General features: G+C 43.2%; 4 protein-coding genes and 1 pseudogene across 5 annotated transcripts in view; 2 read left to right on the top strand and 3 right to left on the bottom strand.

Annotated features, from left to right (window-relative positions):
* VIPAS39 (VPS33B interacting protein, apical-basolateral polarity regulator, spe-39 homolog) overlaps positions 1-5,437 on the bottom strand; it is a 21,010-nt gene extending 15,573 nt beyond the window's left edge. The window contains exons 1-3 of the mRNA XM_035107997.2: positions 5,197-5,437; positions 3,515-3,607; positions 342-438 (exon numbers count right to left, since the gene is read on the bottom strand). Coding sequence (XP_034963888.1) covers positions 342-438; positions 3,515-3,607 — 190 coding nt within the window. The 5' untranslated portion in view covers positions 5,197-5,437. The remainder of the gene's footprint in view (positions 1-341; positions 439-3,514; positions 3,608-5,196) is intronic.
* On the top strand, positions 5,410-17,981 carry AHSA1 (activator of HSP90 ATPase activity 1). 2 transcript variants are annotated; one of them, XM_035108014.2, is made up of 9 exons: positions 5,410-5,501; positions 11,546-11,736; positions 11,957-12,039; positions 12,311-12,428; positions 13,851-13,939; positions 14,832-14,966; positions 15,496-15,597; positions 16,831-16,882; positions 17,555-17,981. In XM_035108014.2, the coding sequence occupies exons 4-9, from the start codon at positions 12,362-12,364 to the stop codon at positions 17,725-17,727; spliced, it is 618 nt and encodes a 205-aa protein (XP_034963905.1). In that variant the 5' UTR covers positions 5,410-5,501; positions 11,546-11,736; positions 11,957-12,039; positions 12,311-12,361; the 3' UTR covers positions 17,728-17,981. The 2 variants fall into 2 exon arrangements, with proteins under 2 accessions (XP_034963905.1, XP_034963897.1); XM_035108006.2 differs by lacking the exon at positions 5,410-5,501 and adding an exon at positions 6,713-6,917.
* A 4,036-nt stretch (positions 17,982-22,017) lies between these two features.
* ISM2 (isthmin 2) lies at positions 22,018-49,458 on the bottom strand. Its single transcript, XM_035107977.2, has 6 exons — positions 48,990-49,458; positions 31,930-32,193; positions 31,104-31,449; positions 30,202-30,342; positions 28,783-28,860; positions 22,018-28,569 (listed from the first exon to the last, which is right to left on the bottom strand). Exons 1-6 carry the CDS (start codon positions 49,125-49,127, stop codon positions 28,052-28,054), a joined length of 1,485 nt encoding a protein of 494 aa, XP_034963868.1. The 5' UTR covers positions 49,128-49,458; the 3' UTR covers positions 22,018-28,051.
* Positions 49,459-53,947: 4,489 nt separating this feature from the next.
* SPTLC2 (serine palmitoyltransferase long chain base subunit 2) lies at positions 53,948-123,144 on the bottom strand. Its single transcript, XM_035107965.2, has 12 exons — positions 122,863-123,144; positions 109,678-109,872; positions 99,355-99,509; positions 96,360-96,508; positions 96,029-96,153; positions 94,437-94,530; positions 92,611-92,716; positions 87,819-88,038; positions 86,814-86,940; positions 63,376-63,511; positions 62,545-62,674; positions 53,948-60,082 (listed from the first exon to the last, which is right to left on the bottom strand). The coding sequence occupies exons 1-12, from the start codon at positions 122,989-122,991 to the stop codon at positions 59,963-59,965; spliced, it is 1,686 nt and encodes a 561-aa protein (XP_034963856.1). The 5' UTR covers positions 122,992-123,144; the 3' UTR covers positions 53,948-59,962.
* On the top strand, positions 118,615-118,727 carry LOC118075631 (U6 spliceosomal RNA; annotated as a pseudogene).
* Positions 123,145-144,179: the final 21,035 nt, after the last annotated feature.

The raw sequence follows: 144,179 nt of genomic DNA, 5'->3' as shown, positions 1-144,179 counted from the left end.
ATTGTTTGGATTCCCCCCTAATGTACCATCAACCTATTTGTTCGTGAAAGAAGCAGTCATTTTACTCCCTGCATTTGTTTGTCCTTGTTTCCACACTTTCCACTTATCAGAAACAGGGGTAGGGGGAATTCAAGCACACAATTAAATAGGCAATATAAACAATTATGGTATTGCATGAAACCATTACCTTTCCTGCTCAACGTTAAGCACACTAAATCTCAGTAGGCCATATTTCCTAGTAGGTGTAGCTCTAATGAGATGTTACTTGACAGAGGGCAGCAATAATCAAATACAGAATCAAAGAATGGGTGATAGATGCAAAAACATTCTGCTCCACTTACTGCCCACAGGCTCCCCACTCCAGCTGAACTTCTCAAGATCATCGTCATCATCTACAATATCTCGGAGACTGTTCACTGTTCGTTTCGACTCCTTCAGCTTTGAACAAAACCAAAGTGAAAATGAAGGCAAGCCCTATTTTACCCAGATAGACTGTACACTTTCATTCTAAAGAACCGGTATCCCAAGAACAGATGTATTTTATGTTTGTACACAAGCTGAATTTATTTATCCATCAAAATTTATATACCACTTACTCAACAAAAGACCTCTAAATAGTTTTTAGAATCTAAAATATTCATTTCAAAATATAGGAAAAAAAGTGTTATAGATACATGCCACCCACAAAACATCAAACAAATCCTTATGTACCAGGTGCAAATTGTGAAAGAATGTTATAAGTCAAGTTCACACCTCATTTAAAATGAGGCATATTTGCCTTGCAGCACTATTACATTGTTTTATTGGGTACCCATTTTTCAACTTTTGTAAGACATTAAAATAGTTTGGCAGTAAACAATATAGTAGCTGTAAAATAGATCTTTGAGGACTTCCGGCCGAATGTGCAGCAATGGCGGGCGCCGTTCTCCTCAGCTGAGGAGAACGTGGTGCTCCCGAGGCAAGGGGGAACTGCTTCAGCGCAGCGGCCCCCCAGAAGAAACCCCGAATCGAGCGTTTCGGGGACATGGATCCGGCAGACGCCAGAAGCGAGCTCCCCCCTCCCTTGGCTTGCCTATTTTGGGGCGGCAAGAGAGCAGGGGGGTTTGAGCTAATGCAGCGCAACGGAGCATAGCTATCTCGGAGGCATGAAGCTGTGATCCTGCCAGGCAACAGCGATCGGTTCTTCCTTAAAATTGGAAAAAAATTGAAGACATTGGATACCGTGAGTAAAGGGAGAAATTCAAGAATTTTTTTTTAAAAAAAATGGAATGAATTGGCCACAGGAGGAGATTTAAACAGGAAGTCGATCTCCCCCATTGAGAGGACTGTAATGCAGTTAATTTGCCTATAGCCAAAAATTGAAAGGAACCTATTAATTACCAAATTACCCTTCCCCCGGAGGCAGGGTAAAGGGGAGAAGGATTAAATTTATTAAAATCCCTGCAAAAAATTTTTTTATTTGGACTGGGGAAAATCCCCCTGGAAGCTGAAGTCAGGTCCCTGTAGGAATCAGCAAGCCGCCATTATGACATCACAATAGAAAGGAATTTGTTTATCTCTTTGGGGCCTGAGAACTGTCAATTGTGAAGAGAGTGTAAAATATAAGGCTGTGTATAAGAAGTTTGACAATTGCTCTTTTCACAAATGGACACAAGAATTTTAGGACACGAAGAAGAATTTAAAAATGAGACTATAACCAGTTTGGATATAAACTCGGTCTTTGATGTTTTTGGAAATACAATCTGCTCCACTTCCTGCTCTGCTCTGTTCCCATGAAATCTGAGATGAACAGGATGCCTGTAGCCATAACATCACCTGATGGCCTGGACTTTCAGAAGGAACTTTTGGAATTGCTTTTGGACTTGAGAGATGAATTGCAGCAAAATAATATATTGTTGCGTGAAAGTAATATACAGTTGTGTGAATGGCGTGAAAGGAATCAGAATTGCCAGGACAGAGAAAAAGGATTAACTCTAACAGAGAATGAAGTCAAGCAGGAGGAACAATAATCAGTCTTGGACAATGTAATTGAATTTAAAAAGAGGAGAAAGAGGAGGAAGATACATGGAACATTGTTCCCCCAGTGAGAAGGGGGGAACAGAACATCTGTTTGATCCAAGGAGTCCCCAAAGAAGAACCAGCATGGAGTAATGTCCTCCCAGTGAGAGAGGGAGGGCAGGATCCAACCTGGGGTCAGAACCTAAAGGGAATAAAAACTGAGAAAGGGCTGGAAAATGGAATTATTGCAAGAAGGTTTTATACTACAGTATTTAAAGAATTGGGGAGGCATCAGGGGATGATTGAGGAAGAATGGTGGGTAGGCTGGGACAGGGTGGGAGTGGGGTGAAGGGTAATAATGGAAGTAACTTTTTTTATTGATTTAGATGGTCCGAAACTGGAATGACATATGGAACTCGCTGAAGAATCTGGGAGACCCTGAGTCCAAGGGAAGGGGGGCTAAATTTGTTTTAATATGTTTAAATGTTAGTATGATAGAAGACAGAGACGACAGAGGACAAGATGGTTGGACAGTGTTCTCAAAGCTATGAACATGAGTTTGACCAAACTGCGGGAGGCAGTGGAAGACAGGAGTGCCTGGCATGCTATGGTCCATGGGGTCACGAAGAGTCGGACACGACTAAACGACTAAACAACAACAACAACATGATAGAAGAATTAATATTTAAATTTATGGAAAGTTCTTGGTAAAAGATTTTTAGGCTAAGGGGAGAAATAGAAGATAGAAGGAAGGGAAAATAATTTTTGATTTGGATAAATTGATTAATTATTGTTGGAGAATAGGTGATGATTCTAGAATAGAATATTTGAGTGTTAATGATAAAATGTGTTATAATAATTTAAGACATAAGATAAAAACTGCTTAATTGGAATTTTAAAACGGACCCAGTGAGGGGGGAATTGAGGAAGTCAACAATGTTAAGTAAATAATATAAGATTTGAGATGTTTTTCTTTTTCATGTTTTATTGTTTTGTTTTATTGTTTTGAGTTTTTGTTTTTGTTTTTTGTGATTTTGTATTTGGAAAATGAATAAAAATTATTTGGGGGAAAAAATAGATCTCTGAAAAAATGATGTGGCAAGAAAGGACTGAAATATATATCTGGAGTAAGGACTATTGGAGGCTATGATGTAGAGAAAGATGCATTTGCAAAACACCAAATTTCTGAACCTGCAGGTGCAAGCTCACTTTCAAGCACATCTTCACAACCACTAGGGCTAAAAACTTGTTCTGCTAATGAATGAAGAATGAGATGATCAGGAATCCCAGTTCTGTGACACATATCTTGTGAAGTATACACATTCAATCATACATGATGCTTCCTCATATAAATATAGCAATTCCTTATTTTACTTTCTCAATTCCTTCAAAGGAAAGATATCCATCAATAATTTAAAAAAGACTACACTATATGCAGATTTTTGCTTCCCTTAACATTTAAGGCAAGGAGGCACTGCATAGTGAATTGTCAGTTTGTTCTGCCTAGTTACTGTACCTGAAAGAGCTCATCATCTTCATCATCAAATGTAAATGCTTTACACTTGGAACTGTGCCAGTATTCTTCCTCATCAACCTTCATTCTGTTCATCTGAAAATAAGACTTTTTTCTTTACTGCATTTATATTACCTTTGGTCAATTAAGAAATAATCCCTGACCACCTCACTATCCATGACCCATATCTACATGCTTCTAGTTTCCACCCAGAGCACATAACATAATCCATTGTCTACAGCCAAGTCCTACAATACAACTGCATTTGTTCAAGCTCCTCAGAAAGAGACCCACACCGTATGCTTGGTTTTTTGTTTTTTAAAAAATGCATTGACCATCAAGGAATATGCAAAATAAACTTAGGACTTAGCAAACAGATAAGGAAAAGCAAGGACCGTGAAATGGTCCCAGCTCAATTCTAGGCATATTTTTTTTAAAAAAAACTCCGGTTAAGCTCTCAGTGGCACTTTGCCTAGGAAGTGTCTTGAGAAGTGCTCCTCAGTTTGTGCTGTTAATTTTAAGTAAAGCAAAGCGGATTTACCAGCCATAGAAATGTGGCCAAAACTGACATCAAGAGTAACCTCAGAGACACTACACTTGTTTTCTTGATGCCACAGTTTAATAATCCTGAATCAAATATTTGCATGCAATAGCTCTAAATTCATGGAGGGCTAGAAATCAGTACAGCTTCAAGGTACATCTGATCCATTTTTACTGGCTCACTGTTAAGCTTATTGTGTTTCATTGGGCAACTGATCGATCTGACCAAAAACACACCACTCGAAATGACACAGGAGGCAATCCTACACCTGCTGCCAGAACAAATCTGCAAGCAAATCTGCATCAGTTATTTGTGCTATTTGGCCTTAACTTCCCACCATTTAGTGGGAGAGAGAGTGGTGAATTGTGCCCAATGCAGCTGGCAAGCCAGAAGACAAGAAGCCCAACAGCAAGTCATGCCAAAACCAGTGTGAGGTAGAGCCAACTCATTCTAGTTTTGTCTCGATCCTGCTCTTCCTTGCTCAGTTCTATAAGGGCAGTGCTGAGTCTAGGAGGAGGAAGCTGACAGGAAGCGCCACTCCCTGGACTGAATATAAGCAAGAAGGCAAAGCAGCTGGGAGCTGTCTCTGGCCGGACTGATGCTGCTGGGGCACTTGTCCGCAGCTGGGGGGGCAGTAGCCCCATCTTCCCCATAATTTTCAACTGCAACATGACTTTAAGAAACATGCAAGTCCATTCCACCCAACCTTTCTTTTCATTGTGTCTCCTTCATTACTTGCTTCTCTGCCTATATTAAACTACAATCTCATTAGAGAGAGGCGCCCATGCTAGAATGTAAGGCAGCAGCAGGCAACACGGGTGACCAGGGCCGTCCCACCCATGAAGCAAGGTGAGGCGACTGCCTCAGGCGGCAGCGTCCTCAGGGGCGGCAGATCCCGATGTCCATCTTCATGACCCCATATAAACAGCAGCAGCCAATGTTGCTGGCGGGGGGTGGGGTGGGGGCGTGAAATAACCGGCTGGGACCTCTTCTGGCCAAGGCCAAGAGCCAGGAAGGGGCGAGGCAGAAAGCAGGAGCCCGGTGCATCTCCACCCGATGACTTGCCGCAGGACACGGTCTTACGCCTCCCCGCTCGGAAAGCATCACGCCAGAGGAAGCGCCGAGGGAGAAGACAGCCGCCTACCCTCGGAGGAGCAGGGCCGCCAGGACGGGGAGCGACGACCAGCCGGGCAGGGATCCGATCAGCACCACGCAAGTCCCCCGTCCATGCTCGGCGCTGGGCCCTGCACCCTTCTGCGGACCGTGTTCCTCGGCTCCTCAGGCAGGGAAAGAGAAAGGCGGTTGCTTTCGAAAAGCATCACGGGAGAGGTAGTTTTCCAGCTGCTTCCTCAGCCATTGGTTTCGACTACAGAGCGCGGCGCGGCGCGGCGGCGTTTGTTTCTCAGGCCGGCGCTTTACATCGGGAGAGGCTCGGGCTGCGCTTCCCAGGTAGGAAGCCGGGCTGCTCTCAGCGCCGAGCCTTTCTCGCTCTCCTTCCTCCCCTGCTCCGCTTCTATCACTACGGGGCATCCGCGGAGGCAAAACTCCTTCGTTTACGCGCCGCTTCTTTTGAAAGGGGCTGTGCTGCTTCGTTAGGTTTTAGGAGTGAAAGGGCTCCGGCCCAGACAAGGGGCAAGGTGAGAAAGAAACCAGAAGCAGGGAGGAGCCACCGAGGTAAGGAAAGTTTAGAGTGGCGCGCAAATGTTAAGCCTACGCACAGCCCAGACATTGATGAGCTTTGGACCGAACGCTGCAGCGCCGTGGCGGGAAACCTTTGCCCCACCCCCTCAGTGGTTTTGGACTCCAACTCCCATCAGCCCCAGCCAAGGATGACGGGAGTTGGAGTCCAAATAACCCCAGCGTAAGCAGGCAGGAGTCCAAATAACCCCAGCGTAAGCAGGCAGGCGGCGTCTTCCTAAAGCTTGGCATCTCCAAGGTGAAACACTCCAAGGAACGTCGACATGGCGGTGGAAGGCCAGTCCGAACCTGTGTCTCTTGAGGCCTTTCCGGGAGCGTTTTACGTGCCTCACAGGTTGAGTTGTAGAGATTACTGTAAAAGTAAGAGTTACACACCACCGCAGTCCTTCACTTCCGCTGTGAACTTCCTCCATTTCAGTAAGGAAGCCGGATTTTCTCCAAAAATAGAGCGACACTTCCCAGCAAAGATTAGAAAATTCTAGACCACGCCCTCTCTCCCAGCCCCAACCCGACGCTCACTTATACGGCGTTAAGTCTTTAAACACTTAATTCCCACGCGAAACGAGGTCTAAGTTGGAAAGAGCCGGTCGAGGCCGCTCCCCTTTTGTTTCTGGGGGACACTCGGCCGCTGGCCAAATCACGGCTTCGCTTCAAATCCTGGATTTCCCACAGAGAGCTGTCAGTTTTGCTCCAGGAAGAGGGGGGCACCCAGAAGCGATGCAGGCAACATAGGACTCTGTTTTTTACGTCTATGCAATTTGCCCCAATAACGTGCCTCCCCCTTCCCTCGGTGTTCATGTAAGTTTCCTCCCCTGCCCAGGCTGCGCGTGTCTGTGTGTTACGCTTATAGATCTCCCTCCCCACCCCCGACTTTTGCCTCTATGGTACTGGGGGAGTAAGGAGCGGCGGGGGGGGGGGAAGCAACGGAAGGAAGTTATCCGGCGGCTGCCGGAAGCTGGGAGGCGGCGCGGCTGCCGGCGGCGCTTCTAGTAGCTTCCAGACGCGCGCGGCGAGAGAGCGAGGGCCACGGGCGCTCGCCAGCCAGCCGGGCAAAGGCAGACGCGGCGAGTCCTTCGGCGAGGCGCTGATGGCCAAGTGGGGAGAGGGAGATCCGCGCTGGATTGTTGAGCAGCGCGCGGATGCCACCAACGTCAACAACTGGCACTGGTGGGCGAGGGGGGCAGGGAAGGCGGCGGGGGTGGGGGCTGGGGGGCGGTGAAGTGACTCGTGCTTTTTGAGGGGTGCAGCTCTTCCCCTGAGGGCTTTGGGGGCGAATAAGGGCTGCCGTGCTGCCACCGCCACACCCACAACGACCCCCACCCCCGCCGCCCAGTATCCTTGAAGCAGCGGTTGTGGGGACGCGTGTCTCCTCTCTTCCTGTCTTTTGCCTCTGACCCCTTCGCACGAGATTCTCCACCGCTAATGCGTGTTCGCGCCGGAGCAACTTCCCTTCGGGTTCGGTGGACCTTACTCTCAAATATGTGTGGCAAAAGATTACAGGGTCGGGGGGGGCGGGGAGATAGAGAAACCTCCCTGGCCTGGTTTGGGTGCTTTTTGGCATGGAAAAAGAAATACGATCGCTGGCTACTTCTTTCAGATCAAGATGTGCTTAATAAGTGCAAGAGAGCTAGGAACTGGTTGAAACAAACAAAAACGTTGGCAGTCTTTTCTAGGGGCCAGGTGCAGCATCTGGCTAAGCCAGCGAGTGCCTGCTGAAAAAAAGTAGTTTGCAACAGGGAGGCAGCCCCTCCACCTGTGTTACGCTTAATTGGTGCTGCACAAGCACTCTCCAGCATAGGAAGTGCCTTGCCATTTTTAATGGTGTGTGTGTTTGTGCTTACTGTGTTTCTGACATACAAAGCCATGCTTTTTGTTTAGCTGGGTTGCTGTGTTTGATTAATTTTCACACTGATTTGCGGTTTGGTAGTTGTGGAGAAAGTGGGGAGACAGGAAGTGGTGGGATCCAAGGAAACTGTTCCAGGAGCATTTTGAGAATGGGGAGGATTTCATTTATAGCCTCCTTAATGTGGAATTAATGATGACAAGGTAGGAATCAGTCTTAATTTGAAAAATGGTGACGCAAGTTGCCTTAAGCAAACTAGCAATTCTGCCACAGACAAATTCATGGCTGATTTGACAACAATTGTCATATAAATGGAGCTTCCAAACACAGAAGCAGTATTCCTGAGTGCAGGACACTGATAGCAGAGAGGATGGCTGTTGCTATCATATCATGTGTGTAAGTTTTTCAGTAGTCACTATTGGAATGGAGACAGAGTGCTGAACTAGAATAATTTTTGTGTGCTGCTGTAAGAAAGTCATTTTTCTATTCCAATAGAAATGAACCAGAAAAACATACAGATGCAGGATACCTTCGTATTGTCACTTGGTCTTGTACATCTGCTATTATGTATAGCATTCTATTTTTTGTTTCTTATTGGAAATATTTTCATGTGATTGCCACACTTGCTGACCTGGGTAAGGAGTAAGCTGTGCACAATATTTTCAAGCAGCTGCTGTGCACAGTGTGGCTTATGTAAATATGGCATTTTGCCAGCAGTGCAAAGACCAAGTGTTAATGGCACTTTACACCTTGATTTATTATGGTATGGACTCTTGTGAACAGCAGCTTAGGGATGCTGGAGACCTTTGATGAAACCCAAGTAGAAGTTGCTAGTGTTTGCTGTTGCTTTCCATCTGCAAATTATATGTAATCGATTATGCCACCATCCCCCCACATTTGCATTCTTTTTCCTTTGCATAGAAATGAATGGGGTGGGATAAAGTAACAACAGTGTAATTATAATACGCAAGTTACATAATTTTACCACAACGCACAGGGAAACGAATAATGTAAGTTTTGGCAGAAGATGAACTGCAGCAGAATGGAGAAAATGCTGCATGCGATAAATACAGGGTGGAACAGAAAACGGTATCTTCTTCCATCCTTAGTAGCAACCCACGGCTTTTAGGATTAGTATAAAGAAGTCCAGTCCTATCCTTTTGTGACTATATCTACCAAGTCTAGCCTGTCCCTGAGATTTTCAGTCCAATCAGTTTTTGCTCCTTATTAAATCCAGGCTCTTCTGCATCTTTAGACAACTAGAAACATGATCACCATGCTCTTAATTTGTGATGAGTGAGCAGCTGCTATTTTTTCAGCTGCAGGAGACTTTAAAGGAGGGAGGATAAATATGTTCCCTGCTCTGGGAACTTGCCAGTTAAATTAAACCACAGGGGAGATATGCCCTGTCTTTTTGAGCATCATGGTTAATTCATATCCAATGAAGGTGTGTGTACTTCTCTAGAACCATGGAGAGCTCTCCAGTTAGCAGCAGTTTCTACTGTCCTCCTGCCCCAACCTTGGGGGGTGTGGAGCCAAAAAGAAAAAACAGTGACATAGGCAGTATGAAGTGAGCCAGCAGCTCATTCTGCAGTGGTGAGCAAGCTGTAGTTTCCAAGGGTATGTAATGCTAATGCAGCAGCACTCAAGCAGCTGTGAAACATATAGCCATCTTAAACTTATGCAGCACTCTTTGTTTTTACATGCAGATTCTACAGAAACATTTTATCTAGATTAGTTTTCAAAGCAGAAGCCTGATGTATTGGAATTTGGTTCTTGTATTTTAATGAGCAGGAAAGGGGAAATCTGTTTGTATAATCTTTGTCATGTTACGAGTTACTTCTCTTGGGTAGATTAACTGCTATGATCTCAGCTGTTTGTGAGTTCACTCCATCTATCCACCTAGTGGTTCAAGATAATCCTGTGGGTTGGCTAGAACTGTACATCCTGTTCTTTCATTGAAATATAGGAACCTGCTGGGACTGGACTACTCATTAAGAGTGTGAATGATGCCATTCTCATGTTGCCAGATTGTTTTCCAAAACTATGGTTTTTTAATGAAATGAAAAGGTAGATTCCACAGCAGGAGACAGTCTGTGTGATTTGACCTTGGAATTCTGTCTGCATCTAACTAGACGCAGGCATGGCCAAACTTGGCCCTCTAGCTATTTTGGGACTACAACTCCCATCATCCCTAGCTAACAGGACCAGTGGTCAGGTATGATGGGAATTGTAGTCCCAAAACAGCTGGAGGGCCAAGTTTGGCCATGCCTGAAATTTACTAGAGTAGTGAGAGCTTCAACAAGATGCTTTGCTTGCTCCAGAGTTAGGAAGTTAAGAGTCAAGAAGGAAGTTTTGGGGCTGTGTAAGCTCAATGTGTGATGACTCTTGTATAACTCAAGCTTGAGCCATCCTATTGTACTGTATTAGAAACATAGGACTGGATAACTAAGTTATACATTGAAATTAGTGCACTTAGTTATTCATGCACATTAATTTCAGTGGCCTGGATTCAGCTAGCCCTGTGCACCAGCAGAGCTCTTGCTAGTGCAGTGAGCCCCCCCCCCAACACAGTGTCCATTCTGGAGAGTCAGGAGAACTCATGGAACAGCGCATGGGGGAAGGAGAGGGGGGATTGCTCTGTCTGGCAAGCAGGAATGCTTGCACTAATGGAAAAACCAAGAGAGTGTGATGTTGAATTTCTCCCAATAGATCTAACTCTTATGTTGTCTAGCTGTTCCTGGTTCATAATCCTCCTGAAGCAAAGTAACAGATTCAGAATAGTGCTGAGGAAATTGATCAGCCAAGGTTAAATAGGTGGTATGGGTTCTTAGTCATGGTTGGAGCCCTCTTTTACAGATTATATAGATGTATATTGGGCATAATTGGTTAATTGCTGAGTGGTGGGAATTAAGTAAAAAGTTTATTTTGTCCATGCTATACCCAGCTGCCCCACACCTAACATCATATGACATCAGGTGTGGAGCAGATAGAAACCTGGCTTAGCTAAAAGGGAGTTTTGTTAGCAACTGAAAAGCTCAATGTGAAGTGCTTCAAATGGACAGCACTTTGTAGGGACTTCTCTTCAGAAGCTCCTTTCAAAGCACTATATTCTGCTTTGAAAGCATTTTAGCAAGCCTCAGCAATTGGCGGGTCATGAGAAACCCATTTCAAAGTGCTGTCTTGTGAAGTGATATGCAAAGACCCTTGCAAGCAGAAAAGGTAATCTGATGTCAGGTGATCAACAAGTTCGTGGTTCTGCCCACCTGTCAATCTTAGCCCACTAGAGGTGGGAAAGATAACAATCTGATCCCTGATCCACTGGCCAAATGCAGTTAGAATCATAGAATCATAGAGTTGGAAGAGACCACAAGGGCCATCCAGTCCAACCCCCTGCCAAGCAGGAAACACCATCAAAGCATTCCTGACAGATGGCTGTCAAGCCTCCGCTTAAAGACCTCCAAAGAAGGAGACTCCACCACACTCCTTGGCAGCAAATCCCACTGTCGAACAGCTCTTACTGTCAGGACGCTCTTCCTAATGTTTAGGTGGAATCTTCTTTCTTGTAGCTTGAATCCATTGCTCCGTGTCCACTTCTCTGGAGCAGCAGAAAACAACCTTTCACCCTCTTCTATATGACATCCTTTTATATATTTGAACATGGCTATCATATCACCCCTTAACCTTCTCCACCACTGGTGTAGAGGTATACAGAGTGGTTAGTCAAAACCCTTGGTTACCCTCTTCCTGATGTGTTCCTAAAAGAAGACAATTTTGGAAGTGTCACTTTTCAAGATGTACTGTATAGCCAAATACCATGCGTTTCCAGGGAATGGCACAAAGAGGATGTCTGCAATGCATTGAAAACTAACTTTGCAACTCTGAAGCATTGAAAAGCACCAGCTGTTCATTACTGCCTTTTTACATTTTGAGAATTTTGTTTTTTTCTTAGGACTGAAAGAGATGCATCTAACTGGTCTTCAGAGAAACTGAAAAGTTTGCTTCTTGGTATTAGAGCAGAGAATGCAGAAGGAACTTGTGAAGTGACAGAAGTGAGTAAATTGGATGGAGAAGCCTCAATCAACAACCGCAAAGGAAAGCTGATTTTCTTCTATGAGTGGAATATCAAGCTGGCTTGGACAGGTGAGTTTTCCTGCTTTGTTTTTAGCTGTGTAATGTGATCTTGTAGAGTTCTGGAGGTTGAATTGTTAAAAAGCAGAATTTCTACAGCCTTTTGAAATAGTTCAGAAGCAGATGAAGAGAGAAAGGGAATTTAGAGAGTTTTCTAGAATGCCAGAACATGTCAGAAGTTGCTGTTAGAAAGTGAAATTGAGCAATTCATTCAGTATATTGCTTTTCACAGGCACTTCAAATACAGGTGTGAAGTATAAGGGATATGTGGAGATTCCCAATCTGTCGGATGAAAATGATGTTGATGAAATTGAGGTAAGAACACAGTTGCACATTATTTTCCTGACTTTTGCTTCGTTGAAGAGGGATCAGATATCCGAGTAGTCCCATGTTTTATCTCTCTTCAGCTTTTTATTATTTTTAAGTCCCATAAGTTCGTATCTGATTTCTACCATTCGAATCTACAAACAGCTACCGTCTTTAAGTAAAAATAATTTGATGGATGCAGTACAGGGTGAAAGAGTATGTGCAGTGAAAACAGATGTGCTGTTGGAACCATATGAATCTCCCCTCCTTTTCTTCTCAGATCAGCGTTAGTCTTGCCAAAGATGAGCCAGACACCAACCTGCTAGCTTTGATGAAGCATGAAGGTGTAAATCAGATCAGCAGTGCTTTGGGAATTTACATTAGCACTCTCAAAACAGGTAAGTACAGAGGGGTAAAAGAAAGTTGAGTCAGAGCTGTTCTTGTGGAGGAGAAGTTTCAAAATCTGTTAGAAATAGTTTGCTTAGAATTAACTTGTCTATCTTTGTCATACATCTTAAGCCCTGTTCACCTGTTCTCCCCTTGTCCTGCAATTAACCCTCATCTGAAGGGGATAGAGCAGGCATGTCAAACCTGCGGCCCTCCAGATGTTTTGGCCTACAACTCCCATGATCCCTAGCTAGCAGGACCAGTGGTTGGGGAAGATGGGAATTGTAATCCAAAACATCTGGAGGGCCGCAGGTTTGACATGCCTGGGATAGAGGGAATAAGCCTGGCCTTGTCCTCTCCTGCATTCCCTGGCACTGTTTCATTCTGCAGCACCCACCACTCCCCCTAACCCCATGTTGGCGGCTGAATGTCTGCAGCAAGGAACCTTGATCTTTCAGGCTTCTTAATCTTGTGGAGAGGTTATTTGAGTAGAGCAGGCTCCCCACCGAAGACATGCAGCCCCCAAAAAGGTGAGGGTGGTGGGTGGGCTGCAGAAATGATAGCAGAAGCAGCCAGAGACCAATGGGCTGGTCTCTTTCCTTTGCATGAGCAGTGGAGAGTGAGTGTGTAGGGCTTTAGTTACATATTTCCTGGATTACTGTAGCGAACTCTGTGGGGCTTCCTGTGAAGATTCTTTGGAAGCTTCAGCTAGTACAAAATGCCACTGCTAAAATTCTAACATGTGGCAGGTTTGGGGAGAATATCAGTCCCATACTGTAGCAGCTACACTGGTTATCAGGGTGTTTCTGAGTGCAGTTCAAAGTACTGGTTATCACTTGCAAAGAGCTTAGGACTTGCGATACCTCAAGGACCTTCTCCATTCTTATGAATCTGATTGTCTAACAAAGTCAATCTGGTGAGGCAAGACTCCGTTCAAGGATGTGAAGAATTATCGTTTTCCATCTCAGTGCTGATAGAAATTATTATGGATTATTTGTCTCAAGTAGCACCAAGGAAACTGCCACCACATCACTGTGAAAAAAAAGCCTTGTGGGCCACATGATTAGTGCATGCCTGCACTAGAGAACTTGGAGTTGTCGTCTAAAAAATATATATACCTGCCCTGAGTTTACCAGTCAAACTTTAGGCTGCATGTCTCTAATTTAGTATCATGTAATTATTGTTTGACCATCTTTCTAGCTCTCAAAAGCATTTGTAGGCTATAGCTTTCAGTACATCTTCCTTGAGGTCTGAGCTGAAAAGTTCTAGTTTTATAAATTTATCAAAGTGTGTGGTAGCTTTCCCATCCCATTTTCTGTGACATCCTGCCTTCCTTTAATGATGCTTCCTTACAACTATGTTTGTTAGGAAATGTGGTTTGCGTTTCTTTCTAAATGCTTTGCATGGAATAATGAGATTTTAATACCTTTCAGAGTTTACCCAAGGCATGATCTTACCCACAGTGAATGGTGAACAGTCAGAGCTCCCACCTCATCCTGTACGCAAAGCAGAGGAACAGAAGGTAAGAGCCCAAGATTCCAGGTGTGTTTTATAGGTTAACATTTCCTTGCTCTGATGGAATGAATAATAAGGCACAGGGCTACTTTACAGTCCTACTTAGCGGTGTAGCATATGAAGTAGCCCTGGGCACTAAGCAGTTTTGATAGGAATGTGAATATTCTGTGGCATACAATTGGACCGAAATTCTTCAGGGAGTATAACAAAAACAGATTGCAATTATCTTGAAGATTGGGGACTACTGGAGTCCAGTGAGGAAGAAAAGTGGCTGCAGGTTGGTGCCTTGCTCTTGCAGCAGCTGCAGGCAATGAGCCATCTTATTAGCAGGGTTCTGGATTAATTATTTTGCTCCAAATCCCCCCCACACACACACCTAGCAAAGTGAGGCAAGTGGCCTAGGGAGAGAGTGTTTTCCTTGGTGGCACCCCATTTATGGAATTCTTTCCCAGCAGAGGCTTTCCTGGCATCTACGTTGTGGACCTTTAGCTACCAGGTGAAGATTTTTTTATTTTCCCATGTCTTTTAACTCACAACTGGAGCGGGATTCAACCACCAGCTCTGCTAGTGTGAGCCTGCCCAAGGATTTCTGCTAGTGCAGCAAGGCTTGAGGGTCTTGGGAGCGCCATAGTATTACACTGCATTCCTCCCTGGTATATACCCTCAGTGTTACATGTATACACTTCCCCCCCCTGCTTGCTGGTTTTATATGGATTGTATCTGGCTTTTAGGTTGTGCTTGTACTGATTTATATTGCATATAGTTTCTATTGTTTTCACAATTTTTAGATTGTATTTTGAGTGCTGTACTTTTTAAAAGTAAGTTTGTAAATCAGCTAACAAAATAAGCTACTCTAGCAGTTAATATATAATTTTAGTTGTAAATTATTCTATTTTTAGACCACTGAACCAGTTGCTGGCAATGCACTTAAATCCAAATCGATAGGAGTCAAGATTCCTACTTGCAAGATAAGCTTGAAGGATGTTTTCTTAACATCTCCAGATGAACTGTATAGAGTGTTTATTACGCAAGAGGTAAGCTGCAGGTCTGCCTACAGGTTCTTTTCAGTCGAGAAGTCCTTGTACGCTTCTTAGATTAGATTTGGTTATAAATATTTCTGCTGGTTGTTTAGACTAACGCCGTCCCCATTTTTCTCCTATTAGCTTGCACACAGGGTGTTGTGGTTGGTACTCTGCAGCAGAAGTGACCTCTAGGCCTCTAGGAAATATTTCAAGGATTATGGGTCACCTTGTTTCTTCTCAGTCTGAAAGGGTTATATGTTCTTTCAGCAGGATACCTACTTCCAAATAAGCTCCCACAGAGATGAGCATTCGCTTCTGCTTATTTGGAAATGAAGTGGCAGCCAAGAGGTGCTACTTTCATCCTTGAAAGTCCCTCCGTCCCCAGTGGGAGATGGTGCTGGAATCAGGACTCAGATTCCAGAGTGCTAGAATCAAGCATCTATTTCTGTTGTTTCAGCAAATTGGGTGGAAGGAATGGTCATTTTAATGCAACGGGTCAACTTGCTACTTGACTCACTGATCATAATTTTTTTTTCTGCAGATGGTCCAGGCTTTTACTCACTCACCTGCCTTTTTGGAGGCTGACAAAGGAGGAAAATTCCAACTGCTAGATGGCAGTGTCACTGGAGAGTTCACTGAACTAGTAAGTACTGTTGTCAATACATTTTCTGTTGCTCAGTAGCTGGGAGGTGCCTTCTTTTTAGCCCATGACCTGTTTCTTTTGTAATGCTCTGAACATTTATGTTGCGAACTGCCCTGTGATATTTGGATGAAGGGTGTTGTACAGATAATGATGATAATAATAATAGTACGGTAATAGTAGTAGTCGTAGTAATGCCTGTACTACCTCACCAAGTCTAAAATTGGATAGACTAGTTTGTGTTGCTGATGGTTTAACTGGAAATGCACACCTTTTTTGAAAAACAAATGGATAATATTGGCCGAGCTCAGACATAACAAACTTGGTTTGATTAGGCAGGCACAAGCATTGTACCTTTATGCTCCTTCCCCTTTGTACTGTCAGAATGAAAATGATGCTTTCCTGGTTTAGATGTAACAGCTAATCAGTTTAAGAAATCCTGGAGGCTATTCACCACAGAGCAGGAGGGGACGGGAGGAGACAGTGTACACCAGGCACCCCCAAACTGCGGCCCTCTAGATGTTTTGGCCTACAACTCCCATGATCCCTAGCTAACAGGACCAGTGGTCAGGGATGATGGGGATTGTAGTCCAAAACATCTGGAGGGCCGAAGTTTGGGGGTGCCTGGTGTACACACAGCAATCTTCATCCTTGTGAACTATGGTTATTTCTGAACCAGGTCTGGTTCAGAGAAGAAATGTTATGAAGGCAAGCTTGGTGAACTGTAGCTAAACTTAGATCATTTTGATCTCAATAAATCTCTCTACAATAGGAGTGGGTATTTTGAGGAAAGGGCTGGTTTTGTGATGTTTTTATTGCTGCCGTCAGTGCTCTTAATGGATATTTTCAACACTATTTCAATTATATTTCATTACATTTGAATGATTTTCTTTACTATGTTTTTGGCTATTTCTATTTTATCTGCATAAGCTGCCTTGAGTCCTGGACTGGAGGAGGAAGGAGGAGGAAGATAGATAGGAAGATAGAAAGATAGATAGATAGACCTCCTTTCTTTACACAGTGCAGCTCTGTTGCGCTTGTTAATTATAGAAAAAAGAGATGTAGTTGCACATTACTCATTAAGCATTACATGTAGTTTGACCCTGAGTTACTCTCAAATAACGTTGACAACCCCCCCCCCCCTCCCAAGTTTTTTTTCAGTATAATCTCTGTCACTCTCTTGGTATTCCAGTGAAAATATTCCTGGTAGATAACTAGGCTTCCCTTCCTTTCCAGGTTCCTGAGAAGCAGATTGCAATGAAGTGGAGATTTAAAACATGGCCAGAGGGTAAGTTATTCTACTTCATATAACAAAGTAGAAAACTACTTAGGTTTCAGCTATACTCTGACTATGTTGTACTAGTAGTGGGTACCCATTATTAATTTGTAAGATGCTTGAAAGCACAAGCATTTCTCAGTTGGTTACTAGCCTTGGCCTTGGTTGTGCTATGCTTTTGCTTGGCTTGTACAGCAACTGGTGCATTGGCCATACTTATTACTGGGAATCTGCCCTACCATAGAGGATATGACATATTTAAAGGGTAGATTGGTTAAGAGTCGAGTGTTTCCCAGCTATTGCGATCTTGGGAAGAAGAGCAGATTTATTTTCTTAACCATATCAGGAAAGAAGCAGATACAGTCATACCTCGGGTTACGAACACCTCGGTTTGCGAACAGTTCAGGTTACGAACTGCGCACCCCCGGAAGTGTTTCCGCCGCGCGTGCGTGCGCAGAAGCGGCGTGTGCGGTCTGCGCATGCGCAAATCGCGAAAATCGCACTTTGCGCATGCGCAAAATGGTTCTTCGGGTCGCGTTCGGCTTACAAACTTTTCGGGTTACGAACTGCAATCCGGAACGGATCGTGTTCGTAACCCAAGGTATTACTGTAGTTTGTCTGGCTGTGTTTCTCCAGGTTGTGTCACACTGCTGAATGTTGGGTTTTTTTCTTTGGCTCTTTTAGGACACTTTGCAACCATCACCTTGACGTTCATTGACAAAGCTGGTGAAACAGAAATCCGCCTGGAAGGAAGGGGCATCCCAGCCAACGAAGAAGAGAGAACAAGGGAGGGCTGGCAACGTTACTATTTTGAGGGCATAAAACAGACGTTTGGTTATGGAGCCCGATTGTTTTAACACTGGCTGCTGCGGAGAGTCTCTACCCAAAGATTCTGCCGTGTGAACTGATTTGCTTCTTGTCTGTCCCTTTCTTATCCTTTGTTTCACTGTTGTGATAAGCAGGATGGCCGGATGGCCTTGAAGGCCACTGAGCAGCACAGATTCCAACTTGTCACTGCTCATGCATGTCTCCTGCTGCAGGGGATTCAAAAGGTGGATTCTCATAAATGTATATACACCCGTATTGCTAAATAAACATAACTTAAAGAAGACGTACTGGCTCTCTTATCTGAGTAGAGAGATAGGAGGGAATATACTTCAGCTGAGTAATAATCTTCTATAATAGGAAATAGAAGGCAAAAGACAGGCCTCTTATTCCAGCTTGCAGGTTTAGGACATTTCCCCCCTCTTGCTTTCCAGAAATTCCTTAGAAAATTTTGCAACACATCTTGGGCTAATGACGTATTTCCTGTTTTCTTCTGACGGGTGCTCAGCTGTATTATCTCTGTGGTGGCCTTTTATCTGTGAACAGGCATTACTAGCAGAAATCTTTAATGCCCATCAAACTCAGAATCCTGGTTCTTTCCAGGTCACACCTTATTAAACCCCTTTAAAAGGAAGCAGAATGAAAGCACAGAGTTGTGGGCAGCAGCATCTTAAGCATACACAAGCCACAGTTGTATATGACTTCAGCATTATACGCATGTATAAAAATTGATACCGGTATATCTGTGGGTATTTATAGTGCTAGAGCCTTTCCCATGCCTTTGAACTGTTAATTACAACAGGAAAACTGAAAGGCATAGGATAGAAGGCCTTTTTCATGTGCAGATCTCTTCAGAATTGTGCCATGATAGGATTGTTGGAGGATGTAGCTTCTGCCACACTTCAAAAAGAACAGACTGTGTTACACGTTTTGCAGAGAGATGGTGATAGTGACGAAGAGTGATTCGACATGTGGTTCTAATACAGTCTTGGAGGATCTATGTGATGTTCCATTAGCCTATCCAAAACTGCATTCTTGGAAATAATTCCAAAATTCTACAGCTGAAAGCCCCACATTCTACAATTAAATTAAATTGGCGCAAATATCTACAACAGGCATCCCCAAACTGCGGCCCTCCAGATGTTTTGGCCTACAACTCCCATGATCCCTAGCTAACAGGACCAGTGGTCGGGGAAGATGGGAACTGTAGTCCAAAACAACTGGAGGGCCGAAGTTTGGGGATGCCTGATCTACAACAAACTTATTTTGCATACTTTATGCAATTTCTGTTGCAGGCTTCTTTTTAGAGAGTTTGCAGTTTTGTGTTCAGATTTTGTTGACATATTGAGGAAACGAGGAGCTAAGTCTAAAAGTGGGAGGGTTTGATGGGCTAATTAAAGATGCGCCACACCCCTCCAATACAATGTTGTTGACTATTGGAAGAGACATCCCGTGTGACATTTCTGATCTGGTCTATTTCTGATTGTTGCCTCAGTTTGTGGCAGCCGTGTTGCGTTTCAAGCGAAGATTTCATTTACACTTTGAATAGCCTATGCTTGGTAAATCACAAATGTAAACTACCATTACGTCATCAATGTCCTTACTGTATGGGACACACCTAAGGCTAAATCCAAGAAGAAAACGCGTGCATTAATGTCTTGAAACCTGTAATGGCCAAAATTGTCAGCAAGGAACAGACTGGCCTACTAAGATGCCTGTATGGAGAATGATAGGTCTTCCAGAAGTATGCTATTGCTTATGAAATGTAATGCGACAAATCTTGTTACAGTGGTGCCTCGCTTAACAAACGCCCCGTAAGACAAAATTTTCGCTTAAAGAAAGGATTTTTCTAGCGGAGGTTGCCTCGCTAGACAAATTCATTTTACGAAAAATTCGTCTAGCGAATCGCGGTTTCCCATAGGAATGCATTGAAATTCAATTAATGCGTTCCTATGGAGAATTTTTTTTTAAAAAAAATATTCAATGCATTCCTATGGGATTCGCTAGACAAATTTTTCGTTATAAGAATAGACCCGTGGAACGAATTAAATTCGTCTAGTGAGGCACCACTGTACTTTATACATCCAGGCGCTGCTGTTCTATTGGATTCTTTCTAGCTTAAAATTTGCCTTTGGAATTTATTGTGGCAAGTTGCTCACAAGATGGCAGTATCACCCAACATAATGGGATGAAGGTTTGTGACATGCTAACACTTAATTCTCTCTAGATTTCAAAAGCAGCTGCAGTAGGTTTAGTTATGCTTATGCTATGTGTTTACATTCTGCCAGAACGAATTGCTGGACTAAAGAATGGGGTGCAAATATTTAGAAGCTTAAGATCAATGACTGGAAAACTGATTTGCAGTGGTTATCTGGAGAAGTCATTCCTGATTCTCCTGCCAAAGTAAGACAGTCCCAGCCGTAAATCCTATGCATGCGGACAGTATGACTCTATGAAATGCAATTGTTCACTAAAATTACACAGCTGCTGCTGCTGCAAGTTTCTATTACAGATCTTGTATTTAGGACCTGACGCTATAAAAGAACGAAGAGAGTCTAGAGCAGTTTTCTGTGCTGGCTGGTGTTCATGGAGTGGTAGTACAAAATAATGTTTAGATGAGAAATTTTGAAATACGTTTGACAAGAAAAGAAGTTTGGGTTTTCCTGAGCATGACAGATGAGTATACATTTTTGTCCCGGACATGTTCAAGCAGTCAAGCCAAGGGTAAGCAGCACATACAGTCAAACCTCGGTTGTTGAACATAATCCGTTCCGGAAGCCTGTTCGGCTTCTGAAACATTCGACAACCGAGGGACAGCTTCTGATTGGCTGCAGGAGCTTCCTGCACTCAAGCCGAAGCCGTGTTGGACATTCAGCTTCCAAAAAACATTCGAAAACTAGTGTATTTACTTTTGGGTTTTCGGGGTTTGGAAGCTGAAACATTCCAAAATGGAGCCATTCAGGAACCAAGGTTTGACTGTGTACCTCAAAGGTGGCAGCCCCTGAAAAATAGGTTATATAGAAAAATAAGGCTTTGTCTCATAACATACCATTCCCAACCCAAAACGGGACTGAAAAATGTCTGGATGTTCAGACTGTAGTTGTCTCCCTTCCAGCATTAGTTTTCTCAAAACCTAGCAGAGAAAGGGCTCAACAAGCTAATGCTTTTGAGAAATGAAAAAAACCCTGGAAGTTGGGTTCTTCGAGCAATGCTAATATGTCTATTCCATTTTCAGTTATCAGAATTGCAGCCATTATAACTAACAGGCCTCATCTACAAAAAAAACAACAACCTGCTTTTGCATGTTGGGCCTGGAACCAGCAACTCATTTACTGTATGTACCCGAAACTGTATTTGCTTGCTAAAATAGCATGTTCGTGAACATTTTTTGGGCTTCATTGTGATTTCCGGCCTTATATTGGCTAGTACCCAAGGAATTAGGATAGTGAGCTTGGACAAGAGCTGCACCGACTTCCCTATGCAACACTGGCACAAGTGACCACGTTATTGGCTTTGATCTAGACTGTATTCTAGATCAGCTGTGGTCTTACTTGGTTAAACTGGCGATTTCCCCCATTTGCCAAGTGGAGAATGGTTGGGTTTATTTTGAGGTACAAAAGACTGAAGTGAGTTCTATAGGAAGTGAATTAGCAAGTCAAGGGAGCTTTGGCGTCTTCAGCTAATTGGAGGGAAACTAATGACCCATGAAAGTTCTCATTACAGCCTTTCTGCAGAGAATTTCAGCTGGATGATGTAAATCAACTATACGCTATTGCTCTATCCCCCTACCCAGGGCAGCTGTTTGAGAAGTGCCTGCTTTGTGAACAGGGTTTTGGTTTCTTTCTGGGCTTGTCATCAAACTTTTCAGTAGCACCCTGTTGCTTAAATACACACCCACTCCCAAGCAGCTGGATCTCGCTTTATAGCTTCACAGAAGACTTTGAAATCTGATGCTGGCTACATTTAGCTGCTGGCTCACACCCATTTCATGGTCCCGGTGGAGAGTGCTTTGCATTCTTATCTGAAGGGGGATCCAGCTGCCCATTGAAAGACTAGCTTCCCTTGGCTTTGCTTCAAGTCCTTGTCCATCCTCAGGCTTTAGTCCAGCTGTAAACCTGTCTGAAGACAAACCAGATACAGGGGGGCTTTAATGTTAGTCTATAGCAGGAGGCCAGCTGGAATGTTTCTGGAGTCCTGAGGCAGAACAAATAGATGCCCTCCTAAACTCTTTAGGCTACAGCTGGCTCCGGCTTTTTGGGGCGTGCGGGGAGTTAGCAATGCGTGGAGCAATGAAATGTTACTGCTACTGACTGCACAGTTATAGGGCAGGGACTGTAGGATATAAAGTGTTAGGTAAATATATAATTGAAAGTCTTGCCTTTTTCTTGACATTTCTAGGCCTCATGGTTGTAAAATAGGTTAAGTGTAGCAGGAGAATCTGCTTTAGGCTCAGAAATTAGGAGATATCATTTCACTGACATCATCTCAAAACACTAAACTGTTGCATGCAAATTCCTCAGAAAAGCAACTATTGCTCAGACCACTGAACATGTAGGCCAGGGTGAACTACTTTTGACTACAGCAGCTTTTCCCAGCTCAGCTGTGTAAGGTAACTGGGAGTTAAGCAGCAGTAGACTGGATCACAAGAAGGGGGCTGCTAGCCTGCGATACAAGATGGGTGAATTTGAGATAAGAGAATTCTGCATGAATTTCATGGTAGGAAAACGGCAACAGACCATTGCTGCCCTCTTGGTTATACTGAGGGTGCCAACACTGCCGCTAATAAAATTATCACTGTCACTACAGAGAGTCAGGCTTCATTCAAGAAGTTAGGAATACATCATATTATCCTATACTTACCCAATATATTAATTGGTACTGTAATTAACACAGCTCAACTGGCTTTGGAGCATAGCTGTGAGCTGATACCTACTTCATTAGCCAGGAGGTGATTTGCTGCTTCTGGGAAGAGAGTGATCTGGTGAAACGAGTTTAAGAGTTCCAGCTCTTGATTGATTCTACAAACCCTGGAGGATTAAGGTGCAGAAAGGGTCTTCACTTTCCACCAGCCCTGAATAACAGAGACGTGGGCTATTTGTAGTTTGTTAACAATAGAGTTTATTCATTTAAACAGTCCTCTTGCTTACCTTTTGGCACTTCACACACACACATATATCCTCCAAGAGCGAGGTCTCATTCAGCACTGCTAGCATGTCCATTCCTTTCTGCTATCATAATCATTACAAGCAATAAATACTGTACAAGGAGAAGACTGAAAAGCAGTGGAAAAACTTGGGACGAGTGAACCAGTCATGAAGTAGGAACCTGGCCCAACCCTCCACCCCACAGAACCACATCAAAAACATTCACTCCTCTTTGGAAAACAAGGCAGTGTGCAGTTCCCAAAAGACCCTTCCCCACCTCCACCCCCACCCCACCCAGCGAGGAATCTCAAAATGCCACAGAAAAGAGTGGTTCCTAGCCAAGCTAGAACAAAGATTCTTCTGGGGTTTTCCTTCTCCATGTGTCCTTGCCCTAATAGAAAATACCTGGATGCCCCTTTTCTCCTAGGTTCACCCAACACAATGCCAAGGGAGATTGCAAAGCACATAGCTAAAATGTGCATCATTTGGGGCTGCATCGTCCCTTTCAAAATAAACTAAACCGCCCAGCAATATTATATCTGAATAATGTTGGTCACAAACACATGTACTGTACTTTGAAATAAAGTGCTTTCATCTAAATTCAGATAAAGGAGATCTCGTTAATGCCATTTTTGTTGAACTAACTATCTTTATACAACAGTGTGCTGATAATAGGAATAAAATTATGTGGCAGGGACAATATACAATACTTTTTTTCTTTTCTTTTTAATATAGCTTAAATAGAAATCGCCAGACAGAATCTTAGTTACATGGTATAAAAATAAACCCTTGTTCCTTGGTATATACTCACCCAAATGAGACCGCAACACTTTCTGGGAGTCTAAGGTGCTTGTGAAAACAGTGGCATTTGATATGCTAGTGGTAGAGAGATCAAACTGACAGGCCTCTGTGACTCATACATGCTCCACCCACCCAATGGTGAAAGCTAAGGCTTTCCCCATTGTTATCTTGTCTCACTGTTGCTCTCTGAGCAGTCCTCCTAGAAATCACTTTCCCTTTATGTATTTGTATGTGAGCAAAGACGGGAGAGAGAGGGAAGGGATTGAGGGTGAGAGCTATTTTGCAAGCCTTCAAATTCCACCCACTTTGGCTCCACCCATCGCCGGCTCAAGCTATGCCTACCTTTGGCTGTGGGACACATTTTGCCAGTGGGTCAACAGTCTTGTCATAGGACAAAGCTTTCCCAAACCCTGCCTTGGAGTGTTCTGACCTGGCTCTGCACAGGCACACACTTGCATGTGGGGCAAGAGATTCCCCCCAAAGGATATGGACCTCTAGCATTAACAAGGTCCCCATGGGTGCTGATTTTTAAAAGTAGTGAACAATCTATCCAGAAGCTAGCTTGAAGAATGCACTTGGCTATTCTTTGCCTGTGAGAAATTAAAGATCAACGTTTATTGACAACGGACCCCGCTATATCAGATGTGAGCAGGGCCGTGATAGGGAATAGCAGTCTTTTAGGAGGGGGGGTGGAAGAAGGCTCTGGAAGTACAAAAATCAGCAAGCGGCAGGCTGCAGCCTTCATTCTGGCTTCACCAGCAACTTTCAGCATTTATCTGCCCGCACTTCCTGTAGCCCCCCAGAGCATTCAAATTAATTTCATTATGCTTCTTCTTCCTAAACACTTATTTTCTCTGCCAGCACACCTTTTGGTTTTATTAGCACAATTTTCTAAACACAAGAGCCTGAGCTGAGAGAAGATGCCACAAAAAAGGGCTGCAGCAGGAGGGGGGGGGCGTGACCTGTGGCCCTAAGATGTAGTCCTGGACTTAGTTTCAGGGCAAAAATATGGGGAAAGAGGGTGGCAGAAAGAGAAAGAAAGGCGGTAGCCCCACCTACCTTTGACTCTGGGTCCCATGTGCTGCTGGAATTATGTGGCCCCCTGACAGACTATTTCTGCCTGGAAATGTGGTCCCCAACAGAAAAGGTCGCCTAATCCTGGGCTAGAGAATGACAGCATCTGATGGTAGCAACTTACAAGGTGGAGCCATAAACAAGCCAAGCCACTGAATGCAGCAAAATGCACCAGTTTAAGATTGTGTTTGGAGACAGAAGCAGAAGATAGAAGCAGGCAATAGGACAAAACTCCCTAGCGCCTTCATTATTTCCAGGATCACAGGTACATTTTTCACTCAGGAAGTCCACATAAGACAGCAGACCTACTGATTCCTAATGTACTTATTGTTTAGGGAAGCTTTTAATGTTTAATAGATTATTGTATTTTAATATTCTGTTGTAAGCCGCCCAGAGTGGCTGGGGAAACCCAGCCAGATGGGCGGGGTATAAATAATAAATTATTATTATTATATTATTATTACAGTATTACTAGATGCCACAGCAGAACCATCCCAGTCCAACAGCCTGTGTCAGTCCTGAGCAATAAACGTGAGCTTTAAGGGAGAAAGAGAGGCTTTGTTTTTTTAAGATACTCAGTTTGCTGCAGTGACAGCAAAATAGTGAAAAGAAAGAAGGGTCTTGTTGCAATGCCCAAGCTGACCTACTTCTCCTCTCCCCCAACAGTCTTTTGAGCGGTCCAAACATCTTGAGATCATGGCTTGTCCATCATGGAGTCTGCCAGACATGTTGCGCCGCCAGGAACACACAACAAAATTTGCTGGAATGCCTATAAGGCCAATCACCACTTAAAGGGGACTAAAGGCCGCAAGATGAAGTTCCATAAACTTAAGACATCACTAATGAAACTGGTAGAAGAAGGGACAGCACACAAGCTTCCAATTTCTGGCTGTTCTGGATGTCCTGTAAAAGAAGGTGGTTCTGGACTCTGCATCATCTTCCAACAAAAGGCTCCCGTCCTTGGAGTCAGCGGGCAAGTCTACTTTCACATGATACATTTTAAGCACTAAGCTACCACTATAAATAATCACAGCTCCTCCCAAATAATTCTGGGAGCTCTATGATGGGAATAGGCTTCTCCTACAACTCTCAGCATCCTGAATGAAATAGATCTCCCAGAATTCTTTGAGGGAAGCCACAACTTTTTAAAATGGTAACAGTGGTTTAAAAGTATGGCATGAATGTGGCGTCGGCTCAAAAGAACCTTGATATAAAGGTCAAGGCAGCAATCTTACTCAATTTCAAACCAATTAGAGTTATTGCTATTGACTTCAGCAGGAACAAGAGGTGTGCTCCCAAGTTGGCAAACACCTTACAGAGCATCAGAGAAGGGTGAACGCTGTCGTAGGAATCTGCATGACAGATAATGCAGAATCTACATTATGATACAGAACCTTGAAAATATGACCTTTAATGTTAAGAGAATAGAAACCTCCTAGTTCTCAAAGTACAGAGAAAAGATTAGGAGCGCCTAGGCAGGCTTTCTGGCTACCAGAGAGTAATAAAATGGTGGCTGCTATGCTCTGCATGCAAATGTGGAAGTTAGTACTGAGTATAAAATTTAGCACCCTGAAAATTTAAGTTTTATTTTTTTTTTAAAAAAAGGAACACCTTTCCAGCTGATGCCTGGCAAAATTTCACAATATGGAAGAGAAAACAAGGGTTTCAGTCTGATGGCTCTTTGCCCTTCCTCAAAACTAGGAAAAGTAGACTAAATTGTGCAAGACAAATATGCAAGTTTGCACAACTACTTTGCAAAGAATTGTGGGCTTGCTTTATTTAAAGCTCCAGAGCACCACTAGCTCTAGGACTAATCCCTTCACTCACAACCCAGCTGTCACCCACTGTATCAAGAGGCAAACCCGTCCCTGCACTGCCAATGATAAAGGAACTAGACCAAAAGTTAAAATCCCAAAACAAAACAGAAACATGAAATTTGGAAAGCTGGATCTTTCCCTCACAAGTTGAGAAACCAAACAGCAATGTGAGAAATCCATGACTGGGTTGTTCCAACCAATCCTCTGCCAAACATCAGATCCAAAACTCAGAATGAAGTTCTATATCAGGGGTGGCTAGATGTGGAAAGAATCGTGTTGGCTACCTCTGGTATATGAAATTTAAAAGGTTTGGCTGGAAGACATGGGCTTTGTTCTTTCCCATGCAACTGAGGTTGCTCAGAACTGCAACTTTTCCCAGGACACCTGGCTTAGGATTCAACTATTGAGTCTTGTCAGCAGAAGCCTTGAACAAGAACTTCACCCTGCCCCCGACTCTTCTCCCCCTGCCCCTCCAATTGGTCCAGGTTTCTTTTTTAAAACAACAACAACAACAACAACAACAACCAGGAACTGTGCTCAGGATTGTCATGTCTTGCAAGCCAGCGGAAATGCTTGTGTTGACAGAATGCTCAGAAGGGCAAGATGTTCAATTCCTCCCCTGGAGTCTTATAAATGTGTTGGGCTTAGTTTTCTGCCCTGCCTCTGGCCTGAAGAGAAGAATAAATTTTAAAACATTTGCTCGGTTCCTTATCTGACTTGCTGGATAGAAATGAGATCCAGATTGTTCTATCAACCTAGCAAGCAGGTTGGCTTCATCTGACACTCATCCACTTTAGGGGATGTCCCAGAACTTACATTCCAAAGCACATACACAACCCAGCACCCCTCCATCCCAGTTTCTCCCAAACTGTGTGGAACATCATCCTTTCTCTTGCCCTGGGACTACATCAAGACAACAGACACTTTAAGCCAGACCTGTCACTCTCAATATGTCCAACCAAGTTTCCCTTTTAGCTAAAAACAGAATTTAGGTGTATTGAGTCATTCACTTTGAGACTGCTTACAGACTCTATGCAAAACCTTCAAGCACCCGATTAGAGTTTTAGGCCATGAGATCTCCCAGTCTGCCTTTGTTCGACAGCTTGTGTGGAGTATAAAATGGGTCTTTTGAAAGACACCTTCCCCCCTTTCCTCTGGCTCTTTCCACCCCTATAATCCCTCAGGATGGCCACAGCAAGCTTTCTGGCACAGTCCATTTAGGCCAATCGTGGCAACTTTTGGGTAACGAGGAAGTCAGGAATGAAACTGGAGGCCACTATGTAGAAGACAGGGCAGAAGCCACTGTAGAGTTTACACTAAGGTTTCCTACAGACTACCTGGTTACCAAGGGAATGCAAAACAAGCAGCGGCTCTGTAGCCATTCTGAAGCGGAGGCCTTTGTTGACATAAAAGCTGAGGGGAGGAGAGAGAAGAAAAGAGGCCCTGTTATACTCTCTAGTATGTTGCGCGGGAGACCAAAAACGTCCTGCTCCCTGCGTTTTTTGGTTTTCCCCCCTACGTTAATACTCCCTAGCCTCCTGTAACTGAGAGAGGTACTCTTCCTCTGGGGGGTTGTCAGCACACCGCTGCCCGTTATTCGGAGGCCGCACGGCGTGGTACCTGCTCCAGTCCCCTTTGCAGAGGATCCAGGGCAGCATGTCGACCTTGTAGTGCAACTCGGGGGAGAACTCGGTGCTGATGAGGTTGGGGGCCCCAGCCCCCTTGCCTCGCGTGATCAGCCTGGCGCTCTCGTCATAGCAGCAGTGCTGTGCAGCCAGCGTGGTGCTGTCCAGGGAGAGCATGGAGCGCAGGCAGAAGCGGGCTGTGGGCTTGTAGATGTCCAGCCGCTCCTTGGGCCCGCTGGCATCTCGCCAGCGGAAGTTCTTGCCCTGCCGCTCGTCCCGCAGGTTGACGGCGCTGTAGACAGCTTCCAGTGGGTAGGAGCAGGGGCAGCTGGGTAGGTCCGACAACACTTTGCTCAGGTATTTGTTGAGGAAGTCGCTCTTGCAATTGAGCCACTTCTCACAGCTGTCCACATCTGAGGAAAGGGTGCAGGGGAGAAGAGAGAAACGGCCGTCAGACAAAACCATATGCCGTTGACAGCTTATCTTGGAAGTGAGCAAGAGAATACAGATGTGTGCATAAGAAACAGAGACAGGGCGTGAGACAACCTTAAGATTATGATCAACTCACTCACTCAGTTCCTTGTGCAATTTCGTAGCATAGCTGTGCTCATTTGGAATTTACTGACCTGAGTTTAGGATCTCTGTGGCATTCTCAGCTTCAAATGGTGTCTCTTCTGTGGCAAGAGACAACTCCCCATCTGCTCCTTGAGGGAAACACAGAAGCAAAAGTGTCAGGGGGGAACCATATGCCACTTAAAAGGTGTTACATGAGCTGGGCTTCAATCTCTCCAATCCTGTACAGTGGTACCTCAACATCCGAATGACTCAACTTCCGAAGGTTTCGACTTATGAAGTCGGCAAACCCGGAAGTCTTTTTGCCATGCACACATTCTGCGCCTGCACAGAAGCGGGGGGCGCAGTCAGCGCATGCGCAGAAGCGCAAAACCGCGCTTCGCACATGCGCAAAATGGATGCTTCGACAACCGAAGGATTCGACTTACGAAGAGCGCTGCGGAACGGATCGCCTTCGTAAGTCGAGGTACCACTGTATACATTTCCTGTCCACAACTCCCAGGCCAAAATGTGACATAGACACAGACAGGCCCAAAGTTTGCTTTTGACCCACAACACTGAGTGGCCTTTCAGTTGATGGCATTTATATATCAAGTGTGTCAGAGAAAAGAAAGGAGTTGCTGAGGTGATTATCAGGATGGGGGGGGGGGAGAAAGGTTTTCTGAAAGCAGGAATGGATAACTTGTGGCTGCTTCAGTTATTGCTGAACAACAACTCCCATCATGCCTGACTGCGCATGCTGGCTGGGGCTGATGGGAACTGAAGTCCAACAATATTTGGAGAGCCACTATTACTCTGAAACCAATTCCTCATGGAGAGGGGCACCCCTTTTCACAAAGTTCTTCAGGAGCATTTGCATTTTGTGCAAGCAATGTAAAATAAGAGACGGGATTGCACATAACCAGTGATTTTGGTGACAGTACTCACCAGTACAGAGTACCCTCACCTCTTCTATTGCAGCCAATGGCAGCCATTTTATGTTGGCAACCGCAGCACTTTTACCAACACATGAGAGCAACACATACAACAATTGTCCTGTTTGAGAAACGCCTTCCATTTGTGCAGCAAAATGTGCTTTCCCCTCTTCTCTCCCCACACTCCCCCAACCTCCTCCAGAGGGCTGGAGGGACCCCCAAGAGCAGATTTAAGGCACAGGCCACAGAGCAGGGAAGGAGAGGGAAAAGACGCTCCTTTGCACGTGGAAATCATTGCACAAATGGAACATACAACCACGAGGAGAAGAATGGTGTTCTCAGCACCTGAAATGTCAGAATGGAGATGACCTTTTGCCAGAGAGTCAGGCCACAAGCATCCCTATTGGAAACTCACCCCAGTCTTCTTGGGATGTTTGAAAAGGGATCCTCTCAAAATTGAGGGGGGGGTCACTCTCTTTACAGCTGAGAAAGCTGCAGTTAACTGCAGGAGCTTTGAACAGGGAACAAGAGGCAGACAAGAAAACAAGGCAGGCATACCAGGACAGCGGTGCAGGTCACAGGTCCTTGACTCTGTAGCAGTGCATGCGTAGCCACAAGACCGGGTTCTTTTCTGGTTGCCTGTGCCACAGGTTACAGTGCACGGAGACCAAGGGCTCCACTCCTCTTCGTCTTCATAGTCTGGAGAGCGTAAGAAAAAGGTCTCTCTCACACACATTTCTTCCCTATCACCCAGCAGCCTAGATCTCTCACCCAAACCTCCAGAAGAGGAGACTCGCATGTGCCACCTCAGCTGCTTTTTCTGCCAGGTACTGCCCCACTTTTAAATGAAAGCTGTGATTCCCAGAATTCTCCTGGTTTTAGCTATACAGTGCCTAAAATTTCAAGGGTTACCCTACCTACTGGCTCAAGATCTTGTTGGCCTGATTTGCAGTCATCTCATATGTTATATTTTCCATTTCATGTTGCAAAATGCATGCACATTATGCAATATGAAGGGCAGAGAAAAAGTGCTTTTCCAATATACACAACACTTGTCATATCAATGTATCTACAGCGGAAAAAGGGGACATGCAAATCTTCCTCTCCTCTCTCTCTCTCTCTCTCTCTCTCTCTCTCAGTCTGCATAATGAGTTAGTATCACATAAAGCAGACTTTGCTCACCAACTTCACAAATGGATTTAAATTAGGAATTCTCAAGCATATGTACAGGAGAGAAAGCACAAATATGGAAGGATGCTTATTGGGATTGCTGGAATAATACAGGCATTTCAGTTGGATACATCCTAGATTTCCCCATAAAAAATCAACTGGACCACTCATCTTAACTGGAGAGGAACAGAGGAGATAATGAACTGAAAAGACCTTCTTGCTCTCTCCCTTAACAGTCAATGAGTTAAGCAGCTCTGTAGACCTACCAAGGGCAGGAAAGGGAGCCTCACCGTAATTATACTTCTCTTTGAAGATCCAGTTTTTCTGATGGGGCCACCGCTGGTCCCAGTCACCTCCCACTCCACTCAGCACCGTTTCTTCCTCATCATACTCTGAAGTGTAGTCTTCCTCCTCCTCTTCATCATCATCGTCTTCTTCTTCCCCCCTGCTCCTTATGTCCAAATTGTCCCCTTCCTCCCCTTCCTCCATGGGGTCCGTGTACTCCCAGAAAAGTGGCCAGAAGAGGTCTTTGTGGGACAGCCACTCAGAGGAGGTCAGAGACCAGTCATTGCTAGTTTCCTTCAGCAGGTCCATCTCCATCTCAGCCTGAGGATCATCCACGACCTCAATGGTCACCTGCAAGTAATGGCACTGGGTTTATGGGGCACCACCACTAAAGCACTGTGAGGTTCTTTTAAGAGCAACAGTACATCCTACATTTATGTATTTGCCCATTTGAGCTTTCACCACTTCTCTCTCAGTTTAGTGCTGACCAAGACACTCACTCTTAAAGCTCTCCTTTACCCTGCTTTCTCAATGTCCAATAATTCTCAATCCAGAATCAATCCAGTTAGGTCATGTCCCAAACCCTGCTTGCAAAACTGCTTTTCTACTAAAGTGCATATAATATGCCACTAAGGGTACTAAAGAAAGCTGTTTTCAACAGTCACACACACTGCATGGCACAAGCATCTGTGACCATTTAACAAGGCAGGGGAGGGCAAGGTGGAAGTAGACCCCAAAGCACAAGTCAGTTCTAAATGAACTACAGATGGTGCCACTTTTTGTTTGTTTGTTCCGAGTCTAATCAATACAGCCCTAAGCCCATTGGCCTACCTGTATATTTGGATTCTGGGCACTCAGGTCCACATTGGCTAAGCCTGGCAGGTTCTTCAAGTCCAGCACAAAGGGCGTGCTCTCCTCCTGAGTTGCGCCACCTGGCTGGAGCGGTGCCAACTGGTTCCTTGCAGCATGTTGTAGTGGCCAACGGCGTTTCTGCCTGTGTGGCATGGCCTGTCCATTTCGCCTCAGGTTCCGGACCTTGTTAGACTGCGGCATTTCGTCTTCTTTGATTGAAGCCGTGTCGGATGAAGTAGAGATCTGGCAAAGAGAGGCAGCGACGGAAGCATCATCAGAACCACTCTCCATTGCCTCATGAAAACAGAGATCTAGCTGCTTTCTTTTTCTCACACCAGGGGCAAGATAAGAGTGGGCACTAGGGATGCCAGCAACTTGCCCTGTTGTATTAATGAGCTGTGAATGGGCCAGAATACTGGTCTGAGATATCAAACACACCATATTTAAGCATGCACATTCCTATCCCTTGGGCTTACTATGAACACCTACAGATAATTATGTTGGTGCATCTCACCTGGCTTTTGATCAGTCCTTCATGGCTCATACTACATTATCCCTGTGCTTTTTTTCTTCTAACTCTCAAGGACCACCCCATTTAAGCTCAGTTTACTTGTTACACACAAGCGAATTAGTTTGATCTGAGCTGGCCCAGCTATTTTTCAATCTGTTCTTCCCAACTTTCCCTGTTACAGCAGGAGTGTGGAATCTCCTCCAGTCTTTCAGATGCTGCTGGACTTCAGCCCCAACCAGCATGGGCAGTGATCAGGGACGGTGGGAGTAGTAATACAACCATATCTGGAGGGCTACATGTTCTCCATTTCTAGGCTGCAGGCACGGAAACCTTGGTTGCTCACTAACATGTTTCTGGTACTACCTTCTTCTTCTTCTACAGAACCATCAATATGCGGCCCCCACGCCAGTTTTTCACTGGTGCCGTGCCGCACTTTGCATCTTTACCTTTCTGCGTGGCAAAAGCATCACACGGAATCCACAACCAGGAGGGGAGAGATTCTAAAACCTATTTGCATACATGTGCAAAGAAGCAGCAGAAGAGGAGGAGGAGGAGTTTGGATTTGATATCCCGCTTTATCACTACCCTAAGGAGTCTCAAAGCGGCTAACATTCTCCTTTCCCTTCCTCCCCCACAACAAACACTCTGTGAGGTGAGTGAGGCTGTGAAGTCTCTCAGAGAAGTGTGACTAGCCCAAGGTCACCCAGCAGCTGCATGTGGAGGAGCAGGGAATCAGACCCGGTTCACCAGATTACGAGTCCACCGCTCTTAACCACTACACCACACTGGCCAATTATTGGTTCTGGCATTGCATTCATGCCTTTCAACTAATAAAACTCTTTCAACATACGGAAACACCTGCATTGGAGTTAACCTAGAATTATATTTTTATTTTTCAGAAATCCACAATGGGATCTCCCAGCATTGAAAAACAAGGCCAATAAGCAGCTGAAGGGGCCTGAGGATCATGGTGGTAAGAGTAAGTAGGGGTCAGGATTAACACTTCCTACCTTGTGCCATTTTCCTTGATAAAAACAGCCTGCAACAAGCTATATACCTTTTTATAGTTATGTGTAGGCTTTCCCTAAAGAGGAAACAGCAGCAGGGGGGTGGGGAGTTGTATCTGCATCCAGAATATGGTATGGCAAAAAAGGGGCTAACTCCCCCCAACTCCTGCTCCTATACCTGGCGCACATGCTCAATAGCACTCAGCATATCTGGACAGAGCTTGCAAAGACTGGAACCCTAGAGAGATGCTGCCAGCCAGTGTAAACAGCACAGAGCTAGACTGACTCCATGATCTGAGCCCAAGGTAGTTTCCTGTGTTTGTATGTTTTGTCTAGCTTGCTGACTTCTATCATGTCCCCTTCACTCTGATCTAAAAAGACCCAAGCACGGCAACCTCCACTATAATGGAACAAGCTGACATGGCTGTAAGTTCCAGAGTGGCAAAGAAACCAAGGCCACACCGTTTGCGCAAACCAGCTGCCGTTCCTTTTCATGCATTCTGCGCCACCACCTTCCGCAAGAATGAAATTGCCACACTGGTACAACCCCCCCCCCAAAAAAACCCTAACCTTGTTTTTGAAAAAATAATAATAGACGTATGAATCGGCAACAGCCCAGCAAAATCCCTAGAAAAGGTCTTCCTGTGCTCTAGGTACAGTACTTTAAACTCTTCACCAAGGAACTTCCAACTGTTCCCCCGTGCATCTTGCAGCCAGGAGCTGCCGTATTTCCCAACGTGCTGGCCGAGTTCTCTGAGCCTGTTCCCTGTGTGCTTACTTCCTTTCACTGCAGGAGCCCAGAATGTAACTGCAAGATTAGGGGAAACAGGGATGCTCGCCTCCCCATATGGGATACGGAAGGGAACTATTACCTGCAATTAGGGCTTGATGGCTTGGGAAGGACTCTTCCCCCTCCATCCCACTTTCATCCTGATCGCTGGAGCACTTCAAAGGGAACTGGGGCTGGTCCTGACTCACATGAGCGCACACACAAGGCATCATCAATGGATTTACAAGGCCTGCACATCAAAGGACCGAAGCCTGTCTTCCCCTCCCACAGTGAAAGGAAGAGAAAGCAGCGGGGAGATTGTTGGTCTCTTTGCTGTTTTATTTAGGAATGGGGCTAAGCAGTGACAAAAGGGCTGCAGTAACATCCGCCTCCCCCACTTTCATCTACAAGGCTGAGGAAAGTGTGATCATTCTAGGGATCGGGCCTTGTCTCTTGGATCTTTCCCCCAGGGCAATAAGAACAGTTGAGAACAGTTGCAAGATTTGCCAATGGGATCTTCCATTTTTGACTAAGTTAACTGGTCCAAGACAATTTTCTGCCTGAAGCAACGGACAAGATGGTTCCCCCTCCTGCCCAATGTACAGAATCCAACTGGGCTGGGCAAATTGAACCTTACTTCAGCATGGGCAGTGGGACAACACCCTCCACTCTACCTGAAGGCAGCAGGATACCTTAGGTGGCTCAGAGCAGGCTAGCTTAAGGGATTCAGGAGGAACAGGGGTGGGCAAGTGGCTGTTACTATCTACGGCATCTGCCACCTGATGGAGCTGCCTCACCCTGCCTAATGGTCGAGTCACTCCTGCTGGTCAAAGAGAATGAGAGAGAGAGAGAGAGAGAGAGAGAGAGAGAGAGAGAGAGAGAGATGTTACATCCATGGGCTTCAATTAAACTATAAGAGCTGTAAAGCCACTAAAACAAAGATGCATGAAAACAGAAGAATGCAGCCTTGAAAGAAGACCTACATGCTGCTAGCTTTCAAAAATTGTCCCTAATGCAACTGCTATTGCTTGTGACACACCAATAGCCTGGAAGAAAGAAAACACACATAAACAACTCTCTTAGGAAACAGAACCCTTACTTGGTCACTTAAAAACAATTCTTACTCGTCATATGGAAGTTAACACATGGCTCTCTTCATACCTGGTAAGAGGAACTATCATCTTTACGAATCATAGCAGTACTATTTTTTCCGTGAAAGCAAAACATCCCTTCTTGTGATGCTCTGTTATCCATCTCCCGTCAGCCTTCTGAAGGACTTTGGCTCCCTGGAAAGACTCCATCCTGTCACCTTTGCTGCCCTTTAAGCCAAGAACTGCCCGCTGCCTCTTCCTACAATCCTTCACCTTTCTTGTGAAATCTTTGGCATAACCTCCTTGCCACAGCTGCAGGTATGGTGAACCTTTAGCACTCCAGATCTTGCTGGACTCCCAACTCCCACCCACTAGGGATGAAGGGACTTGTAGTCCCACAACATCAGGATGGCCCTACTGCATATAAACCAACTGAAATAATGCATATTCCTTCCCTGTGTGAACATTTCTACAGCCTTGGAATGGAGACCAGTCACACCAAATCTTTGTCAAGTACTATGTACGTAAGCTCCACTTAGGCGTTCAGTCTGTACTGTACATGAAATTTTCATTGTGCAAGGGACAGCTGTCCCTTCCTGGGTTCACCACTACCAAATACCTCCGTAAGCAGGGTTCTAAAATGCAAAGGAGGCTCCGCTGCAGACCTTTGCCCTTCGATATATGGCGAAGGTTGCTGACAAACCTAGACAGCATCTTAAAAAGCAGAGACATCACCTTGCCGACAAAGGTCCGTATAGTTAAAGCTATGGTTTTCCCAGTAGTGATGTATGGAAGTGAGAGCTGGACCATAAAGAAGGCTGATCGCCGAAGAATTGATGCTTTTGAATTATTGTGCTGGAGGAGACTCTTGAGAGTCCCATGGACTGCAAGAAGATCAAACCTATCCATTCTGAAGGAAATCAGCCCTGAGTGCTCCCTGGAAGGACAGATCCTGAAGCTGAGGCTCCAATACTTTGGCCACCTCATGAGAAGAGAAGACTCCCTGGAAAAGACCCTGATGTTGGGAAAGATGGAGGGCACTAGGAGAAGGGGACGACAGAGGACGAGATGGTTGGACAGTGTTCTCGAAGCTACGAACATGAGTTTGACCAAACTGCGGGAGGCAGTGCAAGACAGGAGTGCCTGGCGTGCTATGGTCCATGGGGTCACGAAGAGTCGGACACGACTAAACGACTAAACAACAACAACATATGGCATGCTAGGGCAGAAAAGGGGTCCTCAGGACATGCTGGATTCTTAGGTGTGAAAACAACAAGGAGTCACATTGTTCCATTCTGTTCATTTTGGTGCAAGAGCTTCTGCTGCTGCTCCCTGTGATGAACAAGAGTGTCACAAAACATGATCCTGGGGCGGAAAGAATTCGTCTCAGAGGAAAGCGTTTTCTGACGATAACGTATCAGGTTGGAGGCATGGTCACAAAGGGAGGAAATAGTGGTCATTCTGCAGAGGGATGCCACGTTCACCTCACAATACTTGCCAGCATATTAGGGTAAATGTGATGCCTCAAAACTTGATGGACAATGTCTACATGGCTGACTCCTAAAGGAGCCTCTCCACCCCCACCGCTCAGCCTGGACACTGAGGTCCAGCTCCAAGGGTCTTCTGACGTTTCCCTCACTGCGAGAAGTGAAGTTACAGGGAACAAGGCAGAGGGCCTTCTCCATAGTGGCACCCGCCCTGTGGAACGTCCTCCCATCAAATGTCAAGGAGATAAAGAACTACACAACTTTCGAAGACATCTGAAGGCAGGCCTGTATTGAGAAGTTTTTTATATTTGACTAGCTGACCCGGCCACGCGTTGCTGTGGTTCTTTCCTGTGATCCCCCCCACACCCTGTCCCGATCCATGACGTATCCTGCCCCTCCTCCCTCCACCCTGGCTCATCCCTGTGTTTCAGTAGGATACCCTTCCCTCTGTTGTCCCTGGGGAGTGTTGGCCCCTCCCCCCTGTATCTCCATACCTTGGCCCCCACCCTTTGAAAAGGAACTGTCAGCTTCTAGGTTATATTTCCCAGCATGCACTTTTGTCTGAGCCCTCTGTTGTCCCTGTGGAGTGTTGGCCCCTACCCCCGGTATCTTCCTACATTGGCCCCCACCCTTGGAGAAGGAAATGTCAGTTTCTGGGTTCCATTTCCCAGTATTTACTTTTGTCTGAGCCCTCTGTTGTCCCCTCCTGCCTGTATCTCCATACATTGGCCCCTGCGCACGCATCGTGAACATTTCTATATATTTAGATTAAGGATCAGGGGTGATGATGCGCCCTGGGACGCAGAGAACTACTTAAAAAATCCCGACGGGGGGGTCAAATAGCGAAGCCCCACAGTCCCGTAGCAACAGACAGGCCCAGACAGAAGGAGGGGGGTCATATGGGCCACTTGGCGCAGGCCTCCGAATCCAAAGGGGGCCTCGGTCACGTGACCCGGGCCTCTGTCTGGCCCTGCAAGGGCCTGGCAACAGAAGGCACGTTCTGAAGCACCCGAGTTGTTCAGTTCCATAAAAAGCCCAGGAAGTGGCAAGGGGAAGGTAGGGAATAGTAAATGGGGTGGGGGGTGGCCACTGCAAATATCTGAGGACTTAAACTGGGGAGAAAAAGTGCATGGTTGTTGTTTTTGTTTTTTAAAAAAAGACACAGAGGCTTACAATCAGCTGTAGTAGCGGTAAAGCCTAGGTTAAAAGGGGCACAACTGCCCTTACTTAAAATGGCCGCCGGAGCCTCGCATGTGACACAATCATAGCTGCCAAGTTTTCCCTTTTCTCGCGAGGAAGCCTATTCAGCATAAGGGAAAATCCCTTTAAAAAAGGGATAACTTGGCAGCTATGGACACAATGCCCACTAAATTATAAAGTGAAAACCCCTCGCTGTGCCCCCAAGTGTGTGTTAGGAGAATTGATGAACGACTGCCTAATGCTGCCAGGCGTTTATTAATGCAGCCGCCAGGAGAGGCTTTGGGCTTCGGCTTTGGGGGTGGAATGGCTGTTTTGGTGGTTGTTGGACAGTTGCTCCCCCCACCCTACGTCAGCCCATGACCTATTTGGGCTCCTCCTACCCCCACCTCCCACCCAGGGCTCCATTCGGGATAGTATTTAAAGGGCTGTAGAGCTGAGGCCTAGTCTGTAAAATGGAGCCGAGTCCTAGTCTTTAGGCTGTAAAGTAGAGGCGAGGCCTTGGCTTGGGCTAGTATTTAAATGTGACCCGAGGCCTCCGCCCTGCATCTCCATTCCTTGGCCCTGGCCTGACTCTGTGGGTTGTCTGGTAATAGGCCCCCTTCAGATCCCCCTGAGCCTCAGAGTCCTCCTATTTTACAGGATCTCGTGGCGGAGGCGGGGTTTGTGGGTGTGGCGCGTTGTTGTGGCTAATCCATGTGACTGCCCCCACGTGTCCTGAACCATGATCTATTCTGTTTGTTCCTCCCCTCTCCGTGACCGGCGTATCTCATGACGTTTTGAAGGATGGTATTTATTTTTTGTCTTGTGGTTATTTGGTGGGGGATTTTGGTGGGGGTAGTGGTGCTAAATTGTAAAGTAAAAACCCATAGCTGCCAAGTTTTCCCTTTTCTCGCGAGGAAGCCTATTCAGCATAAGGGAAAATCCCTTTTAAAAAGGGATAGCTTGGCAGCTATGAAAACCCCTTGCCGTGCCCCCAAGTACGTTGCTGTGGGTTATCCCCCCCCCCCGGGCCTAGTGGGGGCCTGGCAGCAGGGGCCTACATAAAACAAAGGCCTAGGGGTCTGATAATGGCCGCCTTGGTGGTTTCAGTTGCTTGGTTAGGGATGTCATTTGGTTTGTGGGTGTGGCTTAGATTTCACAGGAAGGGAGGGGGTGAAGGAAGGTATAACGCCACTTGAGGGCGCTGTTTGACTTGGTGGAAAACCAGGTTTCTACCTGCCCAGATGTGAAATTTGAGTGTTTTTGTCCCCAACAACCCTCGGGAAGTGGCCTGCATTGTTGTGTCAAAATTTCAGGACGATTGGTCAAGTGCGGAAAAATTTCAGGACAATCGGAAAAGTGCGGCTGACACTTTCAAGATTTTTACATTTATATATATATATATATATATATATATATATATATAGAGAGAGAGAGAGAGAGAGAGAGAGAGAGAGAGAGAGAGAGAGAGAGAGAGATGTTTGTGTTCTTTGATTATGTTGGAAGTTTCCCAGAGTGTCTGGGGCAACCCAGTCAGATGAACGAGGAATAAATAAAATTACTACTATTACTATTGCTATTTCATTTAAGTCAACGGCAGTCACCCTGGTGCCTGGCAGACGTTGCTGAACTACAGCTCCCAACAGTCCTGATAAAACCAAAAATCTCTCCAGCCCTAGATAAGAAGCAGGTCCTTGGTGTGTCACTACTAAGTTGGCACCGTGCCCTTTTCGCCTTTAACTGGATTAATACAGTTCTGACCAACCACTGAGAACAGACCTTTCAGTGACTGGCCATCAAAAGGCCTCAATATTACTTTTAATTTTTTTGATCCAGGAGGCAGGCAGCTCCCTACCCTCCACTGACCTTAGGAGCGGAAGTGCTGCTCCCACTAGCTCTGTTCATGCTCTCCGCCCTAGACCTTCTGATCTACACCATCCAAACAGACTAAAATATGGTTTTATTTCTTAAAATATAGCAGCAGCATGATCCACTAACTACTTTGGAGATGGGGCGCGTGGCCTTAAAACCGCAGTGGGAAAAAAATATATACTGGGAGCTCATTGGAAGAGTGGCAGCACAAGGGAAGGATTAAACGTGGCCCATGGGGAGCCAGACACAGACTCACTAAGAAGTGAGTCCCTTGTGTGCCAGAAACTGAGAAGCACATTGACTAACTTCAAATATTTATTCGAGCTACTTAACCAAATAGAATGCCCCCCTAACCACTCTACATCATCAAACTTCAAAGACCACAACAAAAAAACCCAGGTTTTGAAAGCTGAAGCCGGATTCTTTGATAAATAAAGTGGGATTTCATAGAAAGTAGGATTTTCATAGAATTGTAGCGTTGGAAGGGACCCCAAGGGTCATCTAGTCCAACCCCCTGCAATGCAGGAAACTCAGCTAAAGCATCCATGGCATATTTGTTTATCAAAAGCTTTTTCTAACCTATCTTTCCAATAAAAACGCTCAAGCAGGTTCACAATGTAATAGAATAATACAGAATAGTAAGTTTGTTTGTGCAGCACAATGCTATGCCTATTTATTCAAAAGTCAACTCTCTCTTTTCCCCCTATAATTTTTATTAAATTTTCTGTTTTACATTTTAGAACATTCATTTAAACAACCTTAAAATATCAATGACTTCCCTTCTTCTCTTTCCATGGTTCATTTTGCATAACATATGCATATTTTACCTAAACTAAACCATTCAGTATTCCATTATTATCCATCAAAACTTATTTACACTGTTGAATTTATCTTAACGCTGCCAACGTTGTGCACGTTTTCAAGTGTACACAATCCCCCCCTATATATTCACAATAAGCATTTTCTAATCTTCTTTAAACGTATGTATTCGGAAGTCAACTCTCACTGAGTTTGATGGGACTTACTCCCTAGCAAAGAAACTTAGGACTGGTCCGCTGGTGTATGAATTGTTTCATGAAAAGAAATCCTTAGTATGGAAAGAGACTGGATGTAGAAGTAGACTAGGACTGGAGAGACCCAGGTTAAAACCATGAGAACCTAAGACAAGTCCTGCTGGGTCAAGCCAAGGGCTCATCTAGTTCAGCGTCCCGTTTCTCACAGTGGCCAACCAAATGCCGACAGGAAGCCTGCAAGCAGGATGTGAGTGCAACAGAACTCTCTCCTCCTGTGGTTTCCAGCAACCAGCATTCAGAGGCATTCAGCCTCCAACAGTGGAGGGTAGAGCATAGCCATCGTGGCTATTAGCCACCGATAGCCTTGTCCTCCATGAAACTGGCAGCTGCCTACCATGAATGTTCATCTGATAGCAATGTGTTCCCTTGATCCCAGTCGGTTAACTGGGGAACAGCATTAGTGCAAGCAAGAACAGCAGCATGACTCACTGGTCACAGTGCCACCTATAGTTTGAATAGCAGTATAACAGCTAACCCAGGTTCCACAACACTTTCATCTCGGTATCAAGTCCTGGGTGTCACCTAAGTCGAAGGTCACATTTCCTCTATTTGGCTCTATAGCCAACTGTTCTAGGGCAGATTAATTTAGGTATCTGCCAATGCTGTCTCTTGGTTGTGATTGGAACATGCAGTGTGGTGTAGTGGTTAAGCCAGTGTGGTGTAGTGGTTAAGAGCGGTAGACTCGTAATCTGGGGAACCGGGTTCGCTTTGAAGTCTCTCAGCCCCACTCACCTCACAGAGTGTTTGTTGTGGGGGAGGAAGGGAAAGGAGATTGTTAGCCGCTTTGAGACTCCTTCGGGTAGTGATAAAGCGGGATATCAAGTCCAAACTCTTCTTCTCTTCTTATCTATGAGGATAACTGAAGAACCCATTGCTGCAACATTTCCTCCTTTGGACGCTTCCTTGATTCTCCATTTCAAGGTCTACCTAGGCATTTTGATCAGTAGGGTGATAAGAGAGTACATCCTAAGTACTAATTTTGAGGTCCTGCACTGCCACCCACAGTTATTCAGGGGGTGAATCTGCCCTTCTTCCATGTAAAGAGAAGCACTATTCCCAGCACATCCTTCTGTGACTTTCCTACAGTCCTTTAACTGGAGATAACCAAGTCCCATGGAAGATGGGAGGAATGTTGGAGAATTTGGGACAGATAAAAGGAAGTATTCATTTTTATAAATAGATAAAAGGAAAGCTGAAGGGTGTTTGAACAAACTGGTTGCATAGTCAGCAAGACTTTGTGTTACAAGTCCCTTGACGCAGCAACAAGGGCCCATCAACAGACCTTTCTCCACTGGAGCAGTCAGTCGTGCAGACAGAGCAGAAGTTCAAAGGGCTGGTGTCAAGTATTTATAGGCTGCTAATTCATACAAGGGACCCGGACACCAACAGTATTAAAAAAAAAAATTGGAAGAAGGACTTCAGCAAATAAATATCAGCTGACAAACTCGCTAGTTTGGAGTAAAAAGCCAATGTGCTCAGTGCCATCCCAAATAAGAGAGAATTCTATTGAGCTGGAAGAAATGTGGAACACTTGGGTGCCTATTTTCATCACTGGTGGACTTGCCCAGTATTAGGTGCATGAGCAAATATCAGCAATTAAGGGTGAGGAAATCATATCTGAACTGCTAACAACTGCTTAATCTGTTTGAAGGTCCCATTTCCTGCTTTTTAAGGAGCTCACAATTTATCTGCTGGTGGCTGTGAGAGCGGAAATAATTAGGTGGCAGCTGCACTCAGTGGCGTAGCATGGGTTGCTGGCAACCAGGGCAGGCAAGCCGCTGACACCACCAGAGCGTCCCTCCAGAGCCAAACAGGGCTGTGCTACACCACTTGCTTACCCACCAACTGGTGTGGCCCTTGGCAGGTGAATCCCCGCCAATGCCAGTGGAGGGGAGTGTGGGCTAGACCATGCTGTGGTTGCCCCTTGCTGACCTCCCTTCCTCTGCACCCGCTGACTGTGGGCAAGAGTAGCTCTGCCACCTTCACCGGGATGGGGATCCCCGTGGAAGTCAGTGCCTGGTTGTGCCCCCTCAGAATTTTGTGCCTGGGGCCACGGCCTCCCTGCTCCCCCATGCTATGCCACTGGTTGCACTGTCAACCAGTTGCTGCTTTCTGAGGGAATGGCAAATGGCACTGGCTGAGAAGCTTATGTATTCTCTATGTGCAGCTAGAGGACCTGGAAATGTGAACAACTTTAATCAAACCTGGTACAAATTTACTGAATACAGTAAATTGAGTAAGTGTGTCAGAAACAGAGCATGCACCACTACAGATGCCTTGAAAAGTCTTTGCTGATTTAATTAGATGAGAAGCAAAGGCAGTAGGGGTCCTTGAGCGTTTAAATGTTTGGTAATCCACAGCCCTATCGTAACTTAATACTTTCAGACAAAAACAAATGTTCTTCTACCACAACAAACTCTGCTTGGGTTAAAGTAGATATATTCCTGAAAGCCACCCTTTTTGTTGTTGACATGTCATGCTGTTTTTGGATTGCTGATTTTTGTCCAACTGCAGTTCCAATTACACTTGTTGTGTTTGATGATTAGTAGAATTTCAATGCTGAAGTGTATATTGTATTATTAGAGAGACATATTGCATACCTGTCAACTGCTCCCCCCCAAAAAAACAGGACACCCTGTCCCTCCCCCCCCCAAGAGTACAGTGGCCATTTTGGGTGTGTCACTCTTTCTCAATTTCAGGCTGACATCTCGCCCCCAAAAAAGTGTTTTTCACGTCTGCGTTTTTCGGCGCTGTGCCCCAAATAAGGGTTTTTCAGGTCAGCAATCTTGTGCTCCCCCAATGCACATTTTGGTGTGCCATGCCCCCCCCCCAACTGCATTTTCCATTGTCCACAATCTCACACGAGTTACATAATTCACACAGGATTTCGGACCCAGAAGATGGTGTTCTGGATTTGGGCTGCTTCATGTTGAAGGGTACGATATTTTCATTCTCCTCCCCTCTCCCTGATTCCAGTGTCTCCCCCCCCCCACTCTCCCCGGGAGAAATCCCACATCCTTTCCTGCTTCCACTAGGACTTGTAGCATCAAAATTTCTGGAATTTTTCAACATTACTATGCTTAGTAGGGGCAGAAATTGTTGCATCCCAAAAACGTGCATTAAAAAGGTTTCACAGACATCATCACGCAGCCCTTGCCTTCCCTGTGTTCCAACAATTTCAGCTGGGAAAGCCCTTTACGGCTGCAAAGGTTAGAAACTGCAGATCAAGTGCTCTCAATTTCCTGTACATGTGCACCCCAGTAACTGAAGAATGTAAGTTACACCACCTGCACACAGTTGCTGGACAGAAAACCAGAAGGGGCGCGTCATGCAAACAGGATTGAAATACAGCTGCGGAGCACAAACTATGCGCTCCAAACAGAGTTGAAAAAGCAGGACATATATCTGAGTGTCAAGTTCCTTGCAGAAACCTCCAGGGGATTCCCCCATCTATACATCCAGGGAGAGAAAGTTGCTAAGCTGCCTCATTTGACAGAGCATAGATTTAAGGAGCAGCTGGCTTTGGCCAAGCAATGCAGCCACAACTCTGTCAAATGGGGTGGAGGGGGAGGAGAGGGAAGGCAGCGAGAAGCAGATGTGAGCTGAAGACATCTGTGCGGCCTCTTATCTTGGGAAAGACGTTACACAGAGGGCTGCACCTGGTGCCCTCTGGGTTATGACACTCCATGTGCCACTGCCTGTTGCCCTGAGAGCATCCAAAAACCAAACTGCTCCCTTCCTCCCCACCAGTTGGTCAAGACGGATGCTTGCCTAGGCCAGCAGCCTATAAGGGCAGCAGAGCAGCTGGAGATAATTAGCAAAATATGAGCTAGGCCGAGGGTCCTTTCAGCCACGTTTGCTGTGCCGAATTGAACATGCGTGGAGGAGTGAAGGAATGAGCAAAAAGGAGCCGGAAAGGGCACAGTCACAAACAGTGGTCTCCACACCTTTCACACTGGAACAGGCAAGTGCAGGAGCACATTTCCAGCACAGTGATTCCTCTTTTGACCTCTGTTGTTTTTCCCCTCCCCTTTTAAATTAGGTTGCAATCTCTTTTCCTGCTGTGGTCTCTGGGGCTTTGACAACTGCATGCAAGACAGAAGTTCAACAAGTGCAATTGGTCTCCCACACTTCATCTCCATGATGATTATACTGTAAATCAGAAAATTTAAAAAAAGTCCAAAGCCACCGGGTTTTTTGCCAGAAGCAGGAGGCAGCTAGAAGAAAGCAACATCCAACCAAGAAACATGACTGTCAACAGATGATTTTAAGGTTTGTTGAGAACATTGTGCTGAGCTGCTGTCAGAATTGCACTTCTGTGATGTCACAACAGCCCCAAGACAATGGAGGTCTCTAAAACTGCTCCCACATTTATCTTAGGAATTTCTCCTTTGATTTCTAGTTACTTTAGGTGGGTGAGTGGCCAGAAAATCTACAAAGTACTTTTTGTTGTTGCTTCATTTGTTTTCATTTGCCCTCTCATTCATTTCTTCCACTGCACTGCATCCTAAAACAGCCCGCCTAGGGTGTGTGGAAGGGTTAAGAATATATCAGCTCTTCAAACATGTGCCTCCAGGGAAACTCTTTTGATTTCTCTGATAGAAAAGTCAACAGACTTATTTGTCCAGAGAAACTGGATGAAGTATCTCCATCCCAATGAATCCCATCTCCTCTCACCTGGCTCCCCACTGTCTGAGATCTTTCTTGCCCCACCACAAAAGCCGCCCTCTCCCCTATTTTGACTAAGATAATTTGGCACTTCTCAAAACAGAAGCTTGCTATCGAAGGATAAAGCACCTTCCTTTGCACAATAAGCCCTTTTCGGCCAGATGCTGTTTCCGTGCATGTTTTGTGCCTGCAAACCCGACCTCAAGCCAAGGACAAAGCAGGAGGCCAGGGCACTTAATTGCTGAAGTAATGAAAAGGTAAAAAAGCACATCTAGAGAAACAGCGACTCCCCCCCCCCCCCCCGGTGGGGCACACATTCCACACAGAGAGGCAAAGCCAGCCTCCTCCATGCTCAGCCAAGGCACAAGAGCAGCTGCCCCCCCCCTCCAAAACCACACACACCCTTGCCCCCACCTGGAGCCATCATTTACCCACTGTCTGTGACAGGACAATTATCTGCTGCCAAGACAAGGACAGACGTCAAGAAGGGAGAGAATGACGCCTGTAGGTCAGGAATAAGCAGCAGGAGACAGATGGGCTCCCGAGAAGGGAATCTCCCTGGCCACAAAATTGAAGAGAAAATAAACCTTACAGGGGCAGTCAGGGCAGAGATAATGCTGAAAGGAACACGTCCCAGCACAGCAGCTCCGATGGGAAGGCTCGTAAAACATCTACTTTGTCTTATCCCTTTGTCAAACTTATTTTGTTTGGCATTACTTCCAGTAGGTGGGTGATGCAATGCTCAAGTGGCCTTGGTCCAATGTTGAACACTCACAACCCCACAACATCAGACACCGTGTAGCACCAGACTCTTAAGTGTCCCAAATGTCACCCTACTCTTCTGTTGGCAAATTGGACTGATAAAGTGTACTGTGAACTGTGGAGAAACACAGCACATTTAGACCCTGGACTTACTGGAGGGGGCTCCTTTTTAGATGACCATGAGTAGAGCCTGTTGCTGAGAACACCAAGGTTGGAGGTTCGATCCTTGTATGGGACAGCTACATATTCCTGCACCACAGGGAGTTAGACTACATGATCCTCAGGGGGTCACAGTAGTATGATTCTATGCTTACTCTTCAGTTGTGAAGCACACACAATTCACATTTCTCTTCTTTCCACCCCTTGAATGCCATTCCATGCTTTGCAACTGCTTCTACAATTCCTGCTCTGCCTGAGCAAAAAGCCAAACAAAAAAACCAGTTGACAAAACTGCCTTACTTCAAGTCGGATCATTGGCCCAGCTAGCTCAATATTGTGGAAACTGACAGAGTACATTCCCCTGGAAATGACAAGGACTGAATTTGGGATCCTTACAAGAAAAGCAGATGTTCTACCGCAGAGCTACAGCCCATTCCTCTATTCCATTGGGAATAAGGACAAATCCATTGTATAAAAGAATAATATATACTTTGCAATAAAATAATAAACAGAGCATCCTGTTACCAGAGCAGAGTATAAATTTAACAGATAAAGAAAACTATTCATGAAATACGTTAGTGTGCATACATGAGGTAGCTCTCTTTCTCTCTCACAGACTCCTATGACAAATATAGCTACCAATCCTAACTACTGTATCGGTACATCCAGAGACACCGATTGCCTATAAACTGATTAGAACAACTCATGAAAGATCTCAGTCAAAAAGAAGAAGAAAAATCCCTGAACCTATGGAGTTAATTACCACAAGATGTTGCGATATGTGGATGATTGGCGTAACAAAAAAATTCAATATGCAGAGGTATATGTCAATGGCTATAACCACCACATTCAGAGCCAATATTATACCATTATATCCACATATGTGGATATATCCATATGTGGATATAATTGCCCTGGGTATAAATGCGATGTGATCTTTCCAAAGCCAATTCTATCATTCGCTGTCAGAACAGAAAATGCCAAGCTAGACCGATTGCTGGCTTCATCTCCCATGGCAATGGGAGTGAGTATTGTGTGGAACAGCTACCCATGAAACAAAGTGCTCTTGGTGTTAAGTACATCGAAAGATGCACGCCATGAAGTCAGCAGACATGTGATTGCAAACACACGTTATTAGGGGCCTTTGAATGGCTGCAGCTCCTTTTTTGAGTGCACACTCCTTGGCAATCCTGCATTTGTGTTTGCCCTGAGTAATGTGTGAAATGACCCCTGCAACTCAGCTGAAATTGCAAAAGGGGAAAAAAGAAGTTTCCACCTCCATAATGTTCTATCTCCACGGTTGGAAGCAATATGCATCTGAAAGCCAGTACAGTAGTGGGATTCAGAAGTGGGGAGAGAGCACTGTTGCACTCAGGTCTTGCTTTGGGGCTTCCCGTAAGTATCTGGCTGACCAGAGTGAGACAAGGATGCTGGACAAGATGGACCAGTGTCCTGATTCAGCTGGCTCTGATGTTCCAGAAAAACATTACGAAATGCAGCACTGGATGCAGTTATTATTTCCTGGGCATAATCCTGTTGATGCCATCCTTGGTGCAACAAGAGGATGCTTTCAAGAGAATGGCAAAAACAGTAACCACCCCAACCTCCATTGCTTCACCTAACTGGTATCAATGATTTCAGAATGTAGCCAAGGCCATCAGCAAGAACGACATCTGCCTATGGAGGCTGCACCCAAAGCCATAAAGTTAGTACTCATTATTTACACAGTTAGAGGAGATAGAAACTTATTGTCTGGGCCATCTGTGTAAGAGCTGGACTTTAACCCAAGTGCTACCTGCTGAATTTTGGGAATTCACACTGAAGCTCACATTTATATTTAAGAGACAATGCTTTGCCACATTGCTCTCAAGAAATGCTGTACTTGCTGGTGTGCTTTCACTTTTAAAACTGACCAGATTCCGAAGCAGCCTTTTGGGTTTAAGCAAATGCTTAAAGTTAGAAGTACACTGGCCCTGTGAGTCTCAAACACCACATAAGATCACAACCTAGTGCTCCATGTTCCAGCTCCATGCTTGCTTGGTTACCGATATGTACTCAAGGTGACTGCTGATTTGAAAACCTTCCACTTTTACTAGAAACGATGCAAACATAGGAAGGGTGGGAAAATCCATCACCTTATCCAGCTTTCGGACATAGAGATTGTGGTGGAAAAAATGTTAACGGAACACTAAACTGTAGGGTTGACTATATGCACAATGTACAAAATTGGTTGAGCAAATGTAATTTGGATTAATAAAGGGAGGAGGAGGCATCACTTCTATCATTTTGGTGACTACCTGCCTTCAGATCACAGAAGTCAGCACTGACCTGGGTTTAAACACCCTGGACCTCGCAGGGTTTATTGGCTGTCAAGAGAGGAAGGGGAGTCAAGCTGGAGTAACAATGTCATCTAAGTAAGGCCCTCCTACTCTCCAAGCGGCAATGCATTGCTTCCACTCACCTCTACCAACTTATAGTTCCTTTCCTTCGGACTGTGGTTGCGCTGTTTCCTCAAGGGCAGCCCTTTCGCAGCATCGAGGCAAGTCGTCAGAAACACGAAGCTAAGGATAAGCACAATTTTCCCTCCGATCTTAGACATCTCTTCCTCGCAACTCCACCGCACCTCCTGCTAAGCACACACACTCACAAGGCAGGCAGCGCGCACCAATAATCCAACCTCGCCGGTCTCGCAAGAAATTAACCAACAACCCAAACCCTGAATGAGGAGAACGGAGACGGAAAAGACAGATGAGGGAAAAACAAAACAAGCGAGAGCAATCCTTTTTTCAGCCTTCTGCTTCGAGACTGCGTCTCTGGAAAGGTCCAGAGAAGCAGAGCAGTTCCAGAGTGGGCGCGAGAGAAAAGATTAGGAGAGGGAAGGACACACACACACACTCTCTCTCTCTCTCTCTCTCTCTCTCTCTCTCTCTCTCTCTCTCTCTCTCTCTCTCTCTCTCTCTCTCTCTCTCTCTCTCTCTCTCTCTCTCTCTCTCTCTCTCTCTCCCCTACACGCGCACGCACGGCGCCCCCCTCCGCGGCTCGCGTTTCCACTGTCCCTCTGATCTCTCTTGCAGTTTGCTGATCACGTTTTAATTTACTCGCCCTTGCTGGTGGTGGCCGGGTCAATGATGCTGAAGAGTAACTGGGGAGAAAGCGAGGAGGAGGATGAGAGATGTGGAAGAGAGGAGAGCCGATGGGGAGTGGGGGGGATTCCCTTCTTTCACTCGCGGTCCCCCCTTTCGATAATCCTTTGCGCAATCCGGCGTCTCCTCCTTCCGTGCCCGGTCCCCGGAGTCCCTTGAAACAACTCCAGAGCGCGCGGCGCGCTGATCCCGCCGAGCCGCTCCTCTCCTTCCTCCAGCGGCCACAAAACGCTGCCTTTGGCGCCGCGGGGAAAAGTCCTCCTCCCTTCCGCAGAGCTCCCGCTTCCAGTCCCCGCCGCCGGCTCCATGCACCCGGGATCCTCTCGGCGACGTTGGCGCTGTCGTCGCCGCCACCTCAGCCCCAAACGGGAGGAGCCCGAGTCTCGCCGCTTTCCCTTCCCGTTCCCGTTGCTCCGTGCCGCTTCGCCTCAGCTAGCCGCTCTTCGGCCCGCAGCCGCCTCCGCATGTCCCATGTTACCTCGGCTGCTGCTGGCGTCGCGGCAAAGGGCTCCGCTCGGGCCGCGGAAGAGGCGCCTCTCGTGGAGCTGGCATTTTGCGGGGCGCGCTCGCTTGCTCCGGCTCTCCGCCCCCCCGCCCGGCTCCGCAGGCGAAGGACTCTTTGTTCTGAAGGCGCTCGGCTCTTTTCTCTCTCTCGACGGCTCTTCGCAAAGTTTCCCCGGGGACCGAGGCGTCGCTTCGACGCCCGAAGTTGCGACTCCTACGGCACGAGGCGCTTTGCCCCCGGCCCGGCCCAGAGCTGTGCGAGGCAACCAAGGTCCCCTTTGCTCCACTGCTGCCGCGACCCGTCCCTCTTTCCCTGCGCAGACTCGTGCCAAGTGCCGGCCGCCCCTCGGCTCAGCTCCCTTTCATCTTGTCCGCCGCCCCTTTCTTCGCCAACGGCCTCTTCCTCCTCCTCCCGCCGAGATCAGACGGGCTCCGGGGCGCGGATCTGCCCCCTCTCGGATTTGGCAGCGCGCTCGGAGTCTCCTCCTCCCGAGCCGGGCTTGCCTCTGCAGCTCTTTGCCCTTCCTATCGGGGAGGAATCTTCCGCACTCGCCCCGCAGCTTTCTTCCGACGCGAGGGCAGGATTCCTCCCCACAGGCCGAATGAATGAATGAGCGGCCCGAGGGAAAGGAATCGAAGCACGGACTGCCAGCGAGCGAGCGAGCGAGCGCGCGCAGAAACCGGCATGTTCTTACTGTCTGTATTGCAGGGAGATATAGGGAAAGACATGACGAGGGATCCGTGAAACGAGTTCGAAGGAAACATGTCGAATGCTATTTAGGAGCAACACCATGTGAGCGCGGGGGGGGGGCTGTTTCTGAGTGGGGGGAACACTGCTGTCTCTGGGTGCTTAGACGGGCCCGCTGTTTGTTTGTTTTTGCCTGGGGCTGATGGGAATTGTAGTCCAGACCTGCTGGAGGGCACCTGGTTAAGGGAAGGCTGTCGTGGTTGGTTTTTTTTTTTTTTTTTTTTGCAGTGGTTAGACAAGCTGCCAGTTAGGCTGCCTTCAAGCGACTCCTTTTGTCGCTTGAAGGCAGCCTAACTCGGGAAAAACCGAGCTATCCATGACCCAGCCGAAAGGTTTGGAAATCTTCACTGTCTTCATGGTATGTCTCACATACTTTGCAACTCACTTGAGCAACCTTCCTGCTCCACTTCTCCTCTTCACCTGTGGGTCAGTATTTACCTTCTTGGTAGTATCGCCGTGGCACATCTGCCCCAGCAACATTGAATGCCTTCACCTGCCCCAACTGCAACCAACTATGTCTCTTGCTTCTCTCTCCAGCCACAGCAGGCGCTGTAACTCTCCAACAGCTTTGACGTCACCCCAATGGCATACTCTTCCATTGTCTCTCAAGAGAGAGAGACAGACAGACAGAGGCCAGCAACAGTGGTATTACCACACTAAAGGCCACCTACAAACAACAGAATTTGTAACAGGAACAAGTAGCCACACAGCAAGGTATTGGCTTCTTAAACTTTTATTCTAGTGAAGCTTCCTAATTAAGACGGAATAAATAAAAGTTGAAGAGCATTGGTGTACTCACATCCAGCTCATGGGCTTCTCATAGACATCTGGTTAGCTAACAGATGTTGGACTAAGATGGGTTTTTGGCCTGATGCAAACAGGGCTCTTCATATAAGCTTCCTGAACTGGACAAAACTAAAGCAAGATTAAGAAATAAAACAGGAAAGCAACATAAGCATGGCAAGAGATTATTGTCCTGTTAAACATATACACAAAATACAGCCAGGGGAGTCCTATAAGAGCTTGGTTCAACCTAATCATTTTACCAGTTTTAAGAATCATGTTTTAAGAATCGTGCACTCACAGGGCAAGGGTGTTCTTGCACAGGACCTGAAAAACCTATTTGAACTACTTTTTAAGGGTGAAGGGGGAGCAGACAAACCTGTGCAGGAGGAATAGCCCATTTCTTTGTTCTTTGGGGTCAAAAGCGTACTTTGGCACATGCATGGAACCATGTCAACGCTCTGAAGGCTTCGCAGGTGCAAGGCATGGATGTGTAGGTGCAAAGCTGTACAAAAACAGAAGCCACCTAGTGGTGGAGGGTGGTAATGTACCCTTACTGTAAGAAACCCAAGATGCATCACTGCAAAGGAGTCTGATTTGCACGCTGGGGCGAACCTGTATCACATATGCTTAATTGAAAGGTTATATTATGTTAATCAACAAAAGGGTACTGGGGAGACTTGTATATTTCTCCCAGCCATTCCCAGTAAGAAGAAAACAAAAGCCAGTCCCACCCTGATCCCTCAGCTTTCACCTTATGTCCTTATCCCAAGCACACCTCTCCAAGTCAGTGGATGCTAGTCAATGATCCAGAGTAGAGGTTCTCAAACTTATTTGGAAACCCAGCCAGATGAGCGGAGTATAAATAATAAATTATTATTATTATTGCCCCCTTTTCAGGAAAAAAGAGAGACTCCGCTCCCCCCTGGAAATCTACCTTCTTTAAGCAAACAGAAAGTTGCAGTGACAAATTTGCCTTCTTTTATGTACTGTATCTATATTTCTGCCTATGTCTTACAAGAAATATATTGTAAAAACCCATGGGGCGGACCAGAGTGAAGCCTGCTGGCTCAGTCTGAGCCACCCCAGGGGCAGGGGCAGGGCCACAGCCTGCCTGCCATTGGCCAAATAAGCAGGCCAGCTGCAATCCACTTCCCAGCCCAAGCCTGGGAAAACCCCTCGCCTCCAGCACTTTCCAGGGAAGGCAGCGTCACCATCCCTGCAAGTGTTGTTACACAACAGATGAAATATGTACGACTGGTTTTTCAAAAGTTTATTCTCTTCTTTATGCTTCCACCGCCCTTATTTTTATTCAATGCTCCACAATTGCAACCGAGGCTATTACTGCCCCCCTGGATTGTTCCAGCACCCCCCAGGGGGTGGTACTGCCCACTTTGGGAAACACTGGCCCAGAGTATTGTCAAGCATATACTCCTAATAACTTCAAGAGCAACACACTCTACTGGGGGGGGGGCTCATCTCCCTCTCCTTGTACTTTGTCCATGACAGGAGATCCCGTTAGTGCATTATCCCCCTAGCTTAGAAATCTGTATGAGCTGCCGATTTGTTACGGGGCCCAATTGTTGTTACTTATAAAAGCCTTCAACAGCTTGGAACATGTGAAAGGATCACCTGACTTCACGCTTCCACTGGTTCATTTGGATCTACCGAACTGGCACTCTCACAACAGCCACGCAATGTTCACTCCACACTTGCAAGCAATTCACCCTTCATTGTGGCAGCATTTAGACTTGGGAACTCCCTGCCCACTGATATTAGGCAGGCTTACCTTCACTGTATTGTTTTTTATGCCTGCTAAAAATTGTTTTAGGAAGCCTACCCAGACATGTACTTTTTAAAAAACAGAATTGTTTTAAAACTGATTATATTTTCATAAAATTTTGTGCTGACCTGTTTTTAATGTTGGCTTTCATTGTTGCTTTTTAAAGATTCAAAATTGTTCTATTATGCAAACCATTTAGAGATTGCTGTCGACTAAGCTTTGTTGTTGTTTAGTCGTTTAGTCGTGTCCGACTCTTCGTGACCCCATGGAAACATAGCACGCCAGGCACTCCTGTCTTGCACCGCCTCCCGCAGTTTGGTCAAACTCATGTTTGTAGCTTCGAGAATACTGTCCAGCCATCTCGTCCTCTGTCGTCCCCTTCTCCTAGTGCCCTCAATCGGACTAAGTCGACTAAGCTGTATTTAAATAAACTTCGTTAAATAAAAGCTCACACAGCATATTGGTGAATTCTTTATTAAGCAGAACATAGCTAGATTTTGTCAAACAGTTTCTCTCCGCTTAACATGCATTGTTACTTAAAAGCCAATGTAGGATCTGCTTCTCTTCTTCCTCCCTACCCACATGGTACCCAACTTCGTGTTAATTGTTCAAGGTGTAAAAAAAGTCATGTCGGGAAGGGAAGTATTTTGGGGGGAGGTAATTAAAAATGTCATTTAAAATTTAATATCTACAAAAAATCTAGGCTATATGTACATTATTACCAACAGAGAGGCATAGGAGCACAGTGCAATTTAAGACTTAGAACTTGTGGCTTCAAGGGCAAGTCTAGGGCTATAAAAATATGGGCCACCATTAGCTTAGAGACCAATAAATTAGCCTTAAGCCTCAGGCTCCATATGGTAGGTCCTGCCTCCACTTTCCTCCTAAATCTGACCACCTCTATAGTTGCACATAAATGCAAGAGATACTTTTGGGGCAGGGGTTGCTGAAATACTGGCCAAGGATGGCATGTTTGGCAAATGGACAACACAGGGAAGGTTTGCATATTTCAGTGCACTTTTGTTTGTGGAAAGTGTTTTGGTAGTCATGTCACCTCTTGGCACATCCCAGCTGCTCCAGAAACACACTTGCCAGCTGCCATAGATAAATAAGTTAAGTTTTCCATTAGATCATTAGCTTTACAGCAGCCCCATAAAAAAAGATCCATTCGATCAAGTCAAGTGCAACACAGAGGGGCAAGAGCAGCTCTTAAACCTGGCATGGGCCCCTTTCAACCTTCTTCACAAACAGAGCTCAAAGCAGCAAATCTAAAAATCACACCATCAAACGGAGGGTAAGACCACATGAATGCTTCATATTATAAACCTCCCAGGATGTATGTTTACAAGCAAATTTCCCACATTTGTTCTGATATGATGAAGCCAGCCCAATGTAAATCACATTGTTAAGTTTTAAATGATGAAACATTCGTTTCACCCTAATGAGGTGACCATCGGTATTTACTGCTTTAGGGAGAAAGTATAAGCCCCCTTGATGAAATATACAAACTATCACCATGAAGGTGCATTATTTTAATATTTTCTGTGGAAAATGTCAAGCAGATAAGTGTGTGCGTGGTAAAACATTGTGTGTGAGCCTACAACTCTGGGAAACTGGGATAAGAATTAGCTGTCATCCTGCACCACTTTTAGCTTGATACTGACCTATCAACATGTGAACAGACCCTGTATCATCTTAAATTACTAAATGGAAGAGAGTATCTGAAAACAATTTCTGTTCTTTGGAAAAGTTTCAGTTGTGCCAAGCACCAAAACATTTTAAAGCTGGGTTGTTGTTTTTTAATTAAAAAAAGAATAGCATTAAGCCTAATTAATATTCCTCCCATTGCCCCCCAATGCAAATACAGGAAATGTGCATCACCACTGCAGAGAATTCGGCTTTCCTTTTCAGACATCAAAGTACAAAATGCACAACACAACAAATCTGAAGTGTGCAAGCGCATCTTTCAGCATAAGCATCCTTTAAAGTATCCATCAGCAGGAACCTGAGCATTTCCCAATTATGTGTATTTGGAAGAGACAAGCACCAGAAAGACAATGTCTGTTTTCTCTGCAACACGCTGTGTCACATTGACTCTAGAACCTAGACCAGAGTACAAAGAATTCGGGGGGGGGGGGGGCGTGGAATAACCTCTCAGTAAGAACAGAAGCTACATCAGTGGTCCTCAACCTTGGGCCTCCAGATGTTTTGAGACTACAATTCCCATCTTCCCTGACCACTGGTCCTGCTAGCTAGGGATCATGGGATTTGTAGGCCAAAAACATCTGGAGGCCCAAGGTTGAGGACCACTGAGTTACATGACTCGAACCCTCATTTTCAGGAGAACATAAAAAATGAAAACAATTAGTTTTGTGATGGTCCCATATATTTCAAACTCTGGTCCCAAGGCAGCCAGACCCACAGCAGTAGGTAGCCTTCAAAGGCTCATCCCTGTTTTAAAAGTGAGGGCAGGGGTGGATAATCACCATGGAGGGGCAGCTAAGGAAAACCACAAGTTGCCAGGTGGATACACAGCCCTGTATGTTTGTTCCTTTGACCCCGGCAATGTTTGTTCCTTTCCTCTTGCTCTCTATGCTTGCCCTTGGGGGGGGGGAACACCTTCCCTCCAACAAATTAAGGTTCAGAGACCAAACATAACCCCCACTATCACCACTGAAAGTGATCTTTCTTGGGTCTTCCTGGCCTTTCCGTTTGTACATGAAATTCAACATGCAAAAGCATGTCAGCTGCTACTGATAATGTGGGTTTCAGAGAAGCGTAAGGTTCAAGCTTGCTTGCTCCAACACAAGCAATCTGTTATTTGGTATAGTGAGGGCTGCAATTTTTCACTGTCCTCTTCTGGATAAGCTGTCTAGATTATCAAGCCAAGCAAGTCTGGAGTGCACTCTTGATATTTGGGAATATTCTCCTTGGCAAGAAATCAGTTCTTTCAGAAGACCACCCAACGTCCTGCAAAAAATACAATTTTACCTGCTTTTCCCAAAGATTGATCATACAGGCAACAAACAGCCCTTTCAAAACCTAGGGAAGTTGTCGTTCATGCCCATCAGCCATATCATACCACACTGTACGTTGAGTGTGGGAATCGTAAGAATCCCCAAACTGACGCTATAATCTTTCCTGGAATGAGAAGACTTGGAAAATATTGGTGTGTGGCGGGAATACAAGAGACATGCTGACACAGTGTCAAATAAATCTTATGTTAAATATCGGGTACTGGATATTCTGATATATTGACTCCACCTGATACTGGCATCCAACTCTACACCAAAGGATACAAAGAAAAAGAAAAACAGCAGATGAGGCAGCAAGGCATTTGTCTCCTGCATTTTCCTTCTTCCCTACCCATCACCCAAAGCACACACAAAAACCTTTCCTGGGCAGTATCACATTGTCCTCCTGTACAGTTTAAGTATTCAGTTCAGCTTTCAGACATACCACCTGACCTCATTCACTCAGCTAAGTCATCCAGTTCCCCTTGAAGATGTCACTGAAGTACTTCTGCTAATGCAATTGTGGAAAATGTTAACAAAAACATGCTTAAAAATGGCCTGCATTTATTTCACACACCTGCTTTCCTCTCAAAGTAGCTTTGTATCATCCTAAGACTATGTGCGTGCACATGCATACACATGACAACATTCATAATTATGAAGACAGAATGGTTGATTTTTTTTAAATGAAAGCTTTTCAGCTGTTGAACTAGCAGTCTTGCCAAACTGCATCACCTGATGTTGGGATGAAGTCAGTTGAGTGCAAGGACAGTCAGTTCCTTAGCTGAATCCCAAGGAATGGATTTTTAAACTATTGAATCCTTATATTTGGTCCTGTCTAGGGTTCTAGACCATGGAAGGGAAATCCAGGTCGTTTGTTGGAACTCCCAACTCTCATCTATCAGCATGGTCAATGGCCAGAGATAATGGATGTGGTGGCCATACAACACTTACGAGGGCCACAGGTCCCACAGAAGTCCTGGTGTAAACTAGGTTAGGGCAGCACCACTTTTATGACTGTTGGAACAAACACCAAAATCTCTTCTCACTGCACTTGACATGTTTGCTGCAGAAGGCACTGCCTGCAACACCAATGCTTCCTGAAACAGCTATGCGTGGTGCCGCCCTTAAGCAGCTTGATACAGAAACATAGGGTTGTCATTCCCAGTACTCTCAGTAATCCTGGGCAGAAGGTCTTAGGAATTATTAGGATATATAATATTATTATATCATGATCTGGCATTGACACAGATGGAGGGTGGTGGCAGGTCCCCAAAAGAAGCATAGTTGAGATCTAGTGGAAATGAAGACCACTATTTCCAGCAAAGCCAGTTTATAGTGAACACATTTCAAGTTATTTGTGGGATACCAAGAATTTAGGTGAAATGGAAACTTTTAGATGCTATTTTGACTCTTTCCCACTTCCTGTGCATTTGGCTCTTGGTGCTAAGGCCACACGGCTCAGTATATACAGCATAAAATTATTATTATTTTACTGTTAAGTTTCAAATTATCTAACATGTTCAACACATGATCAAAAACTCCGTGCCAGCATATGACTTGGAAACACAATCGCAAAACCTTAGTTCTGCCTTTGTTTCAGGCCTTGGCAAGTGGCACTGCACAATATTAGCAACTACAATCTGTTCTTTGGTCAAGTATTATTATTCCTTAATTCTGAATCAGACTTTGGAAATCCTTGCCCTGACCTAGCTGAAGTACTTGCCATATTGAGAGGCTAAGCAGAGGCTCTTTAAGCAAGCTGGCAGATCTTCAGCTGCTCAGAATTTTCTACTGTTATGCATAATCCTTCGCAATAATTTACTGGAAATGTACAAGTGGGGAGGTTTCCTCCGTGCAAAAAGTTAAAAAAAATACGTGGTTAAAGAGTATGAAGTTGAACCATGGATACTTTGACTTCATAATGCATATGTGCGAAAACAGCACACTGCACTTCTGCCAATGAACAGCCTATATAGGATTTTTAGTAAATTAAATAATAGCCATTGTAACTGAATTCACTGGAAGACATAGTCAACAGCAGTTATTTTCTTAGTTTAGTATGCTTCTGAGAATCAAATTCTCCAACATGATTTTTCTAAAAATTGAACAAGGCATATTTTTTTTTTTGCTTCCAAGGCTATTCTTAAATATTTTGAGGCAAATATCCAAAGATCAAGGTATTTTCATATTGTGCTAATAAAATGGCCGCTTCCACTTGCACAAAGAAACCCACCAGACTAATAGTCTCATTCCCACCCCTATCTTTGTGTATTTGGGAAATGCTCTTGATAACACAGATTGCTACAAAAGCAACTTCAAAAAATACATACATGTTGTAATGGGGTTTTGCCTTGTGCTGCCTACCTTCTGTGGCCACAGCAAACACCTAATTGGTATCAATATAGCAAGAGCAATTCAAGTATCACAGAAGGCCCTCTGAGGAGGCAGACCTTCAGCATTCAGGTTTTGAAGAGCTGCATCATTAGCTCTGCCAAAAGGTAGAGCAGGAATATGTGAAAGGAGGAAAAGGAAGGTGGTTTGGAATGCTACTCCCTCCCAATCTGGTTCTTCATCTGACCACACACACACACACACACACACACACACACACACACACCAGAGCTAAAGGCAGACACTCATTAATCCAACAAGCAACACTAGAATTCATCCTGGAAACTGGAATTGTGGTGACACCTTGGAGCTGAAGGAATTCTAAACAGGGAAAGGGAAATGTCCACAAAGTTCTATCCTGCTCTGAAATGTTATTTGCTACTTACTCTAATGAAGGAACACTTGGAACCCAGTCTGAAATATCATGATGGATAAAGGCCCTGGGAGGATTCCTGCTTTGTCCCTTAAAGAACTGACTAACAGTCCTTAAGAGGCAAGTCAATCACCATTGTAATAATAAAGACCAAAAAAAAAAAAGCACTATGTAAAGGGACAAGGAAAAGACTTTGGTTGATTATTTCATGTTAAATATATTCAAATTAGCTAGCTGTCAATGATTTCATCAGAAGCCTTAGCTGAATAAACTGGCTGGTCTTGCACTCTCAAGGAGGTTAGACTGTAGTCATGAAAACGAAAACATCGTGACAGAAGCACTGCAGCATCCTTAGCAATGCCCACCTTGCAGCGCGATGGGGAACACACTCACTGCCAACAGTGGCCGCCGCGATCTCATTGTGACAAACAAATAAGGAATCAGCATTTTAAAAATGTAAGCCAAACTCCTCCCTAGGGCAAGACCTTAAAGCAATAGGAAGAAAAGCTAGGTTTTGTTTTGCTTTTCACAACACACCAGTTCTAGTTGTTGTTGCCACTTCAGTTTTGTGAGTAAAAAGTCGTTCTGTTTATGCTAAGCAGTCCGTCAGTGTTTGGTTCAAGAATCTTGGTCTTTGAGCCACACAGAGTTCTGAGGAGTGTGCCTTGTCTATCAAAAGACAGGGAGAGAACTCAGTCTTCAGTCTCTTCGTATGTTGTCTCGTCAAAAGGACGGTCAAGGAGAGGTACCAGTCGATGCCGGGAGTATTTCAACTGCAAGAGGTCTCCAACTTCATTTATTTCCTTTAAAGCCTGGAAAAAAGAGGAACATCAGGTGCTTTTTTTTCTTTTAAAGGATTGCTACAATGCTACATGAAGAAAAGGTGGGGAAACACAATGGCTAGGCTAGGATCTAAAGAGATGTTTGTGCTCATGCAATGGGATTGTACTAGCATAATTGATTTCCTTTACCTTTCTGCTTTAATCCATGGCTAGGGAATCTGTAGCCCCCCATGAGATCCTAGATTTAAATTCCTATCAGCTAGCATGGCTAAGAGTCGGGGACCATAAGAGTGCAGTATTCCAGAAACATCTGGAGGGCCACAGATTCCCCATGCTTGCTTTAGACAGCCAATCTTATGCTCTAAACTGCTTTTGAAACCCGCTTAGTTTCAAAAGGAGATCTGCATGCAGCCCAGGGGAGGGTTTCAGGCTGAGAAAACTCAAAACTGGGCTGCTGGCCTAAATTTTCTTCTTGTTGATTTTTTTTACATTTCTCTCCAACTTTCTCTTTCCTCTCCCTGGTACTAAGGACAATTTCCTGGGTTCAGAATGTGCCTAGAGGCACCCTTGTTTTTTAATTCTAGCTATAGTATGCCTTTTGCACCTGGCTCTGGCTGGTAGACTTGGGGGTTCTAGTAAAAAACACAGAGTGGCTCTAACAAGCCTGAAGCTTGCCCAACCTGGTTTACACCTGCCACTAGTTCCAATGTGGACAGAACTTAAGTTTGCAAAAGCTCCTAAAGCTCTAGTAAGAAAAAACCAGTAGACACACAAAATTTCCTCCCTAGACAGCATACATACATTTATCTGAAGCACAAATCCTCACCCCTTCTCTTTCCGCAACTCTCTTTTATGAAGTCCATTCTTCTCCAGGGACATCATGTGGGGGGAAATAACAACTCTCCTGCCCCACCCACAATTCGGTAGCTCTTATCCCCACACAACCTATGTGGCCCCAATAACGGGCAACAGAAAGTGAATAAATGAGTGCCATATGCCAAGAAACCTCAAGGTGGTGACACAGTTTGAGAAAGCCGCCCCCCCCCCGCAAACCCCAAACAGAGGCCACATAAGCTCTGAATTCAAGAGGGGCAGGGCGGGGGGGGGGGAGGGTAGAAATTGCCAAACACTGTCTAATTGTGAGCATATTTTAAGCACAGCTTTAGCAAAAGGCAACATGTGGAAATAATTTGAGGTTGAATTTCTGTTGAAAGAGTCCGTTAACTGTTATTCTTGAACTCAGATTTAGGATTTTATTAATTTAAAACAAAGAGAAGCATGTGACTTGCAAAGACTACAAAGGAAATGGCATGGCTGAACTCTGACTTCAGGAAAGTGTAATATATTTTTCATCACTGAAAAGAAAGCACCAGCCCACAGGGATGCAGGTTACGAGGGGCTCTGCTCTGATCCAGGGCCAAAGTATTTTCAGGCAAGGAAGTTTTATTTACATTAGAGTTATACATTGTACCAGAGAACCATTGTTCATCATGTGGGTTGATTTAATAAGGAAGCATTACAAATATCAGGTTTAATATATATTTTTTAAGATACCTCCACACTCAACACAGAGTAGGTGGGGAGAGAAAAGGAAAAAAATGAGAAAAGATGTGCTCTTCAGCCAGTAAGAGGAAGGTATGTAGGTATGTGGACCAGCTCTGTAAGGTCTCTTTTTTAATAATAATAACAATAATAACAATAATAATAATAATAATAATAATAAAGTCATTCATTTACTCTACAAAAATAGTACACATTCAGCTCCACTTGCTTTCATGTTCTTCTCATAGCTAATTCTTTTAATCCTGCAAATATGCAGCACCAATTTTTTATTCCTGCACGTTTTTATCCCATGTATACATACAAAGGTGAGGTAAGGCACCACACATTCAGATCAATAACTGTTAAGTTAACAGATGGCAATATTTTTAGAAGTGTTTCTGAAGTAAAAGGGGGGGGGATTCTCAGCCGTTACTAAAAATTGTAGCAGCCTTTTGGGAATACATTAAAACACAGTGATGCTGTGCATATAGACTGGTGTGTAAACACAAAGCACAAGAAATTTTAAATGTATCATTTAATTGTATTTAGCTCAACATGCTTATAAGTAAATTACGCAGCCTCTTTCCAAATGCAGTGTCACAAAGTCACAAATGTTGTCTAGAATATCTTCATACAGCTCTTCTCCTGACAATCAACAGTTAAATAATACCATGGCTGATTCAGAACAGGGCCTCTAGCGTCACACCAAAGGACAGAATTTCCCCCCACTTAAGACTTACAAACCAAAGCACTCTTACTTAGGTTTTGCAGTGCCCCATTGCAATCATAAGAGAATGCAGTAACTTTAAAAACACCAGAATTAGGAGGACACTGGTCCAACCTAAGCACATGTCTCGTGATGTGCTGCTCCTGACCAGAAGATCTCTTTCATACTCAATTGCTAAGACTAGTTAAAAGATGACAGAGCAGGGACAAACTTGAATACTTACAATATCAAGTATCTCTTTGGTAAGCACTGCAGACAGACAAAATCTGGCTCTGGATTCAATGATCGGAGTGGCAGGAAAACCCACGACCACAACGGCTATGTGCCTTTTCAACATCTCTCGTCCAAATGCACTGTGAAGGAAGCAAGACAAGATTAATGAAGCAACAGCAACAGCAGCAATACAAGGCCTATGCTGCCTGGAGGCGGCGGCGGGGGGGGGGGGGTTCGTGAAGAATGCCTGGGAGGCCACTGTTCTGACTGCTTGCCTTAGAAACACACAGCGACTGCATACAAAGGTCTCTTTTGTTCAGTCCGGAGGTGGTCTTTCTAGAAAGGTTTCACTGTATTAAGTTCGCACAAAGCTGAAAGATTCTATTTGGCAGAGGCTGGTCTTTTAGCAGGCTACTTCTAAACGGATTTGTAACTTAAACTTGAAAGTATCTTTGATAGAACACAGAAACTTCAGCTTTGGAGCTCACTCACCAAGAATTCCACCCCCCCTCCCTTGCCAACTGCTATCTGAGCAGATTCTGCTTGCGCTGTGCAGAAATATCCAGGAATGCTCTGTGATTCCATGCAGTGACCAAAAAAAAAAAAAAAGGCAAGTAGGATGTGGAACCGGGCAATAATCCAGCATCCCAAGAGTCTGGGAGTCTAACCTCCTACAGAAGTAGCTTCATATATCCCTGCTCCCATATGTCAAATGTCAATTCCCTAACCGTTTCTTCTGCTACTGCTGTAGAACCAACTATGTTGCAGGGAGTTGGACATACATCCAATTGTTACTACTTCTGCAACAGCTAAACGATCACTATCTCCCTATATAACCTACCCAATTTTTGCTGGCATATACAGCATCAAAGGTACAACAGGTGAGTCTTCATTTCCATAGATGATGAAGCCCATTTCCTTAAGCCGTCTTCGGAAATACTTGATGTTGTCAGCCAACTGTTGTATACGCTGCCTTCCTGAAAGGGAAAATCAAACAAATGAGGTTTTTGTAACTGATTCCAAAATCACATTTTGATGCCAACACAGGTGAAAATAGCTTGAGAAAGGTGGGAGCACATACTAAAAAGAAGAAGAATAAGAATTATGAAATGCTATCTCCTTCTGCCTTGGAAAGGGCTTCAATGTGGCCAAGATTATATTGACTGGAGAAACTAGCCCGTCTCAAGCATTATAAGTATAAGACATGAGTGGGAAGAGTGGAGAAATCCCTCTAATTCTCCATCAGCGGGGACTGAAGGGGTTCAAATACCAGCTTAGAATTTAGAATCACTATCAGTCTCAGTTTCCCATCTGCCAAGTGGTTAATGGATGGTGCAAGGTCTCAACTTCCAGGATATGGAAGGTTACAAATCAATCCCCACTTGGTTTACAGGATTCAGAAATGAAAATTTGAGATTTTTTAATCATTAACAGCTCCTGACTATGAGACACCAAGAATATCTGTATCATAATACTAGATGGATTTCCATGCCTATGAAAAAATGACTATGGCTTAAACATTGTTTTTGACATCTTTGGAGGACAAAGAGAAAGACTTGTGTTTAACTTCACTTCATTATCCCCAGGACTTGCTGTCCTTTAGGTTCTTGAAGTGCCTGACCCAGATAGAGAGAGAGAGATATCTGGAGAACCCCTACAGCACATTCACCACTGATCTGTCAAGACTAATCTTGCAGCTATTTATTCGAATTATAGCCAAATTTGTTAATATGTGAAATCACTAGTATGCAACATTAGTCAGAGAACATTTTCCCACAGAGAATTTCATTTGCACTTGTTGAATAAACTAACAGATAATGAATGCATGTTTCTTGGATAGGCTGGTATTTTAAATAATTTTGCAGCAACAGGATTTTCCTATAGGAAGCTGATGGTAAACCTTCATATCCAGTAAATAAGTGGCAGAGAATAAGTGGTGTGGTATGTCTGCCATACTTTTAAGATGGTAGTCTCTCTAATGGCAGCAAGGACCACCCATAGGGAGCACCAGGGTTCAATGGCAACAAATACATTTCCTCTGAACTCATCAAAGCCAAGCATAAGTTGAATTCTTATTCCACAAACAAGCAGGGGAAGCCTGCAGCATCAGTGTTTGTTTTATACCCCAGCTAGTCCTTTGATGAGAAACTGATTTCACTGGAGGCCATTAGGGTTTAAAAGCAAAGTAATCACCCACAGAGGATAACAAGATCTTCCTCCCTCTACACTTGCAACACAGCTTTTCAAACAGGCATCTGTTTTGTAACTATGCAACATCCCACCCTCCAATTTCTAAAGCTTGTGATTATACTACTAACATTGCATTCTTTTCCAGTGCTTATTCCTAACGTCATCTGCACAAAAGGAAACGGATATTAAAAGTTTGTGCATCTGCTCATATTTGTGCACTGCATAACAATTCAACAGACCTTTTCAGGAGGACAAGACTAGTTTCTATGAAGTTTCAAGTGTCTGTTCCTTTACATAACACATTCAATTCACAAGAAGCTTTATTGCTGGTAAAAAGTGAAATTTAGCTACGAAGTATGACATTTTGATGCCCAGGTACAAAGATAGGCTAGGTCACTAAAAGTAGATTAAAAACCTGTTTTTATATATAGTTTGCAGCCTGTTAAGTACACAGCACTGATTTTGAGCACCCAGCAGAAATACAAAGGTGACCGGAAGAGCTTGAAAACAACTGCTTGCTGTTTGGAGATGCTGAGGGGGTAGAGATTGCAAAAAGGAAGCCACGCATGCACTTATAACAAGATTAACAAGCTCTGAATGAAGCACTTAAACTACTCTTCACTCTCCTTCCATGATGACAGATTGTCCACGACACCATTATGCAGAAGTGGCACTTAGCTCTGAAGTTGCCGCTTTCCTGCCCAAGGCATCCAAAGCTAAGCACTATCCCTATCAAAAATCTCATCAAGCATCTCCCAGGGCTGCTTCTAATTAGTTCACACATCCCTAGTGTTCAGGATGTACACATGCAAGGGTGTGGGAGTCTACCTTAAGCTCATGAAGCTTAATCTTCTCTCACACTATGCAGTGCCTTTAATGTGAACTGCACCTTACAGGGACAAAACACCTGTGCAAGTGGGTCTCATTCATGTGATATATTATGCAAGCAAAGAGGCAGACTTAGCTAAAGAAGGCTACTCATATAAGCTCCAGTTCACATTAAAGGTTCTATGTGGGTTGGGGAAAGTGTACACCGGTATACTCATGCTGCCTCCAGTTTCTCTATGAACCAACAACATGGAATAACTGGAACCATGATAAAGCATAATCTGTGACGGTAGAACTGTAGCAGTGATAAGCAGGGTTTTAACACACACACACACACACACACACACACACACACACACACACACACATTATGATGCCTCACTCCTGAAAGTGCACAGCACAGAACTAACAAAAGAAATCAGGGCTGATGAGACCACTCCAACAAGCAGATGCCTGCAGGAAAAGAGACTGTCCACTAACTATCATATTAAGAATTATTTCCTGCAGCACTTCAGTGTTGAGTGAAGAAATGCGAGGAAAGTCATTATCATGCTTGTTCTGAAATACTACATGGTCCACTTCATTCATTTTAAGCAGTTCTCCTGAAACATTAGTTCTTGTGTATTTCTTTAGCTTTTTATAATTCTTATTTCCAAGGAAAATGCATTTTTGATTCAGGGTCCTCAATCTACCATGGTATTTCCCCCCAAACCAATCTGGATATGGAAGGTCACACACACCATTTTCTTTTATTCTTCTCTGAACACCTGTGGCAAATGGAAAGAATGTATTGGTTCAGTGAATTTTCTTGCTCAATTTATTAGTCTGTGTTTTCTCTTTCAATTTAATATTTTGCTACATAACAAAACAAGGGTTTGTAGCGCTCCAAAACCACACTGTTATTATTCAAGATTAGGTAAAACTATTGTGAATGGCAGTGCGTCAGTAGCAAAGATATTTTTTTCACAATCATAGCCACATTGTGTAGAGTAAATGCACTCTAAGCTGTGTTTGGTTGGATTTGGACCCAGTCTTTTACAACTTGCACTCAAACCATCTCTCATGGAGTGTCAGCTACAACTCTCCAGTAAACCACAAGAAAATAGCAAATTCTATAGTTTCACTGAGTGAGAAGTGGCCATCGCAAGTGTTGGCCATCAACTAAGGAGATTCAACACTCTGAAACTCACCTACAGGTGGTACCTAACATCAGGAAAACTAGTGCTAATATGCCCAGGAACCTCACCAAAATGCTGGAGAGGGTCACCTTAACAGGCACGTATTTCCACATGTGGTGGGAGTGTCCCAAAATCCAACAACCATACGGGAAATAAGTAAAATAACCAAGCAAACATTAGAAATGACCCCAGAATTGGCCTTACTAAACATTTTCCAAGACAATAATGCCCAAGTACACTTCAAAGAACTCATAAACCACTTACTCTCAGCAACCAGAAGCACCATAATCAGACACTGGAAAGACCTGTCAGGAGTAAGCATGGACTAATGGTACTAAATAGTATGGTAAACAGCCCTACTAGAAAAATTAACCAATAAGCTGAAACTAACACGGGGACAAATAGAAGAAGACTCCCCTTCATCACATACACAGCCCAACAAGACAATGACAAAAATCCACCAACAGCATACAAATCAATATGGCTAACCTGATCCAAAACACCCACCCACCCACCCCACTCACACACAAAACAAAGACCACCACAGCCAACCACAAATGAACAACCATATCCTAGGCCAACCCCAACATCTCTCACCACCAAAGGGACACAAGCGAACAGCAGAGAACCTACACAAGCTACGCTGACAATAAACCATACATATATTAAGAAACATCGTCACACAACCCCAACCCCCACCCACCCTCCCCCATCTACCCTTTTCTTCCCAATGTCTCAACAAATGAATGATTTGTAAAAATGTTATGAGAGACATTGCACATATCTTTGTAAACCAATAAAACCTTTAATAAAAAAACAAACAAAGTAGGAAAATTCAAATTGAGATTAAACAAATTAATAATTAATAGATGGCATATATATATATATATATATATATATATATATATATATATATATATATATCACTTCTATTATCAGAAACAATATGCCTACAAATGCCAGTTGCTTCAGATTGTAAGTGGGAGAGTGGTCTTGAACACATGCCCTGTTGGTGGGATTCCCAGAGACATCTGGACTTTATGGTGAAAGGTAGGTAAGAAATCTTATTTAAAAGAATAAGAAGGCCAGTGAGCTTGAGCTTCCCACCACTGCTGTAACAGCATCTTATTCACTCTTAAGAGCCAACGAAGCTTCTGCTGGTGACAAGTACAATGAAGTTGACTTTCACCACATCTTCAATTTCCAGGCAATTGTAGCATTATATAAAAACACTCTAAAACAGCATCTGGTTGCAAATACCGGTAGTAGCAAGGGCCATGAAAATAAAGGGGGGGGTTCCATTATTCCGTTTCAAATTTAAAAACAACAACATTGAGACTAAGTCTAACAGACATTTTAGAACTTGCCATTAAATTCATAGGATTTATATTCATGGCAGTATTATGAAGTATTAATGCAAACATAAATCTGTCAAACATGATAAACCCTAAACAGTGAACAGCAAGTTTCCATTTAAGAAGCATTGCTGTGAATGTTCCAAGTACTATTCTACAAGTATGAAACCACCACTTGCAATATCCCCAGTTTCAAGGACCAGACGAGTTAAGAAGTATTTTCTCCATTTTATGGGAGTTTAACCATGTTGCCATTAAGTGGAATACATATCAATTTTGTGGCTTGAAACCAGCCAAAGGTCTGGTAATCCCGTGACAGTTCCTGCTCCTGGAAGTTAGACAAATTGCACCAATTCCCTCTCAATGACACACAACCCATTTGTGAGCAGGAGGCTCTGAACAATAGAATGACATGGGATCTCTAGATTCAACACGTTTTTAGTTTGTAGGTATGGTGGCGAATTAAAAAGAATCATTCCTTTAATGTATTAAAGACCCAAAATTAGTAAGAATTATCAGTGAGGAGCCAGATTCATGCCACATGATCAAGCAAACCAATTTTTACCTTGCATCAACTGGGCCAACTGCAGAACACTTATGTTTTCACTAGTCTAGAGATAGCACCTATTATGACAATTATTATACATATACTTTACTAAATCTAGTTAAGTTCCATTGCTAAAACCACTATGAGGTCATCTAGGTTAGGTGAACAATATTCAGTTTTGCCCATTTCCCATACAATTTCAACTTTGTGGGGTTTTTTTAATGTTTTTTTTTTTAAAAAAACCCTATGCACTCCACAGGAGTTCACCTGAAAGCTCAATTGTTCCCAAAGAAAATTAAGATGTAGTGGAAACAAGGTTGTTTAATAGCACAGCCTTTTCAATAGTGTGAACTTGAAATCCAGCGTTTAATTTTTATTATGTGTGCTGTCTGTCAGGGCCAGGGGGGCTCATAAAACACTAATTTCCTGAAAATTCAAGCTTCAGGCTTCTACTACATTTGCCATTTTTAAAGTGAGTGTGTGCTGTCTTCAGTTTTACAAGTAGCTGGGCCCACAGTTTAATCAGAAATTCACAATGGAATCTGGGACATTATGCAAGTACAGATCAAATAAATGTTAATATGGATTATTACAAGAGACGGCACATAAGACTAGGAGAAGAAATAAGAAAAACATTTATTCGCGGCATTTCCACTGTAATTCTGGCCACATTCAACCTAACAAGGCTTAGGTAACTCTGGCTGCATTTATATGCTTTCCTGGCTTTGATTTGAGAGAAACTGGGGGAAATTATTTAAATATTTGTTCAGGGTGGGTGTGGAGAAGATGGCCACAATTCTTAAGGTCCGCACCATAAAGCTGCTGGCAGTCAAATGACACTACTCTCTCTCTTCAGCTACCAGGAGAAATTGGCACATCTGCTTCTCTTGGGCCTAGTGCTGCACAAAAGACAATGGAATATAGCACTGCAGAAATCTAGCTGGAATGCAAGAGAACTGAAAGAACAATAGTGGACTAGTCCAGGTTTGTACTCAATTTAGAGCTAGGTAGCATTGAGTGGTTATTTATTTGGTACAATTTATATAATAAAAACCTCAAATAATTATCAAGAAAACATACGTAAAATCAGCAAAACTTTAAAAGACAAGTGTACATTGCATCTCTGAGGATAACTGCCTATGTCAATAGGCAGAGCGTTTCAAAGCACAGATGCTGCCACACTTAAAGATCCAACTCCTCTCAAATGGACTTGTAAATTATATGGCACATGTAGAATTCAAAGTTCTGCTGGTCAAAGTGGTAGAAGAGGCACACATGGGGCAAAGCGAACCTTCAAGTAAGCTGGGCCCAAGCTATTAAGGCTTTATAGACCAACATTAAAACTATGAACTTACTCCAGTAACAACTCACCAGCCATTGCAAATCTTTGAGCACAAGTGTAATATGGTGACAGAATCTCATGCCTATTTAAAGCTCATCAGTATTATAGGTGTGTGGTAACATCACTTTATCAAGAACTGTAATTAAAGTATCGTGGCACAAGTTATTGGATGTGAGAAAGACATACACATAACCTCATCAACAAGTATAAACCGGTTGCGTATACAAAAGATAAACAAGAAATCCTGGTGTAAGTGAATGTACTGGTCATTAGGAGTATAAGCTCACAATGTCCCACAGTTTGGTCCATCAGGCATGGGACAAGCTTCAGCTACAACAGCTAAAAGGCAGGGCGGGGATCCTGGCCCAGCACTAGATGAATTGGGAAAGGAGCACCAGGAAACCACTTGCCAGTAGTTTTGAATCTCTTGTGGTAAAAGAATGCCTACTCCAAGAATCAGATACTGCTCCCTGTATGACTAATACATCATGGATTCCTAAGGTTGGCTGAAAGAGCTGAGGAAGTGTTTTTGTATTTGGACTGCATTTACAACCAGATGAATAATGCTTTAGCCATGTTCTGAAAGCCAGAGGAATTGTAAGTTGGGTTTTGTGACCAAAACCCCCCTGCCCTGTAGAACTCTAATTCAGTTCTAACTTGGGCATCAGAAGACAAAACTCCTTTGATGCTGCTGCAAATAGATGTGAAACTTTACTCTTTTTTCAAAGAACAGAATACCGTACCCTACCCTCACCTATAGATATACACACAGATCATGTGCCCTCCAGATCTGTACTTACCAAATGGAGAGGCCATATAGCTTTACACTCTAAAACCAGAACAGTGTGTTGATGGCATCTCCAACTCTTTGGAGACTCATCTGATAGCTTCACATACCAGTACTTATTCAACAGGGAGACATTGACCCACACTAGAAATTGTGACAGCAGGGGCCCATTCTAAACCAAGGTTAGATACTTTTCAGTTTAGTTTGGCACCAAGTACTTGCACAGCTCCAATACTTCAAGTGTCCACACCTTTAGAAGGGAGGAAGATTGGGAAAAAACCAAAACAACTTGACCTCGCTCATGTGACTTCCTTGGCCCAATCAGTGTGACCTTATTGCACTTGCCTACATGGCCTCCTTGGCTACAGGCCACCCCATCAGGTGCAAGGGTTACCAGATGCCACTGGAATACAGCATATGTGAGGACACTAGGGTGAGGTATGTGTACCTCACCTCCTCCTTACTTTTAGCCCACACATTCAGGCAAGTAACCCAACAGGGATTAGGAGAGCTCTTTACAAGTTATCTTCTGCTGAACACACAGCTCCACATGATGGATCACTTAACTGTGATTCTCAAAGCAGTCCTGCAGAAGCACGACTGTCCAAAAAGCCTCAAACCTGACCACTAGGCATGCATGTAGGACAGGCAGGTGGGATTAATACGACAAAACGGACAAAAATATTTCAACTAGATGCACAGAAACTGATTTAAGATAGGTCTCTATTTCTCTAGAAACAAGGTGGCTATATGTCCTGAATCTCTAGCATGGAATTAGAAAAAGCTTTGGAACCTGTGCTCTAGCCTGAAGGAATGTATCTCGGCAACTTTGCCAGCATTTTCTTTTTAGCCAACAGCTTTGTTTCCCCTTGGTGAAATCCAAGAAACTGCAAAGGTAGCTGAAAATAGAGGCAAGTTAAGTACCAAAATGTTATAGTTCCTGTGGTTCACTAATGTTTTGTGCTGGTTACAATTTACATGCTTTCCATACAACTGGCTCTGAAATCAGCAGGCACAATGCATAGTATCAGTAACATTGCATTTCATAATTGAGATTATGGTATTAAGACACGGTGAGTGCTGCTCTACACATGTTGAAAGCACTGCATTTTTAAAGTCAGTTCTAAAAGCTAGCTTCCATTTCTTTTTTTGACTAACCTGTGAAAATGTGCCATTTATTATTAGATGGTACAATGCATGCTCAATAAGCTAGACTTCTCATACCTTGAACCCCTGATCCGCCATGCTGGAGAGGGGCCTGGGTGGGACAGATGTTCCAGCCCTGTCTGGATTCACTGGTGGAAGCACTCTACAAACAGGAGAGCCCCAATATGCCCCCAAACAGTCAACCAACTCTTCCTCTTGGTCTCAATTATGCAGAGTTGTTGGGAAAACTGTAGCCTTCCAGCTCCCATCAACCCCGATTCAGCACGCTCCAAATGGTTAGGGATTATGGAAGTCCCAATCCCTAATCTAAAGCAAAGCTAGAAACTCATTAGCACACTGTACTTTCATACCCTTTAATCCTGCCAGTTGAAAAACTAGAAGTACTTAATCAGTTGCGTACATTTGCTATCTTATCTTTATTCTTACAGGACGTCCTCCCTAAGCAACTAAATTATTGCCTCAATGACAGCACATAGCCAAGGAGTAAGTTTCTCTGACAATACCCTCCAATTAAAGACTGTCAAAAGAAACTAACTAATGGGTTGGATGAGTTCAGTTATTTGTCAGAAATGGTGCTGGGCATGCATGCTAAGCTGCTGAGGTGCTACCCAATGAATCTGTTGTTGTTTAGTCGTGTCCGACTCTTCGTGACCCCGTGAACCAGAGCACGCCAGGCACTCCTGTCTTCCACTGCCTCCCGCAGTTCGGTCAAACTCATGTTCGTAGCTCATGTTCATGTTCTCCAAGCTACGAACCCAATGAATCTTAACAGTCTGATAAAACTCAGAACTGTCAGTGGCCAGAGGGGATCAAACTAGCACCTCCTCATTACAACCAAAATGCTCTTCTGAATTTCAGCACAGCTTCCAAATTTATTTTAACCTCCGGCCAATCTCCCTATGTATGCCAAAATCCACAGCCACAAAAACAAGCAAAGCACAGATCAAAATAGTTTCTCTACACAACATTTTTGAAACCTATAATGAAGTATACTACTTGAATCACAAAAATTCAAGTCCAGGACCAGATAGCACATACATGCAAGAAGATATGTTTTAGTACTAAACCCCCTGCAACATTCCACCTTGTGAGAACACTTCATTTGGAACTGCCTACTGTGCTTGCAAGAGACCAATCTTATTCTGTCCATGTAGAAATTATATCCTTAAAGGAAACACACAATCATTCCACTTCAGTCTGGAAAGAGATCATCCATCATCTGTATTTGGACAATGCCAACAAGCTCACCAGGCAAATGGTGCCTCTGGGGCTGGCCAGGGGGTGCTGGTTGCCAGGAATGGAAGCGGCCTCTGAGCAAGCAAGCGGGCAAGCAAGCCCAGACCACCAGCCCTTGCTGTTGGGAATGGACAGACAAGTTCCAGGCCCCTGTGGGGCAGTGTGAGGAGGCACCTCTTTTTGGGGCAGGGCGGGAGCTCAGAGACCAGGGGCGGCAGCAGCGGCTGCCCAGGCAACTCCCAAGGAGAGGAGAGGAGAGGAGAGGAGAGGAGGTTGAGGATACACTCCACAAGGGAGGGTGTTTGAAAAAGGGTGAGATGCTGCCAGCTCTGCAGGCAAGGGGTGACATAACTGGGCTCCTGAGCCCCACAGGGGTGCCGCAGAAAGAATGTAGTTGGTCAAGGGAGCTATGGACTCAAAAAGGTTGAAAACGTCTGCCTTATGCATACCACAGTGAGACAGTAGATAGCACTAAGTGGGATTTAAAGCAATTGGGGCGTAATAAAGTGGCATTTTTGCTGCACAGTATTCTTAATCAGATATTTTCTGCATGAACACCAATGTTCTGGACCTCCTCCAACCCATGGGCTACGTTGAGAGGTTCAGCCACCTGATATTTTTATGACACCAGGTGACAACTTCAAAGGGTCTCACTGTCAGCACCACAACAAACCCTGCTTTGTCCATTTGCTGTGGCTGCAAGCAGACTTTTTCCTCTGCAGACCAGGAAAGGTGTCTGCAAAGCATGGGTTTAGCCAAGGGGGAGCAGCTGTCCCCCTTAAGTAAATAAATAAAAATACTTAAGTGACCAACTGCATCACAGATAACTTGGTTCTTCCCCCCCCCCAATAAATCCTGGCTACACCCATACTGCAAAGTTTGTCAGCACTATCAGCCGATCCTGCTTGCTAAGGAACAACCAGAAATATGCTTTAAGCTTCCAATTGTCCCTTTGCATCTGTGTTTTAACTTGTTTCACACCTAACACGAAACTGTCAGGAGTGGCCCATCCACAGATCTCTGTTCTGCTCTAGGTTTTATCATTTACAAAGGTTTACTAGACCTGGCATGTGTTGCCAAATGTAAAAAGATTCAGCACCATGTGTTAACCACAATGTACAAAACACAGCTACAGATGTGCACAACAGCTTTAAACAGAAGTTTTAATAGAAATTAAATTGTTTCGGTGGTGTATAAAAATTATTCCACCCCCTTCCCTTCATATTTCAGCTGCAGATTCAAAGCAGTGTGTGACCTCTCATGTACAATAGCCAGGCTATTTGTAATTTAATATGAGGACATCTCAGCTGTCATAACACCATGATGATTGCTAAGCAAATCTGGCATTTGAGACGTGCCATGCGTTTATTCCTATAGACTGTGGACCAGTGCTTTCCCCTTTTATGCTGGAGTACAGCAGTTGATGCTCTGCTTATAACATAATCCTCCCCACCCCCCACACTTGCTTTAAGCTGCATGACAGATTCTTGGCAGTAGAAATACAACAGCTTTTTAACATTTTATCAGCTCATCTTCTCCTCCCAGCCATTTCCCCTAAAGTTTACACTGAAATGATCTGGGTATCCTATTTTAAAGGAAAGTATCCATGTTACCCAACATGTATGAGTTAATAGTAAATACAAGCCACAACATCAACCCACAGCAAAGCTTTATGCAGTGTGAACTCAGAGGGACAGCTTCAGTTACTCTGCAGATGTAAAAGATGTTGTCCTACAACATTTTGTGCTACTACACACCTGTCCTTTTGCATTTAGAAGTGCTGATTGGGATGACATTCAAGTCAAATATTTGGGATTTGAATAGTGAGTGATCCCAAAGGGCTACTTATTAAATTCTTTGCACTTCAGAGGGTCTCAAATTACACTGCACAATTATTAGCTTCTACAAGATTAACACCTTGAGGATATAATGTAAACACAAAACAGTAAGTAATAATGAGCAACCGAGGGCCAAAGCAGAAAATGTGTTAAATGCATGAACACATTTAAAACACCTGGGAGGCAGGGAGATACTGAACCCCTTTGTTCCCATGCTGCAGAAATCCACACCCCTCTGCAGATCCGCTATTCCTCTGGGGAGCGAAGCTTGTCCCTGATACCAGTGGCAAAGAGAAAGAACAAGCAGGTGACAGACCAGGTCAGATGAATTTACAGACTACTAACAGAGCCTCTTGGAGGGACGCGGGTGGCGCTGTGGTCTAAACCACAGAGCCTAGGGCTTGCCAATTAGAAGGTTGGCAGTTTGAATCCCCGCGACGGGGTGAGATCCCGTTGTTTGGTCCCAGCTCCTGCCCTAGCAGTTTGAAAGCATGTCAAAGTGCAAGTAGATAAGTAGGTACCGCGCCGGTGGGAAGCTAAATGGCATTTCCGTGCGCTGCTCTGGTTCGCCAGAAGCGGCTTAGTCATGCTGGCCACATGACCTGGAAGCTGTCTGTGGACAAACGCCGACTCCCTTGGCTATAGAGCGAGATGAACACCGCAACCCCAGAGTCGTCCGCGACTGGACCCAACGGTCAGGGGTACCTTTACCTTTAACAGAGCCTCGATGCAAAGGATGAGGGTGTTTGCTTGTACTCAACTAGAAGGTTATCAGGTTCTGAACATCAGCATCAACTACAGCTCTCATACTTGTCACTGGCAAGATTAAGAAACAAGCAATCTGAATCAACATATAAGTGCTGTGCTTAAACTGTGGTCCATGAACTACCAGTAGCCAGTTATGTACCTTTCATTTGGTCCCTGAAATCATGATGAAAATAATTTAATGTGCCAGGCTTCATGGGTCTCTATTATATGCTGCAGAAGTTTCTACTTAGTGTAGATTTAGAAACATTTAAGTGGGAAACTCCTCTCCTCTTCAGAACTGACAGTGGAAATATACATATTTTTAATTGGAATGATTTGTGAACCAAGTGAGAAGCAACTGTGCTGGGGACCTTATGAGTTACCTTCTGTAGAACAGCCTTTAGGTAAAAGAATGTGCTCATTCACAAAGAGCAAGTGAAAGTGATGCTCCTTAGGACAATTGTTGTTACAACCATATGTCCTATTAGACCAGAACAATAATATAAAAATTGGAGAGCCTAGGGACAATAATATGCACCAGGTAACACACTTCCATTTAGCTTTTTTTCTGAGATCTAGTAATATTTTACAACTTCAGAAGCAGTTGCCTTTGTTCACAAGAGTCTTAAACATTTGAGAATAAATCTGTTTGGATGGAACTTAAGGGACCCAGGTGGCGCTGTGGTTAAACCACTGAGCCTAGGGCTTGCTGATCAGAAGGTCAGCGGTTCGAATCCCTGTGACGGGGTGAGTTCCCGTTGCTTGGTCCCAGCTCCTGCCAACCTAGCAGTTCGAAAGCACGTCAAAGTGCAAGTAGATAAATAGGAACCGCTACAGCGGGAAGGTAAACGGCGTTTCCATGTGCTGCTCTGGTTTGGCAGAAGTGGCTTTGTCATGCTGGCCACATGACCTGGAAGCTATACGCCGGCTCCCTCGGCCAATAATGCGAGATGAGCGCGCAACCCCAGAGTCGGTCACGACTGGACCTAATGGTCAGGGGTCCCTTTACCTTTACCTTTTAATATTTTACAACTTCAGAAGCACTTGTCTTTGTTCACAAGAGTCTTAAACATTTGAGAATAAATCTGTTTGGATGGAACTTAATAACAAGCAATATGGGTGAAAGCATAAGCAGCTAGGAGTGTGGCACTGCCAATAAAGTAACATTTTATTTTTCTAAATTCCTGCTAATACTAGACAAGAATCTTCAACTTCAAATCAACTCCTAGTCCAAGAGTGCTTGAAGCACATGCATCGTGGCTGCCAGGCCCAAACCACGGAGGAGTGTTTATTGTTACTATAGAGAAAATTGTTTTGTCTCCTCTATATCTGAACACACAGCCAAGTCTGTATTAGCAGTAAAGCCTTTCCACAACTGACAACAACTGTCAACAATGCCTCATTACATTTTGTTGCTAAGCCTATGGGTTTTACAGGTTGGCATACAGTTCACTTGAACAATATGCCCCCTCTTTTCAGAAGGGCAGAAAACTGGTTAAGCACATTCTGTTTGATAAGGCTGCAATATCCATACAATAACTGGCATCTATTACTGCAAGAATATATACATCTCTTGCTCTGAGGTCATTAGATTTGAAGCTTCAAATTCACAAGTCAAGCTCTTTCCACTCAGTGATCTTTTCTTCATTCAGCATTCATGGAAGAAAGGATTTTGTGTGCTCTCCTACACGGCACGGTCAGATCAGCAACTTGCATTTTGTCAACATATCTAGCCACCGAAATGGCATGCCATACAAGCACAACAGAATCTGTAAAGTAACCACGGACACCACCATCTGAACCCATGCCAATGGCAGACAGATGAAACACATGAAGTGCCAGGTTTCAAAAGAAATAAAAACTATTAGTCTTGGAAAGGGAGGAAACTAGGACTATGTGCTGAACTGACAGCCATGCTTTGATCTTTAAACACACACCTCAGCAGATATAGAATAAAACCCAAAACCCATTGTTCTCATACATTCAAAAGTAACTGTAAACATATAGAGAACAAGGGTTAGGGTTAGCCTTTGGGCAGTAAACATGCTCATCCCATAACCTTTTGTCCAAGAGTGCTTGTAAGTTGTATGGGCAATTCTGACCAACAAGCAACAGAGGGTGGGAACATCAGGAACATGTACAAATGCCACTTTCTTTACAAGCCATGGAATTTGCAGACTTCAGAGGAGAGTGTTCTATGAGGGATGTTTACAAGGCGTTTCATGGAAACAATTTAGTCGTTTAATATAACAGGGAGTGCAGAGTATATTTACCATCTGCTTGTTTTTCCTAGAAAGGCCAATATCAAAGCTTAACCACCCTTCTGAATTCAGAGAAGCGATACGATTAAATGAAAAAGGTTTTGTGCACATGACAAGTATAGGAAAACAGAGAAATTTTCTTTTCTTTTAGAGTTTCGAAGCTACTTGCTCATCTCCCATTTTTCTCCAGTTTATTGCTAATCAGTTACTTCTACAAAAATCATTAATCTTATGAAAAGGAAAATGATGTATGGGAAAATGCAATATATTCAGGCAGTCCAATAGAGAATACATTCCACATTAGGATGGATTACCCAGGAATACAAGAAATTCAGATAATAGAATCATAGAATTGTAGAGTTGGAAGGGACCCTGATGATCATCTAGTCCAACCCCCTGCAATGCAAGAATTTGCAGCTGTCCCACACGGGGATCAAACCTGCAACCTTGGAGTTAACAGCACCACACTCTAACCAACTGAGCTATCCAATGCCCGAGACTATCCGTTAACTCATTTTTATATGTAAAAAGGACTACAATACTTTAAAGTGAGATAATGTTCATGCACCCTGGAAAAGGAAACAATCCACTATTAAAATCTGGAAGCAAAGCTTAAATATTTGAGGGCACATCGCTGATAAGAGAATCAAGTTCATGTCATTGACAACTTCCTAGGAAGGGAGGTGAATATACCCATTGTATGGCACACTTGGTAAAAAACACAGATAGGTTATATATGGATATATAAATGGGGATTAAAAATTCAACCCAAACTCATTTTAGCCTTTGCACCTTGTTAGCTTCAGGTAAAATCAAAACAGTCAATGGTGGCAACAGAAGCACCATACAGTTTTTAGCCAATTCTAGCTGAAGTTCTCAACATGGTAGCTAAAGGCTGGGTGAAGCTGAAGGTTTCGCTAGCTGCATAGTTTATGCATATGAGTTAGAGATGAATAAAAGTCATCATGGTAATGTTTCAGATCATCAGGAAAAAGGAAAAGCAAAAAAGCATAATCAGAGAGCTGTAGCCTCAAGTAAAAAAACATGTAAAGCAGAGCTTTCCCAACTTTTCATGTTGGTGACACACTTTTTGGCCATGCATCATTTCATGACACATTCAGTTTTACTAGCAAACTGGAAGTTAAACCAACCCCTTTCCAGCCCCAGGAATAGCGCAGGGAGCATTCGCGCGACACAGAGTTTGGAAAGCTCTGGTGTAAAGTAACTGGCTTGAAAAAAAAAAAGACAGATATTCATAATAGATCCACATTTAAATAAGTGAAAGCAAAGAATGAACAGAGCTTCTAATTTTTGCCTTGGTTTTAAGTGCATATCCAGTGACCAGAACACTGGGGAACAGAACCACAATGACTCTTGGTTCAAACACTATTCTTCCTGTCTAATAGTGCACAGGAAAAACTTATTCCAACCAAGGGGCAAGGGGAACAATTCAAATAGTTTCTTTAGGCACTTGGCCTGAGTAAAAAATGAAAGAGGAGCACGACTCAAAACTACAAATACATTCAACATGCTGTTCTGGTAAATATTACAATAAAGAGTACAATATGCTCATCTATTAACATGCTTCTAAATGGGCCAAAGATTCTACTCATGCCAGATTAACATTTTTCCTGGAGCCTACTCCTAGGGCCTTCTGAGAATGCAAGGGGAGGAGCGGTTTGTTAGATTTAAAAGACCCCCTGCCAGAAGCACAAACCCAGTAAGTGATGTTTAAAGCTGTCAGACCCCTGAGGAGAAGCAGGAAACTCTTTATGACCCCCAAAGTATTTGTTTTCCCAACAGCTCCTTGGCACAGCTTGGGATTCTTGAGGTCAGCAACAACAACAAAAGTTTTGCTCTGCCCAAATTAGTTTTGACTAGTCCCTGGGTTCCCAAGGTGATAATTTAACACCTCATTAACAAGTCACTTATTGAAGGAAATTCAAATGAGAGATGCTAATGTGACAACTGAAAATTTTCAACCTCAATTTAAATAAAGTATGAGCTTTTGTGTGCATGCACGAAAGCTCATACCAAAATAAAAACTTAGTTGGTCTTTAAGGTGCTACTGAAGGAATTTTTTTATTTTGCTTCAACTCAGACCAACACGGCTACCTACCTGTAACTTTAAATGAAGTGTTCTTTAAAAGTCAAATTTAAGTCACCAGAGGGCACTCCCACTCTTAGCCCATAAAGGAAAAAAGCATTTTTAAAAAGTCAGCTTATAAGGAAGGGACACGAAAGTCAGTGTCAAATGCTGCTTTGTGGGCTACATGGCACATTTTACTTGGATACCATTTATACCAGAAAAAATGGAAGAATTTCATCAAGTAATTAATAAGTTTGCAGATGATACCGGTAAATGGGTCCAATTACAGGTGGAGATGAATCAGCGTATAGGGAGGAGGTTCAAAAAGTCTTGACATGGTGCTTAGATAACAACTTGCACCTAAATATCAGTAAGACAAAGGAGATGGTGTTGGACTTTCGGAGGAAGAGAGGGGAACTAGCCCCGTTGTATACTGGGGGTGGGGTGGGGGCTGTGTGGAGAGAGTCTCTTCCTTCAAATTCCTGGGAGTTTATCTTAGTGGAGACCTCACTTGGAAAATCTATTCAACCCAGGTGGTTAGGAAGGTCCAACAGAGACTCCATTTCCTTAGGGTCTTTCGTAAGAACAATGTCAAACAAAAATTGATGATCTCTTTTTACCATTCCACAATAGAAAGTGTCCTTTCATACTGTGTTACAGTGTGGTACGCTGGCTTGACAGCCACAGACAGGAAGTCCCTACAGAGGGTGGTGAATACAGCACATGATATGGGCTGTCCCCCGAGTTCACTACATGGCATCACAGGAGATTGCTGCCTCAGGAGAGCGAGGAAAATTCTCAGGGAGAACTCATACCCCGACCAGCACCTCTTTAATCTCCTACCTTCCGGAAGGAGATACAGAAGTATAGTCAGCCACACCAACAGGTTAAAGAAAAGTTTTTATCCGTGGGCTGTTGGGCTGCTGAATGGGAAAAAAAATAGTGGTGCAATTGACTTCTGACAAGCACACAGAGTGCGAACAAGACTGAGTGTTTGTGTGTGGGGAGGGGGCTCGTTTAATTTCACTGCACACAAATGGTGTAGTGACAATAAAGGTTTATTATTTATTATTATTAAGTTGAGCAAATTTCTAGATTGTGAATTGCAATTTTAGCCATTAACATAGCAACCAAAAGAGGATTGCAGTAACAACAAAGCAGATGTTTCTAGGTGGGAACTACCATTTAAGACAAAACAAGAGATACATATCAGGCACAGAGAGCATGCTTTGCATTCAGAAAGTCCTAATTCAATTCCTAGCATCAGTTTAAAAATGAATATTGAATAGAAAGCTTGGAGCTGCTACCAGTCAGTACGTGGGCTGACCTGACCCATGAAATCCCAAAGAAGGCAGCTTTGTTCATAGAGCAGATTCCAACATAAAAGTCTTCCTGGGGCATCTGCCTGCAACTTGTGACCTCATGTGATGACAGAGAATTGGTAATCCATAAGAACAATACAAGAACTCAAGAGTCTTGCGGGATCAGAATGTATGTACATTAAGCCCGGCATTTTGTTTGCCACAGTAGCCAGCTAGAAAGCACACAAGCTGAACATGAGCACAACAGCACTCTCCTGATCACCATCTCCAGCAACTGGTAGTTAGAAGCAAGCTGCCTCAGATTCTGGAGGATGTACAGTAGATAGTTATCACAGCCACCTTGGTAGCTCAGTCAGTAGAGGATGAGACTCTTAATCTCAGCATTGTGGGTTCGAGCCCCATGTTGGGCAAAAGATTCATGCACTGCAGGGGGTTAGGCTAGATGACCCTTGTGGTACCTTCTAAACCTTACCATTCTATGAAAGCCTTATTATCCATGAATTTGTCCAATCTCCTTTTAAAAAGCACCTAATGGCAGCCACCCTCACATCTTGTGGCGGTGAATTACAGTTTTAGTATAGGCTGTGTGAGAAGTATTTCTTTTTGCCTGTCCTGAATCTCCCACCATTCAACTTCACTGGATTCTAGTTTTATGATACTTGCTTCACACTATGCCTAACTTTATACATTCTTCTTATGTTCCCCCTTCTCTATCTGTTTTTGTTTTTGTCTGTTTACAGCTGAAAGGCCCCAAAGACTCTAACCTTTTCAGAGTGCAGCTGCTGTAAGAAAAGGAAAGCTCCATGCTGGGGATTGATAGACATAAAAACAAAATCTGCCAATATTATAATGTCTGTCTATAATCTACAATGCAACCATGCTTGGAATACTGTGTGCAATTCTTGTCACCAGACATCAAATCGGGTACTGTATTGAGCTGGAAAAGTTCAGTAAAGGGAAACCAAAAATATCAAGCATCTACCGCAAATCTCTTAAGGTAAAAAGATGGGATTTCTCCACCCCACCCCCCATTTTTTCAATGCCTCCATGGGTAAAAGAGAGGTTCTAATGTACTTCAGTGATTGTGAGTTTAATATGGGCAACAGCAGCTCCTCTGGGTAGGTTAATGTGCATTACAGCATCATGCAGCTCCAAACGAATTGATTGTTGAACAGTTAAACTACGTAGTGCTTTGCTATGGGCTACTTATTACTAATTCCTTATTTATTTATTTTTACAAAAGTAGGTAGATTATTTAGATTCATCTAGTAATTTATCAAGCTCTGTTAAAAAAAAAACTTCCAAACTTTCCATGCCCCCGCCCCCCAAGTCTCAAGTGCAGACATTTGTTCCAAAACTGACTTTTAGAAAGAGCAATAAATACCTTCCCACTTGTATAATGAAGTATATAGCGGGGGGGGGGAGACCCTTTCATTCTCTTGGATTGTAGCTAACAGCTCATTTTTAAGGAAACTACACATCACATATTTGAGAGACTCAAATGCAAAAATACTAACATGCAAAAATAGTAATAAAGCACCTATAAACTTTGAAGGTAAGGACCTACTGTTACTAAGAACCAGACACAGGTAGGTAGCCGTGTTGGTCTGATGCAGTTAAAATAAATTAAAAAATTGTCCAGTACCACCTTAAAGACCAACTGGACAAATTTTTAATTTATAAGAACCAGACAGTTAACAGACATCCCTGCCAAGAAGGTAATAGGAACAGATTTTTAATAGCATACTCTTTGCCTCTGTCTAGAGCTGCTAAACTAGGCTGGCTTTTTAGAACCAAGTCACATTCAATTCCAAAACACAGAAACAAATACTGCCACAAGTTATATTTTTAAATTAACATGGAGTATTTCAGACAGCACCCTGGGGATGACCATTATGAGTACCAGACAGAAACAATGCCAGCACTGAAAGATTTGTTTGAACGAACAATAGGAAATAAAAGAAGGGAAGCTTCTGTCCTATTCCAGATTGCATGTTCACGTGCTGTCACCTAATTAAGTCTATTCAGTCTTCATTAGCCTCTTGTCCCGTTTCGGAAATGGCCATGCTGTTTTCTGCGGCATGTGTATTCTATCCAAGGTGCCTGCTGTTAACATCCTGTTTGGCCAAGGAAGGCTCTCTGGAATGACTGCAAATATTTAACAATAGCCAATGTACCATAGAATCTACAAATACATGTCCCCAAGTTTTGAGAGCTACTAAGCCCTCATAAAATTTGTGAAGGTGATGCTAAAGTTGTTCACCATTCATCTGAATACAACGAATACATGAAAGCAAAAGAAAAAAATTCCTTCAGTAGCACCTTAAAGACCAACTAAGTTTTTATTTTGGTATGAGCTTTCGTGTGCATGCACACTTCTTCAGATACACTGTGCATGCACACGAAAGCTCATACCAAAATAAAAATAAAAACTTAGTTGGTCTTTAAGGTGCTACTGAAGGAATTTTTTTCTTTTGCTTCGACTCAGACCAACACGACTACCTACCTGTAACTAGAATACATGAAAAGTATTTTCTGTTCTGGCTGTTGATCCCCATTTTACTTTGTAAGCATAGACATTGTTTCTACTTATTCCCACCCTCCTCCCAGATCTTAAGTGACACTAAGACCTTTGCTCAGATATATTTTCTAGAGTAAAATGAGTTCTGAATCCCAGCATATGTAACCTGAAATGAACTTCAGCTACTTAGTCCAATTCTTCTACATCCATGAAGAGTTCACAAACTCAAGTACTTTCAAGAAACCCCTTTTTAACCAACTCCTGACAACCCTAAATAAGCAATGCAGTTACAATGAGCATCTGCATTACAGTGGTACCTCAGGTTACAGACGCTTCAGGTTACAGACTCCGCTAACCCAGAAATAGTACCTCGGGTTAAGAACTTTGCTTCAGGATGAGAACAGAAATCACGCGGCTGTGGCGCGGCGGCAGCAGGAGGCCCCATTAGCTAAAGTGGTACCTCAGGTTAGAACAGTTTCAGGTTAAGAACGGACCTCCAGAACGAATTAAGTTCTTAACCCGAGGTACCACTGTATATCGCAGCAATAAACTGTAAGTAATCAGAACTGAGATACATCAGGAGATTTCTGTTTTTGCATGATAGTTAATTCTATAACCACACAACTTTATAAACAAAGCAGTATGTGTATTTTACTTGCCCTGCACGTTCAGTAATAGAGAATAAAATATGACAAGTTGGATCCAGACTACCCATCTGTGGACTCCATCCTTTGGATCATGAGGCTGGGAGGTATTTTTTGCAAATTCTCACTTGAAAACTGTTCCAGGGTGTCAAAGACCCTCTGGATCAGGGTGGGAGCTCTGAAAAAACGGGATCTGAAAACCAAACTGGCAAAAATAATCTTCCCTCCCCCCACTTCTCCAATAGGAGCCTCTGTTGGATCTAGAGCCTTTCCATTTCCAGAAGGCAAATCAACACCCAGCTCACTGTATACAGCTAATATTAGTGGAACCCCTTCTGCAGATTCTTAATTTCAGGATTGCCATACTGTCGGCAATAGTTCCAGATCTGGGAAATGGCTTCTGTACCTTCATTGGTACTTAATGCATGGAAGACAGCATCAAGAATCAAAGACATTAATGGCTGTAAATCAAAACCAGGGACTTGTCCCCTTTGTGTTTTAGGTTGCTAAAGAACTACAGTTACAAAAAACTGTATCTGTAAGACTATATACTAACCTAAAGTATGCAAAGTTGTTGTACTTGCCAATCTAAGACATTTGAGACTCTCCATATAAGTAGCAACTGGGTTAACAGCCTTTGTGCAAAGGCTATGAAGTGCTGAAGTTGCCGCAAGGTGCCGCTTGAAAGTCCAGCTAACTTAGGAGACACTTAAAATTGTTAACTTTGCTTAGGGACATCAACATTCAAATTCTAAAATCTTCCAGTTCTTTCCAAATATAGCTGCTTGTGAAGGATGATTACTGTATAAAACAATTAAAACGATATAGTTCCTTCATACTGAACTAATTCAGATTCCTACATTAGAGTCAAAACAGAATAATCCACCTGAACTTACTTTATTCAATTATTCACTTGTAACTTTTCCAGGGAAGCTAGAACCTGGAGCCAACAGCCATTTGGAACTTAGTTATAATGCTATAATGGAATCTCACCAGCAACTACATCACTAGATCTGAACTACAAAGCTGGTGCACTAGCTACCATATTAGTAGCTATGAAGCTTTGTGGGAATACCCTTTCCAGAGAAAAACCACAATGGGCTACCATGCATGAGACCCTTGGGGTCGCAGTAGATAGCTCAATAAAGATGTCAACCCAGTGTGCTAGATGAATTGCACGCTAGAGATAATTAGGAAGGGAGTTGAAAGGATAAAACTGCCAATGTCATGCAGTCTCTGGTGCACACACATCTGGAATACTGTGTACAGTCACCCTCAAAAAAAGATAATTGCAGAGTTAGAAAAGGTTCAGAAAAGGGCAATCCAAATAATCAAGGGGAAGGGCCAACTCCCCTATGAGGAAAGGTTGCAGCATCTGGGACTTTTAAGTTTAGAGAAAAGGCGAGTAAATAGGTGACATGGTAGAAATTTGTAAAATTATGCATGGCACAGAGAAAGCAGAGAGAGAGTAGTAGTTCTCCCTCTCTCATAACACTAGAACACATGGATATCCCTTGAAGTTGAGTTTTGGAGGATTCAGGACAAAGTAGTGAAGTACTTCTTCACATAGTGCAGTTCAACCAAGCATCTCAACTCCCACAGGAGGCAGGGATGACCAACAACTTAGATGGCTTAAAAAGCAGATTAGACACATTCCTAGAAGCTAAGGCTATCAATGACTACTAGCCATGATGGTTGTGATTTGCCACTGTGGTTGGAGGCTGTAAACTTCTGAATACCAACAGCTGGAGGTCGAGTGCTCTTGTGGTTGGGTGCTTTTTATGGGCTCCCCATAAGCATGTAGGTGGCCACTGTGAGAACAGGATGCTGAACTAGATGGGTCTTCGGTCTGCTCTAACCAGATCATCTTATGGTGTTAGATTTACACATCTCTCAAACAAGGATTTCGCACAGCGATAACTTTTGCCTTAATAAATGAAAAGCATTATCCATACAAATCTCAACCTGACCAGCAGCAATGATGAAAAGTTCTGTCAACTACCAAGAACATAAAGAAAAGGCTAATTTCACAAAACAGTCCTCCACAGAAAATTGTGGCAGAACACTTACGATAGGTGGATGGTGCTGAATAGGTACAGTCCTTCAATGCATACTGCCACCTTGTGGACAAGAGCAACACCTGCAAAGAATCCAAGTTGCTTTGCAGACTTGAAGGAGCAGTTGTTTATTCCAACACCTCATGAGAATTACAGTGCCTGAAACTCACCAAGGGTTGTGCCATCTTCACCCATAATGCACTTCACTGATGCGATGATTTGCTCAATAACAGGGGAGGAAAGCGAAGTGGCATATACTGCACTGTGTGAATGGACACGAAGGTAATCAATCAGCTCCTGACAAAGTGAATACAGCAGGTTATCAGAAATTATCCTCGCCACTGAGAGAACAGTCTTTGATGGGGCAAGTATGCAGTGCTGATATTTATTTGAAAGATATGCAGGGAAGGCGGGTATATATAGTTGCACCTTCATCTTTCTTCGTAGGTTGGTGGTGCACATGCATCTCCTTATCTTTGATCAACCATTTTTGCTTGGGAGATAAATTGACAAGGAAAAGCCTGGCAGCACATAAATGATTGCTCTCTTGCCATCAAATGACATATTGATTCTGTATAAAATTAGGAAACTGAGCACAGCAAATATGGGAGGACGGAGTGTCCAACAGGCTGAGTTTTGTGGCGGGTGAGTGGCCAACCTGCTATGACACCTGTAGAAGGGGTGGGAGGTTCATGAGGAAGGGCAAGCAAGTAAACCTCGGACAGTGAGTACTGGTGATATTTTAAGTGTTGAGTAATCTCTGTCTTCTATATATTCTGTAAGCCACCCAGAGTGGCTGGGGAAACCCAGCCAGATGGGTGGGGTATGTATGTATGTATGTATGTATGTATGTATGTATGTATGTATGTATGTATGTATAAAATAAATAAATAATAGGAGCAAGACACATGTAGTGCTCAGGATTAGCTGCTGCTTTGATAGCTTTAGTAATAAATGGGCATTTGTTTAGACCATGTATTTTAATTGAGAAATCCTGCAAAAACATAATAGTACTACTAACTGAGCTTTTCAAAGTGTTTTATATATTTGTGCCTGGAATCCTGGAATTTACTCAAAATTACAATGGAGATGATCTTGATATTCTAAGCATCAAGTCTGATGCTTCTATTCCTTACTAACAAGCTATGAAATTTCTTCCCAACACCAGTTCTTACTTTCTTGCCTGCAATGTATCCTCCAGCAGCTCCAAAAGCCTTGGTGAATGTTCCCATCATGATATCCACATCCTCAGGGTCAAGTCCAAAATAGTCCACTACACCCCGGCCATTGAGGCCCAATGCTCCTATACTATGAGCTTCATCCAAGTACAAGTATGATTTGTACTTTTTCTTAAGGGCAATTACTTCAGGAAGCCGGACTATGGATCCCTCCATGCTGTGAAGAAAAACAAGAGATGGTTATGAATTCTGGAATCACCCAGTGATGCTCAAATCCCCTTGAAAAGCGGCTGGTTAATATTTTCCAAGCAATTACAAAATCATAGCTGTAGGCATATTTAATTTATACCTTTACTCCAGGGGATGCCCTCTAGATGTTAAAGGATTCCAACTCCCATTACCTCTGATCATTGGGCCATGTTGGATTGTGCAAATCTTTAACAAGGCTTGGGACATGCTATAAAACAGGGCGTCACCAACCTATGGTCTGAGGGCCGGATAAGGCCCAATGGACTCGTCTATCTGGCCCTCGCAGCACAGCACAGTGACCAGTTCCGGGTCAGGGGAGCACCAGAAATAGCTCGTGCGCATGCACTCCCCCCACCCTCTGTGCGATCGTCGCTTGAGACACTGGCCCGAGGCAAGGAAAGCTTAGAGACCCCCTGCCATAGAGGTTTTTCCAGGCATTGCTCTGAAAAAGTTAGTGCGCAAGGCTGCTATTCCAACCCCACTTCCCTGGAAGTAAGCTCCACTGAATTTAACAGGCCTTATTTCTGAGCAGACATGGTTAGGACTGCTGTGTATGGTATCAATCCCTTTACCGCATCAAGGCTTCCCAAAACATCCATCTGCATCTATGCATAACCCCTTTCTTAACAAATTTTTGATGCTTCAGAGCTTAACTATAATGCCTAATAAAGGTTTGGTGAAGTAAAGGCTTCAGAGCTTAAGATAGTTGACAGCATCACACTGGCATTATGCGTCCTGTATCTACTGCTTTCAATTACTGTTTCAAATTTATAGTCTTTGTAATATTGTGTTTAATTGGTTCAATGCAGTGGTGAGCTTTTTTGTTTTGCTTTTTGCAAATTGCTCTGGATGCTCAGTGAGGAGAGGAAAAGCGACAGAAATATTAAATATAGAATGATAAACCCGAAGAGATTCACGTTACAATCCTTCTCTTCACAGAATACCCTCTTCAGTCAGTCATTACCATTTGGCTGACAAAGTGAGATAACAGAAACTATGTCGATAACAATCCATTACAGAAACGCCTGGCCAAAAAAAAAAAAAATCACATCTCCAGTTTAGATTTATTAGCACTAATGCAACTTCGAGCATCATTATGGCTGGACATGATGACAGCTGTCCACAGTCAAGTAATGAGCACCCAACAAATTTGGGTGTATTTGTAATTTTTATTGTTTTTGGTTTTATTGTTTTATTGTCTTTTTTGTGTTCTTCTTTTGTTGAGTTCTTTGCTGTTTTTTACAGAGGTTTTATTTTGTTTTTAAGGGGAGGGGTCAGGGCTGCCCGGGAGGGGGTCCCAGCAAGCAAAATGGCTGGGGCACATTCCACAGGGGTGTGTGCACTGGAACAACCGATCTCAGTGGTCACGGGTAGGAGGAGGAGTTACGCTAAGACCAGACCATGTCATTACCGAGGAGGCAGACTTAGTCGTTGTCTGAGGACTATCCCTGCCTCCAGGTCTGGTCCTGACCGGACGGATATTGGAATCAGCAAGGGATACCCACATGACCTGAAGGTGCTGCTGTGCAATGCCAGGTCGATGATGAATAAGACCACCGCCATTCACGACCTGATTGTGGATGGAGGATTTGACCTGGCATGTGTGACAGAGACCTGGTTGGAGGAAGCCGATGGGCCCGTTCTTGGCGCTGCTTGCCCACCAGGTTTCTCTTATGCACAGCAACCCAGGCCATCTGGGCGGGGAGGGGGGGTTGCAGTGATTTTTAGGAAGTCATTAGTTTGCACCAGGCGTCCTATTGGGAAGACCCAGTTCTCTGAGTGCATGTTCTGGAAGTTGGGCAATAGAGGCAGTACAGGATTCCTTTTGGTGTACCAACCTCCCCGCTGCACCAAGGATTCCCTGCCCGAGCTGCTTCAGGTCGTGTCGGATGTGCTCCTGGAGACACCTAGCTTGGTTGTCTTAGGGGATTTTAACATCCATGCCGACACGACCTTACAAGGAGCCGCTCGGGACTTCGTGGAAAGCATGGCCACCATGGGGCTGTCCCTGAATAAGTCTGGCCCAACTCATAGCCGCGGACATGCCTTGGACTTGGTGTTTACCTCTATGGATGTTGGTGATCTGACATTAAGTAAAAGCGAAACAAAAGAAGTGCCATGGTCAAATCACTTTCTGGTGCAACTGGACTTCTCCGCAACCCTTCCCCTCTGCAGGGAGGTGGGACCGATTCGGATGGTCCGCCCCCGCTACTTAATGGATCCAATTGGCTTCCAAAGAGTGGTAGGGGATGTTTTATCCCATGTCGATGGCCTTTCAGCTGATTCCCTGGTGGCCCGCTGGAATGCGGAGTTAACCAGCGCTATTGACTGTCTGGCTCCGAAGCACCCTCTCAGATTGCATGGAGCCCGGACAGCCCCGTGGTTTTCCCCAGCGCTGAGGGCAATGAAACAGTCGTTGAGACGGCTAGAGCGCCGGTGGCGGAAAACTCATTTTGAATCAGACCGGACACGGGCTAGAGCTCAACTTCGAGCCTACCAAGTGGCAATGGCGACGGCGAAGAGGACCTTCTTCACCGTCTCCATCGCATCTGCAGAAAACAGCAGCAGGAGACTCTTCCAGGTGGTTCGCAATTTAGCGGAACCACCTGCTCCATCCGGGCCCAGTACGGGCCACATGATCTCCTGCAATGATTTTGCAAAGTTTTTTGCAGATAAAGTCGCTCAGATTCGGGAAGAGGTAGACTCCACCGTGGGAGCAGGGCCGGGGCGGGGGAGTGCTAGAGTCCTGTCTAGTCAAGTTTTGTGGGATCAATTTCAATCTGTTACCTCCGAGGATGTGGACAGGCTGCTTAGACGAATGAAACCAACCACCTGTCTCCTTGATCCTTGTCCATCCTGGCTTATAAAAGCTAGCCAGGAAGGGCTGGGCGATGGGCTTCGCGGGTTGGTAAATGCTTCTCTCCATGAGGGAGCCTTCCCAGACCCGCTGAAAGAGGCGGTTATTAAACCGCTTCTTAAAAAACCATCTTTAGATCCGGCCAATATGGCCAACTATCGCCCAGTCTCAAATCTTCGATTCTTGGGCAAGGTGATTGAGCGAGTGGTTGCGGAACAACTCCAGGCACGCCTGGAAGAAGCGGACCATTTGGATCCCTTCCAGTCAGGATTCAGGCCTCATCATGGGACTGAAACTGCCTTGGTCGCACTGGTCGATGATCTCCGGCGGGCTAGGGACAAAGGTAAGAGCTGTTTCCTTGTTCTGCTGGATCTCTCAGCGGCTTTTGACACCATCGACCATAACATCCTTCTGGACCGTCTAGAGGGCTTGGGAGCTGGGGGCACTGTCATGCAGTGGTTCCGCTCCTTCCTCCTGGGCCGTGTTCAGAAAGTGGTGGTGGGGGATGAGTGTTCAGACCCCTGGGCGCTCACTTGTGGGGTGCCTCAGGGTTCTGTCCTCTCCCCCATGCTTTTTAACATCTATATGCAGCCGCTGGGAGAGATCATCAGGGGGGTTGGGCTGGGTGTCCATCAGTATGCTGATGATACCCAGCTCTACCTCTCTTTTAAATCAGAACCAGTGAAGGCGGTGAAGGTCCTGTGTGAGTGCTTGGAGGCGGTTGGAGGATGGATGGCGGCTAACAGATTGAGATTGAATCCTGACAAGACAGAAGTACTGTTTGGGGGGGACAGGAGGCGGGCGGGTGTGGAGGACTCCCTGGTCCTGAATGGGGTAACTGTGCCCCTGAAAGACCAGGTGCGCAGCCTGGGAGTCATTTTAGACTCACAGCTGTCCATGGAGGCACAGGTCAACTCCGTGTCCAGGGCAGCTGTTTATCAGCTCCATCTGGTACGCAGGCTGAGTCCCTACCTGCCCAGTGACTGTCTCTCCAGAGTGGTGCATGCTCTAGTTATCTCTCACTTGGACTACTGCAATGCGCTCTACGTGGGGCTACCTTTGAAGGTGACCCGGAAACTACAACTAATCCAGAATGCGGCAGCTAGACTGGTGACTGGGAGCGGCCGCCGAGATCACATAACACCGGTCCTAAAAGACCTACATTGGCTCCCAGTACGTTTCCGAGCACAATTCAAAGTGTTGGTGTTGACCTTTAAAGCCCTAAACGGCCTCGGTCCGGTATACCTGAAGGAGCGTCTCCACCCCCATCGTTCTGCCCGGACACTGAGGTCCAGCTCCGAGGGCCTTCTGGCGGTTCCCTCATTACGAGAAGCAAAGTTACAGGGAACCAGGCAGAGGGCCTTCTCGGTAGTGGCACCCACCCTGTGGAATGCCCTCCCACTAGAGGTCAAAGAGAACAATTACCAGACCTTTAGAAGGCATCTCAAGGCAGCCCTGTTTAGGGAAGCTTTTAATGTTTGATGGATTTCTGTATTTTAGAATTTCTGTTTTTTTGGAAGCCGCCCAGAGTGGCTGGGGGAACCCGGCCAGATGGGCGGGGTATAAATAATAAATTATTATTATTATTATTATTGGCTTCGATTACAGAATGCCTTAAAATGGACAATAACAATGATCCAATATGGCAAACAGCACTGGTGATGGGAAGGACCAAGCTTGTACCTGAAAATGCCTTCGACAATGATGAGAATTTTTTTCCATGGTCGGCGTGTGCGTGGCTGCCCATGCACAATGGCATCTTTGAGCAGCTTCTCCAAGCTCTGCATATCTATACACAATGAACACAATTCCAAAGAACATTGTTACTTTTGTAAAGGGACTAGAAGCAGAAGCAGCTATAGGCAGCATTACTACAGCAGTAATTCAGAGAGTGACATTATGTTGTTGTTTTTGTTGCTCATTAAAGAATCACTCTTCACTTTGAAGAATCACTCTGCCTGACAACACCCGCTCCATAAGCAATTAGTACTGGGAACATATGGACTGAGCTGTGCATCATGTTAAGCCAGGAGATATGACAGAGCTACCGTCATACCTTGGTTCTCGAACAGAATGTGTTCCCGGAGTCCGTTAGATTCCCGGAACTGTTCAAAACCCAAGGCGCGGCTTCTGATTGGCTGCAGGAGCATCCTGCAGCCAAACAGAAGCCACATCGGACATTCGGCTTCTGAAAATTGTTTGAAAACCGGAACACTCACTTCCAGGTTCGGTTGTTCAGGAGACGATTTGTTCGGGAGCCAAAGCATTTGAGATCCAAGGTATGACTGTACAGTGGTACCTCGGGTTACAAATGCTTCAGGTTACAAACGCTTCAGGTTACAAACTCTGCTAACCCAGAAATAGGACCTCAGGTTAAGAACTTTGCTTCAGGATGAGAATAGAAATCGTGCTCTGGCGGCGCGGCGGCAGCAGTAGGCCCCATTTGCTAAAGTGGTGCTTCAGGTTAAGAACAGTTTCAGGATAAGAACGGACCTCCGGAACGAATTAAGTTCTTAACCAGAGGTACCACTGTATACTTCTAGAATCTGAAATCATCCAGTGAAACTGAATGGAAAAAGATTCAGAACAGAACGAAAGGAAGTACGTCTTCACCCAGCACATAGTTAAAACCATGGAATCTGCAAAGATGCGACAGCAGCATCAATAGGGATGCCTTTAAAGGAGGAATCACAAAATTCATAGAGGATAATGCTATCAATAGTTATCAGTCATGATGACTACCTGCCACCCCTCCAGGTTCAGAGCTATCATGTCTCTGAATAAGAAGAGAAGACAAGTTTGGATTTGATATCCCACTTTATCACTACCCTAAGGAGTCTCAAAGCGGCTAACATTCTCCTTTCCCTTCCTCCCCCACAACAAACACTCTGTGAGGTGAGTGAGGCTGAGAGACTTCAGAGAAGTGTGACTTGCCCAAGGTCACCCAGCAGCTGCATGTGGAGGAGCGGAGACGCGAACCCGGTTCACCATATTACGAGTCTACCACTCTTAACCACTACACCACACTGGCTCTTACCATTAGAAGTGGAACAACAGCAGGTGAGGCTATTTCCCTCATGTCCTGCTTGGGGCTTCAGAAACTGTGAGAACAGGATGCTGGACTAGATAACTATTCAGGTCTTTAGTCTGATCCAGCAGGGATCTTCTTATGTCCGTAAGATAAACAGTGCATTTGAACAGGTAAATATGATATGGAGAAAGCTTGAAGAGGAAAAATTAACAAAAAATAAATAACTATACCACCCTTCGTCTGAAGACCACAGTAACAGGGAGGAGCTTTTGAATACTTTCTCATTTGTGGTTGCCTTAAATGTTAAGAACATTTTTTTTAAAATGCACCTGGGGCTGCTTTAGAGTTTTATTTATATACTGCCCATAAATTAAAGTTCTCTGGGTAGTTTTTTCGGGGGGTTAAAATCAAAGTCTGCATTTAGTCCACAACACAGGAATTTCCGGTCAAATTAATAAACCTCCTAGGAAATACTCACTATTGTGTTTGAAGATTCGAATTGTTGCTCCTGAAAGTCTTGCTCCTAATATTAGAGATGCATGATTCAACTCATCACTCAGTATTAGACAGCCCTGAAGAAGGAAACAGGAAAATAAATGGTCCAGACAGAAAGTTGCAGTTAACCACTAATCTATAACCAGGCATAGGCAAACTTGGCCCTCCAGATGTTTTGAGACTACAGTTCCCATCATCCCTGACCACTGGTCCTGTTAGCTAGGGATGATGGGAGTTGTAGTCCCAAAACATCTGGAGGGCCGAGTTTGCCTATGCCTGCCTATAACCATGCAAGGTTCTTGCTGGGTGAAACCCCTTACACTCCAATCAGTTTTCCTTGGTTGGCCAAAATGCATAGAATCAGTAGCTGATGCTGCAAGACCACACATTACTATTTATGGCTATTTTGATACACTGAACCAGGGGAATGGCTCTCTGTTTGCTTTACTGTGCTGTGCAGTCTTCCTATTGCTCCAATTACACAAGAAGATGGGTAAGGGAGAACATTTTAAAATTACCAGCAAGTGACTAGCTTAAGGCAGTAGCCTTCAATGAAAATCTAAGATTCATTTAGCAGAATATGCTCCACTACACTGAATGCAAATTTTCCAATAAAACAATTGGATGACATTGCATTTTGGATTGTTTTGTAAGTGAGAGATGTACCACTTTTTATAGGGTTGAGGAGTTCTATGCGACTACGGATAGGCAGCCCTACAATAACGGAGAAGGAATTGCTTATATTGGGTTGCAGTCTGACAGTAAAACAGCAATAAATAAGGTTTTAAAACCGTTAGATTGGCAAAATTGTCTAATAGCTTTGCTGATACACATTTCTTATTATGATGTGTATACTTATTAAAAATTTTGAAGTCAAAGAAGACCCATTTAAATCAAATAGGAATTTAAACTCCTCCACTTATGTATACACAACATTTCTCTTTGGAAGATAATTAAAAACTTAAGAAATCCTTTACAAGTTCACAATGGCATAAATGGTGCAATACATTCTTGTACAGAGCATATGTAGGCTATTCACCTGGATGTCTTGCACTCTTTATTTCAACCAAGTGCTGCTCACCCACTTAAAACAATACAGAAATTTATTTTTGATAAATAAAATGGTGGGGGCCATGTGATGAAGTTCAAAACAAGAAGTGTGAATGTGCACTGGACTAGCAAATTCTCTCCAAACAGACTATTTTAAATAACATAGTTTCTATCTGATCAAGCTAACAACGTACTTTACATAATCATTTTGTATTCTAGTGAAGCCAATGTGACTAATGTGCTCAGCTCTCCAAACTACACTGACATTTTCTTGTCCCAATACAGCTTGAGGGGCTAAGAAAGCAGCCTCGGTGCACTCATTCATCTTGTGACATGTTTTTCCTCTCCTGATTATTCATTTAACATTTCCGCAAGGGATAACTATTTTCTAAACAGAAGTGCATGGCATACAGGAATTTTAATTTCCCCCTCCTTCACAAAGTATACACTGAAAAAGTGAGAGGCTAACATCAGAAACCTGTGAAGACAGATCTAGGCCAGTCCTCTCTCCAAAGACACCCATACCTTGCCAACCAAAGCAGGAATATTCATTGAGTTGGTTGCAAATCCCATCCCATATGACAAAGCGGATTCCACACCAAGGTATCTGGCCAATAATGTTTCTAGCTCCTCGTGTTTGTCCAGGTTTCCTGGAAGAAACATAGAAAAGGGGTTCAAGACGGGTAAATCCACTGTGAATATAACACTTTTAATGCTAAGAAGTTTAATTTTTAGTGTTAATGATGCAAGCTGGATGCATACAAACTAGGGCAAAAGCTTAGGAACTGCCATATAATATTTTGTGGAGTCTGAGTTATTAAATGTACTCAGATACTAGTCCCTTGTCTGAACTTACCCATCTCTTGCCTAGTGCTGCACACCCCACTTCCATACTGCGAAAGAACTTCAGCCACGGCATCCTTGCGAACTCCAGTGTTCTCTGCAAACCCAAGGTAGTTGTAGGACCCCATGTTAATTACGCCTTTTATCACTTTTCCTGTGTACCTATATATAGATATATTTATAAAAACATAGCATGTAAAAGATATGGAGATCATCAACAATTAAGTACATATGCTTAGTACTGTTGAAGGCTGCCATCTAGTATAATCCTTTAGAAATTAAGGGCTCTGTGCACACCAAGCAGTTTTCAGCTAGCTGGCAGCCCACCCAAAACAGTCAGTCTCTGCTACAATGCAAACTGCTTTTTTAAAGTTTCCAAAAGCTTCAAAGTCTATTGTGACATGATGCAAAGGGAGTAATATCCTGCAGGAATAATATCAAAGCCTCACCGGTCACAATGTATTAACAGGGATGTGTCCAAAGCCTGTTAGAGATTTCCTATGTTGAAGTAGGCAAGACAAATAGGTTTATACAAATGCTGCTCTGTTTCAGTTTGCTTAACTCAGCAAGACTTCTTTCGTTATAGCCGAAGATCATAAACTAACACTTTTCTGCATCTTCCAACATAATTAGCTTTATTCAGACAAAATAAGTAAAGTGTCAGATTGCAGATTAGCAGATGTTCTTTGAAAGCTCTCTTAAGAATCAAAACAGAGTGCTGAGGCATTTCAAAACAGTTTGTTATTTTCCTCTGGCAATTTCAAGCCTTCTATGCCACTGCCACCCCACAAAAGACCCCCTCCCATTGTTATCCTCAAATCCTAGTCATTTCTTCAAGCACAATATCCTCCAGCACACAAAGGAAGTGCATCTGGAAGCCAGTAAACTACTGCAAGGAGGACTAAAGCTATTCTCTTCTAGAAGTGTGTTAACCATGTTGTTGTTTAGTCGTTTAGTCGTGTCCGACTCTTCGTGACCCCATGGACCAGAGCACGCCAGGCACTCCTGTCTTGCACTGCCTCCCGCAGTTTGGTCAAACTCATGTTGGTAGCTTCGAGAACACTGTCCAACCATCTTGTCCTCTGTCGTCCCCTTCTCCTAGTGCCCTCAATCTTTCCCAACATCAGGGTCTTTTCCAAGGATTCTTCTCTTCTCATGAGGTGGCCAAAGTATTGGAGCCTCAGCTTCACGATCTGTCCTTCCAGGGAGCACTCAGGGCTGATTTCCTTAAGAATGGATAGGTTTGATCTTCTTGCAGTCCATGGGACTCTCAAGAGTCTCCTCCAGCACCATAATTCAAAAGCATCAATTCTTCGGCGATCAGCCTTCTTTATGGTCCAACTCTCACTTCCATACATCACTACTGGGAAAACCATAGCTTTAACTATACGGACCTTTGTCGGCAAGGTGATGTCTCTGCTTTTTAAGATGCTGTCTAGGTTTGTCATTGCTTTTCTCCCAAGAAGCAGGCGTCTTTTAATTTCGTGACTGCTGTCACCATCTGCAGTGATCAAGGAGCCCAAGAAAGTAAAATCTCTCACTGCCTCCATTTCTTCCCCTTCTATTTGCCAGGAGGTGATGGGACCAGTGGCCATGATCTTGGTTTTTTTGATGTTGAGCTTCAGACCATATTTTGCGCTCTCCTCTTTCACCCTCATTAAAAGGTTCTTTAATTCCTCCTCTTAAGCAGAGTTAACATCCATTGTTATTGTCAGGTTCATAATTCAAGGGGGGTATGTTAACCATACCCCCCTTGAATTATGAACCTGACAATAACAATGGATGTTAACTCTGCTCAATTAGCTCTGTTCCAACACAGAACTCTTTAGCTACCAATTTCCTGAGCATGCTTCTAAACAGTACTGCCACTTTTCTTCACTTTATTAAAGGTCACCAGGACCTGGGAGACCACCACTCAAATCCCCACTTGGCCAGTGGGTGACCTTGGGCCAGACACCATCACTCAGTCTAGCCTAATTCACAGGATTGCTGTAAAGATAACACAGGGAGGGGGGGGGGAAACTACCGGTATGTACTTGAGCTCCTAGGAGGAGAGGTGGGATATAAATATTTATATAACATAAATATATAAACCAAATTAAAGACCAGAGACAACTGACATGCTATCCCACGCCACTTCCAATTCATTTCAATTCCAATTAAGTCAGTGGAAATCTGGACATACTCAGTTTATCTCAAACCCAAAAAGCATGGTAGGTTTCCCTTTCGGCTGCTATTGTATTTGTCTTGCCCAAGGGGGATACCGCTGAACACCCTACAAAAAGATCCAGCGCACGGAAGACGAGACTGAGATACACACTGCCCTTTTTCCAAAGCAAAGGGTTTCCAGCATAAGTTTTTGCAAACATGTATAAGACTGAAGACTCTACTGAGCACAAAACCCCATGGCACGCAATGCAGAAATGAGCTTGGGCACAAATAGACCAGAGCTCAGGAATCAACTGATGTGGCTATGGCATCATATCATGCCTCCATTTCTGACTTCCTCTTCAGTACTGCAATGCTGCTTATCTTAGTGGACTAGAGGCAAACCCACTTGAAGGCTAAGTGAAACACTAAAGTAATGTAACGTGCACAAGACATGACACGAATGTTGGCCATCCCTAACCTATATGGTTTTTCTATACAGGTCATAAAATAGCCAGCCCTCATGGGCTGTTTTGTTGGATCAAATTATAGGCAAACTGGGTTCTGTGGCATTGCAATCTAGAACGTGTAGGGAAGGTCCGGCACTGAGTTAAGCAAAAGGCAATGGTGGAGTTCATATCCTTGCTACAGAGGCCGCGGTCCATCTTCCACAACCCATTTCGCAACCCCTCACTAATTATCTTCTAAAGCAGGGGTGGAGAATCTTTGACCCTGCAAATGTTTTGGACCCCCAACTTACTTGTACTTTTATTTCAGCAACATCTGGAGGGCCACAGGTTCTCCACCCCCCTGCTTTAAAGGTTAGTTGCCCAGGAGCTTTCCAAAACCCTTTTACTCACTTGAATGTCCAATTGTAGTCATGGGAAACCCGCTCTAATATGTCTACTTTGGCTCCCGGTACACTGCAGAGTGGTCTGCTCCAGCTATCCCTAATGCGCATGTAGAGGTTCCTTGTATAGAAGTTTTCAAAATCCTGGTACAAAGGGACAAAATCCTGGAAACATATGAAAAGAGCATTAATAGGTGAGGACTAACTTTCCATCCTCCACCCACACCCACACCCAAATAACAGGAAAAGTGGCGTTAAACCCATTTTTACTTGGTGCTATTGCATGTTTTCCTCTCTACATATCACCAAGTGCTCAGGACAGTGAATATATCACATGGCACTGAACCTAGAAACCACACAGATACACCCACTGAAAGAACTCCAAACAAGCCCTCTGTCCCTAACAAAATGTAAAACTATAAATGTCTGGGTTTGTACCACTCCAGAGCCTGTAATTCTGCTCTTCTTTTTTCAGTGATCACAGGCAGCATGGGACTCCCATATGTTTACAAACTTATTATAATAACTAGTTACAGAACTAAGAAGTGGGGGAGAAGACCATTACCCATCCATTCTCTGGTTACCTTTTGCTGCTCCCAGAATAGATCGTTTTTTAATTCACTTTTCTGCTTAAAAAACCCACCCCATCTACAAGTTTTCCTTTAAAACAATGGTGTGCTTTGAAAGGATATCTGTATTTGTTGTGTTAAACAAGATGAAGCAAATAAGCCAACACTTGCATTTGAAACATGACCATCTATGAAAAAGTGAAAAAGTCTGCTTTGCTATGTGGAAAAGAACAGGACTGGGTTGGGTGAGAAATTAACTTCTGAAGTTAAGCACTGTAAAATACATGATTCCCCATTCCTGGACCCAGGGATAAGCAAATTATTCCAAATTCTGCAATAACTCAGAAGTCATACTCACATTATTTAAGGTATTTCTATACACTGCCCTCCCCTCCACTAAAAACAATTCCAGAGCAGTTTACAAAACATTGTTCATTGGAAGCTTACTGGAACTTATTACGAAGTAAATGTGCACAGGATGGCAGTCTTAGCTTACACGTGTCTTGCTTTTCATCCTTGGGTATGTACACACACAAACCTTATTTATTAACAAACAATATGTTTTAATTATTTGAGCCTTCAGGCAGGATGCATGCATATTTAAATGGAAATCTTGATTTAAGTCAATCAGCCCTGTTGTCCCCGCTTCCCTGGTGCTAACATGGATGTTTTCCTGGCCTCAAGAAAAAAAGGATATTGTAAAAAGCAAAAATGGTCAGATTCCCCCAATATGCCCTTCCCTCGCATATAACTAGTCTCACATTACTGCATCTACGGAAACCTAGACCCTATGTGAATCAACAACAGGATAAGCTATGCCACCATGATGAAAGTGTGTGCATGCCTTCATGGGATAGTAATCCTGAAAGCAAAGAGATTTTGTGCATTATATATGGCGTTACCCTCCTACTCCACGCCCTCTGAACAATACATGCACCTAGTTCTACTAAGATGCTGATTCATTAACGAGTACGGCTATTAGGTAGACGAGTGCTTGAAAAGTCTAAATACTTACCTACAAGCCAGCTTTACTGGTAACTTGGGTGTTTCCCTCCCTCCACTAGGCCTATCTATGTACTGAAAAGAATTACTTGCAGTTTTCTCAGCTATTTAACACAATCCTGTCAATTTGTAAGCTTCCAGTGGTTTTGTACTTGAGTCAAATACATGCCAGATATAAAAAGGCTTCTTTCAAAGGATCACAAACAAATTAATACTTTAAGCAACCTATAATTCATTTTCTAGTTGTATGTTTCTAGAAGCACTTAAGTGTCTGTAAATTTCTTTTAAGTATGTGGTAAGGATTTATTTTTTAATGCAGCCACCCAATACTTCAAAGCTGCTTTCTAGTACCAATCAATGTGTTCTGTTGCCTTCTTTCATAGAAAGAGTGTACATACTAATCTCATATGTGTATGAGGCCACCACCCTCCAACCCACAAGGCCTCCACAGCCCATGTTTTACTTAAGCGAGGCTTTTAGAAATGCAAGGCTGCCCTAGTTTTGATGATATGCTAAATTCTTCTTTCTTTTGGCAGAAACATGAGGAAAACCAAACCACATCCCTAGTAGTACCTAGTTACTTCTCAGTAAGAGCAATCAAGCAGGATTCAAGGAAGCAGAGCATGGCTGAAGAAATCTGCTGTATGAGTCACCTGAGTAATCTGCTAGCAAGCTGCATTCTTTCAACTCAACCACTTTATTTTACCTTGAGTAGCCAGAAAACCTTTAAGTCACCAAAGTTCATTCTGAAAATGCAGACCTCACTGCTTTAGAGATTACACCACTGCAATGAAATTAAACCCCTGTATCTATGAAGTCTTGTTCCAAGGACTACCCAAGGTATAAAATGAAAGTATACCCCATTTCAAGCGCCCTAGTAAACTTAAGAGCAGGGGTAAATGACAGCCAGTAACTTAGAGCATCTTTGGACGATTTCCCACAACTATCTGGATATGCCCAAACCTTCTGCCCACTACACTAAAATTTCAAGTAAATCCTTCATATTACCAAGACACTGTAACATTCAGAAGCAGAACCAAACCATACATTGTAAGATGTTTTATGAAAGGCCAACAAACCAAGGTCCGAAATCAAAGTTGGAAGCTGTCTTGCAAAGTCAGTTTGCACCAACTGTGGTTTGGCACATTCCGCCCTTGAAGTCTGCCAGACTACAGAGCATGGAGAATGACAACATTTCACCAGCAACAAAACACCTCTCACAGGCATTTTCACAACATAAGCCCTTAGTCTGCCTGGCAATAATCTCATTTGACCTCCTCTCCATCTCATACCTAGGCAGACACTATCACAATGTTGTTGTTGTTGTTTAGTCGTTTAGTCGTGTCCGACTCTTCGTGACCCCATGGACCATAGCACGCCAGGCACTCCTGTCTTGCACTGCCTCCCGCAGTTTGGTCAAACTCATGTTCGTAGCTTCGAGAACACTGTCCAACCATCTTGTCCTCTGTCGTCCCCTTCTCCTAGTGCCCTCAATCTTTCCCAACATCAGGGTCTTTTCCAAGGATTCTTCTCTTCTCATGAGGTGGCCAAAGTATTGGAGCCTCAGCTTCACGATCTGTCCTTCCAGGGAGCACTCAGGGCTGATTTCCTTAAGAATGGATAGGTTTGATCTTCTTGCAGTCCATGGGACTCTCAAGAGTCTCCTCCAGCACCATAATTCAAAAGCATCAATTCTTCGGCGATCAGCCTTCTTTATGGTCCAGCTCTCACTTCCATACATCACTACTGGGAAAACCATAGCTTTAACTATACGGACCTTTGTCGGCAAAGTGATGTCTCTGCTTTTTAAGATGCTGTCTAGGTTTGTCATTGCTTTTCTCCCAAGAAGCAGGCGTCTTTTAATTTCGTGACTGCTGTCACCATCTGCAGTGATCAAGGAGCCCAAGAAAGTAAAATCTCTCACTGCCTCCATTTCTTCACCTTCTATTTGCCAGGAGGTGATGGGACCAGTGGCCATTATCTTGGTTTTTTTGATGTTGAGCTTCAGACCATATTTTGCGCTCTCCTCTTTCACCCTCATTAAAAGGTTCTTTAATTCCTCCTCGCTTTCTGCCATCAAGGTTGTGTCATCTGCATATCTGAGGTTGTTGATATTTCTTCCGGCAATCTTAATTCCGGCTTGGGATTCATCTAGTCCAGCCTTTCGCATGATGAATTCTGCATATAAGTTAAATAAGCAGGGAGACAATATACAACCTTGTCGTACTCCTTTCCCAATTTTGAACCAATCAGTTGTTCCATATCCAGTTCTAACTGTAGCTTCTTGTCCCACATAGAGATTTCTCAGGAGACAGATGAGGTGATCAGGAACTCCCATTTCTTTAAGAACTTGCCATAGTTTGCTGTGGTCGACACAGTCAAAGGCTTTTGCATAGTCAATGAAGCAGAAGTAGACGTTTTTCTGGAACTCTCTAGCTTTCTCCATAATCCAGCGCATGTTTGCTATTTGGTCTCTGGTTCCTCTGCCCTTTCGAAATCCAGCTTGCACTTCTGGGAGTTCTCGGTCCACATACTGCCTAAGCCTGCCTTGTAGAATTTTAAGCATAACCTTGCTAGCGTGTGAAATGAGCGCAATTGTGCGGTAGTTGGAGCATTCTTTGGCACTGCCCTTCTTTGGAATTGGGATGTAGACTGATCTTCTCCAATCCTCTGGCCATTGCTGAGTTTTCCAAACTTGCTGGCATATTGGGTGTAGCACCTTAACTATCACAATAAGGATCTTTTAATGACCTGTGGTAACAAGAAGCTCATAATACAGCACTCTTCAAGGCACCATTTACTGTTGGTTGATTGATTAATTGGTTCTCATGGGAAACTTACAGATTCTTGCTTCATACAATTAACTCAAGGCAGTGTCAATTTACTCTTGGCAGAAAGCCAAGGTCTGCCTGACCTGGAAACTACTCTCTCTGATTGGTTAACGACCAGCACTGAACTCTGTTATCTAGGAATGCTAGCACAGCGTTTTTGTTGGGTGTTAGGAGTAGGAGTGCTGCGTATGGTTGGAGAGAGAGAGACAGAGAAGATTTATTTTGCTTTGCTTTGTATGCGGAAACTCTGCTGGTTTTATTTTCTTTTAATAAATCCTGTAAATAGTTATTCTGCGTCTAGCCGACTAGTCATTTCCACCTCAACTAGCTTCTGCGCTGTGCAGGAAAACTCTGCTACGTTTGGGCTAAAGCCACTAGAGCTATGCCTGACACTTCAAAATTCTAAGACTCCTAATCTGCTGTGTCCTACTTTGCAAAAACAAATCCCTAAGACAACGCTTCCATGCATACGTACACTTCTCAGCCTCTTTTTTATAATATTTTATATTCCCATTTTCTAATTTTACATAATCAAAATATCATTTTATACAACAAATTCCATATACCCAATATTAATATCATCCCCTCCCCCCTTCTGTGGTTACTTGTTATATTGATTCCTCTGCATATCCAAGTTAAACCTACGTAATTATTTTTTGTCCCAACCATATTTAAACCTCTTCAATTAATTCTCCCAATAAGAATCTAAGATGTGCAGATGACTACATGTTCGCTACATGAAGAAAGCTAATAAAGGCATAAAATAAGCCTTTGGCAATCAGTAAGAGAAGCCACTTCTGAGCATACTCAGAGGCAGTGGAAAACTAGACCAGGCTGCCTAAACATTTTGGTATCAATCATAAGGAAGCATCCTCTCCCCCCCCCAACCCCCGTTTACCCATACCACACCCACTGCCCCTGAAGCAACAAATGCTGCCAGTACCTAACTCTGCTATTCTGACATAAATTCAAATTGAAGGGAACGCTCTAGATCAGGCACCCCCAAACTCGGCCCTCCAGCTGTTTTGGCGCTACAACTCCCACCCACCCCCCGCTAACAGGACCAGTGGTCAGGGATGATGGGAGATGTAGTCCCAAAACAGGTGGAGGGCCGAGTTTGGGGGTGCCTGCTCAAGATGATGAGCCTAGAAGTGACAATTCAAGGGCTGCATCCCTGTTAGCCAAAACCTGTACCATACCAAGTTCCACTGGTGGAATACAAATCAATCCTCCACCAGCATCAATGCACCACACCACTGTACTTCAGGTTCAGTATGCTGAAAGCCCGCCAGACTCAGAAAGGAAGTAGTAGTTAAAAGTTTAAACTCACTTTAAAAATGTTTAGAAGTACTGTACTATTAAAGTCCGTCCTTATAAGAAACTAGCTGGCCCGGTCACGCGTTGCTATGGGTCATCCCTGTGCTTCCCCCCACCCTGTCCCGATCCATGACGTATCCCGCCCCTCCTCCCTCCACCCCCTCGGCTCATCCCTGTGTTTCAGTAGGATACCATTCCGTCTGTTGTCCCTGGGGAGTGTTGGCCCCTCCCCCATGTATCTCCATACCTTGGCCCCCAACTCTTGGGGAAGGAACTGTTAGGTTCTGGGTTCTATTTCCCAGCATGCACTTTTGTCTGAGCCCTCTGTTGTTCCCTCCCCCCAGTATCTTCCTACATTTGCCCCTGCACACATATCGTGAACATTTTTATATATTTAGATTAAATTTTTTTGAAATAAGAACATGAGAATAGTATAAAGCAGGCACCCCCAAACTTCGGCCCTCCAGATGTTTTGGACTACAATTCCCATCTTCCCCAACCACTGGTCCTGTTAGCTAGGGATCATGGGAGTTGTAGGCCAAAACATCTGGAGGGCCGCAGTTTGGGGGTGCCTGGTATAAAGCCTAGGTTAAAAGGGGCATGACTGCCCTTACTTAAAATGGCCGCTGGAGCCTCGCATGTGACACAACGCCCACTAATTTAAAAAGCAAAAACCCTTCGCCGTGCCTCCAAGTGCGTGTTAGGGGAAATGATGAACAACTGCCTAATGCTGCCAGGCATTTATTAATGCAGCCACTGGGAGGCGAGGCCTAGTCTCTCGGCCTTGGCTTGGGCTAGTATTTAAATGCGAGCTGAGGCCTTCACCCTGTATCTCCATTCCTTGGCCCCGGCCTGACACTGTGGGTTGTCTGGTAATGGTGGTTTCAGTTGCTCGGTTGATGATGTCATTATTTGGCGCCGCCCTTCAGAGCTTTTGCTGGTGACAGTGCGCAATCTGCCTTTCTATTGGATGCTGCTGGAGTCTTCAGACCTTCTGCTGGTGATGTCTAATTTGGGGGTCACTTTTTTGTGTGTTTAATAATTGTTTTAGGTATGAAAGGTGTGCTTTTTTTGGGGGGGGGGGAAATACGCCAGATCCCTCCCTGGTGGGCAAGGTACGCTTTGCCCTACCGTGACAATCTTCCTCTAGGTCAATTCCTAAGATTAAAATGAAATTCATCGGACCCACAGGACTTTAAAACCCATTCAAAAATACTTTCTGCATCTTTGTTAAAACAAGGCTATCCAAATTCTGTAATAACTGTAATAACTGCTGTTCAAAAAACACAATTAAGGGAGAGGTCAACTCTTCTTACATCCTGTTCACATGTTAGCACAAGATCCATGCACATTTATGCTGTCTAGAGTACAACCATATGACTTTTGAAATTGAGAGAATTATAAGGCGACATTGACATTTTCTTAAGGACATCCCTGAATGTGATAGGATTCCCCTTTTCCCCAAACATCACACAGAATCATTAAGAGATATACTGGTGCACATGGATTTAAAATCTACACCCACACAATGTACTCTATCTAATCCTCCACGTGGCTTTTTCAGATGTGGTCATTATACCTCCTGTAATTACATGCTGCAGGTGAAATAATTTACCAACAAAGAAGGTGTTAAGTTTGTTTTACAGGCATTTGCCACATGTGCGACTCCAGATGTAATTTATGTTATTAGATGTCCTTGTGGATTATTATATGTAGGTCATACTCTTAGATTTACAGTATTAAAGTAAGAATATCAGAGCATCAATCTAGGATTAGGAACAATGTAATTGATGCTCTTTTAGTACAGCATTTTATTTAAGCGTCCGATTCGGATGAAGATACGACATTTTTCGTAATTTGGGTATATCTCGTTCCTGTAGAACGTCCTGTAGATTTATTTTTCTACTTGACTCTTTGCATTCCTCAGGTTTGAATACTGAAATTGATTATAGTTGCTTTCTATGAGTCATTATTAATGCTTGTATGTGTAACACCTGTGTATGGATAAAGTTTGTTTTACATTTGTTGTTTTAAAGGGGTCACTTTAAGAAGAAAACCTTACAGCTGCAGTGCTGTCACCCGTAACTAAAATCTATGCTGTGCCTGTCTATATAATATTACATTGTAACAGTTCTTGTTTACTGGAAACCACTATAAGTTCTATTATCTTGATACTTCATATATGGTGTGTACTTCTATAGCAAAATTGTTTCTATAATTTCAATTTGTTAAAATAAGTTGAATTACGACATTATATTCATTTATATTACTTACCCTGTTTCTCCAAAAATAAGACGTAGCCATGAAATAAGCCGTAGTAGGATTTTTAAGCATTCAAGGAATATAAGCTATACTCCGAAAATAAGACATAGTGATAGGCGCAGCAGCAATGCTGGCCATGGCAGGAGAAGGAGGGAAAAATAAGACATCCCCTGAAAATAAGCCATAGTGTTTTGTTTTTTTAGGAAAAATAAATATAAGACGGTGTCTTATTTTCGGAGAAACACAGTAGAATATGTACAACTGATGAAGTCCAGGAAGGCGAGTTCCATGACTTTGATATACTACATATGAACATGTACCACTGATGAAGCCCATGAAAGCGAAACAAGACATTATTCCGGAAATCCTTGTCAACTCTGTGGAACTGTAGTAGGCTCCAACTTGGACTTTATGAACATATGTGGAACAGAAACTAGCAGGTATTTGGTCTTTATGAATGAACTGATCTATTGGGACTTCTGTCTATATTATTGCACTTTATGTGTTGTTTATGTGCAAGGTAAACATTTGATATTGTGATAAGAATATAAAGAAGAGTATTGTTTATGTCAGCGTTTCTCAACCACTGTTCCGCGGCACACTAGACGCTGGCTGGTGTGCCGCGATGTGCGGCGACGAGAAGGGCGATTTGCATTGTCACGTGCCTGGCGGCCGCCAATGAATGACCAATGAGCCGCCGGAAAGCAATATTTCTCCTCCTCTTTCCCAAAGCTCAGTGCAAACGAGCCTGGCGGCCGCCAATACACAACACTGACCCGCAGGACGGCTTGTGAAGCCTTATTACAGGAGATTGCAACCAACACAGCAATTGGCAAGTGTTTCTTACAGTCATAATTATAGTCAATATAGGGCAGCACAGAGTTAAATTTTTTAACTTTTTTAATGGTGGTGTGCCTCGTGATTTTTTTCACGGAACAAGTGTGCCGTGGCCCAAAAAAGGTTGAGAAACACTGGTTTATGTGAATGCACAGCCGGTTACGTCTTGTGTATTTGTTGAATGTATTTCCCGTAACGCATGGTTTGATGTTGTTTTGTACTGTACTATTAGGCTAAAAACAATTTTCAGTTATGTGGATACAATTTTTTTTTTTTTTTTTTTAAATAGAGTAAATTTGCCGCTTCTGGTTCTAATAATTTCAAGTAAGTTCTCTGAAAAACAATGTGTTCTATAACGTCTGAAAACCACTGAACACTTTTGGTTGAAGGCCCTTTAGTTTTGTTTTGTTTTTAAAAAGAAGCACCTTACGTTTCTGATAAAACTTTTATGTGCAAGCTGTGCCTTAGCTGGGGAGCAAATTAGATGCAAAACAATTCAAAATAAAAATGTTGCTACATCATTTCTCCCACTTTTGTGGGAGAGACCCGTGTTGAAAAAGATATTGGGCTTGAAAGGGAGTATGGAACGACCTCCCAAAGGAAGAGATGGTATAATTTGTGTACTGTGGGAGTAAACCTGGAAAAAGGAACGTCACACAGGTCTTAATGCTGTGTGATGCTAGACTGAAAAATGTTTTCTAAGAAGGTTTAAGCCAGGCATCCCCAAACTCGACCCTCCATATCTTTTGGGACTAACAGGACCAGTGGTCAGGGATGATGGGAATTGTAGTCCCCCCAAAAATCTGGAGGGCTTAGTTTGGGGGTGCCTGGTTTAAGCTGTGACTGAGTGGGTGCCTGGAGATTTGCCTTTCTTTGTTAAAAAATAATAATCAATAGCTTTTAAATAAGAGGGCTTGAGTAGGAAAGGGGGACAGTCAACCACGTACATAATGCTATTCAATGCTTACTTTCAAGGTGTGAGAGAGATTTGTAAGTATCTTCACCTCAAGTGTCATACTTGGTAACATTTGGGGTACCTATGTACCTTGCAGCTACTTGCCATTTACATCAAAATAACTAATGAAATCATCAATTTAACCCTGGAAATAGTGGGAAAGAGAAAAAATAGGTACTGGTATCTTAGACAACCTTGCAAAAGGGCAAGGGAATTGCACACAAGAACACACTTTATTTTCAGCTGTGCTGAGATCAGCCCACGGAAGAAAGCATTCATCACCCTGCTCCACTTCAGCTTCTTGCCAATAGTAAGAGAGTAGCTCATGGGGCAACATTTTGCTGATAGTTTGGCAATGCTGGGTAGCTTAGAATTCCATGGGCAGTATTAAGGAAAGAGGAATAGAAAACCCTCACAAACCATGATTTGGCCCTATGTCCGAATGCAGTCAAACACATAGTCACAAAAGAATAGTCATTCTAACATATCTACATCTCATTCACCAGAAACTTGTTCAACCCCAACTTATCTCTGAAGCAAAGGTAACAGCAAGCATTTACCTTTTGTTCTTCTCTTTCTGTTGCATTATGACAGTGCTCGATTTTCCAATGCCTCAGAAAGTCTCGAAGATACCCAAAAAGGGTGAGGACACCATAGCCTACATAAGTCAGTACAGCAACCAGCATTGGCGTTTCCTCAAAAGCTTCATTGAAAGGTCTTTTATACAAGCCTCCATTGTGAGCAATATGCGGGAGCTACAAGGAAAAGAGAGCTGTTAGCAAGGTAGGATTAGTCAATTCCTTAAGAGTTTCATATTAAATTTTACCAGTGTACACAACCAGCACCATGTCCTGCTCTCTACAGCCTTCCCTGAAGCCCCATGAAAACCCCTGCCAACCTACAACAATCACATTTTGGACTGCCCATCTTGACTGCAATTTCAGTGTGTGCTGCTCTCAAACACTATAAATATTGTATCAATTTAAAAAACATTCTGAAGAATGATGAATGCAAACCTGAATGGGTTTGTAGAATTCCTGCCATGCAGCACTTTCTCATCTGCATGACTCACAATTTTTAGGTATTGCTGTAATGCAACCGCCCAGAACATTTGGTCCCTGGATATTGTTACTGCTCAAAATTAGAGATTGATGTAAAACACCAGATAGGCTGCCTAGTAGAGTCTGACCTAAGTTTTTTTAAATCCATTGGCTGTTTGGATATCTGAATCTGCAGATTTTGTATAGCGAGATTTTGGTACTAATTCCTTGTGTTTGGATAAATGAACTTTTGTATAATGAGTGCTTGGATAGCAGAACCTGGGTGTACTGTGGTGGTACTGTCCTCTACGTGGACAGTCCATTAAATAATAATGGTGCCATAAATAAAGCTTACAGCCCAGGCATAAATTAAAATAATCTATATTTGAACAAATTAAGATAATCCGTATTTGAAGTCTTGTTTTCAGAACTGGATAGGCACTAGAGCCTGGGTAATGCATTGATACCCAGCAGTATATCATGAGTGAAACTGCCACCGCTCCTGAGGCCCTTCTCCACCTACAGTGCCTGGCGAGCGGAGGGATGAACAAGCTGCATCGGTCTCAGCATTGTACCTCTCTCCACTTCTCAACATCGTTATGTATCACTACATCACAATGTTTGGCTGGTGATACATTGCAATGTTGAAAAGCAAATACCGGTATCACCCAGCCGTATTAAGTAATGAAGTGGGAAAGGAAGCAGGAGGTATCGACTGCTGCCTGAACCACAAAAAGTAGCCAGAGATAAATTTTACATCTTCATTTAGTTCAGACTATAGCAGGCATGTCCAACTTTCAAGAGACTGAGATCTACTCCCACTATATATATAAAAACAACAACTGGCAAAGCTTTTTTGGGGAAGTCATAGTTGTTGAGCTTTTTGTAGGGCGCCAAAGCTGTTGAGCTGTTTTCTTTTCTATTTTTTGGGTAGGGGGAGGCTCCCACGGTCTACCACGGGCACCCCGCGATCTACCAGTAGATTGTGATCTACCTGTTGGATATCCCTGGACTACAGCATTCAATGGAGCTGGGAAAGAAACTGCTAATCACCTTTACGCTGTAACTTGCTAGGATAGACTGCTATAAATTGCCTTACATCCACTGCCCTTCATAACCACTTGGAAGCTGCAGCTGATAGAAAACGCAGCAACTGATGCAACAGTAGAAAGAATAATAGGCTGGTCCATTACCAATGGCACTGGCTACTGGGCAAAACTCAAGATACTGGTTTGGGGCACATGCCATACATAACCATCGCACCAGAGCTCTCTCATCAAGGTCAAGAGGAAACTTCTACTAAGAGAACACAAGCTAATAAGATTAGCTTGGTGTAGAAGAACACATACTTCTCATTGATGGCTACAATCAATGTAGTTTGGTAGCTAGTACATCTGCAGAAAGTGAGGAGGAATTAAAGAACCTTTTAATGAGGGTGAAAGAGGAGAGCGCAAAATATGGTCTGAAGCTGAACATCAAAAAAACTAAGATCATGGCCACTGGCCCCATCACCTCCTGGCAAATAGAAGGGGAAGAAATGGAGGCAGTGAGAGATTTTACTTTCTTGGGTTCCATGTGTTGGGCAAAATACGCACCAACCGAGTGGCAACAGCGGCAGGGTCGATGAAATAACAAAGTCGTCTTCAGTATCTTTGCTTGCTTTTATTTACAATTATATACACCACACTCCTCTACTCCATTCCTCATTTCACAATACATCACCACCACCACACCCATGAACCATTTGGGTAGCTTAAGTACAGAATTCAAAATAGTCAATTACCCAATCACATTACAGTAAGCAAACTCTACCTTCAATTATTCAAATTAGCAAAAGCTCACAGGTGTGTTAACATTCAGAACAAGGTTACAAACAGACATCTCTGTGTAGCACCATTGACCACATCAGTCTTAAAGGAAAAACCTAACACCATGATCACTGCAGATGGTGATAGCAGTCACGAAATTAAAAGACGCCTGCTTCTTGGGAGAAAAGCAATGACAAACCTAGACAGCATCTTAAAAAGCAGAGACATCACCTTGCCAACAAAGGTTCGTATAGTTAAAGCTATGGTTTTCCCAGTAGTGATGTATGGAAGTGAGAACTGGACCATAAAGAAGGCTGATCGCCGAAGAATTGATGCTTTTGAATTGTGGTGCTGGAGGAGACTCTTGAGAGTCCCATGGACTGCAAGAAGATCAAACCTATCAGTTCTGAAGGAAATCAGCCCTGAGTGCTCACTGGAAGGACAGATTGTGAAGCTGAGGCTGCAATACTTTGGCCACCTCATGAGAAGAGAAGACTCCCTGGAAAAACCCCTGATGTTGGGAAAGATTGAGGGCACAAGGAGAAGGGGACGACAGAGGATGAGATGCTCGAAGCTACGAACATGAGTCTGACCAAACTGCGGGAGGCAGTGGAAGACAGGAGTGCCTGGCGTGCTCTGGTCCATGGGGTCACAAAGAGTCGGACACGACTAAATGACAACAACAACATCTTCCTCACCAGACCTTCACAAAACAAGGACTGTGTAACAAAGGCCTTAAGGTAAATGCTAAACGGCTTAATTTTTGCTTGGCTTAATCACTCTTTCATTCTGGTTTGTTACATTTTGTATGCTAATGTGCACTACTCTTAGCAGGATTTTATTGGCTTGCATTCCTGGACAGAATATTCTGTTCTCCTTTTGATGCTCCAGAATTTCAGAGACTGATTTAGTGGTAAGGCCAATGAGATGTTTAGAAGCACGCAATATCCCATGTTCTCACAAGTAAACCCTTCCTGAAACCACCTTGAAATATTGCCAACAAATTCAGCAATCCATTTGGTGAATTTCAATTAACAAAATGTTTCATAACACAAGCTAGAAGACTGCCTTTATATTAACATATAGCCCAAGTTGGCTAAGAATGCAGCATTAAGATGCATAAAATCATAGCTCTAATAAAATACAACATATAAGACTGTCAAGTTACTTGCTTTCTATCTTCTTCAGAGCTTAAGGTCACAGATGTGCATTCTTGGGATTGCTTCTTAACAGCAGCCGATCTTGTTTGAATTGTTCAAATAGTAATCTCAGTTAACAGCTTGTATTTAGTGTGCCAAGGAAAGATGGGAGGATCCTCAAGAGTAAGAAACTTGATCATACCAAACATCTCTCAGAATCATAGAATTGTAGAGTTGGAAGGGTACCCAAGGGTAATCTAATCCAACCCCCTGCAATGCAGGAATCTCAACTAAAGCATTCATGACAAATGGCCATCCAACCTCTGCTTAAGAAAATTCCAAGGACAGAGAGTCCACCACCTTCTAAGGGAATCAGTTCCACTGTTGAATTGTTTTCTTTGCGGTGGAGGGGGGAACCAGTTTTAGTAGATCCTGTACACCTAGTAGGTAGGTAAAGGTTAAAAAAAAGTGTGGGTGGCATTGTGGGCTAAACCACTGAGCCTCTTGAGCTTGCTGATCGGCAGGTTGGTGGTTCAAATCCCCATGGCTGAGTGAGCCCTCATTGCTCTGCCCCAGCTCCTGCCAACCTAGCAGTTTGAAAGCACGCCAGTGCAAGTAGATAAACAGGTACTGCAGTAGAAAGATAAACACCATTTTATAAAAAAAAGTTTTTATTGATTTTCCATTTTTAACAATATTATAACATCTTATCTCTATTGATACATTTTTAGCTCCACTGAGCTACTCGACTTCCCTCGGTTACGTTGTCTGGTTTTTATAAAACACATGTTAATAATTTCACACATTTATATCTCACAATTCTACACTTGTCCTATCTTATCATAAACTTGATACACAAAATAGAAAATTTCTTCTAATAAACGCTGTATGGTTTATCTCAGTCCTGCCAATGTCATTACATGTTTACAGTAACTGTCTATATATTGAATAAATTTCCAATCTCTCTGAAATGCTTGGTCACTCTGGTTTCAGATTTTCCCCGTCAGCTTTGCTAGTTCTGCATAGTCCATCATCTTCATCTGCCATTTTTCCACCATCAGTAATTCTTGCTGTTTCCACTTTTTGGCTAACGAGGTTCTAGCTACTGTAGTGGCATACATAAACACACTCTGGTCAACTTTAGATATTTCCTCTCCAATCAAACCCAACAAGAATGCTTCAGGTTTTTTCTTTTGAAAAGTATACCTAAACATCTTTCTAAACTCATTATAAATCTTTTCCCAAAATAATTTAACTCTATCGCATGTCTACCAGATTTGATAGAAGTCTCCTTCTTTAATATTGTATTTCCAACAATTCTTATTTCTCATTTTATACATTTTAGCTAGTTTGGTTGGAGTTAAATACCATCTATACATCATTTTCATATTTTCTTTCAATGTCATACATGCTGTGAACTTAATTCATTCATTCCATAAATTTGACCATGAATCAAATTGAATATTATACCCAAAATCTTTCACCCATTTTTTCATTACCTCTTTTACTCCTTCATCTTTTGTGTGCCATTCTAATAATAAATTATACATTTTTGACAAAATTTTACTTTTACTTCCCAACAATTCGGTTTCTAGCTTAGATTGAGAGAAGGTAAATGCCATTTTCGTGTGCTTTGGCTTCCATCATGGTGTTTTGCTGTGCCAGAAGTGGTTTAGTCATGCTGGCCACATGACCCAGAAAGCTGTCTGTGGACAAATGCCATCTCCCTCAGCCTGAAAGCAAGAGGAACACTGCATAGTTGCCTTTGACTGGACTTAAGCGCCCAGGGTTCCTTTACCTTTTATCATAGTAGTTACTAGGAAGCCTGGTAGAATCAACATTTCACTGATTCAAAAATATTTAAGGTACTTAATCTTAACACTCTGAATACCAAAGCCTTTAATTGTTGTTGCTGCTGTGGCATCTTTTTAATATCGGTAATAAAGGTCTGCTACTTAATATACAGACAGAAGCTGCAGATGATAGCCTTCCTCTTACTTCTGAGTCCTTGTCAAGCTTTGGCCACATTTCAAAGATTTTCTCTAAAAATATTATTTAAAATTTTGGGTCTCTTGCCACCCTTCAGCTGAAGATAGCTTATGATATTATGGTATTCATTAAAAAAACACTCACAATAAAATAAACTGGAGAAAGTGGCAGTACTAAAACATTCTCAGAAGTCAGCAGCCAGGCTTTCTGTGGAACAAAAAAATGCTTTATGATCTTTATGGGGGGGGGAAGGGCCATAACCCTGTGGAAGAACACATACTTTGCATGCAAATGGTCTGAAGTTCATCCCCCAGCATATAAAGGAAGAGCTAGGATGGACTCCTGCCTGAAAAACCTGAAAAGCTACTGCCAGCCAGTGTCAACAATAAACACAGTTGAAATATTTTCCTCAGCTCTGACCCCAATGTATCTGTGGTAGTTTCCTATAAGGCCTTCACCTTGGAATAATGGCAGTACAATTGACTTACATATTACGTGTGCATTACATTTCAGGAGTAACACATAAATCCAAAATAGTCAAAACAACCCTTTAAAACCGAGAAATGGCCCATAAAAATCATGGTGCAGCACTTACCAGCTACAGTCCTTAGTCTTCCTCTTCTGTGCTTGATGTTGTTCCATGAAGTGATAGGAGAGGCTTGGGTGTATGATGACGAGTTGCATGTGAAATGGTTGGCTCCGATTTAGCTTCACAAGTTGATTGCATGGGCTAGTTTGCTGCTGCATTTGTGGTGGTTGTTTTTTTTTGGTGAGAAACATGGTGATTAGCAACTATCACTGTTATCTCTTGAGCTGCTCAAACATTTCTTGATAAAGACTGAAAGTGTCTGTAACACCATATGTGATTTTGAGGCTTCGTTCCAGAAAGGGATCAAAGTCAGCAATCAAATCATTTAGGTGCTTTGCTGTTTGGAAGACTTGAGAGAATTCATGCAGATTTCAACTTATGAAAATACATACCATAGTTAAATTACGGAACTTGCTCCCACAGAAGAGGTAATGGCCACCGGCCTAGATGGCTTTAAAAGAGAATGAGACAAATTCATGGAGGGCAGGGCTATCAATGGCTACCGGTACTAGCCATGGTGACTATGCTCTACCTCCAGTCAGAGGCTTATGAATACCAGCTGCTAGAAACCACAAGAGGAGTGTTCTTGTGTTTGAATCCTGCTTGCTGGTTTCCCACTATGAGAACAGGATGCTCTTCATTAGTCAATTTTTGTCCAAGACCCTCAATTATTCCACTACTTCCTTGACGCCAGCAAAGCAATCAACCCCCACTTGCCTGAATATCTGGACAATATGTTCCACTTTGTTGTTGATCGTTGGAAAACACTCAAAGCCATTCAGACATTATTTCCACAAGTTTCGCCAGCATGCATTCATTGATCGCCTAATATGTGATGCAACTAGCCTTGTTTAAGTTGCCTTGAATCTGTGAAACACAACTCGGTTGAGAGATTGGTTAATGGAGGTCATATTGGGGGAGAGAAAGACAATTTCAACACTGTTTAGGACAAAGTGGAGTGCCTCGGGGTGGCTAGGAGCACTGTCCAAAATCAGTAACAGTTTAAAGTCCAGTTGATTCTCTTAAAGGTAGAACTACACCACGGGAATGAAGCACTTGTGAAACCAATCGAAAAATGCTGCTGCAGTCATCCAAGTCTCTTTACTAGAGCACAGGAAGGTTATTTTTGTTCTTGCCTTTGAGGACATGGGGTTTTTCTAACCTGTACAGCAAACCTGATTTATTAAATGCTCGGCTGTATTGCCACACCATCTTTAGCTGCTTTGAAGCCAGGGATTTCTTTTCCTGTTTTGGAGATGTAAGTCTGGTCAGGCATCCCCCCCCCCAAAAAAAGGCCAATCTTGTCATCATTAGAAACTTGCTCAGGAAAATATCCCTTTTCATCTATCAGCTTCTTTAATTGCTCAGGGTAGGCTTTTGCTGCCTCTTTGTCTGCAGATGCAGCTCCACCAGTTATGTCCACATTTTTCAGGTAGAAGTGGTGCCTAAAACTGTCACACCAACCATGGCTGGTTTTGAATTCCTTTCCAGGCGGCCAATCCTTGGCAGGTGGTTTGAAGAGTGCCTACAGGTTGAGTGTCTTTTGTCTCAACATGATAGGCACATGTTTAAAGTTCATGTCTTCCAGCCATAAGTATAATGCCTTTGCAGTCTTCACTAAAGCCTTGCCACACCTGCTGCCACAACTTCACAGGTTTCTCTCTTGAACCTTAATGGCACAGATGCTGGATTAATTGCAGCTATATTTCCACATCACACTGGAGACCGACATGCCATCCTCTCCTCAGCCCAACGCAGTCACTTTTTCTTGCAGTGTTGGAACCAATCTTTGTCTCCAATGTTGCACACCAGTGGAGGAACCTGACTTGCATTTCATAGCCATGCTTCCGAGGCCTCACAGCTGCACCTCTGCACTCTCTCCCAAAGCTGCTGCACTCTCCCTGCACCTCCAAACACTCCCCCAAAGTGGGTGCAATGGTAAGTTTGTTGACTTTCCCCTTGTATGCCCACCTTTTTACAGACAAGCGCATAAAGTTGAAAATCTGTATGTTAAATGTGCATAAGCTGCAAGTTGACTGTATAAGCTCTGCTCATTGCCAAAGCAGTGCTTGCTTTGAGTGACAAAGTCACATTGAGAAAGAGGCACAACTCTCAGAGCAAGAAGGATGAAAGGGCTCATAAAAGGAGATATGAGCTAAATTGCATAGGTTCCAAACCAGATAAGGCTATAAAGCTAAGAACCTGCACTATGAACTGAGCCTAGAAACTAACTATATAAACAGTGCAATTAGACATATGCTCCTTAAAAATGAGCAGCAAAGTACAATTCCTTGTGTTGATTATAAGCTTGCAGACATGAGGACTATATGTAGCCCAGGGATGAGAGGTTGCAATAAATAGACTGATGTTTCTCTTATCTTTTGAAGACGGTGTCAAAAAGCTTTATTCCAGTTATTTATTCTGAACTCTTGGGATACAGCAACTTGGAAATCTTCCTTCAAAAAAGGTTTATCAAAAAAGAAAGAAAGCCAGATACAGGTCAGTAGCTGGTCATGAACTTCCTTTTTTCTCTCTTTTTTTAAGTAGGGAGTCATTCAACACCCTGAATGAGGTTACATAATCCCAGCTATTCAGTGATCCCAACGCTGTATGCCCCTGGTACCCAGACATGTGTTATCTTAAGGGATTTCCTCTTTCTTGCTCCAACTGACAACTTAAATGCAAATTCCCAGTAAGCAGACATGGCCACTATGAATGTGGCTGCTATATATGTAGCAAGGGGAAACTCTCTCTCTCTCTACTGAAGCAAATATAGATTGACTACCCTAGATATACAAAGTAACTGATTCAAGAGGGGACTGACAGGGCTGGCACCAAGCCTGCGCTATTCTGCAGCACATCAAACAGAAACTAGGATAAATTAAGACACAATAAGTACAGTACTGTCCCAAGCCTCAAACCTAGGAAGGTTGTGCTCGCTTCGGCAGCACATATACCGGTACTAAAATTGGAACGATACAGAGAAGATTAGCATGGCCCCTGCGCAAGGATGACACGCAAATTCGTGAAGCGTTCCATATATTTTTTTTTAAAAAAAAACCTAGGAAGGTTACGCTGTTCATACAGTAAACTCAAGACATGAGGTGTCAAAGCAAAGAATCCACAAAAGCAGTCACTAAATATGCCATGGTGACTGCCCACCCCCAAATGTCCTTTAATTTCTGGCAGTGAAGGAGTCAACCAGGATGAGACTCAGACAGGCTCTAACAATAATTGCGTGCATGGTTACCAAAAGCTCTCAATGTGTGAAAAGGCAGGAAGCTATGGAAGTTGCTCTGAAGGAACGGTTTCCGGCTGGGTAAGCCAACTGTTTCTGCTCATAGGAGCTAGCAGGGACTAAAAACCAAGGGGTGGTGATAGTGCGTTCAGTTCCTTGCATTTCAGGCTAGCAATTCAAAATGTTAGAATTAAAGAGCATTTGCTCAGTCTTACCTAAGATTAGCAAGATGAAAGAACAATGCTTGACATTTCTCTCCCTGCTTTTTGACACAATTCATAACTCAGGCTAGAAATGTAGAATGTTATAATTCATAGCAGTTCTTTGTAATAACATTCAGTGTATTAGAAATTCAAAGAATGCACTGCAGCTGGCAGAAGCACTCTTTTCTAACGTATGTTTTTTATGGTCTGATCCTCTCTATTGCTGCTCAGAAGTTCCACCACATTCAGTGAAACTTATTCCAATTAAAGTTCATATAGAACTTCAGAGAAACATGGTGAGAACTCATTTGTAGAACAGTTGGAAGTCTTGTAACTTGAACACAGCATGTTACTCAGTTGTTTTAAATAAAAAACTTTTGCACCACTGCGAAAGTGGGCTTTACTTATTTATCAACCAAAATATTTATATACTGCTATTCATTAAAAGTCAGAGTAGTTTACAACAGGCATACATAAAACCATACAATAAAAACCACATAAAAAGTTATAATCAGTGACCCACTAACTATTACCAAAAGATCATTTCTTCATTACCACTATAAGCTTGGTGACACAGAAAGGTTTTCAACAGGTGCTTAAATATTAAAACAGAAAGTGCCTGCTAAGCATCTATTCAACAAGAAGTTCATAGGACTGGGCCAATAAAACAAAAGACTCAGTTTCTAGTTGCTGTCAAATGAGCCTCATCAACTCAGGGGATAACCAACCACACTCCTGCAGATAATTTCAGAGATTGACCACAGCCACCAGATGCTTTAACAATGGTGTCACATGTTGTTGGCCATGTTGCCCCATCAACAGTCTTGCTGCTGCATTCTGCACCAACTGGAATGTCTGAACTAAGCCCAATAACAGTTCCACACACAGCATGTTGCAGAAATTTCGTTGTTCCCGCAAGGGGACAATGACAATAAAGATCTATTCTATTCCAAGCTTCAGGTTTCCCAACTGAACTATCAGGCTATCCCTGTGCAAGAATGGCCATAACTTGCAACCCAAACAGAACTGGTAAAAGGCACTTCTAGTCACATTTGAGCATCTAGTGATGGAGATGTATCCAGGGGTGCTCCCAAGCTATGCACCTGCTCCTTCAGAGGGAGTACAACCCTATGCAGAACAGATAACTTTCCAATCTCCTAGGTAGGGGAATCACCCACTCCAAGAGCCTCTCCTTCCAGGATTCAAATACAGTTCATTGGCCCATATCCAGTCCATCAGTTCATTCGACACCAATCCAGAGTTTTCACAACTTCTCCAGATTCAATCTCTGTGATAAACATAGGCGCATGTGTGTGTTTGTTTGTTTGTTGTTGTTGTTGTGTGTCACAGGTTCTAAATGAAGGATCTTACATACCCAAGATCTGATTTAAGCATGACCCTTGGTTACTATTATTTTTTATTAAATTTGTATACAACCCTATACCCACTTTCCCAGAAACTGGAAGCAGATACTGCACCTGAGACACAGTTTCTAGCTAGCCTATTAAAACAGGTCTCAGTACAAACTACCACAGAACATATGCTTCATGTGAACATGTAGTTTTCTTCATTTCTGTAATAAAATTGCCTGGATAAGGAATGTCCAAAATGCATAGTTTTCTCACCTATTTTAAATCTTTAATATTTGGGCTTTTAACAAAAAAAATATGTTTGCAGGGAGAGTGTGAATAGTCTTAAAATTCAAAATGGAAAAGGTCAAAAGGCATGAAGTGAATCAAATATTTTAAAAAATGTGTTCACTGAACTTGGTCCAATGTATTAATTCATTCAGTCTGAATAAATTTAGATCACTTAAAAAATGCATATACTAAAGCAGTATTATGGTGAGACTGGACTTCATGGGTGGCCAGTAGAAAATAATGGTTGTGTACCAAGGTCATCCAGATTGGGTTGTTGAGGAATAAAAGAAAGTTTGTACAATGAAGTGATTGTCATCAGAAGACAACTGCAGTAGTAATCAGTAAACATTTGTCAGCATTGCATTCAAGTGAAACAAAGCAAATCAAAACACAGTTAATAGAGCAGCGAGTTTACTCACTAGTAAGTGTATGTAGGATAGACTTGAAGGCTATTAAATTCTGCAAGCCTTACTTCTAAATAAACCTGCATATGATCAAGCTACAAGAAGAGAAGGTTAAGGGGTGATATGATAGCCATGTTCAAATATATAAAAGGATGTCATATAGAGGAGGGAGAAAGGTTGTTTTCTGCTGCTCCAGAGAAGCGGACACGGAGCAATGGATTCAAACTACAAGAAAGAAGATGCCACCTAAACTTTAGGAAGAACTTCCTGACAGTAAGAGCTGTTCGACAGTGGAATTTGCTGCCAAGGAGTGTGGTGGAGTCTCCTCCTTTGGAGGTCTTTAAGCAGAGGCTTGACAGCCATATGTCAATAATGTTTTGATGGTGTTTCCTGCTTGGCCCTTGTGGTCTCTTCCAACTCTATGATTCTATGATTCTAAGAAAAGCAGCAAAACACAATAAATCATAACCAAACTGTCAATAATGGCCAGAACATCTTAAGATATAAAAAGTAGTACAACTACTAAACACACTTCAATTTCAAGCATCATTTCCAGAAATAAGTAATACACACAGTAAACTGTGTAACAGGATTCATGGTTTTTATATAAAGCACCAAAATGTGGCCTTAATTAGAAATTCAGTGTTTCTTTTTTGTTTTACCACACACACACACACAGCATGCCAATTCAGAGGGCTGCACCCCTGTGAAACACCCCCTCCCAACTAAACTATAGAAGAAGAAACAGAGCTTCAGGCCTGAAATGCTGTGAATGCAGTTAAATAAAAAGGATTAAATAGGTGGCAGATCCCCTTCTTACCTGGCCCTGTGACTTACTGAAGCCTAGATACCGGAGTCTCATCACTGGGGACCATAACTGGGGACCATAACTTACCCTTCTGCTAATTCCCGCCACTACCACCCCTGTTCTGGGGCTTTCCCGTTGATCTGAATATGAAGCTCGGGCAAAGAAGACCATGGTGTGTGTGTGCGTGCGTGTGTCAGGCCTGCCCTCGTGCCATCCTTTATTAATCAGGATGCATTGGAATGGGGGTGAAGGAGACTCGCCTTCCAGCTTCGGAAGAGAGTAAGCCTGGAAACCTCACTGAAAGCAGCCAGTAAGGCCGGCGCTGAACTCCTCCCTTCTTCCCCTTCTTGAATGCGAAGAGGAAACCAGGGGAGTTAATTTCGAGACACGAAGTGTGCGTGTGTCCCTGCGGAAATCATCCTGGGCTTCCAAAGCCGCAGAGAAAGGGAAGGAGGGAAGGAAGGAAAGGGAAGGACGCCAGCCCTGGGTTAGATTAACTCTCCGTCCCCTCGAGGAAAATAAGAGGAAGAAAAGGCACTTTTGCTTCCCTCCGTCCCTCCCTGGAGCGGGGAGTCGCCTGACTCTGCCAGCATCGAGCGTTCCTCTCGGCCACGCCAAAGAGGGCAGGGCAGGCGGGCGGGCAGAGCCAGCCAAAGGAGCCTCTGTGTCGCTCGAGGCCATCATTCTCCCCCACAGCGGGGGACGCCAGAGGCAAGCGCGGCCCAGACCAAGAACCTCGCCCTGAGGCGAGACTTCGGCCCAACGGGACGCGAGCCGGGACCGAGCAGGCCGCGGCCTGGGTTCGGATCTGGGGAGGGGCCGCTCGGCGGCAGGAGCAGCAGCAGCAGGGCGCGCCGCGGCAGAGGCGCCCCGTCGACCCGCCTCACCTGGCCATGGGGCTCTGCTCCTGGGAAGCCTCTCACGTAGCCGTTCTTCAGGCCGCCGCCGTGGTGCCCGGTGAGGCTGCAGCCGTTGGCGCGGGGCTGCCCGCTCAGCTTCTCGGCGCCGCGCTTCATCTTGCCGGCTCCGTCAGTCAGTCCCCGGCCAACAGCCTAGAAACCAACCACCGCCCGTCCCTGCCTTGGTAATATCGCACCGGAAACGCAGCCGGAAGCGTCCGCCAATGGCAGGCGGGAACGTCACCGCGGGGCGAGGTCGGAGCGCATTACTACACTGACATGGCGGGGTAGGGGTGGCGGGGCGCGCAGAGTGGCAACGCCTTCGAAAGTCTAGCCGGGCGGCGGGACCCAGACGCGTAAACTAGGCGGCTCGGCGCCCCGAGAATCGAGAGGGCCAATCACTAAGAAAGCGATGTCGGTTTCGGGGCGGGGTCAAGAAGGACGGTCCAATCGTTGCGGAGAGGGGGCGGGGCTAGCACTAATCGCCCCGTGAAGGAGGAGCAGAGGCTGGTCAGGCCGCCGACGGCGAGCTGCTGTGGAGGTTGTCCGAGGCGGTTCGAGTCCGGCCTTAGGATGCCACGGAACGATGCATTGAATTTAAACCCCGTTTGGCCTTTGATCTCTTTCCTACTGAAATGTTTATTTTTGAAATAAACTAATTTCAACTCTCCTGGCTGAGATTGAGGTTGCCAAGACGACGCTGCCACCTGAAATGACCTTTCTGTTTCATGCTCTGCCGGTATGGATCCCGGACAGGCGATTCGTTCTTTGTCAAAGTGGAGCCGGAAGCTTTTGTGGTTTTTTTTTTGAAGAAGCTGCTTATTATTATTATTATTATTATTATTATTACTATTATTAGGATTATCATCAAAGCTTTTTGAACAAGCGAACAGTCTGCGGGTGAGATGGGGTATTCCACACTTACACGTGTTACAGTAAAGTATTAGGAACTATGTGTGGTTGCATTATTACAGAGAAGGCCGGCTGACCCGCTCACGAGGCAGAGTGAAGCGGCCACCTCAGGCGACAAAACATTTTATACACTGCTTGATTGTAAACAAACAAACCTCAAAGCAGTTTACGAAAAGACAGAATAATAAAATCAAGAAAAAATCAAGAAAAAAATACAATACTTTTTTTAAAAATTAAAAGTTATAATACTGAAACAGATTAAAATGCTCACCAGTATTTTTTATATAATTTTTTATATACTTTTTATTAGATTTTACAATTTAATATACTGTACAACACGTTTATCATATAATAGAAAAAAATAAAAGAAACTGAAACACCCCACCCCGTGACTTCCCTCAACTTCCCCTTCTGGTTCTTTAAATATTTGCTAGTTCTGCTTAATTTTTATCTTATTTTTATTATCTTTTAGCTAAATGCTCTTATACCAAATTTTCTTTCAAACTGCATCTTACACTTGATTAATTTCCATATTCTTGTTTCTTAACCTTTACAGTTGTTTTCTTAATTGTAAGTGTAACGCTGCTAGTGAGTCCATTTCTTTACAATATTTCTGTAGATACAACATGAACGGTTCCCAATATTATCATGGTCTCTGAGTATTCCCGTGAGTTTTGCCATTTCTGACTATTCCGTAAGTTTGACTTGCCATTCTCCTTTCTTTGGAATCTTGTCATCTTTCCATTTTTGAGCTAATAGAATCGTAGCCGCCATTGTAGCATACATGAATAACTTCTTCCGCTCCTTTGGCAATTCCTGTCCTATAATGCCTAACAAAAAAGCTTCTGGTTTTTTTAACAAAAGTTATTTAAAACATCTTCAATTCATTATATATCATTTCCCAATTGTTTTTGATCACCAGATTTGATAAAATGGGGAAATCCAGCCAGATGGGCGGGGTATAAACAATTATTATTATTATTATTATTATTATTATTATTATTATTAAATGTAAATTATTTATCTTTACAGGCATCCCCAAACTGTGGCCCTCCAGGTGTTTTGGCCTACAACTCCCATGATCCCTAGCTAACAGGACCAGTGGTCGGGGAAGATAGGAATTGTAGTCCAAAACATCTGGAGGATCGAAGTTTGGGGATGCCTTCTTTACACTTCCAGCACTTATTGGAACTTGTTCTATACATTTTTGCAAGTTTAACAGGTGTCATATACCATCGATAAATCATTTTCATATACTGTAATTCTCTCTCAGAGTTGTACAATCAGTAAATTTTAAATCCACTTTCCATAGTTCCCCCCAATCTTTCATTTGTATATTATGTCCTAAATCTTGTGCCCATTTAATCATAACACATTTGACCTCTTCATCTTTTATTTCCCATTGTAGTGAAATTGGGGGAAATTTCTGTGTATGTTTAAAAACTTTGGTTCATGAAACACGGAGCATTCTGGGATGAGCCAAACTCCAGCATCCTAGGAATGTACTGGGGCTCCTTTTAGGATGGATGTCTCTGTGTCAGTTTAATTGCCTCTTGGCTGTAATGCCAGGAAGACCTTATTTGATTTATATGTAAACGTGCAACCTGTTGTCTTTGTGTGTGAAAAGGATGTATATTGTCTTCAATATTTTGGTATAGTCATATACAATTTCTCTTTGAAATCTAGACAGAGTATAACTGAATCCTTTCTTTTTATCTTTAAATATCTCATTTACTTGGAAATACTGCAACCAGTCATTGACATATTCTCGAATCTCTTCAAAATCTTTCAATTTTAATTTCCCTTCTATTTATATTAAGAGATCTCAATATGTAAGCCATTCTTCTTTCCTATTTATTTTTTTAATTGATGTTGCTTTTGTTGGTGACAACTAATCTAATAAATCTTTTTATCTTTCCCAGACTTTCAGAAGTGATCTCCTGATTATATGATTGTAAAATCCTTTATGCACTTTCCCTTTAAAGGTAAAGGGACCCCTGACCATTAGGTTCAGTCGTGACTGACTCTGGGGCCCTTTATCATACCACAAATACGCATGCCATCCAAATCTGTTCTCATGTCCTTCAAGATCTAACAAATCAACATTTTCTAATTTATTCCAGTCCTGGATCCAAGCAATGCAAGCAGCTTCGTAATATAATTTAAAATCTGGAAGGGAGAAACCTCTGTCTTTAATGTCCATAAGTAATTTATATTTTATTCTTCGTTTCTTCCCTTTCCAGATAAATTTTGTAATAGCCCTTTGCCATTTCTTGAAGCATGCTGCATTACAGTACTTATAACCGGAACTGACTGAAATCAAAATAACATTTTTGGCAATATGCTCATCTTAATCACTGCAATTCTTCCTAACAATGATAAGTTCATTCTTCCCCATATTTCTAAATTCCTTTTTATTTCATTCCAATTTTTTTCATAATTGTCTTCAATAATGTTAATATTTTTGGTTGTCAACCAAATTCCTATATATTTAACTTTTTTATGGATCTCTATTGCTATATTCTGCTGTAGTTCTTTTTTATCATTTTTGATAGATTTTTTCACTAACAGCTGTCTTATTTTTATTCAACTTAAAACCTGCCACTTGCCCAAATTCCTCTATTTTTTTCTAAAACTTTCGAGAGAGAGTTCTTAGGGTCCTCGATTGTAATTACAAGGTCATCTGCATATACCTTTAATTTATATGTCTTTTTCTCCACCATAATTCCTCTAATGGTTTCATCTGCCTTGATATTTCTCATCAGGACTAGAATCAAAATAAATAAGAAAGGTTATAATGGACATCCCTGTCTTGTTCCTTTCTGTATCTTACAATGATCTGTTACCACCTGATTTACAATTAATTTGGCTTTTTGATCAGAATATATTGCTTGCATCTTTCCTAAAATTTTCTCCAAAATTAATTTCTTCAATGACTTTTTTCATAAATTCCCATGAAACATTATCAAACGCTTTTTCACCATCTATAAATATCAATGCTGCCTGCTTTTCATTTCTTTCTTCCAAGTATTCTATCACATCTATGATATTTCTTATATTATCCTTCATTTGTCTCCCAGGAAGGAAACCTGCCTGATCGTGATATATACCATCCTCCAATATTGTTTCCATTCTATATTAGCTAATAGGGTGTGCTCTGGCCTTATATCATGTTGAGAGAGAGAGAATATCACTATAGAGTCTGCAGCAGAGTAAAGGTATTTCCTATCCCCTCCCTTTATCTGATTTGGGACGCATGCCAAGAGCAGAAATTAGTATGATTCTTATTGCTTGAGAAGCCAGTCTGGTCAGAGTAGCACATAGCAGTGATGCCTCTGGCAAATATATGGCGATCACTTCAAAGGTCAAGAAGCAAAGATTTAAAGATTAGATGCCAGAAGCAGGTGTGTGTTACTGGATGACAACAGAAGGGATAGGGACACATATAGCCAGTTTTCTTTTCTCCTCATTAATGATTAACAGCTGTTGTTGTTTAGTCGTGTCCGACTCTTCGTGACCCCATGGACCATAGCACGCCAGGCACTCCTGTCTTCCAGTGCCTCCTGCAGTTTGGTCAGATTCAAATTGGTGGCTTCAAGAACGCTGTCCAACCATCTCGTCCTCTGTCGTCCCCTTCTCCTTGTGCCCTCCATCTTTCCCAACATCAGGGTCTTTTCCAGGGAGTCTTCTCTTCTCATGAGGTGGCCAAAGTATTGGAGCCTCAGCTTCAGGCTCTGTCCTTCCAGTGAGCACTCAGGGCTGATTTCCTTAAGAATGGATAGGTTTGATCTTGCAGTCCATGGGACTCTCAAGAGTCTCCTCCAGCACCATATTTCAAAAGCATCAATTCTTTGGCGATCAGCCTTCTTTATGGTCCAGTTCTCACTTCCATTCATCACTACTGGGAAAACCGTAGCTTTAACTATACGGACCTTTGTCGGCAAGGTGATGTCTCTGCTTTTTAAGATGCTGTCTAGGTTTGTCATTGCTTTTCTCCCAAGAAGCAGGCGTCTTTTAATTTCAGGACTGCTGTCACCATCTGCAGTGATCATGGAACCCAAGAAAGTAAAATCTCTCACTGCCTCCATTTCTTCCCCTTCTATTTGCCAGGAGGTGATGGGACCAGTGGCCATGATCTTAGTTTTTTTTTTATGTTCAGCTTCAGACCATATTTTGTGCTCTCCTCTTTCACCCTCATTAAAAGGTTCTTTAGTTCCTCCTCACTTTCTGCCATCAAGGTTGTCTCATCAGCATATCTGAGGTTGTTGATATTTCTTCCAGCAATCTTAATTCCGGCTTGGGATTCATCCAGTCCAACCTTTTGCATGATGAATTCTGCATATAAGTTAAATAAGCAGGGAGACAATATACAGCATTTTCATACTCCTTTCCCAATTTTGAACCAATCAGTTATTCCATATCCAGTTCTAACTGTAGCTTCTTGTCCCACATAGAGATTTCTCAGGAGACAGATGAGGTGATCAGGCACTCCCATTTCTTTAAGAACTTGCCATAGTTTGCTGTGGTCGACACAGTCAAATGCTTTTGTGTAGTCAATGAAGCAGAAGTAGATGCTTTTCTGGAACGCTCTAGCTTTCTCCATAATCCAGCGCAGGTTTGCAATTTGGTCTCTGGTTCCTTTGCCTCTTCAAAATTCAGCTTGCACTTCTGAGAGTTCTCGGTCCACATACTGCTTAAGCCTGCCTTGTAGAATTTTAAGCATAACCTTGCTAGCATGTGAAATTAGCGCAATTGTGTGGTAGTTGGAGCATTCTTTGGCACTGCCCTTCATTGGGATGTAGACTGATCTCCAATCCTCTGGCCACTGCTGAGTTTTGCAAACTTGCTGGCATATTGAGTGTGGCACCGTTAACAGCGTCATCTTTTAAAATTTTAAATAGTTCAGCTGGAATATCATCACTTCCACTGGCCTTGTTATTAGCAGTGCTTTCTAAGGCCCATTTGACTTCACTCTCCAGGATGTCTGGCTCAAGGTCAGCAATCACACTACCTGGGGTATACAAGACCTCCATATCTTTCTGGTATAATTCCTCTGTGTATTCTTGCCACCTCTTCTTGATGTTTTCTGCTTCTGTTAGGTCCCTTCCACTTTTGTCCTTTGTAATGGTAATCTTTGTACGAAATGTTCCTTTCATATCTCCAATTTTCTTGAACAGATCTCTGGTTTTTCCCATTCTGTTGTTTTCCCCTCTTTCTTTGCATTGCTCATTTAAGAAGACCCTCTTGTCTCTCCTTGCTATTTTTAGGAAGTCTGCATTCAATTTCCTGTATCTTTCACTATCTCCCTCGCATTTTGCCTGCCTTCTCTCCCCTGCTATTTGTAAGGGCTCATTGGACAGCCACTTTGCTTTCTTGCATTTCCTTTTCATTGGGATGGTTTTCGTTGCTGCCTCCTGTATAATGTTATGAGCCTCCATCCATAGTTCTTCAGGCACTCTGTCCACCAAATCTAAATCCTTAAACCTGTTCCTCACTTCCACTGTTTGTTCATAAGGGATTTGATTGAGATTGTGTCTTACTGGCCCAGAGATAAAGAAGGAATGTAAATAGCTTGTATATAATAGTAACAGCTCCTGCCAACCTAGCAGTTCGAAAGCACATCAAAGTGCAAGTAGATAAATAGGTACCGCTACAGCGGGAAGGTAAACAGCGTTTCCGTGTGCTGCTCTGGTTTGCCAGAAGCGGCTTTGTCATGCTGGCCACATGACCTGGAAGCTGTATGCTGGCTCCCTCGGCCAATAACGCAAGATGAGTGCCGCAACCCCAGAGTCAGTCACGACGACCTAATGGTCAGGGGTCCCTTTACCTTTACCTTTAATAGTAACAGAAATGCTTGTGCAATCAGTCAAGCAATAAAGAAGCTCTTGACTGAATTTGAGTATGACTCTTGTTCTTGTCCTCTGCCTCCGGGGGAAACTGCTACAAACACTAACAAGTGGTTTTACGTTTTACCGAGGTGCCACCACACAAGCAGAAAAGCACTCACCTCCCAGGCCACAGCACTTTACACCAGATGTAGCCTCCAGGCCAGATGTAAAGGAAGCCTCACAGAGAATGCAATACATGAGACCAATATCGAAGGGGCCACCACCGGCAAACAGCACTTTCGTGCAGGGTGGGACGTGCAGAGGGTGAAGATCACCCTCCACGCATTCCTTCTCCAACTGCTGCTGGGGGAGTGCTTGCATGCCGGGTGGGGGCGGGATAGGAAGCGCAGAGGGGCACGACATCGTGTGCATGACATCACGTGACATGGGGGGGGAGCCGTGGGACGACGACAAGTCAGCGCCCCTGGCTGTGCCTCATTTCCAAAAGGAAATATAAAACCCTGGGTAAATGGGACTTAAATCCCTGGAATCTTGCACTGCTTAGAGATTGGGATGGTAGGCAATAATATGAATTCTACAGCTCTGTGAGACTAAAGATTCATAAAGAATATGCTCTCTAGATTTTTGCTGAATGGTCTGCAGGTGAGCAAAGTGTAAGACTGGTGGATTTGTAGCCAATTACATTGTATGTTTTTAAACTTATTTTCTAATTGCTTCATACCCTCCAACATTTCTCTGCTGAAAAAAGGGACATCCTAAGGAAATGTGGGACATTCTAGGATCAAATCAGAAACTGGGATGGCTTCTGTAAATCCAGGACTGTACCTGGAAAATAGGGACACTTGGAGGATCTGTTGCTTCCCTGAGATTGGTCTGTTTTGCAGATAAAGAGGTTTCAGTCAGAATAACCCCACTTTCCTCTAGATTTCAGGCACAGCACTTTTGTCTCTCTGTTATATTCACTCCAACTTCCTGATGATGTCACTCTTGTGTGAATGTGTCTTTAAAAACTATGTAAGAATTTAGTCTTACTTCCTGCTGCAGCATTTCCTGACTAAATGAAAACAAGTAACTGCACGTAAAAGGAAGAGAGAGAAACCTAGAAGTAGTGCACCACAAAGGACACAGGACAGATAAGCATCACATAAGAATGAAAGGCGAGAAAATATTATTCATTGTTTAGCCTTGCCTGAGGCTAGAAAAGGTTGAGGTCTGCCTACCATTAACTAATAAGTATATGCAATAACAGAGATGTTCTGTATAACTCATCTGGTTGCGTACTGTTACCTATTTTTCTAGGTCTTACGTACACACACAAACACGTTATTTTATGGCAACAGCTACACTCAGTGTTAAAACAAAGTTCCTGCCATTGAAAACAAAATGGTTGGGGAGGATAAAATATGCAAGTCTGCAATATTTTCAAGACTGATTTCCGTATTGTATTTATTCCCCATCTCTCTGCCTTATATCCAGAGGCAGCTCACAACAAAATGTACAAATCCATTCAAGAAATAAAATCAATAAAATCAAAGCAACGTTAGAAACAAAATGGCGAGAAAAGATAAAAGGAAACCGCTGCAAAATAGCATTAAATTGGAACATTGGTAGGATAAATCAAATGCCTTCAAAATGTCAGATCTAGCACTTTATAGGTCAATGCAAGCACTCTTGAGTTATGGGTGAGAATATGGTATAAAATAGTACAGTGGTACCTCGGTTTATGAACTTAATTTGTTCTGGAAGTCCGTTCTTAAACCGAAACCATTCTTAAACCGAGGTGCGCTTTCCCTAATGAGGCCTCCTGCCACCAGTGTCCTTCCACTGTTCAGCTTCCGTTCATAGACCGAGGTAAAGTTCGCCAACCAGAACACTACTTCCGGTTTTGTAGAGTTCATAAACCGAATAGTTCATAAAGAGGGCTGTTCGTAAATTGAGGTACCACTGTATTCTAAATGCTCCCCACAGTGACTACCTGAGTGGAATTTACAGGCACTAGAATTTAGAATCAATATACAGATAACAGCTTTTCACTGGAGAGGAACACTTCTCTTAGTACTAGCCTTCCCTTTGTTTCATGGACGGACCATACCTCAGTGGTCGAGAGCATTTGCTCTATCACCAGCATATCCAGGAAGGCCTGCAAGAGACTCGCTTATGAAATACTGCAGAATAACTGCCAGTCAGTGTTGACAGTACTGAGCTCAATGAGCCAATGACCAGACTTAGTGTAAGGCAGCTTCCTAGGTGCCTTATTTTTTAGTTCATCCTGTTAATCCAATATCTAAAAGGCAATACGTCTCCAATACGAAATAATCTAATCCTACTAACCTCAATTATTTGAATTATTGGTTGTGGTCATGAGCACTTAAGAAGAGCCTGCTGAATCAGGCCTGTGGCCCCCTAGTCCAGTATCCTGTTCTCACAGTGGCCAGCCAGATGCCAAGGGGAACCCTGTAAGCAGGACCCAAGCACAAGAGGAACTCTCCCCTCCGGTAGTTTCCAGCAATGGATTTTCACAAGCATACTGCCTCTGGCCAGTCAGTGGCCAGCCAAGGAATTACACAATACTGTCATGTTTTGTAATGAGTCCTCTTTCTCTTTGGCGACCATGTGGCCAAGTAAGATTGTCTTCCATCAACACGGACTTAACAGTGAGTCCGTAAGTGACCGTGGAGGCCAATTCTGGATCCACACATCCTTCCACAGCGGGGACATAGATTTCCACATGGGAGTTGATCGTGGTGAGGGTTTGCCAAGCATGCCTTCCTCTTAGCACGTTTCTCCCTTTCGTCCCGAGTTTGAGCGTCTTCAAAACCCATGACACATTTGGTAAAGCCTGTTCTCCAATTCGAGCACTCGCAGGACAGTGTTTCCCAGTTGTTGGTGTTTATACTACATTTTTAAAGATTTGCCTTGAGTCTTTGAACCTCTTTTGTTGACCGCCAGAATGAGACCACCAATATATTGACTAATATTGGAATTCTAAGAAAGAAAATAAGTTGAAACATTTTGGTCCCCCATCTTGTCTCAAAATGCTACCCAAATGTACAATCTCAGGAAATGTCACAAAAAATTGGGTGACAATACAGGTGAAACTCAGAAAATTAGAAAATCGTCGAAAAGTGCATTTATTTCAGTAATGCAACTTAAAAGGTGAAACCAATATATGAGATAGATGCATGACATGCAAAGCAAGATATGTCAAGCCTTTATTTATTGTAATTATTTGTCGTTAGGCGGGTCAATTATAAATGGAATGTAATTAATGAAATGTAATAGCAGTGTTTATTTTTGTTTTTGTATTATTGTAACTATTTGTTTTATTATTGTGGAATTTCCAAAAGAAAGCATTTGTAAAAATTAAAAGAAACATAAAAAATAATAAGTTACATTACTGAAATAAATGCATTTTTCAACAATATTCTAATTTTCCAAGTTTCACCTGTACTTTGAGAGGTGCAGTTTGGAATGGTGTGATTTTTCATCTTAAAGGGACCATGCACCAGATATTTGAGAAGGCATACTTGGCAACAATATGGTCGTACAACCTCTATCTTAATACTTACCTCTATCTTAGTACTTACTCCCTGTGTCTAATGGAGAGAGACTGCTGACCATTGGATAGAGTGGTGGATGTGTAAAGACCTTGCGTTGCTATGGCACCATATACTCAAATAAACAATATCACCTGATAGATGATTTTCTATTGCAAACCACCTTGTGTATTTTTAATTGGATCATTCAACCAGCACAAGCTTTTCAGCATGCCAGTCAGAATGATTCCCCCCCTTGCACTGTTCTGGGGGTTCTCCTCCCCCCCAGCCCATTTTAGAGGGTACGAGGGGGAGGAGAGGGAGAAAAGACCCAGTGCCAAAGTCCTTGCTCAGGCTTCCGCTAGCAGCACTAGTTAGTTGGATCCCACCCCTGATGTTTAAAGCTAATCATTTTTATAGCAGCTAAGCAAATAATAGATCACCTATTGGAGAATAGCTGCCAATCTATCACGGGAGGCATGACTAGAAAGTTTGAAACATTGCCCTCATGGAAAAATTGACAAAGCAACTTAAAGCTCTAAAAACAAACAAGCAAAAAAAACCCCAAATATTACTCTGAAGGAACTTGATATGTTTATTTAATACATCAGACAAGGCAGTATGACGACAAATCCAGAGATGACTCCACCACCAGCACATAACATGTTATTTTATCTTATCTTCAATGACTGCAGTTACTCACAAAACAAAATGTGGCATAGATCACTTACCTCACTGATCTTCAACTGCTGGGCCATGTCCTGAATCCAGCTGGGCCATAACAGGAGCACTACCACCATGCCAATATATGATAAAAGATTGAAAAATGGGTCCCCAAATGCATGTTTGGGTTAAAAATGGATCCTAGGTTTAAGATGCTTGTCTTGCTTTTTGTGGGTTCAGCATGTGCTGTTGTGAGGGGTGGGGGAATAATAATAATAATAATAATTTATTATTTATACCCCGCCCATCTGGCCGGGTTCCCCCAGCCACTCTGGGCGGCTTCCAAAAAAACAGAAATTCTAAAATACAGAAATCCATCAAACATTAAAAGCTTCCCTAAACAGGGCTGCCTTGAGATGCCTTCTAAAGGTCTGGTAATTGTTGTTCTCTTTGACCTCTAGTGGGAGGGCATTCCACAGGGTGGGTGCCACTACCGAGAAGGCCCTCTGCCTGGTTCCCTGTAACTTGGCTTCTCGTAATGAGGGAACCGCCAGAAGGCCCTCGGAGCTGGACCTCAGTGTCCGGGCAGAACGATGGGGGTGGAGACGCTCCTTCAGGTATACAACTGGGGATTTATCTTAGATGTACAGTATTTGTTCTTTTGTCACTATGATGAAAATTCAAAAATAAAGGCGTGTTGTTGATTTTAAAGTGCAGCCTTCGGCCCCTGAAACAAAAACCACCCCTAACTTAGCAGTATGCTGTTAGTATGATGAAACATTGCCATCACTCCTTAGATGCAGTGTGTATGTACATAAGATTTCTATATGCCTAACAAACCTGTTGAGTTTTATTGGTCACACGGAAACAGGAGCTTTGAACAGTCCCCAATGTAAGGCTCTTACTAACAGCTGTGTGATGAGAGAAAACACATTATCGTCGAGCTTATTTAAATGCTGCTTTTCCAATCTGTGCTCAAAGTGGCTCACTAGAACAATCAACAAATTAATATTGAGATACAACAGAAATATGTTCTTGAATAGCTCAAACACATTTCGTAAAAGACCGTATTATCTCCATGGTGGCAAACTAACCCCCCCCCCAAAAAAATTCCCCCAAACGTGTCAGGGAGGAGCCTCAGTAGCTGAAGTCAGCCAGGCCACTGCCCTCCCAGGCCAGGTGGAAATGTGTCAGGCAGAGGACCAGTTATTGGGGGATGGTCTTTCTGCGCCTTTATCTGCAGGATGCAGGATGAGATGCAGGAGCAGCATCTGCTACTGGAGTCAGCTAGAGCCTCACCTTCCCAGATCAACAGGTTTATCTTTCTCCATCACTGCATCTCCAGGCTGAAGCCCACATGCCAGGCTGCTGCTAAATAAAGGCACATAAACCCTGCAAGAAAAAAAGGCAGAAACTCCCAAATCGCTCATGATTCTGCCGGGGGATAATTCTCTCTCTCTCCCCCACCCCCTTGTTTTGCAGTGCGCCAAGTGCTGTGTGAGTCAAGGCACCGGTGGTGGAACGTGCTTCTAAGCACTCGGTCTGGTTCTTAACAGAAATGGCATTGTGTTCAAAGGCGTCCAGCAGCTGTAATCTGCGTGGCGTTTAACTGTTATGCCAGGAGCAGCCACAAGGGGGAAGGAGCAGATCAGAAATGGCAAGGGATCATCCAGAAGGCAGGCTTTTCAAAACACAAGATAGGCCACCTAATGTAATAATAATAAATAATAAATTTTTATTTATACCCCGCCCTCCCCAGTCAAAAACCGGGCTCAGGGCGGCTGACACCAACAGAACCACAATAAAACATAAAAACAATTAATTAAAATACAGATTAAAATACAGTATTAAAATTTAAAGTGCAGCCTCATTTCAAGTAGGCCATAAGTGGCTGACACCAACAGAACCACAATAAAACATAAAAACAATTAGTTAAAATACAGATTAAAATACAGTATTAAAATTTAAAATGCAGCCTCATTTCAAGTAGGCCATAAATCCAAGCCATGAGGGAGAAAAACACAGGGGTCAGGCTGAGTCTAACCCAAAGGCCAGGCGGAATTATCTTTTCCAAACTGGGTTTCATGGCTGCCATATTGGGCCAGGAGATGTGATACGGGCCTATTTCCACCTTGTATCCTATAACAAACACAACTGATATATGCCTCCTCTTTGTTTATCTTGAATGATAGTGGCTGACAGGCCCAAATAGAACAATATCCTCCTTGCATGATGGCGTTCAAGAAAGGCTACAGGCTTGAGTGGTTCCTGGGCAAAATGCCCCTTTAGGCTTTCATGGCACTTGTAACATCAGCAACAATTCAAAGGTGGCCAGGTGTGACCATTTTAATTTCCCATAATGCCCAGAGCACCTGACATGGCGCCTCTCCAAGGGTATTATGGGAAAGTTAAATGCAGGTTCAAGACACAATTGATATAGAGGGGCTGGAACTGGACCCTGGAGGCTAAAGAACAGTTTCTAACATTGCAGCTGACGTTCAGGGTTGGTGGTTGTACAACAGCACACAGAGTGTAACAAGGACTGAGAGATTGGGGGGGGGGCTCATTTAATCTCATTGTAAACAAGTGGTACAGTGACAATAAAGTATTTCTATTTCTAGCCGCTGTCCTAGGATGCCTAGGATGTTGACAGCAGGCTGTGTGTGTGTGTGTGTGTTTTAATATCTAGTTCTCTCGTGTTTCTTCTTCGGAGACCCTGAAACACACAGCAGCCCATGCACGTTTTTCCTACTACCGTATCTCTGCTGGGGAACCCGCCATGCTCCTTCTGAGGTAGTTTGTCTGTCATTGGTCCCTACCATACACTCAGCTCTCACCTGTGGCTCCTAGTCAACATGCAGCAGTGGCCACACCCCGGAACTGGCTTTGACTGATCAGTTAAACAAGGTGAGAGTAGCCAATAGGTCTTTAAACCCCTGGTGAGTTAGGGACTTCCCCCTGCCCACGAAGACAGGCTCCAGCAGATTGAGCAGGCGGCACCAATAGTGGGTGCAATGGTCAAAGAATAATCTCAAGGTCAAAAAGACTGGCAAACATATTTTAATAGAACCTAAAGGCTCATCCGGACTTCCTTTTGCACCATGTTTTCCAGTCACAGGTCTCCACTTTAATGCCGCATGTCCAAGTTGTGTTTTTATTTTATTTTAGCTCCGGTGCTTTCCCTGGGAAAAAACCCATTTTACCGTTGTACTGGAGCAAACGGCAACCCACAGAAAACCCAATTTACTCCGATTCAAACAACTTGGATAAAGGAATTGAGGGGATGCTCATCAAAATTGCAGATGGCAACAAACTGGGAGGGGGAGCGTCACCATCAAAGGTGCACTCCTTCATTGCCTCCCAAGACGGACGGATGCCAAGAACGTACTGTACTCTCCTCTCTTTGTATTGTGCTGATTATATGTAACCAAGAAACATGGCATGAAGAATGAGTCTGGCTCCTAGATTCACTTCTGTGTGCTGAATCGTCCGTCATTTAAAAATCAATAACCATCTCCAATACTCATCAGTTAGCTCTTCTGAGCCTCATTATGGCTGTAATGTGCCACAGCAAACTATAGTTTGTTTTTCCCTCTTCTGTAATCAACAGGACCTTTCTGTTAATGAGAAAAAAGTTCCTTATCTCTTCCTCAAGCACTTAACAAAGAAAGGAATGGATGCTTAGGAGACTCCCTTGTGAAACCAGACTCCCAGGAGTCCTGCTACAGGACACTACTTCTCTCAATCTCCTTCAGAAAATGAAAAGCAGGGAGGATATTCTCAGGTAATTCAAGGTGCTTAATAAGACAGCACTGAATAGTGGTGTTGAGTAGTTCCACATTTTCTCTGTCACCCAATAGCATTTCTCCGGGTTCCCCATGCAGAAGACCACTTGCTTGTTCTTCCTCTTACATCGGACATAACCGAAGAAACCTTTTATTATTATTTTTAACCTGTCTTGCAAACCTGAGCTCATTCTGAGCTTTAGCCAGCCTGACTTTCCCCCTGCAACTGTTGGCTACTCATGTATACTACTCCTTTGTGATTTTCTCTTTCTTCCATTTCTTTTACTGTACATGCCCTTCTTAACTCTCAGCTCAACTGTAAGCTCCTTATGCAGCCACACCGGTTTCCTTAGATGCCTCCCACTTTTCGTTCTTGTTAATATTGTCTGCATTTGGGTCTTCAATATTTCTCATTTTAGAAACTCCTGTCCTTCTTGGATTACCATCTCATTGGGTATTTCTGACCACGGGATCACACCCCTTCGGCTTTTTGAAATTGGCCTTCTTAAAGTCTAGAGTGCGTATCTGACTACATTCAGTTTTCCCTTGCCTCTGTATCCTGAAACCCAGGAGAATATGATCACTTCCTCCCAAGTTTCCAGGCACTTCCACTTCATTAATCAGTTCCTCCCTATTGGTGAGGACCAGGTCCAAGATAGATGATCCCCTTGTTGGTTCTTCCACCTTCTGGGAAATGAAATTGTCATCGAGGCAATGGAGGAATTTGTCAGACCTTACACTTGGCAGAGTTTGAGTCCCAACAGATAGTTGCGAAGTTGAAATCCCCCATGATTACTACTTCTCTCCTTTTAAAATGTTTGGTAATCTGCTCTAATAAGGCATCATCCAAGGCTTCAGTTTGGCTAGGCGGGCTATAGCAGACACCCATAGTAAGGTCACTGTTGTTTCTCTCTCCTACAATTTTTACCCATATACTCTCAATCTGCTTTTCATGCTCCAGATCATGGATTTCTTCACAAGTATACACATCCTTTATATACAATGCTACTCCTCCTCCCTTCCTGTTTGGTCTATTCCTTTTGAACAGGTTATACCCCTTAATTCCTACATTCCAGTCATGAGTCTCATACCACCAGGTTTGAGTCATGCTTATAAGGTCGTATTTGCCATCCTGTATTAAAAGCTCCAGTTCATCTTGTTTCTTTCCCATACTCTGCGCATTTGTGTAGAGAGAACTGAAACCATGAGTTGTTCCCTGCAGCTACTTTCTTCCTGCAGTTTCTTGCCCTTTAGCGGGTTTCTGGAGTACCATCACAGTTTCTTGTTCATCAATGAAGCTATTATCCCCAGGGCCAGCAACAAATAGGTGACTGTACTATTAAAATGTTGCTTTTAAATAACTACAGTCGTACCTCAAGTTACAGTCGCTTCAGGTTACATGTTTTCGGGTTGCAGACCACGGGAAACCCAGAAGTAATTCCGGGTTTCGCCACTCGTGCCGCTTGTGCCTGCGAAGAAGTGCCAGATCGCCGAAGACCTTCTGGATAATATCGCGATGTTAGAAATGAGACAGAAGCAGTTGAACCTGAAATTTAGGGGGATCCCAGAAGAACCCAATGAAAATATCAGAATCAAAATAGTTAACAGCTTGGCGACTTGGCTGGAACTAAAGGAAGAAGAGGTGGATAACAAGATAAGCAATGCGTTTAGAATTAGGGTGAGATCAGTTAAGGCAAGATCTAAAAAATTGCCAGGAGACTGTCTGGTTACATTCACCTCTATGGAATTTAAAAACTTCATAGTGAGGTCAAGCTATAACAACAGCTTGAAGTTTGAAGGAAAGACAATTATCATCTTTAAAGAAATACCGACTAGATTTCTGAAAAAAAGGGACCCGTTTAAAGAGTTGGCAGGCTTGTTGAGTAAAAATGGGATCCCTTATAGATGGGAATACCCCCAAGGTTTGGTGTTCTACTATAAAAATAAGAGACATACGCCAAAGAATAAACATGACATAAACAAATTTGCCAGAAAATACTACAAATTTCTGGGTGTACCAGAACAGTTAGTACCAGGTCCACTACAAGATGAAAAAGACGATGAAGATGACAAAGAAAGAACGGACGAAGAGGAAGAAGAGGATAAAGAAGGAAAAGAAGTGAACGATATACCATTAGATATGGATATTGAATTACAATCTTAAAGTAAACCTTAGTTAATCCAAATTCAACTGTTGATATGGCTCTGAAACTACTGTCGTGGAATGTAAATGGTCTTAATGATAAAAATAAACGCAATAAAATTGAACATGTTTTGAAAAAAAGAAATCTCGATATAATTTGTCTTCAAGAAACCCATATTTCAGATAAACATAAAAGAATCCTGACAAATAAAAGATTGGGCAATGAATTTGTGACATCAGACCAGAGTAAGAAAAGAGGGGTAGCTATCTATGTAAAAGAAAAATATGAGTCCAAAATGCTCTTTAAAGATGATGAAGGAAGGATCCTGATTGTCCAAGTCACACTGCAAGGTGAAAGAATAATTTTGATTGGCATCTATGCCCCAAATGAAAGAAAGGCAGAATTTTATTCTAAATTAAAAGATATTATTGCGGATTATTTGGATAACAGAATTATTCTCATGGGCGATTGCAATGGAGTAGTTATGCCGGAGATGGATAGGTCAGGGATAAGAAAGGATAAGAATGAGGGCAAACTACCAAAACCCTTCTTTGAATTGATTGAAATCGCAGGCATTACGGATTGTTGGAGATTTAAATACCCCACTACAAAACAATATACCTTCTTTTCAGGTCGGAACAATAGCTCAGGAAGAATTGATTATATATGGGTTTCTAATGATTTGATCCCAAGAATTCTTAAAGTAGATATTCAGCCTAGAACATTCTCGGACCATAATGCAATCTACCTGGAACTAAAATTAAAAGACAGAGTTAATTCCAGATGGAGATTAAATGAGACCCTCTTCAATGATAATAATATAGTCGAGAAAGCTAAAGAAACAATCACGGATTATTTTAAATGGAATTTAAATAAAGAAACCCCCATTGACATCGTTTGGGACGCTAGTAAAGCGGTTATGAGGGGGTTTCTGATACAAAAAAACAGCCACAAAGTTAAAGAAAAAGGGAAAAGAAAAGAAGAAATCTTGACACAATTAACACATTGCGAAAAGCGATTAATTACTTCACCAAAAGATGAATCTCTAAAACAGACCATCTCAAGATTACAAACACAGTTATCAATGTTAGTCAACCAGGAGGTCGAATGGAAAATCAAATGGTTAAGACAAAAAAATTTTGAATCAGCGAATAAATCGGGTAGATTATTGGCTTGGCAGATAAAGATGCGGCAGAAACAGAGTACAATTAATGCAATTAAAGAAGAAGGCGTCGAAATAGTTGATCCCAAAGAAATAAGAAATGTCTTTCAAAGATACTATAGAGAATTATATAGGAAAGAAAAAGAAGACAAAAAGAAAATAGAAAATTTTATTCGATCATTCGGCCTCCAAGAGATATCAAAAGATAAGAAAGATTTATTGAATAAAGAAATTTCAATTCAAGAAGTAGAAAAAGCTATCAATAAGATGAAATTGGGCAAAGCGCCTGGTCCCGACGGGATTTCGGCCAAATATTATAAAGTATTAGCTACCCAAATTGCACCAATATTGTGCGAAGTGATGAATAATATTCTCAATACGGGGACGATACCAAACACCTGGAAGGAAGCTTTCATCACGTTGATTCCAAAAAAAGATGCAGATTCTCAAAATGTTAAAAACTATAGGCCCATTTCTTTATTAAATAATGATTACAAATTATTCGCAGATATCTTGGCTGATAGACTAAAACATGTACTAAATGCGATAATACATAGAGACCAGGCGGGCTTTTTACCGGGCCGCCAAATGAAGGAAAACATCAGAAATATCATAAACATAATTGAATATTTAGAGGTAAGAAACGAGAAACAAGCAGCGCTTTTGTTCGTCGACGCGGAGAAGGCGTTTGACAACGTCTCCTGGTATTTCATGCTGAACAATCTAAAAGAAATGGGGATAGGAGATATGTTTATGAGAGGCATCAGGGCAATCTATTCGGATCAATCAGCCAGGCTTATTATAAATAATAATTTATCAGATAAATTCAATATTTCAAAAGGGACCAGGCAAGGCTGCCCCATATCACCACTGCTATTTATAACGGTAATTGAGGTTCTAAACAACCGTCTGAGAAACACATCGGAAATAAGGGGAATCAAGCTCGGGAACAAGGAATACAAAGTTAAGGCGTTCGCCGACGATCTGGCTTTGACGGTGGAAGAACCCGAGACTAGCCTACCAGAAGCTCTAAAGATTATGGAAGATTTTGGTCAAGTGGCGGGCTTCAAAATCAATAAGACAAAGACTAAAATGATTTTGAAAAATATAAGAAGAGAGAAGAGTGAAGAGATAGAAAAACAAATAGGAATATCGTGTGCTAAAAAAATAAAATATCTGGGAATCTGGTTAACCTCAAAAAATTTAAATTTGTTTCAAGATAATTATGATTCGGCCTGGAAAGATATCAAGAAAGATTTAGATAATTGGAAATATTTGAAACTATCCCTATGGGGTAGAATCGCGGTCATCAAAATGAATATTCTACCAAGATTTTTATTTCTTTTTCAGAATATTCCTATAGTAAAAGGAGTTTCCCAATTTAAAGATTGGCAAAGAGTATTATCAAAGTTTGTATGGCTAGGGAAAAAACCCAGGATCAAGTTAAAAATCTTAGTTGACAAAAAAGAGAGAGGAGGATTCGCCTTGCCTGACCTGAAACTTTACTATGAGGCAGCATGCCTTGTATGGTTAAGGGACTGGATCTTGTTGGAGAATTCAGATCTACTGGACCTTGAAGGTTACACAAATCGTTTTGGGTGGCATGCATACCTCTGTCACAACAAGGCGAAAGCCCACAAGGGCTTTACTAACCACATATTTAGACGTTCAATACTTGAAGTTTGGGACCGTAATAAGGCCCTACTTGAAAAGAAAATGCCCTTGTGGGTGTCCCCTCTGAATGTACTAGCGATCCGGAAGATCAATATGGATAAGAAAGGCCTTATTTATGAAGACATTATTATCAAAACAAACGAAGGTTATAAATTAAAAACGTATGATCAAATCAAGGACAAATTAGCAGGATGGTTGCAATATTATCAAATAAATGATCTATTTAATAAAGATAAAAAAGAATTTGGTTTTGAAGATAAGAAATCTAGATTTCAAATTGAGTTATTAGGTAAAAATTACAAACTGCTATCTAAAATGTATAGTCTACTTCTGGACTGGCATACTATGGACGAGGCTGTCAAGGATTCTATGATTAAATGGGCCAGAGATTTCGGGCACAACATCTCATCCGATATGTGGTCAAAATTGTGGAAACAAAATATCAATTTTACAGCCTGTACTGTACTTAAGGAGAATGTAATGAAACTTGTTTACCGCTGGTACCTAACGCCAGCAAAATTATCTAAGATGTACAGGAACCAGAACAAATGGTGCTGGAAATGTAAAACATCGGTGGGGGAATTTTTCCACATGTGGTGGGGGTGCGACAGGATAAAACAATTTTGGGATCTGGTTTACAATGAACTTAAAAAAATCTTGAAACTTACCTTTCCGAAAAAGCCTGAGGCTTTTCTGCTGGGTTTAGTCGATAAGGAAATCCCAAAATCAGATATAAGATTCTTTATGTACGCCACAGTGGCTGCCAGGATTCTTATTGCTCAGAAATGGAAAACAAATGATATACCATCTATAGTTGAGTGGCAGTCGAAGGTCCTAGAGTTTATGGAATTAGCCAAATTAACACACAGGGTACGTGACTCGGATGATGTGAAGTTCCAAGCTGAATGGAGTAAATTTATAGAATATGCTAAAGGAAATTATCTGGGCATGAGAGCGTTAGGGGTAGTAACATAACCCCTACAGTGTGATGAGTTGTTTGTAAATAGAAAATACGAAGCAAGCTTGACAGAAGTTACCACTTATGGGTTGGAAGGAAGTCACATAGAATGAATTATTTGTAATATGTATGATTGTTAATATCTTTATGAAAAAAATGAATAAAAACTTATTTGGAAAAAAAAAAAAAAAGAAGTGCCAGATCGCACCGGCGCCTGCGCAGACGCCGTGCTTCAGGATGAGAACGCTTCAGGTTGCGGATGTGCCTCCATCATGGATTATGTCTACAACCCGAGGTTCCACTGCATGTATTAATCAAGGAGTACGGTAGTAACAGAGTTTAGAACAAATGGCTGGGACATCTTAACTGCTATCTATTAGGATATTCTTATTAAAGTATCCAAGGGAAAGTCCCCCACCCCCAAGACAATGGGATAATTATATTGACCTACAACATTTTTTTCTGGGCTAGAGATTACCATAATTGGGGGTGGGGAAAAATATTTTTGTAAACCACTTAGAGGTTTACTTACAGTTAAATGCTATATACTGTTTGTTAAATAAAATGATAGGCAGCCACACTGAGCACAATTTAAAATGTCCCGGGATTAGCTGACCTCTTA

Source organism: Zootoca vivipara, chromosome 1 (genome assembly GCF_963506605.1).
Source record: "Zootoca vivipara chromosome 1, rZooViv1.1, whole genome shotgun sequence".
Taxonomy (NCBI): Eukaryota; Metazoa; Chordata; class Lepidosauria; order Squamata; family Lacertidae; genus Zootoca; species Zootoca vivipara.
This window is presented reverse-complemented; position numbering and strand designations above follow the sequence as displayed.

Excerpts from the sequence above, each read along its gene's own strand:
- ISM2 (XM_035107977.2), bottom strand. The coding sequence starts at position 49,127 with ATGTCTAAGATCGGAGGGAAAATTGTGCTTATCCTTAGCTTCGTGTTT. Across the intron at positions 32,194-48,989 it reads GGAACTATAAGTTGGTAGAG|ATCTCTACTTCATCCGACAC; the intron begins GTGAGTGGAAGC and ends TCTCTTTGCCAG. Across the intron at positions 30,343-31,103 it reads CAAAGAGAAGTATAATTACG|ACTATGAAGACGAAGAGGAG; the intron begins GTGAGGCTCCCT and ends TACGCTCTCCAG.
- SPTLC2 (XM_035107965.2), bottom strand. The coding sequence starts at position 122,991 with ATGAAGCGCGGCGCCGAGAAGCTGAGCGGGCAGCCCCGCGCCAACGGC. Across the intron at positions 92,717-94,436 it reads TCGAATCTTCAAACACAATA|ATATGCAGAGCTTGGAGAAG; the intron begins GTGAGTATTTCC and ends CATTGTGTATAG. Across the intron at positions 60,083-62,544 it reads CCAAAGAGATACTTGATATT|GCTTTAAAGGAAATAAATGA; the intron begins GTAAGTATTCAA and ends TCTTTTTTCCAG.
- AHSA1 (XM_035108006.2), top strand. The coding sequence starts at position 6,838 with ATGGCCAAGTGGGGAGAGGGAGATCCGCGCTGGATTGTTGAGCAGCGC. Across the intron at positions 6,918-11,545 it reads AACGTCAACAACTGGCACTG|GACTGAAAGAGATGCATCTA; the intron begins GTGGGCGAGGGG and ends TTTTTTTCTTAG. Across the intron at positions 15,598-16,830 it reads CTGGAGAGTTCACTGAACTA|GTTCCTGAGAAGCAGATTGC; the intron begins GTAAGTACTGTT and ends CTTCCTTTCCAG.